The sequence below is a fragment of the Monodon monoceros genome, unplaced genomic scaffold, assembly GCF_005190385.1.
Source record: "Monodon monoceros isolate NGI ecotype Baffin Bay Population unplaced genomic scaffold, NGI_Narwhal_1 Super_Scaffold_22, whole genome shotgun sequence".
In the NCBI taxonomy this organism is placed as follows: domain Eukaryota; kingdom Metazoa; phylum Chordata; class Mammalia; order Artiodactyla; family Monodontidae; genus Monodon; species Monodon monoceros.
The window spans coordinates 64,755,908-64,864,223 of NW_021703779.1; the positions used below are offsets into that span (position 1 = coordinate 64,755,908).

Sequence of the window (108,316 nt, forward strand, 5' to 3'; positions counted from 1 at the left end):
TCTTTTCCTTGCTCAACTCTACTATTAAACCCCTCTAGTGAATTTTTCAATTCAGTTATTAATTTTTATTCTTCTTTTTCTTTCTTTTTTTTTCTTTTTCTTTTTTTGTTTTGCAGTACATGGGCCTCTCACTGTTGTGGCCTGTCCTGTTGTGGAGCACAGGCTCCAGACGTGCAGGCTCAGTGGCCATGGCTCACGGGCCTAGCCACTCTATGGCATGTGGGATCCTCCCAGACTGGGGCATGAACCTACATCCCCTGCATCAGCAGGTGGACTCTCAACCACTGCGCCACCAGGGAAGCCCCAGTTATTACATTTTTAGTTCAGAAATTTCTTTTGTTTCATTTTATGATATCTATCTTTGTTGATATTCTCATTTTGTTTATATATGGTTTTCCAAATTTCCTTTAGTTCTTTGCTTGTGTTTTTCTTTAGCTCTTTGAGCATTTCAAGATAGTTTTTAGTATAAATTAAAGTATAACTTTGTATAATCAGTCATAATCCTGTATTACTTTAGGGGTGGTTGCTTCACTTTAGTTTCTTCCTTCAAATGTGGGTGTTTTACTGCTAGTTTTTTTTTTAAATATTCTTTGTAGGTTTTGTTGTTGTCACTGCTGCTGAAAACTGGGCTTTTAAAAACACAGTCACCTCACCTAGTGTTTGCATACTGGCTGGGTGCTAAGGAAGTTCTTCATTAATTGACTTGTTCTTGGTTCTTAGTTTTGCAATCAGCCTGAGGAAAAAAAACTAAAGTCCTCTAAAGTCATTTTGGAGCATGCATTCTGCTTGAGCTTGTTTGTTTGTGGTGTTTCCCATTTCCCATTATATACAGGCACTTTTATATTCTTAATTTACCAAAGAGATTTACTCCAAGTTTACTTCAGGACCTTTGATGATCTATTTTATATCTACACCCATAATCTCTTGTCCCAGGCATCTGGGGTTTAATCTCTGCAGCTTTCCTCAGCAATAACCACTACTTCTCTCTGCCTGAAATCTCAAGCAAAACAGAAAACAATTCTTCAAGCAACCTGCAGTAGGTTAGAATATTATATGTAAGGTCAACCCAGCTCCCTACACTTTCATGGAGGAATTGGGTGTCTGCCATTGTTTATATAATGTAAAAACACAACCCATCAGCTCTTTTTCCAGGTGTCTAAATGCCTGGGTATCCATGCAGTAAATTCCTCCCTCAGTCTCTGTGAAGATTTGATCTCAGGACCCCCACAGATAGCAAAACGTGTGGATGCTCAAATCCCTTATATAAAATAGAACATTATTTGCATATAACTGACACACATTCTTTCCTATACTTTAAAATATCTCTAGATTACTATAATAGCTAATACAATGTAAATACTTTGTAAATAGTTATAGATACAATGTAAATGCTATGCAAATAGTTGCCTGTTTGTGGCAAATTCAAGTTTTGCTTTTTGGAAATTTCGGGATTTTTTTCTGAATATTTTTCAATCATGCTTGGTTGAATTTGTGGATGTGGAATCTGCGGATATGGAGGGAAGACCTTGTTCCCAAGAAGCCTGTGCTGCTCTGGCTGCCTGAGATTTGAGTAATGTTGCTCTTTCCCTTGCCTGATATTTGAGTTAGGCAAACAAAACTGTCATTTAGGTATCCCTTAGCAAGGGTAGAATATTGCAGGTCAGGTCTGCTATGCTCCCTCTAGTTTGAGGTACAGAATTTGGAACTAGGCCACCACCTCCTCAAGACTAAGACTTTGTTGTGCAGATGAAGGAGTAGGGAAAGGGCAAGCAAAAATGCTACAAAATTTCCTATGATTTTGATTGTGGCTTTTTCTTGATTGGTCATTCACTTGTTTGCTGTAAATTTTTCACTGTTTTCAGAGCTCTTATAAGATGGTGTTAGCCAATTTTTGGTTACTTTTTAGTTGTTTCCATGGGGAAACAAGACTTGAAGCTTCCTAGTCTTCCAGTTTGCTGATATCACTATCATCCACTTTTTTCCAGATTTATTGAGATATAATTGACATATAATATTGTGTAAGGTATACAATGTGATGATTTGATACATGTATATATTGTAAAATGTTTACCACAATAGGGTAGTTAACACATCCATCAACTCATATAGTTACATTTTTCTGTTGTTGTTACCTGAGTACATTTAAGATCTACTCTCATAGTAACTTTCAAGTGTACAATACAGCATTGTCAACTATAGTTAACATGTATGTTAGTTACTTGAAATTAATTCCTCTTATAACTGAAAGTTTGTACTCTATGAATAACATCTCCCTATTTCCTTCAGTCCCCATCTCCGGGTAACCAACAATCTACTCTGTTAAAATGAGTTCAATGTTTTTAGATACCACAGATAAGTGAAAACATATAGTATTTGTTTTTCTCTGATTTATTTCACTTATCATAATACCCTCACATTCCACCTGTATTGTCCCAAATGGCAGGATTTCCTTGTTTTTTAATGACTGAATAATATTCCCGTGTGTGTGTGTGTGTGTGTGTGTGTGTGTGTGTGTGTGTGTGTGTGTAAAGTTTTCTTTACCCATTCATCCACTGATGAACAGTTAGGTTATTTTCATGTCTTGAGTACTGTGAATAATGCTGCAATAAACATGGGAATGCAGCTATTTCTTAGAGACAGTGATTTAATTTCCTTTGGATATATACCCAGAAGTGAGATCGCTGGATCATGTGGTAGTTCTAATTTTAATGTTTTGGGGAACTTCCATTCTGTTTTCCAAAATGTTTGTATCAATTTACATTCCAAAGAAAAGTGCACAAGGGTTGCATTTTCTCCATATCCTTGCCAACATTTTCAATCTCTTATGTTTTTGATAATAGTCATTCTAATATGTATGAGATATATCCCAATGTGGTTTTGATTTTTGCTGATGATTAGTTATGTTGATCATCTATTCATATACTTGTAGGCCACATGTATATCTTCTTTGAGAAACTGTCTGTTCAGGAAGTTTTCCCACTTCTAAATCAGAATATTAGTTTTGTTCCCATTGAGTTGTGTGAGTTTCTTATTATTTTGGATATTAACCCCTTATCAGATAAATGATTTAGAAATATTTTCTTCCATTCTGTAACTTGGCTAGTCACATTGTTGAATTTTTTTTGCTGTCAGAAACTTTTTAGTTTGATGTACTCCCATGTTTCGTGCTGGTCTAAGCCTATCAATAACCAATGTTGTGGTTGGACTGGACCTTGTGGTTCTTAATATAATTGCAAGATGCCCTTTAGCAAAAACCTTCAGGGAACTTTGAAGAAAAGTAGAAGTTTAATACTTATAAGAACTGGAAGTTGCACAGCACATCTGGAGCCACATATCAAGGTCATGGGTAGAAAGAGAGAGAACACATGGGCCTGGTTCCTGCTTTTATTGGGGTTGAGGGTGGGGGCCTAGGTTTTGTGGGATCACTCTATTGGTGAATTTAAAACATGAGTGGGGATTTAAAGTGTGGGAAGAGAAAAAAACAAGTAGTCCAAATGGTCAGTTACTGAAATAAACCAAGATTTCTAAAACAAAGGCATCTCAGTAGGGAGAAGGTGGACTGCCTATCTATCTAGTCATGTAGCTGACAATGTGTTTATTTGAGATAGCTGTCTTTGAAGTGGATGTCTCTTTGAAATGGATGCCTTCGCAATCAAAGCTTATTTCAGGCACTTGTATTAAAAAAAACAAAGAAAAAAATGTCAGGGCTTACACTACATCTTGTTGATTTTTCCTTTGGTTGCTTGTGCATTTGTGTCCTGTTGTGTCAGGGAGGCTTAGGTGATATATTAAATTAAAAATAGGCAGATTATGACCTACTGAATGAGGAAGCACAAGACACCGACACGGGGTTGGCAGGTAGCTTCCTTAGCATCCAAGTTGCCACTTTGGGAATGAACAACTCCAGGGGTCATTTTGATTGGAGGCACTGTTTCAATACACTCACACAAAGGAAGTAAAGTCATAAAATTTATTACAGACAGATCCCAGAAACAGGGGGTGCAATGAGCTGGGGAAAGGGCAATCTTCCATCTGAAGTCAGGAGGGAGCAGGGGATAGAGAGCAGGGTAGCAAGCAGATATTACTTATAAGGCAGGAATTCTAAGATCAGTTTCTTATCTAAATGTCCAGACTCTGGGTGTGAGCAAGATGATCATACTGTTAAATGCCCAGGCAGCAACCCAAAAGAGCTGTTTTCTCATTACACCTATCCAAAAAATCATTGCCAATGCTATTTTCAAGGAGTCTTTCCCTTATGTTTTCTTTTAGGAGTTTTACAGGTTAGGGTCTTACTTTTAAGTCATTAATCCATTTTGAGTTAATTTTTGTGAGTGGTATAAGTTAGGAGCTCAATTTCATTCTTTTGATGTGAAGTTACTGCAACACCATTTATCAAGAGTCTATTCTTTCCCCATGAGTATTCTTTGCTCACATGTGAAGTATTAGTTGACTGTATATGCATGGGTTTATTTCTGGGCTCTTGATACTTTATTTTTAATGATTCAGTGACTCAGTATTTTTGCAGATTATACTCCATAATAAGTCATTAAAGATCAGAGCTATGCAATACAATATATCCTGTGCAATACAATATATCCTAGTTGCTCATTTATTTTTATACATAGTAGTTTTTATCTGTTAATCCCATACCCTAATTTGCCCCTCCATCCTTCCTTCTCCTCTTTGGTAACCACAGTTTTGTTTTCTATATCAGTGAGTCTATTTCTATTTTGCATATATATTCATTTCTATTATTTTTTAGATTCCTCATATTAGTGATATCATACAGTATTTGTCTTTCTGTCTACATTTCACTAAGCATAATATTCCGTAAGTCCATCCATGTTACTGCAAATGACAGAATTTAATTCTTTTTAGGGTTGAGCAATATTCCATTACACACACACACACACACACACACACACACACACACACACACACCCTCTTTATCCATAGTTCTGTTTACTTGGGTTGTTTCCATGTCATTGTTACAGTAAACATGGTTACAGTACTGCTATGAACATTGGGGTGCATGTATCTTTTCAAATTAGTGTTTTTGTTTTCTACAGATATATACCCAGGAATGGAATTGCTGGATCATATGGTAGTTATATTTTTAGTTTTTTGAGGAATCTCCATAAGGTTTTCCATAGTGGCTGCACCAATTTACATCCCCACAAATAGTGTGCAAGAGTTCCCTTTTCTCCACGTCCTTGTCAATATTTCTTATTTGTAGACCTTCTGATGATAAACATTTTGACAAGTGTGAGGTGATACCACACTGTTACAAGTGTATAGATCTTTTGGTTCACTTCCTTGATTAAATTTATTCCTATGCATTTTATTTCTTTTGATAATATTGTGAATGGGATTGCTTTCTCTCTCAGAGAGGTCATGGTACTGTATAGAAATGCAACTGATTTCTGTATGCTGATTTTATATCTTGCAACTTCTGAATTAATTTATTTGTTCTAAGAGTTTGCCAAGACTGAACCAGGAAAAAATAGAAAATATGAACAGACCAGTTTCAAGTACTGAAATTGAATACGTGATTTAAAAATTCCCAACAAACAAAAGCCCAGGACCAGATGGCTTCACAGGCAAATTCTACCAAACATTTAGAGAAGCGTTAACACCTATCCTTCTGAAACTATTTAAAAAATTGCAGAGGAAGGAACATTTCTGAACTCATTCTATGAGGCCACCATCACCCTGATACCAAAACCAGATGAAGATACCACAAAAAAAGAAAATTATAGGCCAATATCACTGATGAACATAGACACAGAGAGCCTGAACAAAATACTAGCAAACCAAATCCAACAATACATTAAAAGGATCATACACCATGATCAAGTGAGATTTATCACAGGGATGCAGGATTTTTCAGTATCCACATACCAATCCACCACATTTACAAACTGAGGAACAAAAACCATATGATAATCTCAATAGATGCAGAAAAAGTTTTGGATAAAATTCAACACACATTTATGATAAAAACTTTCAAGAAAGTGGGCATAGAGGGAGCATACCTCAACATAATAAAGCCCATACATGACAAAACCACAGCTAGCATACAAAATGGTGAAAGCATTTCCTCTAAGATCAAGAAGAAGACAAGGATGTCCACTCTCACCACTTTTAGTCAACACAGTTTTGGAAGTCCAAGCCACAGCACTCAGAGAAGAAAAAGAAATAAAAGGAATCCAAATTGGAAAAGAAGAAGTAAAACTGTCACTGTTTGCAGATGACATGATTCTATACATAGAAAAGCCTAAAGATGCTAACAGAAAACTACTAGAGCTCATCAATAAATCTGGTAAAGTTGCAGGATACAAAAATAATACACAGATATCTGTTGCATTTCTATACACTAACAGCAAAAGATCAGAAAGAGAAACTAAGAAAAAATATCACATTTACTATTGCCTCAAAAATAATAAAATACCTAGGAATAAACATACCTAAGAAGGCAAAAGACCTGTACTCTGAAAACTGTAAGATGCTGATGAAAGAAATTAAAGATGACACGAACAGATGGAAAGATATACCATGTTCGTGGATTGGAAGAATCAATACTGTGAAAATGACTATATCCCCAAGGCCATCTAAAGATTCAGTGAAATCCCTATCATATTACCAATGGCATTTTTCACAGACTTAGAACAAAAAATTTACAGTTTTTAAGGAAACACAAAAGACCCTGAATAGCCAAAACAAACTTGAGAAAGAAAAACAGAGCTGGATGAATCAGGCTCCCTGACTTCAGATTATACTACAAAGCTACAGTCATCAAAACAGTATGGTACTGGCACAAAAACAGAAATATAGATCAGTGGAACAGGAAAGAAAGGCCAGAGATAAACCCATGCACCTATGGTCACCTAATCTATGATAAAGGAAGCAAGAATATATAATGGAAAGAGACAGTGTCTTCAATAAGTGGTGCTGGGAGAACTGGACAGCTACATGTAAAAGAAAGAAATTAGAACATTCTCTAACACCACACACCACAGACAAAAATAAACTCAAAATTGATTAAAGACCTAAATGTAAGAACGGATACTACAAAACTCTTAGAGGAAAACAGATAGAACACTCTTTGACATAAATTGCAGCAATATCTTTTTGGATCTGTCTCCTAGAGTAATGGAAATAAAACCAAAAATAAACAAATGGGACTTAATTAAACTTAAAAGTTTTGCACAGCAATGGAAACCATAAACAAAACGAAAAGACAACCAACAGAATGGGAGAAAATACTTGCAAATGATGTGACCAACAAGGAATTAATCTCCAAGCTCATACAGCTTAATATCAAAAAACCAAACAGCCCAATTGAAAAATGGTCAGAAGATCTAAATAAACTTTTCTCCAAAGAAGACATACAGATGGCCAAAAGGTACATTCAAAGATGCTCCACACCACTAATTATGAGAGAATTGCAAATCAAAAGTACAATGAGGTATCACCCCACTCTGATCAGAATGGATATCACCAAAAGTCTACAGATAATAAATGCTGGATAGCGTGTGGAGAAAAAGGAACCCTGCTACACTGTTGGTGGGAATATAAATTGGTACTGACTCTATGGAGAACTGTGTAAAAGTTCCTTAAAAAACTAAAAATAGAGCTACCATATGATCCAGCAATCCCACTCCTGGACATATATCTGGAGAAAACCATAATTCAAGAAATACATGCACCCCAATGTTCGTAGAAGCAATATTTACAATAGCCAGGACATGGAAGCAACCTAAATATCCATCAACAGATGAATGGATAAAGAAGATGTGGCACATATAAAGTGGAATATTACTCAGCCATAAAAAAGAATGAAATAATGTCATTTTCAACCATATGGATGGACCTAGAGATTATCATACTAAGTGAAGTAAGCCAGGGATAGAAAGACAAATATCATATGATATTGCTTATATGTGGAATCTAAAAAATGATACAAATGAACTTATATACAAAATAGAAACAGACCCAAAGACATAGAAAACTAACTTATGGTTACCACAGGGGAGATGGGCGAGAGATAAATCAAGCATTTGGGATTGACATATACACAGTACTATACATAAAATAGATAACCAACAAGGACCTACTGTATAGCACAGGGAATAATACTCAATATTTTTTAATAACCTATAAGGGAAAAGAATTTGAAAAAATAGATATATATGTATGTATTCATACATATGTATATATATGTATGAATCACTTTGCTCTACACCTGCAACTAACACAACCCTGTAAATCAACCATGCTTCAATAAAAAATAAACAAATTTTAAAAAGTAAAAGCTACAGCAAACAAAAATACTGAATAGGAGATAATACTGCCTAACTCTTTTTACGAAGCTAGTATTACCCTGATACTGAAGCCAGACAAAAACAGTATAAAAAAGGAAAGTGCAGACTAATATTTTTTATAGATATTAAAGTAAAAACCCTTGACAAAATACTGGAAAAATGAATTCTGTGACCTATTAAAAGTATTAAACACCATGACCAAGAGGGATTTATTCCCAAGATGCACAGTTGGTTAACATATGACAATCAATGTATTATTTCACATCAACAGAATAAAGGTAAGAAACCACAAGATCATCTCAATTAATTTATCCAAAACATATGACAAAATCCAATACTCTTTCATGATAAGAACACTCATCAAACTAGGAAGAGAAGCAAATTGCTTCAACACAATTAAGGTCATGTGTGAAAAACATAATAATCAATGGCGCAAGATTGAAACTTCTTTTCCTGATCAGAAAGAAGAGAAGGATGCACACTTTTACCACTTCTATTCAATATGGCACTGGAACTTCTAGCCAGAGCAATTAAGGAACAAAAAAATAAATAATAAAAGGAATCCAATTGGAAAGGAAGAAGTAAAATTATCTCTGTTTGAGGACAATATCTTTTTTTAATTCTTTTTAATTTTTTTACATCTTTATTGGAGGATAATTGCTCTACAATGGTGTGTTAGTTTCTGCTTTATAACAAAATGAATCAGTCATACATATACATATGTTCCTATATCTCTTCCCTCTTGCGTCTCCCTCCCACCCACCCGCCCTATCCCACCCCTCCAGGCAGTCACAAAGCACCGAGCTGACCTCCCTGTGCTATGCGGCTGCTTCCCACTAGCTATCTACCTTAAGTTTGGTAGTGTATATATGTCCATGTCTCTCTCTCGCTTTGTCACAGCTTACTCTTCCCCCTCCCCATATCCTCAAGTCCATTCTCTAGTAGGTCTGTGTCTTTATTCCTATCTTATCCCTAGGTTCTTCATGACATTTTTTTAAAATTCCATATATATGTGTTAGCATACGGTATTTGTTTTCTCTTTCTGACTTACTTCACTCTGTATGACAGACTCTAGGTCCATCCACCTCACCACAAATAGCTCAATTTCGTTTCCTCCCATGGCTGAGCAATATTCATTCCACTGCATATATGTGCCACAGCTTCTCCATCCATTCATCGGATGATGAACACTTAGGTTGTTTCCATATCTGGGCCATTGTAAATAGAGCTGCAAAGAATATTTTGGTACATGACTCTTTTTGAATTATGGTTTTCTCAGGGTATATGCCCAGTAGTAGGATTGCTGGGTCATATGGCAGTTTTATTTGTAGGTTTTTAAGGAAACTACATATTGTTCTCCATAGCGGCTGTACCAATTCACATTGCCACCAGCAGTGCAAGAGTGCTCCCTTTTCTCCACACCCTCTCCAGCATTTATTGTTTCTAGATTTTTTGATGATGGCCATTCTGACTGGTGTGAGATGATATCTCATTGTAGTTTTGATTTGTATTTCTCTAATGATTAATGATGTTGAGCATTCTTTCACGTGTTTGTTAGCAGTCTGTATATCTTCTTTGGAGAAATGTCTATTTAGGCCTTCTGCCCATTTTTGTATTTGGTTGTTTGTTTCTTTGTTATTGAGCTGCATGAGCTGCTTGTAAATTTTGGAGATTAATCCTTTGTCAGTGGCTTCATTTGCAAATATTTTCTCCCATTCTGAGGGTTGTCTTTTCATCTTGTTTATGGTTTCCTTTGCTGTGCAAAAGCTTTGAAGTTTCATTAGGTCCCATTTGTTTATTTTTGTTTTTATTTCCATTTCTCTGGGAGGTGGATCAAAAAGGATCTTTCTGTGATTTATGTCATAGAGTGTTCTGCCTATATTTTCCTCTAAGAGTTTGATAGTTTCTGGCCTTACATTTAGGTCTTTAATCCATTTTGAGCTTATTTTTGTGTATGGTGTTATGGAGTGATCTAATCTCATACTTTTACATGTACCTGTCCAGTTTTCCCAGCACCACTTCTTGAAGAGGCTGTCCTTTCTCCACTGTACATTCCTGCCTCCTTTATCAAAGATAAGGTGACCATATGTGTGTGGGTTTATCTCTGGGCTTTCTACCCTGTTCCATTGATCTATATTTCTGTTTTTGGGCCAGTATCATACTGTCTTTATTACTGTAGCTTTGTAGTATAGTCTGAAGTCAGGGAGCCTGATTCCTCCAGCTCCGTGTTTCGTTCTCAAGATTGCTTTGGCTATTTGGGGACTTTTGTGTTTCCATACACATTGTGAAATTTTTTGTTCTACTTCTGTGAAAAATGCCAGTGGTAGTTTGATAGGGATTGCATTGAATCTGTAGATTGCTTTGGGTAGTAGGGTCATTTTCACAGTGTTGATTCTTCCAATCCAAGAGCATGGTATATCTCTCCATCTATTTGTATCGTCTTTAATTTCTTTCATCAGTGTCTTATAATTTTCTGCATACAGGTCTTTTGTCTCCTTAGGTAGGTTTATTCCTAGATATTTTATTCTTTCTGTTGCAATGGTAAATGGGAGTGTTTTCTTGATTTCACATTCAGATTTTTCATCATTAGTGTATAAGAATGCCAGAGATTTCTGTGCGTTACTTTTGTATCCTGCTACTTTACCAAATTCATTGATTAGCTCTAGTAGTTTTCTGGTAGCATCTTTAGGATTCTCTATGTATAGTATCATGTCATCTGCAAACAGTGACAGCTTTACTTCTTCTTTTCTGATTTGGATTCCTTTTATTTCCTTTTCTTCTCTGATTGCTGTGGCTAAAGCTTCCAAAACTATATTGAATAAGAGTGGTGAGAGTGGGCAACCTTGTCTTTTTCCTGATCTTAGTGGAAATGCTTTCAGTTTTTCACCACTGAGGACGATGTTGGCTGTGGGTTTGTCATATATGGCCTTTATTATGTTGAGGAAAGTTCCCTCTATGCCTACTTTCTGCAGGGTTTTTATCATAAATGGGTGTTGAATTTTGTCAAAAGCTTTCTCTGCATCTATTGAGATGATCATATGGTTTTGCTCCCTCAATTTGTTAATATGGTGTATCACGTTGATTGATTTGCGTATATTGAAGAATCTTTGCATTCCTGGAATAAACCCCAGTTGATCATGGTGTATGATCCTTTTAATGTGCTGTTGGATTCTGTTTGCTAGTATTTTGTTGAGGATTTTTTCATCTATTTTCATCAGTGATATTGGCCTGTAGTTTTCTTTCTTTGTCACATCCTTATCTGGTTTTGGTATCAAGGTGATGGTGGCCTCGTAGAATGAGTTTGGGAGTGTTCCTCCCGAGGACAATGTCTTATATGTAGAAAATCCTAAAGATGCCACACAATGTTGTTAGAACTAATAAAGGAATTTTTAAATGTTTCATATAAAATATCAACACACAAGAATCAGTTGTGTTTGTATACAAAAATGATGAACATTTTGAAAAGGAAATTAAGAAACAATTCCATTTACAATAGCATCAAAAAGAATAAAATACTTAGAAATTAATTTACCCAAGGAAGTGAAAGGCATATACTGAAAACTATGAAACATTTCTAATAGAAACTAAAGAAAACATAAATAAATGGACTGACAGCCTGTGCTCATCGATTGGAAGACAATGTTGTTAAGATATCTATACTATCCAAGTGATATATAGATTTAATAAAATCCCTATCAAAATCTCAAATAGTTCATTTTTTCTTGCAGAAATAGAAAAATCCATTCTAAAATTCACTTGGAATCCCAGTAGACCACAAAATAACTAAAACAATATTGAAAAAGAACAAAGTTGCAGGACTCACAATTTCCTATTTCAAAACTTCCCCAAAAGCTACAGCAATTAAAAATGTGTTGCTGGCATAAAGAAAAACATATAGACCCATGGAATAGAATAGAACGCCCAGAAATAAACCCTTGCATATAGTAAAATGATTATCCACAATGGTGCCAAGACCGTTCAATGGGGAATGAGCAGTCTTTTCAAAAATTGGTGCTGGGTAAGTTTAAGAGTAATGGTTCAAACCTAGTATTTGGTGAGAATTGAGGTAGGAAAATCAAAGAAGTGATCATGGAGAAGTTGACATTTGAGCTGTGCTTTGGGAATGGGTACCATGTTGAAAAATAGGGATGAGGAGACGGAAGGCATGTCGTGTTAAACAACCTAGGAAAAACAGAACACCTACTATGTGTTAGAGACTATGTAGTATAAAAAAAAAGAGTACAGATAGGAGAGCTTATGTATAACTGGGGAACATGTTCTTGGAGTTCTGGGAATCATGAGTGTTCTTAGTGCAGGTAGACTGTTGGCTACTACAGCCATGAGGAATAAAGCCACATGCTACCTAGTGGGTGCTAACGTCATTGCATAGCTACTCTGTTTTCCTTTTTTCTTCCACCGTCCCCCAGTACTCAATGAATCAAATCAATTTTTAAATGGTTGTGTTAATGAATGTATGCCTACTATGTGCCAAGCAGAATGTAAGCACTGGGATACCAGTAATATTGGGATAAAATTTTAAGAAATAACACTGCTTTCAATATTAAAAAAATTGGTGCTGGGAAAATTGGACATTTACATGCAAAAGTTGGACACTTGTCTTACACATACACAAAAATTAACTGAAAAATAGATCAAAGACCTTAACATGAGAGCTAAACCTATACATCTCCTAGAAGAAAACATAAGGTAAAGCTTTGTGATACTGGATTCAACAATGACTTTGTTGGATATGACACTATGAACATAGGCAGCTAAAGAAAAAACCAGATAATTTGAACTACATCAAATTTTAAAACTTTTGTGGACCAAAGGACACTATCAACACAGTAAAGGGACAACCCACTGAACGGGAGAAAATATGCACAAATTACATATCTGGTATGGAAATAATATCCAGAATATATAAAGAACTTCTACATCTCAAGAACAAAACCAAAATATTTCTCCAAAGAAAATGTACAAATGGCCAATAGGCACATGAAAATATTCTGAACATCACTAATCATTACTGAAATGCAAATCAAAACTACAACGTAATACCACTTCACACTTATGAGGATGTATATTATATATATAAAAGAGGAAAAACCAAATCTATATGAGGATGTGAAAAACCTGGAACTGCTATGGTCTGAAAATTTGTGTACGCCCAAATTCATATGTTGAAATTCTAACTCCCAAAGATGATGATATTAGGAGGTGGGCAAGTTAGGAAGTGCTTAAGTCAGGAGGGTGTAGTCTTCATGAATTGGATTAGTGTTCTAATAAAAGAGACCCCACACAGTTCCCTAGCGCCTTATACCATGTGAGGATACAATGAGAAGCCTGACACTCAGAAAAGAGCCCTTACCTGACCATGCTGGTAACCTGATGTTGGACTTTTACCCTCCAGAACTGTGAGATATAAATTTCTTTTGTTTATAAGTTATCCAATCTGTAGTATTTTGTTATAGCAGCCCAACTGGACTAAGACAGAAACCTGTGCATGGTTGTTAGAAATGTAAAATCCTGCAGCCACTGTGGAAAACAATATGGCACTTCTTCAAAAAATTGAAAATGGGTTTACCATACAATCCAGAAATTCCACTCCTTGTTACATACCCAAACAACTAAAGCAGGAAGTTGAACAGATATTTGGACATCCATGCTCATAGCAACATTATTACAATGGCCAAAAGTTAGAAACAACACAAGTGTCCACTTACTGTTGAATGGATAATAAAAATGTGTTATATACATACAATGGAAATTTTTCAGCTTTAAAAATGAATGAGGGGGCTTCCCTGGTGGTGCAGTGGTTGAGAGTCCGCCTGCCGATGCAGGGGACACGGGCTCGTGCCCCGGTCCGGGAAGATCCCACATGCGGCGGAGTGGCTGGGCCCGTGAGCCATGTCTGCTGAGCCTGCGCGTCCGGAGCCTGTGCTCTGCAACGGGAGAGGGCACAACAGTGAGAGGCCCACATACCGCCAAAAAAAACCCCAAATGAATGAGGTTGTATCAATTTACATTCCCACCAACAGTGCAGGAGGGTTCCCTTTTCACCACACCCTTTCTCTTTCCAGCATTTATTGTTTCCAGATTTTTTGATAATGGCCGTTCTGACCTGTGTTAAGTGATACCTCATTGTAGTTTTGATTTGCATTTCTCTAATAATTAGTGATGTTGAGCATATTTTCATGTGCCTCTTGGCCATCTGTATGTCTTCCTTGGTGAAATGTCTATTTAGGTCTTCTACCCATTTTTTAATTGGGTTTTTTGTTTTTCTTGATATTGAGCTCCATGAGCTGTTTGTATATTTTAGATATTAATCCTTTGTCTGTTGTTTCATTTGCAAATATTTTCTAACAGTATGGAGGTTCCTTAAAAAAACTAGAAATAGAACTACCATATGACATAGCAATCCCACTACTGGGCATATACCCTGAGTAAACAATAATTCAGAGACATGTACCACAATGTTCATTGCAGCACTATTTATAATAGCCAGGACATGGAAGCAACATAAATGTCCACCGACAGATGAATGGATAAAGAAGATGTGGCACATATACAATGGAATATTACTCAGCCATAAAAAGAAGTGAAACTGAGTTATTTGTAGTGAGGTGGATGGACCTAGAGTCTGTCATACAGAGTGAAGTAAGTCAGAAAGAGAAAAACAAATACCGTATGCTAACACATATATATGGAATCTAAAAAAAAAGAAATGGTACTGGTGAACCTAGTGACAGGGCAGGAATAAAGACTTAGACATAGAGAACAGACTTGAGGACACGGGGATGGAGGCGGAAGCTGGGGTGAAGTGAGAGTAGCATTGACATATATACACAACCAAATGTAATATAGATAGCAAGTGGGAAGCAGCAGCATAGCACAGGGAGATCAGATCGGTGCTTTGCGATGACCTAGAGATGTGGGATAGGGAGGGTGGGAGGGAGGCACAAGAGGGAGGGGTAATGGGGATATATGTATACATATGGCTGATTCATTTTGCTGTGCAACAGAAACTAACAGAGTATTGTGAAGCAATTATACTCCAATAAAGTTATATTAAAAAAATAACTGGAATAGGGAAATTCATAGACATAGAATGTAGATTAGAGGTTACCAGGGGCTGGGGGAAAGAAAGACTGAGAAGTTTTGCTTAATGGTTACAGAGTTTCTGTCTGTGGTAATGAAAAAATTTTGGAAATAGAAAGTGATGATGGTTGTATAACATTGTGAATGTATTTAGGCCACTGAATTTTACATTTAATGATTAAAATAACAAATTTTATTATTAAAAAAATGAATGAGGTTTTCATGCATGCTACGTTATATATGAACTGTAAAGGCGTTGTGTTAAATGAAATAAACCAATCATATAAGGACAAATATTTTATGATTTTACTATTATATACTGATATACAAGTTCAAAGAGGCAGAAAGTAGTATAGTGGTTACCAAGGCCTGGGGGGAGTGAGGGCCAGGGAGTTATTATTTAATGGGTACAGACCTTCAGTTTGTGACGAAAAATTCTGGAAGTGTATAATGGTGATGGCTGAACAACAATGTAATTGCACTTAATGTTATTGAACGGCACACTTAAAAATCTATAAATCCTTCTGTTATTTAAATCTAGTTCAATTCTATTATGATCTAAGAACATAATTTTATGATTTCTAGTTTTGAATTTGTTAAATGTTCTTAACTTTATCTTTTAGACTATTTTTAGGTTCACAGCAAAATTGAACAGAGGGTACAAAAATTTCTGATATACCCCCTGGTCCCTCATATGAACAGCCTCCCCCATCATCAAAATCCTGCACCAGAGTGATACATTTGTTATAATTGATGAACTTACATTGACATATCTTTATCACCCAAAGTCTATGGTTTACACTAGGATTCACTTTTGGTATTGTATATTCTAAGGGATTTCACAAAGATATAATGATATATATGTGCCACTAGAGTAACATACAGAAAATTTTCACTGCCCTACAAATACTCTGTGCTCCACCTATTTATCCCTTCTCCCCCTTAACCCCTGGCAACCACTGATCCTTTTACTGTCTCCATAGTTGCCTTTTCCGGAATGTTGTATTGTTGGATTCATACAGTATATCACCTTTTTAGATTGACTTTCTACACTTAGTAGTATATATTTAGGGTCCCTCCATGACTTTTTTTAAAAAGTTTTTTGGATGTGGACCATTTTTTAAAGTCTTTATTGAATTTGTTACTATATTGCTTCTGGGCTTTTGTTTTTTGGCCAGGAGGCATGTGGGATCTTAGCTCCCCGACCAGGGATTGAACTTGCACATCCCTGCATTGGAAGGCAAAGTCTTAACCACTGGACTGCCAGGGAAGGCCCTCTCTATGTCTTTTTATGGCTTTATATCTCACGTCTTTTTGCAGTGTATAATATTCCATTGTCTGGATGTACCACAGATTATCTATTCACTTACTGAAGGACATCTTGGTTGCTTCCAAGTTTTGGCAACTATGAATAAAGCTGCTATAAGCACCTGTGTACAGGTTTTGGTGTGGTTATAAGTGTTCACCTCGTTTGGGTAAATACCGAGGAGCGCAGTTGCTAAATCATACAGTAAAAGTATTTTATTTTTGTAAGAAACAGACAAACTGTCTTCCAAAGTGGCTATACTATACTGCATTTGCCCCAGCAGTAAATGAGAGTTCCTGTTTCTCCACATCCTCACCAGCCTTAGGGGTTGTCAGTGTTTTGGATTATGGCCATTCTAATAGGCATGTAGTGGTATCCTATTGTGTTAACTTGCAATTACCTAATGACATATGATGTTGAACATCTTTCCACATGCTTATTTGTCATATGTATATCTTCTCTGATGAGATGTTTGTTTAGGTTTTTTTTATCATTTTATAATTGCATTGTCCATTTTCTTATTTTTGAGCTGTAAGTGTTCTTTGTATATTTTGGATAACAGTCCTTTATTAGTAAGTATTTTAAAAATATTTTCTCAGTCTGTATCTTGACTTATTATTTTGGCACTGTCCTTCACAGAGAAGTTTTAAATTTTGACAAAGTCCAGGTTATCAAACTTTTCTTTCATGGATTGTGACTTTAGTGTTTTGTCTATAAAATCATTGCCATACCCAAGGTGCCCCAGATTATATCCAGTCTCCTCTCCTAGGAATTTTGTAGCTTTACATTTTATATTTAGGTCTACGGTTGATTTTGGGTTAATGTGGCAAAGGACTGTTTAGATTCACTTTTTTCCCATGTGCATGTCTGATTGTTCCAGCACCATTTGTTGAAAAGACTATTATTTTCCACATTGTATTGCCTTTGTTCCATTCTCAAAGATTTGTTAAATATATCTGTGAGTTTCTATTTAGGGGCTTTCTATTCTGTTCCATTAATCTATATGCCTATTCTTTCACCAACACTGCACCATCTTGATTATTGTGGCTTTATAGTAGGTCTTTAAAATGGGGAGTGTCAGTCCTCCAATTTTGTTCTGCTTTAACATTGTGTTGTCTATTCTTGGTCTTTTGCCTCTCGATGTAAACTTTAGAATCAGTTTTTGATATCCACAAAATTACTTGCTGGGATTATTTTTTGAATTTTATTTTATTTACTTTTTTATACAGCAGGTTCTTATTAGTCATCCATTTAATTTTATTTTTTAAAACTATTTTCTTTGCCTTTATTGCCAGTTAAAAGAATAAGTTTGCTTTACAAAAAAAGAAACATTCCTTTCCTCTTGACTCTGAATTTTTCTTTTAAATTTTTAACATTTTTATTGGATTATAATTGCTTTACAATGGTGTGTTAGTTTCTGCATTGTAACAAAGTGAATCAGTTATACATATACATATGTCCCGATATCTCTTCCCTCTTGCGTCTCCCCACCTCCCACCCTCCCTATCCCACCCCTCCAGGCGGTCACAAAGCATCGAGCTGATCTCCCTGTGCTATGCGGCTGATTCCCACTAGCTATCTACCTTACGTTTGGTAGTGTATATATGTCCATGCCACTCTCTCACTTTGTCCCAGCTTACCCTTCCTGCTCTCTGTATCCTCAAGTCCATTCTCTAGTAGGTGTACATCTTTATTCCCATCTTGCCCCTAGGTTCTTCATGATCATTTTTTTTTTAGATTCCATATATACGTGTTAGCATATGGTATTTGTTTTTCTCTTTCTGACTTACTTCATACTGTATTACAGACTCTAGGTCCATCCATATCACTACAAATAACTCAATTCGTTTATTTTATGGCTGAGTAATATTCCATTGTATATATGTGCCACAACTTCTTTATCCATTCATCTGATGATGGACGCTTAGGTTGCTTCCATGTCATGGCTATTGTAAATAGAGCTGCAATGACCATTTTGGTACATGACTCATTTTTTACATCTTTATTGGAGTATAATTACTTTACAATGCTGTGTTAGTTTCTGCATTATAACAAAGTGAATCAGTTATATATATACATATGTTCACATATCTCTTCCCTCTTGCGTCTCCCCACCTCCCACCTTCCCTATCCCACCCCTCCAGGCGGTCACAAAGCATCGAGCTGATCTCCCTGTGCTATGCGGCTGATTCCCACTAGCTATCTACCTTACGTTTGGTAGTGTATATATGTCCATGCCACTCTCTCACTTTGTCACAGCTTACCCTTCCCCCTCCCCATATCCTCAATTCCATTCTCTACTAGGTCTGTGTCTTTATTCCTGTCTTACCCCTAGGTTCTTCATGACATAATTTTTTCTTAAATTCCATATATATGTGTTAGCATACAGTATTTGTCTTTCTCTTTCTGACTTACTTCACTCTGTATGACAGACTCTAGGTCCATCCAACTCATTACAAATTGCTCAATTTCGTACCTTGTTATGGCTGAGTAATATTCCATTGTATATACGTGCCACAACTTCTTTATCCATTCACCCGATGATGGACACTTAGGTTGTTTCCATCTCCTGGCTATTGTAAACAGAGCTGCAATGAACATTTTGGTACATGACTATTTTGAATTATGGTTTTCTCAGGGTATATGCCCAGTAATGGGATTGCTGGGTCATATGGTAGTTCTATTTGTAGTTTTTTAAGGAACCTCCATACTGTTCTCCATAGTGGCTGTACCAATTCACATAATCACCAGCCGTGCAGCAGTGTTCTCCTTTTCTCCACACCCTCTCCAGTATTTATTTTTTCTAGATTTTTTGATGATGGCCATTCTAACTGGCATGAGATGATATCTCTTGGTTTTGATTTGCATTTCTCTAACGATTAATGATGTTGAGCATTCTTTCATGCATTTGTTGGCAATCTGTATATCTTTTTGGAGAAATGTCTGTTTAGGTCTTCTGCCTATTTTTGGATTGGGTGGTTTGTTTTTTGATATTGAGCTGCATGAGCTGCTTGTACATTTTGGAGATTAATCCTTTGTCAGTTGCTTCATTTGCAAATATTTTCTCCCATTCTGAGGGTTGTCTTTTGGTCTTGTTTATGGTTTCCTTTGCTGTGCAAAAGCTTTGAAGTTTCATTAGGTCCCAATTTTTAATTTTTTTAAATTTCCATTTATATAGGAGGTGGTTCAAAAACGGTCTTGCTGTGATTTATGTCATAGAGTGTTCTGCCTATGATTTCCTCTAAGAGTTTGATAGTTTCTGGCCTTACACTTAGGTCTTTAATCCATTTTGAGTTTATTTTTGTGTATGGTGTTAGGGAGTGTTCTAATTTCATTCTTGTACATGTAGCAGTCTAGTTTTCCTAGCACCACTTATTGAAGAGGCTGTCTTTTTTCCCCCTGTGTATTCTTGCCTCCTTTGTCAAAGATAAGGTGACCATAGGTGTGTGGGTTTTTCTCTGGTTTTGTATCCTGTTCCATTGATCTATATTTCTGTTTTTGTGCCAGTACCATACTGTGTTGATTACTGTAGCTTTGTAGTATAGTCTGAAGTCAGGGAGCCTGATTCCTCCAGCTCCGTTTTTCTTTCTCAAGATTGCTTTGGCTATTCGGTGTCTTTTGTGTTTCCATACAAATTGTGCATTTTTTTGTTCTAGTTCTGTGAAAAATACCAGTGGTAGTTTTATAGGGATTGCATTGAATCTGTCGATTGCTTTGGGTAGTATAGTCATTTATACAGTGTTGATTCTTCCAATCCAAAAACATGGTATATCTCCCCATCTGTTTGTATCATCCTTAATTTCTTTCATCCGTGACTTGTAGTTTTCTGCATACAGGTCTTTTGTCTCCTTAGGTTGGTTTATTCCTAGACATTTTATTCTTTTTCTTGCAATGGTAAATGGGAGTTTTTTGTTGATTTCACTTTCAGATTTTTCATCATTAGTGTATAGGAATGCCAGAGATTTCTGTGCATTAATTTTGTATCTTGATACGTTACCAAATTCATTGATTAGCTCTAGTAGTTTTTTGGTAGCATCTTTAGGATTCTCTATGTATAGTATCATGTCATCTGCAAACAGTGACAGCTTTACTTCTTCTTTTCTGATTTGGATTCCTTTTATTTCCTTTTCTTCTCTGATTGCTGTGGCTAAAACTTCCAAAACTATGTTGAATAAGAGTGGCGAGAGTTGGCAACGTTGTCTTGCTCCTGATCTTATTGGAAATGCTTTCAGTTTTTCACCATTGAGGACGATATTGGCTGTGGCTTTGTCATATATCACCTTTATTATGTTGATGAAAGTTCCCTCTATGCCTACTTTCTGCAGGGTTTTTATCATAACTGGGTGTTGAATTTTGTCGAAAGCTTTCTCTGCATCTATTGAGATGATCATATGGTTTTTCTCCTTCAGTTTGTTAATATGGTGTGTTACATTGATTGATTTGCATATATTGAAGAATCCTCACATTCCTGGGATAAACCACACTTGATCATGGTGTATGATCCTTTTAATGTGCTGCTGGATCCTGTTTGCTTGTATTTTCTTGAGGATTTTTGCAACTATGTTCATCAGTGATATTGGCTTGTAATTTTCTTTCTTTGTCACATCCTTGTCTGGTTTTGGTATCAAGGTGATGGTGGCCTCGTAGAATGAGTTTGAGAGTGTTCCTCCATCTGATATATTTTGGAAGAGTTTGAGAAGGATAGGTGTTAGCTCTTCTCTAAATGTTTGATAGAATTCGCCTGTGAAGCCATCTGGTCCTGGGCTTTTGTTTGTTGGGAGATTTTTAATCACAGTTTCAATTTCAGTGCTTGTGATTGGTCTGTTCATATTTTCTATTTCTTCCTGATTCAGTCTTGGCAGGTTGTGCATTTCTAAGAATTTGTCTATTTCTTCTAGGTTGTCCATTTTACTGGCATAGAGTTGCTTGTAGTAATCTCTCATGATCTTTTGTATTTCTGCAGTGTCAGTTGTTACTTCTCCTTTTTCATTTCTAATTCTGTTGATTTGAGTTTTCTCCCTTTTTTTCTTGATGAGTCTGGTTAACGGTTTATCAATTTTGTTTATCTTCTCAAAGAACCAGCTTTTAGTTTTATTGATCTTTGCTATCATTTCCTCCATTTCTTTTTCGTTTATTTCTGATCTGATCTTTATGGTTTCTTTCCTTCTGCTAACTTTGGTTTTTATTTTTGTTCTTCTTTCTCTAATTGCTTTAGGTACAAGGTTAGGTTGCTTATTCGAGATGTTTCCTGTTTCTTAAGGTAGGATTGTATTGCTTTAAACTTCCCTTGTAGAACTGCTTTTGCTGCATCCTATAGGTTTTGGGTCGTCGTGTCTCCATTGTCATTTGTTTCAAGGTATTTTTTGATTTCCTCTCTGATTTCTTCAGTGATAACGTCGTTATTAAGCAGTGTATTGTTTAGCATCCATGTGTTTGTGTTTTTTACAGATCTTTTCCTCTAATTGACATCTAGTGTCATAGGTTTGTGGTTGGAAAAGATACTTGATACAATTTCAATTTCCTTAAATTTACCATGGCTTGATTTGTGACCCAAGATATATCTATCCTGGAGAATGTTCCATGAACACTTGAGAAAAATGTGTATTCTGTTGTTTTTGGATGGACTGTCCTATAAGTATTAGTTAAGTCCATCTTGTTTAATGTATCATTTAAAACTTTTGTTTCCTTATTTATTTTCATTTTGGATGATCTGTCCATTGGTGAAAGTGGGTTGTTAAAGTCCCCTAGTATGAATGTGTTACTGTTGATTTCCCCTTTTATGGCTGTTAGTATTTGCCTTATGTATTGAGGTGCTCCTATGTTGGGTGCATAAATCTTTACAATTGTTATATATTCTTCTTGGATCGATCCCTTGATCATTATGTAGTGTCCTTCTTTGTCTCTTCTAATAGTCTTTATTTTAAAGTCTATTTTATCTGATATGAGAATTGCTACTCCAACTTTCTTTGGTTTTCATTTGCATGGAATATCTTTTGCCATCCCCTTACTTTCAGTCTGTATGAATCTCTAAGTTTGAAGTTGGTCTCTTGTAGACAGCATATATATGGGTCTTGTTTTTGTATCCTTTCAACCAATCTGTGTCTTTTAGTGAGAGCATTTATTCCATTTACATTTAAGGTAATTTTCAATATGTATGTTCCTATTCCCATTTTCTTAATTGTTTTCGGCTCGTTATTGTAGGTCTTTTCCTTCTCTTTTGTTTCTTGCCTAGAGAAGTTCCTTTAGCATTTGTTGTAAAGCTGGTTTGGTGATGAATTCTCTTAGCTTTTGCTTGTCTGTAAATATTTTAATTTCTCCGTCAAATCTGAATGAGATCCTTGCTGTGTAGAGTCATCTTGGCTGTAGGTTTTCTCTTTCATCACTTTAAATATGTTCTGCCTGTCCCTTCTGGCTTACAGAGTTTCTGCTGAAAGATCAGCTGTTAACCTTATGGGGATTTCCTTGTGTGTTATTTGTTGTTTTTCCCTTGTTGCTTTTAATATGTTTTCTTTGTATTTAATTTTTGACAGTTTGATTAATATTTTTCTTGGAGAGTTTCTCCTTTGATTTATCCTGTATGGGACTCTCTGTGCTTCCTGGACTTCATTATCTATTTTCTTTCCCATATTAGGGAAGTTTTCAACTATAATTTCTTCAAATATTTTCTCAGTCCCTTTCTTTTGCTCTTCTTCTTCTTGGATCCCTATAATTCGAATGTTGGTGTGTTTCATGTTGTTCTAGAGGTCTCTGAGACTGTCCTCAAATCTTTTCATTCTTTTTTCTTTATTCTGCTCTCTATGGCAGCTCCAGACTTTTCCCCGGATTCCCTCCCTGCTAGCTGTGGCACACTAACCCCTTTAGGCTGTGATCATGCAGCCAACCCAGTCCTCTCCCTGGGATCTGACCAAATCACAAGCCTCAGCTCCCAGACCCCAAACACCCCAGCTGGTGAGCAGACAAGCCTCTTGGTCTGGTGAGTGCTGTTCGGCACCGATCCTCTGTGCAGCAACCTCACCACTTTGCCCTCCACACCCTGTTGCTGTGCTCTCCTCTGTGGCTCTGAAACTTCCCCTCCACCACCCGCAGTCTCTGCCTGTTAAGGAGCTTCTAGTGTGTGGAAAATTTTCTTCCTTCACAGCTCCCTCCCAATGGTATAGGTCCCATCCGTAGTCTTTCGTCTCAGTTTTTTCTATTTTCTTTTACCCTACCCAAGTACGTGGGGGAGTTTCTTGCCTTTTCGGAGGTCTGAGGTTTTCTGCCAGTGTTCAGTAGGTGTTCCGTAGGAGTTGTTCCACATGTACGTGTATTTCTGATGTACTTGTGGGGAGGAAGGTGATCTCCAGGTCTCACACTTCCGCCATCTTGAAGCCCCTACTCAGTCATCCATTTTATACACATCAGTGTACACATGGCAATCCCAATCTCCCAATTCATCACACCACCACCTTCACTCCCCTCTGCTTTATCCCCTTGTGTCCGTACGTTTGTTCTCTACATCTGTGTCTCATTTTCTGCTCTGCAAACTGGTTCATCTGTACCATTTTCTAGGTTCCACATATATGCGTTAATATACGATATTTGTTTGTTCACTTTGCTTGGAAGGAGAAGTGGTCAGACATGTGACTATGTACTGATTCATGGAATGTAGTCAATGGTTTGGCTAGATGGTCAGGGATTTAGAATAAACATTATTGGGAAATTGGTGACAAAGAAATCTGGGGAAGAGATATGTGGATGGATCTCTCTGAATTCACAAAATATGTGAAGATATTTGTGTCCCATTTGAATGCTCAACAAAAGGTGACCACAGCAGAGGAAGATTTTTAATAATCAAGTGGATAGGATAACTTGTTCTATGCATTCTAGTCAGCCTCGTTCCCCAGCCACCCCTGTCATTGCTCAGTAGGCTCATGAACAAATTGGCCATGGTAGCAGGGATATATATCTATGCATGGGCTAAGCAACATGGACTTCCATTCACCAAGGCTTACTTCACTATGGCCACCAGTGAGTACACATTATGTTAGCATGAGAGACCAATACTGAGCCCCCAGTATGGCTCCATTGCCTGGTGTTATCAGCCAACTACCTGGTGGTAAGTTGATTACATTGGATCACTTCCATCAAGGAAGGGGTAAAAATTTGTCCTAACTGTAACAGACACTTACTTTAGATATGGATTTTCTTTCCATGCACACAATGCGTCTGCCAATACTACCATCTGTGGACATATAAAATGCCTTATCCATCATCATGGGATTCCACATAGCATAGCCTCTGATCAAGGAACTCACTTCACAGCAAAAGAAGTGCAGCAGATATACTCCAGAAGATGGTGGAAGAGTAAGATGCGGAGATCACCTTCCTTCCCACAGACACATCAGAAATACATCCACACGTGGAACATCTCCTACAGAACACCTACTGAACGCTGGCAGAAGACCTCAGACCTTCCAAAAGGCAAGAAACTCCCCACATACCTGGGTAGGGCAAAAGAAAAAAGAATAAACAGAGACAAAAGAATAGGAACGGGACCTGAACCAGTGGGAGGGAGCTGTGAAGGGTAAAACGTTTCCACACATGAGGAAGCCCCTTCGCGGGTGGAGACTGTGGGTGGCGGAGGGGGGAGATTTGGTGCCACAGAGGAGAGTACAGCAACAGGAGTGCAGAGGGAAAAGCAGAGCAATTTCCACAGAAGATCTGTGCCGACCAGCACTCACCAGCCCGAGAGGCTTGGCTGCTCAGCCGCCGGGGTGGGCGGGGCTGGGTGCTGAGGCTCGGGCTTCGGTCAGAGCGTGGGGAGACGGTTGGCAGCATGAACACAGCCTGCAGGGGGTTAGTTCACCACGGCTAGCCACGAGGGAGTACGGGAAAAAGTCTGGACCTGCCAAAGAGTCAAGAGACATTTTCTTCCCTTTGTTTCCTGGTGCGCGAGGAAAGGAGATTAAGAGCGCTGCTTAAAGGAGATCGAGAGATGGGCGTAAGCCGTGGCTAACAGCGTGGAACACAGAGAAGGCCATGAGACGTTAAGGCTGCTGCTGCCACCACCAAGAAGCCTGTGTGCGAGCACAGGTCACTCTCCACACCTCCCTTCTGGGGAGCCTGTGCAGCCTGCCACGGCCAGGGTCCCGGGATCCAGGGACAATTTCCCCGGGAGAATGCACAGCGTGCCTCAGGCTGGTGCAAAGTCACGCCGGCCTCTGCCGCTGCAGGCTCACCCCGCATTCCATACCATTCCCTCCCCTCGGCCTGAGTGAGACAGAGCCTCCAAATCAGCGGCTCCTTTAAGCCCATCCTGTCTGAGCGAAGAGCAGACGCCCTCCGGCGACCTACACGCAGAGATGGGGCGAAATCCAAAGCTGAAACCCGGGAGCTGTGTGAACAAAGAAGGGAAAGGGAAATCTCTCCCAGCAGCCTCAGGAACAGTGGATTAAATCTCCACAATGAACTTGATGTACCCTGCATCTGTGGAATACCTGAATAGATAATGAATCATCCCAAATTGAGGAGGTGGACTTTGACAGCAAGATTTATTATTTTTCCCCATTTCCTCTTTTTGTGAGTGTGTCTGCATATGCTTCTGTGAAAGATTTTGTCTGTATAGCTTTGCTTTCACCATTTGTCCCAGGGTTCTATCAGTGCGTGTTTTTTTTTACTTAAAAATTTTTTTTCTTAATAATTATTTTTTTATTTTAATAATTTATTTTATTTTACCTTACTTTATTTTATTTTCTTTTATCCTCTTTCTTTCTTTCCTTCTACATTTTTTCCCTTTTATTCTGAGCCATGTGAATGAAAGGCTCTTGGTGCTACAGCCAGGAGTCAGTGCTGTGCCTCTGAGGTGGGAGAGCCAAATTCAGGACACTGGTCCACAAGAGACCTCCCAGCTCCACGTAATATCAAATGGCAAAAATCTCCCAGAAATTTCCATCTTAACACCAACACCCAGGTACACTTAACGACCAGCAAGCTACAGTGCTGGACACCCTATGCCAAACAGCTAGCAAGACAGGAAGACAACCACACCCATTAGAAGAGAGGCTGCCTAAAATCATAATAAGTCCACAGACACCCCAAAACACATCACCAGACATGGACCTGCCCACCAGAAATGCAAGATCCAGCCTCATTCACCAGAACACAGGCACTAGTCCCCTCCACCAGGAACCCTACACACCCACTGAAACAACTTCAGCCACTAGGTAGAGACACCAAAAACAAGGGGAACAACGAACGTACAGCCTGCAAAAAGGAGACCCCAAACACAGTAAGATAAGCAAAATGAGGAGACAGAAGAGCACACAGCAGATGAAGGAGCAAGATAAAAACCCACCAGACCTAACAAATGAAGAGGAAATGGGCAGTTTACCTGAGAAAAATTCAGAATAATGATAGTAAAAATGATCCAAAATCTTGGAAATAGAATAGAGAAAATGCAAGAAACATTTAACAAAGACCTAGAAGAACTAAAGATGAAATAAGCAATGGTGAACAACACAATAAATGAAATTAAAAATACTCTAGAAGGGATCAATGCCAGAATAACTGAGGCAGAAGAACGGAAAAGTGACCTTGATGATAAAATAGTGGAACTAACTACTGCAGAGCAGAATAAAGAAAAAAGAATGAAAAGAACTGAGGACAGACTCAGAGACCTCTGTGACAACATTAAATGCACCAACATTCGAATTATAGGGGTTCCAGAAGAAGAAGAGAAAAAGAAAGGGACTGAGAAAATATTCGAAGAGATTGTAGTTGAAAACTCCCATAATATGGGAAAGGAAATAGTTTATCAAGACCAGGAAGCACAGAGAGTCCCATGCAGGATAAATCCAAGGAGAACTACGCCGAGACACATATTAATCAAACTGTCAAAAATTAAATACAAACAAAACATATTAAAAGCAGCAAGGGAAAAACAACAAATAACACACAAGGGAATCCCCATAAGGTGAACAGCTGATCTTTCAGAAGAAACTCTGCAAGCCAGAAGGGACTGGCAGGACATATTTAAAGTGATGAAGGAGAAAAACCTACAACCAAGATTACTCTACCCAGCAAGGATCTCATTCATATTTGATGGAGAAAGTAAAACCTTTACAGACAAGAAAAAGCTTAGAGAGTTCAGCCCCAGCACACTAGCATTACAACAAATGCTAAAGGAACTTCTCTAGGCAAGAAGCACAAGAGAAGGAAAAGACCTACAATAACAAACACAAGAGAATTAAGAAAATGGGAATAGAAACATGCATGTCAATAATTACCTAAAATATTAATGGATTAAATGCTCCCACCAAAAGACACAGACTGGCTGAATGGATACAAAAACAAGACCCATATATATGCTCTAAACAAGAGACCCACTTCAGACCTAGAGACACATACAGACTGAAAGTAAGGGGATGGAAAAAGATATTCCATGCAAATGGAAACCAAAAGAAAGCTGGAGTAGCAATTCTCATATCAGACAATATAGACTTTAAAGACTATTAGAAAAGACAAAGAAGGGCACTACATAATGATCAAGGGATCAATCCAAGAAGAATATATAACAATTGTAAGTATTTATGCACCCAACATAGCAGCACCTCAATATATAAGGCAAATACTAACATCCATAAAAGGGGAAATCGACAGTAACACATTCAGACTAGGGGACTTTAACACCCCACTTTCACCAATGGACAGATCATCCAAAATGAAAATAAATAAGGAAACACAAGCTTTAAGTGATACATTAAACAAGATGGACTTAATTGATGTTTATATGACATTACATACAAAAACCAGAAGACACATTTTTCTCAAGTGCTCATGAAACATTCTCCAGGATAGATCATATCTTGGGTCACAAATCAAGCATAGGTAAATTTAAGAAAACTGAAATTCTATCAAGTATCCTTTCCTACCACAACACTATGAGACTAGATATCAACTATAGGAAAAGATCTGTAAGAAAAACGAACACGTGGAGGCTAAATAATACACTACTTAATAACGAAGTTATCACTGAAAAAATCAAAGAGGAAATCAAAAAATACCTAGAAAGAAATGAAAATGGGGACACGATGACCCAAAACCTATGGGATGCAGCAAAAGCAGTTCTAAAAGGGAAGTTTATAGCAATACAATCCTACCTTAAGAAATAGGAAACATCTCGAATAAACAACCTAACCTTGCACCTAAAGCAATTAGAGAAAGAAGAACAAAAAAACCCCAAAGTTAGCAGAAGGAAAGAAATCATAAAGATCAGATCAGAAATAAATGAAAAAGATATGAAGGAAATGATAGCAAAGATCAATAAAACTAAAAGCTATCTTTGAGAAGATAAACAAAATAGATAAACCATTAGCCAGACTCATCAAGAAAAAAAGGGAGAAGACTCAAATCAATAGAATTAGAAATGAAAAAGGAGAAGTAACAACTGACAATGCAGAAATACAAAAGATAATGAGAGATTACTACAAGCAACTCTATGCCTATAAAATGACCAACCTGGAAGAAATGGACACATTCTTAGAAATGCACAACCTGCCAAGACTGAATCAGGAAGAAATAAAAAATATGAACAGACCAATCACAAGCACTGAAATTGAAACAGTGATTAAAAATTTTCCAACAAACAAAAGCCCAGGACCAGATGGCTTCACAGGCGAATTCTATCAAAAATTTAGAGAAGGGCTAGCACCTATCCTTTTCAAAATCTTCCAAAATATAGCCAAGGGAGGAACACTCCCAAACTCATTTTAAGAGTCCACCATCACCCTGATACCAAAACCAGAGAAGGCTGTCACAAAGAAAGAAATCTACAGGCCAATTTCACTGATAAACATAGATGCAAAGATCCTCAACAAAATACTAGCAAAAGAAGCGACAGCACATTAAAAGGATCATACACCATGACCAAGTGGGGTTTATTCCAGGAATGCAAGGATTCTTCAATATATGCAAATCAATCAATGTGATACACCATATTAGAAAATTGAAGGAGAAAAACTGTATGGTCATCTCAATAGATGCAGAGAAAGCTTTTGACAAAATTCAACACCCATTTATGATAAAAACCCTGCAGAAAGTAGGCATAGAGGGAACTTTCCTCAACATAATAAAGGTCATATATGACAAACCCACAGCCAACATGGTCCTAAATGGTGAAAAACTGAAAGCATTTCCAGTAAGATCAGGAGCAAGACAAGGTTGCCCACTCTCACCACTCTTATTCAACATAGTTTTGGAAATTTTAGCCACAGCAATCAGAGAAGAAAAGGAAATAAAAGGAATCCAAATCAGAAAAGAAGTAAAGCTGTCACTGTTTGCAGATGACATGATACTACACACAGAAAATCCTAAAGATGCTACCAGAAAACTACGCTAGCTAATCAATGAATTTGGTAAAGTAGCAGGATACAAAAATAATGCACAGAAATCTCTGGCATTCCTATACACTAATGATGAAAAATCTGAAAGTGAAATCGAGAAACACTCCCATTTACCATGGCAACAAAAGGAATAAAATATCTAAGAATAAACCAACCTAAGGAGACAAAAGACCTGTATGCAGAAAATTATAAGACGTTGATGAAAGTAATTAAAGATGATACAAATAGATGGGTAGATATACCATGTTCTTGGAATGGAAGAATCAACACTGTGAAAATGACTCTACTACCCAAAGCAATCTACAGATTCAATGCAATCCCTATCAAATTGCCACTGGCATTTTTCACAGAACTAGAACAAAAAATTTCACAATGTGTATGGAAACACAAAAGACCCCGAATAGCCAAAGCAATCTTGAGAATGAAACACAGAGCTGGAGGAATCAGTCTCCCTGACTCCAGACTATACTCCAAAGCTACAGTAATCAAGACAGTATGGTACTGGCCCCAAAACAGAAATATAGATCAATGGAACAGGATAGAAAGCCCAGAGATAAACCCAAGCACATATGGTCACCTTATCTTTGATAAAGGAGGCAGGAATGTACAGTGGAGAAAGGACAGCCTCTTCAATAAGTGGTGCTGGGAAAACTGGACAGGTATATGTAAATGTATGAGATTAGATCACTCCATAACACCATACACATAAATAAGCTCAAAATGGATTAAAGACCTAAATGTAAGGCCAGAAACTATCAAACTCTTAGAGGAAAATATAGGCAGAACACTCTATTACATAAATCACAGCAGGATCCTTTTTGACCCACCTCCTAGTGAAATGGATATAAAAAAAATAAACAAATGTGACCTAATGAAACTTCAAAGCTTTTGCACAGCAAAGGAAACCATAAACAAGACCAAAAGACAACCCTTAGAATGGGAGAAAATATTTGCAAATGAAGCAACTGACAAAGGATTAGTCGCCAAAATTTATAATCAGCTCAATAACAAAAAACAAACAACCCATTCCAAAAATGGGCAGAAGACCTAAATAGACATTTCTCCAAAGAAGATATACACACTGCTAACAAACACGTGAAAGGATGCTCAAGATCATTAATCATTAGAGAAATGCAAATCAAAACTACAATGAGATATCATCTCACGCCAGTCAGAATGGCCATCATCAAAAAATCTAGAAACAATAAATGTTGGAGAGGGTGTGGAGAAAAGGGAACACTCTTGCACTGCCGGTGGGAATGTGCATTGGTACAGCCACTATGGAGAACAGTATGGTGGTTCCTTGAAAAACTGTAAATAGAACTACCATATGACCCAGCAATCCCACTGCTGGGCATATACCCTGAGAAAACCGTAATTCCTAAAGAGTCATGCACCAAAATGTTCATTGCAGTTCTATTTACCATAGCCAGGAGATGGAAACAACTTAAGTGTCTGTCATCTGATGAATGGGTAAAGAAGATGTGGCACATATATACAATGGAATATTACTCAGCCATAAAAAGAAACGAAATTGAGCTCTTTGTAATGAGGTGAATGGAACTAGAGTCTGTCATACAGAGTTAAGTAAGTCAGAAAGAGAAAGACAAATACCGTATGCTAACATATATATATGGAATTTAAGAAAAAAAATGTCATGAAGAACCTAAGCGTAAGACAGGAATGAAGACACAGACCTAGTAGAGAATGAACTTGAGGATATAGGGAGGGGGAAGGGTAAGCTGTGACAAAGTGAGACAGTGGCATGGACATATATATACTACCAAACGTAAAATAGATAACTAGTGGGAAGCAGCCGCATAGCACAGGGATATCAGCTCCGTGCTTTGTGACCACCTAGAGGGGTGGGATATGGAGGGTGGGAGGGAAGGAGATGCAAGAGGAAAGATATAGAGGAACATATGTATAACTGATTCACTTTGTTATAAAGGAGAATCTAACACCACTGTAAAGCAATTATACTCCAATAAAGATGTAAAAAAAAAAAAAGAAGTGCAGCAATGGACACATGCTCATGGAATTAACTGGTCTTATGTTCCCCACCATTCTGAACAGTTGGCCTGATAGATTGGTGAAATGGCCTTTCAAAGACTCAGTGATAGTTAATTTTATATATCAACTTAACTGAGCAAAGGGATGCCCAGATAGCTGGTAAAACATTATTTCTAGGTGTGTTTGTGAGGGGTTTTCTGGAAGAGATTATCATTTGAATCAATAGACTGAGTAAAACAGATCACTGTCACCAGTGTTGTGGGCATCATCCCGTCTATTGAGGGCCTGAATAGAATAAAATATGAAGAGTAAATTTGCTCTCTTTTTGTTGGAACTGGGACATCCATGTTATCCTGCCCTTGGACATCAGCTCCTGTTGGAGCTTAAATTGTATCTCCTATTTCTTGGGCCTTTGGACTTGGACTGGGACTTAACCATTGGCCTCCTGATTCTCAGGCCTTTGGACTCAGACTGAATTACACCACTGGATTTCTTCATTCCTCCACTTGGAGATGGCAGATCATGGGACTTCTTGACCTTCATAATCATATGAACCAATTTCTATAATAAATCACCTCTTATATATATATCATTATGTGAAGCCTGTGTGTGAGCACAGGGCACTATCCAAACCTCCCTTCCGGGGAGACTGTGCAGACCACAACTGCCAGGGTCCCGGGATCCAGGGACAACTTCCCCGGGAGAATGCATGGCACACCTCAGGCTGGTGCAATATCCCACTGGCCTCTGCCACCGGAGGCTCGCCCTGCATCCGCACCCCTTCCTCCCCCTGGATTGAGTGAGCCAGAGTCCCCGAAGCAGCTGCTCCTTTAACCCCGTCCTCTCTGAGCGAAGAACAGATGCCCTCCAGCGACCTACACACAGAGGCGGGGACAAATCCAAAGCTGAGCCCCGGGAGCTGTGCGAACAAAGAAGAGAAAGGGAAATCTCTCCAAGCAGCCTCAGAAGCAGAGGATTAAATCTCCACAATCAACTTGATGTACCCTGCATCTGTGGAATACATGAATAGACAATGAATCATCCCCAATTGTGGAGGTGGACTTTGAGAGCAAGATTTATTATTTTTTCCCCTTTTACTCTTTTGTGAGTGTGTATGTGTAAGCTTCTGTGTGAGATTTTGTATTTATAGCTTTGCTTTCACCATTTGTCTTGAGTTCTATCTGTAAGGTGAACAGCTGATCTTTCAGAAGAAACTCTGCAAGCCAGAAGGGACTGGCAGGTCATATTTAAAGTGATGAAGGAGAGAAACTTACAACCAAGATCACTCTACCCAGCAAGTATCTCATTCATATTTGATGGGGAAATTAAAAACTTTACAGACAAGCAAAAGCTGAGAGAGTTCAGCACCACCAAACCAGCTTTACAACAAATGCTAAAGGAACATCTCTAGGTAAGAAACACAGAGAAGGAAAAGACCTACAATAACAAACCCAAAACAATTAAGAAAATGGGAATAGGAACAAACATACTGATAATTACCTAAAATGTAAATGGATTAAATGCTCCCACCAAAAGATACAGACTGGCTGAAGGGATACAAAAACAAGACCCATATATATGCTCTAAACAAGAGACCCACTTCAGATCTAGCGACACATACAGACTGAAAGTAAGGGGATGGAAAAAGATATTCCATGCAAATGGAAACCAAGAGAAAGCTGGAGTAGCAATTCTCATATCAGACAAAATAGACTTTAAAATAAAGAGTATTAGAAGAGACAAAGAAGGGCACTACATAATGATCAAGGGATCGATCCAAGAAGAAGACATAACAATTGGAAAGATTTATGCACCTCAGTAGGAGCACCTCAATACAGAAGGCAAATACTAACAACCATAAAAGGGGAAATCGACAGTAACACATTCATAGTAGGGGAATTTAACACCCCACTTTCACCAATGGACAGATCACCCAAAATTAAAATAAATAAAGAAACACAAGTTTTAAATGATACATTAAACAAGATGGACTTAATTGATATTTATAGGACATTCCATCCAAAAAAAACAGAATACACATTTTTCTCAAGTGTTCATGGAACATTCTACAGGATAGATCATATCTTGGGTCACAAATCAAGCCTTGGTAAATTTAAGAAAATTGAAATTGGATCAAGTATCTTTTCCAACCACAGTGCTATAAGACTAGGTATCAATTACAGGAAAAGATCTGTAAATAATACAAACACATGGAGGCTAAACAATACACTACTTAATAACGAAGTGATCACTGAAGAAATCAAAGAGGAAATCAAAAAATGCTTAGAAACAAATGACAATGGAGACACGAGGACCCAAAACCTATGAGATGCAGCAAAAGCAGTTCTAAGAGAGAAGTTTAGCAATACAATCCTACCTTAAGAAACAGGAAACATCTCGAAGAAACCTCCTAACCTTGCACCTAAAGCAATGAGAGAAAGAAGAACAAAAAACCCCCAAGTTATCAGAAGGAAAGAAATCATAAAAATCAGACCAGAAATAAATGAAAAAGAAATGAAGGAAATGATAGCAAAGATCAATAAAACTAAAAGCTATCTTTGAGAAGATAAACAAAATTGATAAACCATTAGCCAGACTCATCAAGAAAAATGGGGAGAATACTGAAATCAATAGAATTAGAAATGAAAAAGGAGAAGTAACAACTGACAATGCAGAAATACAAAAGATCATGAGAGATTACTACAAGCAACTCTATGCCTATAAAATGACCAACCTGGAAGAAATGGACACATTCTTAGAAATGCACAACCTGCCAAGACTGAATCAGGAAGAAATAGAAAATATGAACAGACCAATCACAAGCACTGAAATTGAAACTGTGATTAAAAATCTCCCAACAAACAAAAGCCCAGGACCAGATGGTTTCACAGGCGAATTCTATCAAACATTTAGAGAAGAACTAACACCTCTCCTTCTCAAACTCTTCCAAATATAGCAGAGGGAGGAACACACCCAAACTCATTCTACAAGGCCACCATCACCTTGATACCAAAACAAGACAAGGATGTGACAAGGAAAGAAAACTACAGGCCAATATCACTGATGAACACAGATGGAAAAATCCTCAACAAAATACTAGCAAACAGAATCGAACAGCACATTAAAAGGATCATACACCATGATCAACTAGGGTTTATTCCAGGGATGCAAGGAATCTTCAATATTTGCAAATCAATCAATGTGATACACCATATTAACAAATTGAAGGAGAAAAACCATATGATCATCTCAATAGATGCAGAGAAAGCATTCGACAAAATTCAACACCCATTTATGATAAAAAGTCTCCAGAAAGTAGGCATAGAGGGAACTTTCCTCAACATAATAAAGGTGATATATGACAAACCCACAGCCAACATCGTCCTCAATGGTGAAAAACTGAAAGCATTTCCACTAAGATCAGGAACAAGACAAGGTTGTCCAGTCTCACCACTCTTATTCAACATAGTTTTGGAAGTTTTAGCCACATCAATCAGAGAAGATAAGGAAATAAAAGCAATCCAAATCGGAAAAGAAGAAGTAAAGCTGTCACTGTTTGCAGATGACATGATACTATACACAGAGAATCCTAAAGATGCTACCAGGAAACTACTAGAGCTAACCAATGAATTTGGCAAAGTAGCAGGATACAAAAATAATGCACAGAAATCTCTGGCATTCCTATACACTAATGATGAAAAATCTGAAAGTGAAATCAACAAAAAACTCCCATTTACCATTGCAACAAAAAGAATAAAATATCTAGGAATAGACCTACCTAAGGAGACAAAAGACCTGTATGCAGAAAAGTGTAAGACACTGATGAAAGAAATTAAAGATGATACAAATAGGTGGTGGAATATACCATGTTCTTGTATTGGAAGAATCAACATTGTTGAAATGACTCTACTACCCAAAGCAATCTACAGATTCAATGCAATCCCTATCAAACTACCACTGGCATTTTTCACAGAACTAGAACAAAAAAGTTCACAATTTGTATGGAAACGCAAAAGACACCGAATAGCCAAAGCAATCTTGAGAAAGAAAAACGGAGCTGGAGGAATCAGGCTCCCTGACTTCAGACTATACTACAAAGCTACAGTAATCAAGACAGTACGGTACTGGCCCAAAAACAGAAATATAGATCAATGGAACAGGATAGAAAGCCCAGAGATAAACCCATGCACATATGGTCACCTTATCTTTGATAAAGGAGGCAGGAATGTACAGTGGAGAAAGGACAGCCTCTTCAATAAGTGGTGCTGGGAAAACTGGACAGGTACATGTAAAAGTATGGGATTAGATCACTCCATAACACCATACACATAAATAAGCTCAAAATGGATTGGAGACCTAGATGTAAGGCCAGAAACTATCAAACTCTTAGAGGAAAACATAGGCAGAACACTCTATGACATAAATCACAGCAGGATCCTTTTTGACCCACCTCCTAGAGAAATGAAAATAAAGAAGTATAAACAAATGGGACCTAATGAAGCTTCAAAGCTTTTGCACAGCAAAGGAAACCATAAACAATATGAAAAGACAACCCTCAGAATGGGAGAAAATATTTGCAAATGAAGCAATTGACAAAGGATTAATCGTCAAAGTTTACCAGCAACTCGTGCAGCTCAATAACAAAAAAACAAACAACCCAATCCAAACATGGGCAGAAGACCTAAATAGACATTTCTCCAAAGAAGATATACAGACTGCCAACAAACACCTGAAAGAATGCTCAACATCATTAATCATTAGAGAAATGCAAATCAAAGCTACAGTGAGATATCATCTCACACCAGTCTGAATGGCCATCATCAATAAATCTAGAAACAATAAATGCTGGAGAGGGTGTGGAGAAAAGGGAACACTGCTGCACAGCTGGTGGGTATGTGAATTGGTACAGCCAGTATGGAGAACAGTATGGAGGTTCCTTAAAAAACTACAAATTGATCTACCATATGACCCAGCAATCCCACTACTGGGTATATACCCTGAGAAAACCATAATTCAAAAAGAGTCATGTACCAAAATGTTCATTGCAGGTCTATTTACAATAGCCAGGAGATGGAAACAACCTAAGTGTCCATCATTGGATGAATGGATAAAGAAGATGTGGCACATATATATAATGGAGTATTACTCAGCTATAAGAAGAAACGGAATTGAGCTATTTGTGGTGAGGTGGATGGACCTAGAGTCTGTCATACAGAGTGAAGTAAGTCAGAAAGAGAAAACAAATACCGTATGCTAACACATATATATAGAATTTAAGAAAAAAAATGTATTGAAGAACCTAGGGGTAAGATAGGAATAAAGACAGAGACCTACTAGAGAATGGACTTAAGGATATGGGTAGGGGGAAGGGTAAGCTGTGATAATGTGAGACAGTGGTATGGACATATATACACTACCAAACGTAAAACAGATAGCCAGTGGAAAGCAGCCGCATAGCACAAGGAGACCAGCTCAGTGCTTTGTGACCACCTAGAGGGGTGGGATAGGGAGGGTGCGAGGGAGGAAATCGCTAGAGGGAAGAGATATGGGAACATATGTGTATGTACAACTGATTCACTTTGTTATAAAGCAGAAACTAACACACCATGGTAAAGCAATTATACCCCAGTAAAGATGTTAAAAATAAAGTCACAAATGTGTGGGGGTCTTACAATGACTGTCTCCCCCAGGAGTTTTTAACTCTCAAATTTGTCCACAGTGAGCCGCAAGCAATTCATTAAGTATATTTCTGGTTTCTCTACCCCAGCACTGTTTCCCATGGAGGTTTATGATTATGATTTTCTGTACTGGTGAATTGTGATTCTCTGTATCTGCCTGTCTTTCTTTCTAATTTTAGTGTCAGCAGTTTTCCCAGTCCTCACTTCTCTGATGAATCTAAGAAGAGTTTTTAATTTTTCAGTTTTCAGCTTTTTACCTGTTGTTAGGACAGAATAATGACTTCCAAGCTCCTTACCTGCTGGACTAGAAAGGGGAAGTCCTGGATCTCATACGTGGAATCTAAAGAATAAAACAGAGGGATCTGCGAAGATAATGGAGAAGAAAGAACCTGAGCTCACCTCCTCCCATGAGCACACCAAAGTCACAACTATCCTCAGGATGACCATTGATGAGAAAGGCTGGATGCTACTAGAAAATATCTATAACTAAAGACATAAAGAAGGGGGCTTCCCTGGTGGTGCTGTGGTTGAGAATCTGCCTGCTAATGCAGGGGACACGGGTTTGAGCCCTGGTCTGGGAGGATCCCACATGCCACGGAGCAACTAGGCCCATGAGCCACAACTACTGAGCCTGCGTCTGGAGCCCGTGCTCCACAACAAGAGAGGCCGCGATAGTGAGAGGCCTGCACACCGTGATGAAGAGTGGCCCCCACTTGCCACAACTAGAGAAAGCCCATGCACAGAAACGAAGACCCAACAGAGCAAAAAATAAAAAATAAATAAATTTTAAAAAAAAGGAAGAGAGAGAGGTTGAGGTATCTATCAAAAAAAAAAAAAAGAAAAGAAAAGACATAAAGAAGGGACTACAATGACAGGTAGGAGTAGTGGATTCATGATATAATCAAGTCCCATACCCTTGGGAGGGTGACCCACAAACTGGAGAATAATGATATTGCAGAGGTTCTTCAACAGGTGTGAGAGTTCTGAGCCCTACTTAGAGCTCCCCAGCCTTTGGGTCCTGCACCAGGAATATGAGCCCCTAGAGCATTTGGCTTTGAACTCCAGCAGGGTTTAATTTTAGGAATCCCAAAGGACTGGGGGAAATAGACTTTACTCTTAAAGGGCGCACACAAAATCTCATGTTCACCAGGACCAAGGGCAAAAGCAGTGATTTTATAGGAGCCTGGGCCAGACCTACCTGCTGTTCTTGGAGAGTCTTCCAGAGAGGTAGGGGGCAGATGTGTCTCACTCTGGGAACATAGATACTGGCAGCAGCCATATTTGGGAGCTTTCCATCACATGTACAATAGTGCCAGCAGGTGCCATCATGGGATCCTCGCTCTAGCTCATTATCACAAAGACCTGGCCCCACCCAACAGCCTATAAGCACCAGTGCTGGGATGCCTCAGGACAAACAACTAACTGGGCAAGGACAAAAGCCCCACCCATCAGCAGATAGGCTGCTTAAAGAATTCCTGAGGCCGCAGGTGACCCTAGACACATCTCTTCCCACCAGAGGGCCAAGACTGAGCTTCACCCACCAATGGGCAGGCACAGGAATCCTGCACTACCCTCTAGACTAGCCTCACCCACTAGGGAGCAGACACCAGATGCAAGAAAACCACAAATCTGTAGCCTGTGGACCCAGATCACCCACAGCTGTCCAGACTCTACCCTGGGACCATCTAGGCCCTGGCTCTGCAAACTAGCAGACCAACACAAGTTTGAGGACACGCTGGGCCCCATGTCCAACTGTGTCAGGAACTGGCCTCACCCCACCAGTGATCTGACACCAGCTCTGAGATCCCTGAGCCCTGCAGGCACACTCTAGGAAATGGCTCTTCCTGCTGATTGTCACACTTGACAGGATGCTTTGTTATAGCACATGCTATGTATTTCAAATGGACAAAAAAATGGTATTATCTACATTATTTTAAGATAAATTGCCTTTGAATGAGAGCTTCCTTTCCAGTACTTTGAGGTCTACAAAGCATATCTATAAAAAGTCACCATTGTGGAAAATAGAGACTGAGTGGGGGACTACCCTGGCGGTCCAGTGGTTAAGACTTTGCCTTCCAATGCAGGGGGTGAGGGTTCAATCCCTGGTCAGGGAGCTAAGAGCCCACATGCCTCACAGCCAAAAAACCAGAACATAAAACCGAAGCAGTATTGCTACAAATTCAATAAAGACTTTAAAAATGGTCCATATCAAAAAAAAATCTTAAAAAAAGACTGAGGCGGGGCTTCCCTGGTGGCACAGTGGTTGGGAGTCCGCCTGCCGATGCGGGGGACGCGGGTTCGTGCCCCGGTCCGGGAGGATCCCGCATGCCACGGAGCGGCTGGGCCCGTGGGCCGTGGCCGCTGGGCCTGCACGTCCGGAGACTGTGCTCCGCGGCGGGGGAGGCCACAGCAGTGAGGGGCCCGCGTACTGCAAGAAAAAAAAAAAAAAGACTGACGGGGAGAGGCTGTGGTTTTTCTTTTTGATTAGTTGCTATAACACTGTCCTTCAGGTGGCTGAGGAATTATCATATTTTCTTTAGACATCATTAAACTCTTAGACATCAATAAAGCTCTTGCAAGACAACTTTTATGCTATAGGAATTCTGCCATTTTGCTAGCACCAACATGGCTCTTCAGCTCACAACTCCATTACAACTATTAACTACATTCATACTATTTTTGTTATAAATCTTCCAAAGTGGTGTGATTCTGAGTATTTAGGTCCACATTCTGTTTTAAGGCTGTATATCCATTTTTCATAAAGAGTTACTATCCCTTTCTATCTTGTGTCATGTCTTCATCATTTTCTAGACTCCAGCTAACTGTGCAATCTCCTCCTCCTTTCTGGCTTTCTTCATGTTCTAACAGTCAGAAATTTCAGGAGACTTTTACTCCTCTGGAGTGAAATTGCCTGGGTTCAAGCCCTCTTTACCACTCACATTGCTGTGTGACTTCAGGTGAGAGAGTTGAATCTTTCCTGGCCTCAGTTTTTCCATCTGAAAAAGAGGAGGAAAATATCAACTTCATAGGGTTTCTGTGAAGATTAAATTCTTTGCTAAACTTTAGCACAGGGAGGAAGAGAGGACACTAGAAGAGGCAGTATTTACCAGGCCATTATATGCAGCTTTTAATCCTCACAACTTCTCAATGCAGCAACTCCTAGTAATATCCTCTTTATAGAGATAAAAACCCTTGAAACTTTAAGCTAATGGGTGGAGGAGTGCATATTAAAACACAAGCCTCTTATCTGTGATGCTCACAAATGTCTGCTACTCGCAGAGATTCCTCAGTTCTTGGAGGGATTTCTTACAAGAAAAATTGACAAAGTGAATTCCTGTACATTGAGTCCTTTGGCCTGGACTCCCCAGTTTTTTTCTTGCTACTTCATAAGGATACTCGTAAGTATAACAAGCTTTTGGTTTCCTTCAGATGCATAGCAGTGAAGAACACAATGACTAATAGTATAATTTGGGACCATTGCCATAATTCATGCTAAAGTATACATAGTTTTACCCACCATTTGCATCAGTACAAATCCAACCCATTTAAAATGGCAAATGACATCTTAGTATTATTATGAAAATAGCATTGACCCTATGGTCTCCCTGAATATGCCTTAAGTACCCCCAGGGGTTCACAGAACACACTTTGAGAACCACTGACTAAGCAGCCACCTAAAGACATGCATGAATTTCAACTATATTCCACAAGATGGTGCTATAGTAATGCACATCAGTAATTGAATGTTGGGTCAAGACTGATTTTAAAAATTTGGTTGGTTTCAGAAACCAATGTAGCTAAAATGTATATATTAAGAAAGTTGCCTTAAGTGGGCTCTTGGAGTACCAGGTCTATCTTATTATCTGAGCCCTCACCTCCAGCACATAATCTTGTTCCCTGAATACTGCTTTGCACATAGTTACATTCCATATAAACCCTTTCCTCAGGGGCACATGAACACCTCATGTTAATTTGGATGGTCATATGTTGCAATCATGGACTCTCGAAACCTTATCAAATTTAATGCTTTTTCGTTAAGAATATTTTACCTCCTTCCAAATAACCTTCCACCTTTGTTTTTACAAACCATACACCCTGGAATTACATGTAACTTTCCTGGAGCTGAGATCTTTAAGTTCTGTGGCTCTAAAGCTGTATTTTCAGCGGGGGAGGAGCACAAATCCTTTTGTGACTTTGACAAAAGTTGTGGACCTTCTTCCCAGAAAAAAATGTACATATATGTACATGAAACTTTGCATACAATTTCAAAGAGGTTAGATATGCCCTGAAGCTACGACTCATGTTAAGAACTGCTTTAGTGGTAGAAACTCTTGCCAAGCCTCATCTAACTCTTTCAGTTTAGGTAAAAGAGAAGTTTGTATTACACAAAAGAGATCTGGAGTCTATATGTCCTCTTATTGTTTTGCTATTATTAAGAACTTTGTATGCTATAGTGTTTTCATCCTTTAAAAATCCCATGCTTCTAGTTGATAATGAGAAAAATTTAATATGCCCACCAGGATTTTGATATGGCTTTTTGACAAGGGGTCATTACTCTCCATGTTAAGGATTATGTCCTATCTTTTTCATATACACCACTAGCCAAGAACATTTTGCCAGACTTTATTTTTGTATTCTATATTACAAAGCAATAGGATCCATTTTATTTTTTAAATGTAAAATTATAATATTTAATATGACGTTTGTTATCAAATTATCGGCAACCTACACTACCCTCAGGGCCTTTGACACTTTTTGAGAGGCTTACTGTCTGAAATTTCTCCTTTAAACATTTATTAATTCAATTCTTGAAGACTTTTCTTTGGAATTCCCTATTAAATGGTGAATTACCCAAGGAAAAGTACATGTTAAGCTGGTGGTTTAAGGTACATTCTGTGGATTCTTGGGTCTCATAAAAATGATCTAGAAAGCCTAAAAAGGTTTTGCTTTTTTAAAAAAATTCTTTATTGGAGTATAATTGTTTTACAATGGTGTGTTAGTTTCTGCATTATAACAAAGTGAATCAGCTATACATATACATATATCCCCATATCGACTCCCTCTTGTATCTCCCGCCAACCCTCCCTATCCCATCCCTCTAGGTGGTCACAGGGCACCGAGCTGATCTCGCTGTGCTATGTGGCTGCTTCCCACTAGCTATTTTATTGTTTTTTATTGCGGTACGCGGGTCTCTCACCGTTGTGGCCTCTCCCGATGCGGAGCACAGGCTCCGAACGCGCAGGCCCAGCAGCCATGGCTCATGGGCCCAGCCGCTCTGCGGCACGCGGGATCCTCCTGGACCGGGGCATGAACCCGTGTCCCCCGCATCGGCAGGCGGACCCTCAACCACTGCGCCACCAAGGAAGCCCCCCACTAACTCTTTTACATTTGTAGTATATATTAGTCCATGACACTCTCTCACTTTGTCCCAGCTTCCCTTTCCCCCTCCCTGTGTCCTCAAGTCCATTCTCTACACCTGCCTCTTTATTCCAGTCTTGCCCCTAGGTTCTTCATAACCATTTTTTTTTTTTAGATTCCATATATATGTGTTAGCATACGGTATTTGTTTTTCTCTTTCTGACTTACCTCACTCTGTATGACAGACTCTAGGTCCATCCACCTCACTACAAATAACTCAATTTTGTTTCTTTTATGGATGAGTAATATTCCATTGTATATATGTGTCACATCTTCTTTATCCATTCATCTGTCGATGGACACTTAGGTTGCTTCCATGTCCTAGCTATTGTAAATAGAGCTGTAATGACCATTTTGGTGCATGACAATTTTTGAATTATGGTTTTCTCAGGGTATATGCCCAGTAGTGGGATTGCTGGGTGGTATGGTAGTTCTATTTCTAATTTTTTAAGGAACCTCCATACTGTTCTCCATAGTGGCTGTACCAATTTACATTCCAACCAACAGTGCAAGAGGGTTCCCTTTCACCACACCCTCTCCAGCATTTATTGTTTGTAGATTTTTGATGATGGCCATTCTTATTGGTGTGAGGTGACACCTCACTGCAGTTTTAACTTGCATTTGTTTAAGGATTAGTGATGTGGAGCATCCGTTCATGTGTTTGTGAGCAATCTGTATATCTTCTTTGGAGAAATGTCTATTCAGGTCTTCAGCCCATTTTTGGATTGGGTTGTTTGTAGTTTTGATATTGAGCTGCATGAGCTGCTTGTAAATTTTGGAGATTACTCATTTGTCTCTTGCTTCATTTGCAAATATTTTCTCCCATTCTGAGGGCTGTCTTTTTGTCTTGTTTATGGTTTCCTTTGCTGTGCAAAAGATTTTGATTTTCATTAGGTCCTGTTTCTTTATTTTTGTTTTTATTTCCATTTTCTAGGATGTGGATCAAAAAGGATCTTGCTGTGATTTATGTCATAGAGAGTTCTGCCTATGTTTTCCTCTAAGAGTTTTATACTGTCTGGCCTTACATTTAGGTCTTTAATCCATTTTGAGTTTATTTTTGTGTATGGTGTTGGGGAGTGTTCTACTTTCATTCTTTTACATGTAGCTATCCAGTTTTCCCAGCAGCACTTATTGAAGAGGCTGTCTTTTCTCCATTGTATATTCTTGCCTCCTTTATCAAAGATAAGGTGACCATATATGTGTGGGTTTATCTCTTGGTGTTCTGTTCTGTTCCATTGATCTATAGTTCTGTTTTTGTGCCAGTACCATACTGTTTGATGACTGTAGCTTTGTAGTATAATCTGAAGTCAGGGAGCCTGATTCCTCCAGCTCTGTTTTTCTTTCTCAAGATTGTTTTGGTTATTAGGTGTCTTTTGTTTTTCCATGCAAATTGTGATATTTTTTGCCCTAGCTCTGTGAAAAATTCCATTGGTAGTTTGATAGGGATTGAATTGAATCTCTAGATTTCTTTGAGAAGTATAGTCATTTTCTCAATGTTGATTCTTCCAATCCAAGAACATGGTATAGCTCTCCATCACTTTGTATCATCCTAAAATTCCTTCATCACTGTCTTATTGTTTTCTGCATACAGGTCTTTGGTCTCCTTAGATAGATTTATTCCTAGGTATTTTATTCTTTTTGTTGAAATGGTAAATGGGAGTGTTTCATTAATTTCTCTTTCAGATTTTTCCTCTTTAGTGTATAAGAATGCAAGACATTTCTGTGCATTCATTTTGTATCCTGCTACTTTACCAAATTCATTGAATAGCTCTAGTAGTTTTCTGGTAGAATCTTTAGGATGTATATCATCATGTCATCTGCAAACAGTGACATTTTACTTCTTGTTTTCATATTTGGATTGTTTTTATTTCTTTTTCTTCTCTGATTTCTGTGGCTGAACCTTCCACAATTATGTTGATTAATAGTGGTGAGAGTGGGCAACCTTGTCTTGTTTATGGTCTTAGTGGATATGGTTTCAGTTTTTCACCATTCAGAACAATGTTGGCTGTGGGTTTGTCATATATGGCCTTTATTATGTTGATGAAAATTCCCTCTATGCCTACTTTCTGGAGGGCTTTTTGAATAAATGGGTGTTGAATATTGTCAAAAGCTTTTTCTGCATCTATTGAGAAGATCATATGCTTTTCTCCTTCAATTTCTTAATATGGTTTTATCATATTGATTTGTGTATAGTGAAGATTCCTTGCATTCATGGGATAAACTCCATGTGATCATGGTGTGTGATCATTTTAATGTGCTGTTGGATTCGGTTTGCTAGCATTTTGTTGAGGATTTTAACATCTATGTTCATCAGTGATATTGGCCTGTAGTTTTCTTTCTTTGTGACATCTTTGTCTGGTTTTGGTATCAGGGTGATGGTGGCCTCTTAGAATGAGTTTGGGAGTGTTCCTCCCTCTGATTCATGTTGGAAGAGTTTGAGAAAGATAGGTGTTAGCTCTTCTCTAAATGTTTGATAAAATTCGCCTGTGAAGCCATCTGGTCCTGGACTTTTGTTTCTTGGAAGATTTTAATCACAGTTTCAATTTCAGTGCTTGTGATTGGTCTGTTCATATTTTCCATTTCTCCCTGGTTTAGTCTCTGAAGGTTTTGCTTTTCTAATAATTTGCCCATTTCTTCCATGTTGTCCATTTTATTGGCCTGTATGTGCTTGTAGTAATCTCTCATGATCCTTAGTATTTCTGCAGTGTCAGTTGTTACTTCCTTTTCATTTCTAATTCTATTGATTTGAGTCTTCTCCCTTTTGTTTTTTTTTTTTGATGAGTCTGGCTAATGGTTTATCAATTTTGTTTATCTTCTCAAAGAGCCAGCTTTTAGTTTTATTGATCTTTGCTATCCTTTCCTTCATTACTTTTTCATTTAGTTATGATCTGATCTTTATGATTTCTTTCCTTCTGCTAACTTTGGGGTTTCTTTGTTCTTTCTCTAATTGTTTTTGGTGTAAGGTTAGGTTGTTTATTTGAGATGTTTCTTGTTTCTTGAGGTAGGATTGTATTGCTATAAACTTCCCCTTAGAACTGCTTTTGCTGCATCCCATATGTTTTGGCTGATTGCGTTTTCATTGTCATTTGGTCCTAGGTATTTTTTGATTTCCTCTTTGATATTTTCAGTGATTTCTTGGTTATTTAGTAGCATATTGTTTAGGTTCCATGTGTTTGTATTTTTTACATATTTTTCTTGCAATTGATATCTAGTCTCACAGTGCTGTGGTTGGAAAAGGTACTTGATATGATTTCAATTTTCTTATATTGATGAGGCTTTATTTGTGGACCAAGATATTATCTCTCCTGGAGAATGTTCTATGAGCACTTGAGAAAAATATGTATTCTGTTGTTTTTGGATGGAATGTCCTATAAATATCAATTAAGTCCATCTTGTTTAATGTATCATTTAAAGCTTGTGTTTCCGTATTTATTTTCATTTTGGATGATCTTTCCATTTGTGAAAATGGGATGTTGAAGTCCCCTACTATGATTGTGTTACTGTTGATTTCCCCTTTTATCACTGTTAGCATTTTTCTTATGTATTGAGGTGCTTCTGTGTTGTGTGCATAAATATTTATAATTGTTATATCTTCCCCTTGGTTTGATCCCTTGATCATTATGTAGTGTCCTTCTTTGTCTCTTGTAATAGTCTTTATTTTATAGTTTAGTTTATCTGATATGAGTATTGTTACTCCAGCCCTCTTTTAATTTCTTTGGCATTGAATATCTTTTTCCATCCCCTCACTCTCTGTCTGTGTGTGTCCCTAGGTTTGAAGTGAGTCTCATCTAGACAGCATATATGCGCATCTTGTTTTTGTGTCCATTCAGCCAGTCTATGTCATTTGGTGGGAGCATTTAATCGATTTACATTTAAGGTAATTATCAATATGTATGTTCCTATTCCCATTTTCTTAATTGTTTTGGGCTCGTTATTATAGGTGTTTTCCTTCTCTTGTGTTTCTTGCCTATAGAAGTTCCTTTAGCATTTGTTGTAAAGCTGGTTTTGTGGTGCTGAATTCTCTTAGCTTTTGGTTGTCTGTAAAGGTTTTAATTTCTCCGTTGAACGTGAATGAGATCTTTGCTGTGTAGAGTAATCTTGGTTGTAGGTTTTTCCCTTTCATCACTTTAAATATGTCCTGCCACTCCCTTCTGGCTTGCAGAGGTTTTGCTGGAAGGTCAGCTGTTACCGTTATGGGGATTCCCTGTGTGTTATTTTTCCCTTGCTGCTTTTAATATTTTTTCTTTGTATTTAATTTTTGATAGTTTGATTAATATGTGTCTTGGCGTGTTTTTCCTTGGAATTTTCCTGTATAGACTCTCTGCACTTCCTGTGCTTGATTGACTATTTCCTTTTCTATATTAGGGAAGTTTTCAACTATAATCTCTTCAAACATTTTCTCAGTCCTTTTCTTTTTCTCTTCTTCTTCTGGGTCCCCTATAATTCGAATGTTGGTGCGTTTAATGTTGTCCCAGAGGTCTCTGAGACTGTCCTCAATTCTTTTCATTCTTTTCTCTTTATTCTGCACTGTGGTAGTTGTTTCCACTATTTTATCTTCCAGGTCACTTATTCGTTCTTCTGCCTCAGTTATTCTGCTATTGATTCTTTCTAGAGAATTTTTAATTTCATTTACTGTGTTTTTCATCATTGATTGTTTCCTCTTTAGTTCTTCTAGGTCCTTGTTAAATGTTCCTTTTTTTTTCTCCATTCTATTTCCAAGATTTTGTATCAACTTAACTATCATTACTCTGAATTATTTTTCAGGTAGACTGCCTGTTTCCTTCTCATTTGTTTGGTCTGGTGGGTTTTTACCTTGCTCTTTCATCTGCTGAGTAATTCTCTGTCTTCTCATTTTGCTTAACTTACTGTGTTTGGGGTTTACTTTCCGCAGGCTGCATATTCGTTATTCCTGTTGTTTTTAGTGTCTGCCGCCAGTGGGTAATGTTGGTTCAGTGGGTTTTGTAGGCTTCCTGGTTGAAGGGACTGGTGCCTGTGCTCTGGTGGATGAAACTGGATCTTGTCTTTCTGTTGGGCAGGAATGCAGCCAGTGGTGCGTTTTGGGGTGTCTGTGGCCTTATTATGATTTTAGGCAGCCTCTCTGCTAATGGGTGGTGTTTTGTTCCTGTCTTACTAGTTGTTTGGAATGGGCTGTACAGCACTGGAGCTTGCTGTTCATTGAGTGGAGCTGGGTCTTAGCATTGAAATGGAGATTACTGGGAGAGCTCTTGCCGATTGATATTACATGGGACCAGGAGGTCTCTTGTGGTCCAGTGTCTTGAACTCGGCTCTCCCACCTCAGAGGCTTAGTCCTCTCACCCGTCTGAGGCACCAAGACCCTGTCAACCACATGGCTGCAGCATCAGTTAGCATTATTGTTGCTTTCTTTCTCTCTCAACAACTGAGCACGATAACATACAGCCTCTTTCTTCTGAATCAGCAGAAGCTGAAGGAGAGCTGGTGGGAGCAGGAGGAGCCACAGACAAAGTTGATGTTTGATTCCAATGAAGTCAAAACAGTGCAAACCCCCCTTCTCTTGCACCCTGCACGAACTTTCTCAGCACACAATCTGCCACGTCACCACCCAAAAAGGTTTTGTTTGCAGTTTTAAAAATTTGTAAGTTTTGAGTGAACAAAAACCTCAAATACAGGTGTTATGTATCAAATTTAACATATTGGAGTACAGTAATGCCTTAACTTTTGATTAACTTTGTAATATGAATTAATTAAAGATTTGCATCTATAGATTAGATTTATATTAGTAAAATGCCACTCTTTTTGTATTCTTCTTGGAAGAGGCTCAGCATACAATTTGTTTGGTAATACGATTCTTCTGAGAATAATTGCCATAAGCTATTAGTTACACTACTCCTACATATTTCTCTCTACACCTAATTGTGCCCTTCATACTTTTCCATCCAGTCCACTATCCCATCCTTCCTCTCATCAAACCCCTTCATGCTTTCTTAAATATATGTTTTACCAGGCACCCATTTACTCCCTTATATCATGTCTGATAGAGGCTCCAAAAGCCCCCTTTTTACTCACTGCTTTCAGTAATCTGATTTCCCCCAGATCCCAGCCATTTTTGCCTTCTTCTCTCAACAGTGCTCCCTTCTGAGGCTGTTTCTATGTACCACCTTTCTGACAGCTGGGGACTAATTTTAACTAGGGATCGAGTAGTCTTTCTGGAAGGGGATGAGGGCACAGGCAGTTCTGAGTACAACTTGGTAAACAGGGCTGAATCTAACCAGATGCTACCAACCAAACATGCTGCTGCCTAAAGTTTACTCAGAGGTGAGTAACAGCTTGAGGACCTGACAGTGTAATCCAGAGGAAGGAATATTGCAATGATTGTAATTCCTTCAGTCTTTTTTCCCCCAGCATTTTTTTTCAACCCCTAACTCTACATGCAACTTTGGGCAAGTCACTTTCCTATCTGAGTTTCCTCATCATGGTGTACAGAATTTAAAAAGTTGGAGTCAAATAGCCTGGAGTCAAATAGCCTAGAGTCAAATTAGCCTGATTGCATGATCTTGAGGTCTAACACCCTATGATTAGGTGCTAAAAACAGAAAGGAAGGCCCAGGGCTACTGGGAATGAAGAAAGGCCCTGGGGTTGAGAGTAGATCAGTTCCAGGAGAAGGAGAGAAACCTTGGATAGGTTTCACTAGATGCTATGTGATGAGATGACAATAGATATAGAGGAGTAGAGGCCTGGGGAAGGTGATGGACTAGGGCACACTGGAACAAAAACCAAACTTTTCTTGTTTTGCAGTGTTGCTCTGCCCTAAATTACTATCGTCCAAACCCTTGCAGTGTGTCACCAGATGTCTCATTGCTGTCTCCCCTGCATTCTACCACTCAGCTTTGTAATTGCTTTTGCACATGACCTTAAGACTAAATTTCCTAAAGTGCAACTTCATTCATACCACTTCCCTTCTTTAAAAATATCAGCCAGTGATTTCCCATGGCCTACAGAATAAAATAGAAACTATTCTTGCTTTTGAGGTCCTTATTCATCTGTCCTCAACTAGTTTCCAAGTCTTATTCACTTCTCCCCTGCAGGTACTCAATGCACACGTCACTCTGGATTCCTTTTTCTTCCAACATGTAATGTCTATACTCACCTTAGTTGACAATCCTATCCATACTTCATGGTCCATCTCAAATGATCCTGTGTCTCTCAACTCTTCACTTCCTCTTTGGAGTGCTATGCTGGTACCTTTCATAGGCAATTCCCACATTTTGTCTTGTGTGTGATTGCTTTTTGTATTAAATTTCCCTTTCTTAGGTGTAAGCTCCCAGAGGGTAGAGGCTCCACGTCATTTCATCTGTATCGGTTTCTTCTATCTAATCCCTACAATTGTGCCTGGTATATTTCTGTGTGCATTGAGATTCAATAAATATTGAAATAAATGTAATACTTAAAAAATCTGCTTTCTCCAAACTCAGTTCTTTTTGTTCTGTTTTCTAAGTAATTAAAAAGGATTTTGAGCTATAAGACTTTTAGGGAACCATTCTGGTAGGGCATTTTTGTAGTAGTTCTAGTACTAGTTTCCAGCTTTAACCTGATGTTCATCCCTACTGAAGCCAGCAAGTCTCTTAATATACTGGGGGCAGCTAAGAAAAAGTTTGTGACTGACTATTGAGTTACAACAATGTCTATTGAGATCAGAATGAGGACAATACCTATTATGATATACTTTCAAAGGTTTCATATATTGCCCCTTTTTACTTCCTACTCTAGGATTCTAGAACCTCCACAAAGCAAACCTGACTATCTCAAACTGCCAGGGTTCTAGGTTTTCTGTCCATGTTACACTGTTCCTCCCACCAATTTCCCAAGGAAAACCTAGTACACATTATCCCTAAACTTCCACTTCAGAGCAGGTTAAACAACATTTCCTTGGAAACAGCTGATAGTATTTCCAACAAATGGAGAGGTGAAAATTGCATCTGTGGCCACTGTTAGGTACCATTATCTACTTAATGCAGAATTCTGCTATGTATTCTGGGACCCAAGGGACTGTGGAGTAAGAAAAATTAAATGAAAGTACTTAGATTTGAGTATTTGGATTGGAACTTAACAATTTTTAGTCCTGTGAGAGGCAGGGATATTTGTACATGAGACAACTGGAATAAAATTGGAGAGACACTGGGAGCAATTGGTTCAAGATGGTGGAGTAGAAGGACGTGCACTCACTCCCTCTTGCAAGAGGACTGGAATCACAGCTAGCTACTGAAGAATCATCGACAGGAGGACACTGGAACTCACGAAAGAAGATACCCCACAACCAAAGACAAAGGAGAAGCCGCAATGAGATGGTAGGAGGGGTTCAATCACAATAAAATCAAATTCCGTAACCACTGGGCAGATGATGCACAACCTGGAGAACAATTATAGCACAGAAGTCCACCCACTGGAGTGAAGGTCCTTAGCCCCACATCAGGCTTCCCAACCTGGGGGTCTGGCAACGGGAGGAGGAATTCCCAGAGAATCAGACTTTGAAGGCTAGTGGGATTTGATTGCAAGACATCAACAGGACTGGGGGAAAGAGAGACTCCACTCTTGGAGGGCACACACAAAGTAGTGGGTGCATGAGACCCAGAGGGAAGGAGCAGTGACCACATAGGAGATGATCTCCTGCGGAGGCATGGGGTGGATGTGGCTTACTGCAAGGACAAGGACACAGGCAGCAGAAGCTCTGGGAAGTGCTCCTTTGCATAAGTCCTCCTGGAGTCCACCATTAGCCCCACCAAAAAGCCTGTAGCCTCCAGTGCTGGGATGCCTCAGGCCACAAAGCCAACAAGGAGGGAACTCAACCCCACTTATCAGAAGACAATAAGATTAAAGTTTTATTGAGCTCTTCCCACCAGAACAACACCAGCTCTACCCACCACCAGTCCCTTTCATCAGGAAGCTTGCATAAGCCTCTGAGATAACTTCATCCACTAGAGGGCAGACAGAAGAAGCAAGAACTACAATCCTGCAGCCTGTGGAACAAAAACCACATTCACAGAAAGATAGAAAAAGTGAAAAGGCAGAGGACTTTGTACCAGATGAAGGAACAAGATAAAATCCAAGAAAAACAACTAAATAAAGTGTATATAGGCAACCTTCTAGAAAAAGAATTCAGAATAATGATAGTGAAGATGATCCAGGACCTCAGAAAAAGAATGGAGGCAAAGATTGAGAAGATGCAAGAAATGTTTAACAAAGACCTAGAAGAATTAAAGAACAAACACCTAGAAGAATTAAAGAACTGGCAAACAGAGATGAACAATACAATAACTGAAATGAAAAACACACTAGAAAGAATCAGTAGCAGAATAACTGAAGCAAAAGAATGGGTAAGTGACCTGGAAGACAGAAAGGTGGAATTCACTGCCACAGAACAGAATAAAGAAAAAAGAATGAAAAGAAATGAAGACAGCCTAAGAGACATCTGGGACAACATTAAACACACCCACATTCACATTATAGGGGTCCGAGAAGGAGAAGAGAGAGAGAAAGGACCCAAGAAGGTATTTGAAGAGATTATAGTCAAAAATGTCCCTAAGGTCTCCCAAGATAGGGGGTTGGCCAATCTGGGGCGTCCAAACCATCCAGAGAAGCTGGCAGGGAAGAGGCAACTCTTAGCACTTTTCACTTCTGCAATCCTTTCCCAAGGACCACAAATCCCAGAAGTCACTGTGGCCGCCCCCACCACATTATTACCCTCCGAGGCTGGTAGTCTGGGCCGCCTGGGCCAGGAGTGCCCTCTAGCAGCAGACGAGAGCATCGGTACACAGACGCCAACAGCTCGGGAGCATGGGAAACTGTGGCTGCACAGGCTGAGTGGATGGAGAGGACAGACCTGGCGGTACCACAAGGTCCATTCTGTCAGCAGGTGGTTAATTTTTAGATGAAACAAACACTCACTAATTTAGATGAGACAAAAATCACCGCGTTTGGAGGAGCAACAAGATGATGGAAGAATAAGACATGGAGATCACCTTCCTCCTCTCAAATACATCAGAAATACATTTACATGTGGAACAACTCCTACAGAACACCTACTGAACACTGGCAGAAGACCTCAGACCTCCCAAAAGGCAAGAAACTCCCCACGTACCTGGGTAGGGCCAAAAAAAAGAAAAAAACAGAGACAAAAGGATAGGGACGGGACCTGCACCAGTGTGAGGGAACTGTGAAGGAGGAAAGGTTTCCACACAATAGGAAGCCCCTTTGCGGGCTGAGACTGTGGGTGGTGGAGGGGGGAAGCTTTGGAGCCACGGAGGAGAGAACAGCAACAGGGGTGCGGAGGGCAAAGCAGAGACATTCCCACACAGAGGATTGGTGCCGACTAGCACACACCAGCCCCAGAGGCTTCTCTGCTTACCCGCCAGGGCGGGCGAGGGCTGGGAGCTGAGGCTCAGGCTTCGGAGATTAGATCCCAGGGAGAGGACTGGGGTTGGCAGCATGAACACAGCCTGAAGGGAGCTAATGTGCCACAGCTAGCCGGGAGAGAGTCTGGGAAAAAGTCTGGAGCTGCTGAAGAGGCAAGAGACCTTTTCTTGCCTCTTTGTTTCCTGGTTTGCAAAGAGAGGGGATTAAGAGTGCCACTTAAAGGAACTCCAGAGACGTGCGCAAGCCGCGGCTATCAGCATGGACCCCAGAGACGGGCATGAGATGCTAAGGCTGCTGCTGCAGCCACCAAGAAGCCTGTGTGCAAGCACAGGTCACTATCCACACCTCCCCTCCCAGGAGCCTGTGCAACCTGCCACTGCCAGGGTCCCGTGATCCAGGGACAACTTCCCCAGGAGAACACATGGCACACCTCAGGCTGCTGCAACGTCTTGTTGACCTCTGCCGCTGCAGGCTTGCCCTGCATCCCTTACCCCTCCCTCCCCACAGCCTGAGTGAGAGACCCGCCTAATCAGCTGCTCCATTAATCCCGTCCTGTCTGAGCGAAGAACAGACGCCCTCAGGAGACCTACATGCAGAGGCGGGGCCAAATCCAAAGCTGAAGCCCAGGAGCTGTGCGAAGAAAGAAGAGAAAGGGAAATTTCTCCCAGCAGCCTCAGGAGCAGTGGATTAAATCTCCACAATCAACTTGATGTAGCCTGGATCTGTGGAATACCTGAATAGACAATGAATCATCCCAAATTGAGGAGGTGGACTTTGAGAGCAACGATATATATATTTCCTTCCATTTTTTTCATTTTGTGAGTGTGTGTGTGTATGCTTTTGTGTGTGATTTTGTCTGTATAACTTTGCTTTTACCATTTGTCCTAGGGTTCTCTCTGTCCTTTTTTTTTCTTTTTTCAGTATAGTTTTTAGAGCTTGTTATAACTGGTGAATTTGTTTTTTGGTTTGGCTGCTCTCTTCTTTCTTTCTTTCATTCATTTTTTGCATTACATTTAAATTTTTTTAAAATAATAAATTTTTATTTTAATAACTTTGTTTTATTTTATTTTATTTACTTCTCTCTTTGTTCTTTCTTTCTTTCTTTGTTTCTTTCTTTTACTCACTTTTATTCTGAGCTATGTGGATGACAGGCTCTTGGTGCTCCAGCCAGATGTCAGGGCTGTACATCTGAGGAGGGAGAGCCAAGTTCAGGACATTGGTCCACAAGAGACCTCCCAGCTCCATGAAATATCAAATGGAGAAAATCTCCCAGAGATCTCCATCTCAACGCCAAGACCAGCTCCACTTAATGACCAACAAGCTACAGTGCTGGACTCCCTATGCCAAACAACTAGTCAGACAGGAACACAACCCCACCCATTAGAAGAGAGGCTGTCTAAAATCATAATAAGGCCCCAGACACCCCAAAACACAACACCAGATGTGGACTTGCCCAACAGAAAGACAAGATCCAGCCTCATCCACCAGAACACAGGCACTAGTCTCCTCCATCAGGAGGCTTACACAACCCACTGAACCAACCTTAGAACCTCGGGGCAGACACCGAAAACAATGGGAAATATGAACCTGCAGCCTGCGAAAAGGAGACCCCAAACGCAGTAAGTTAAGCAAAATGAGAAGCAGAAAAACATACAGCAGATGAAGGAGCAAGGTAAAAACCCATCAGACCTAACAAATGAAGAGGAAATATGCAGTTTACCTGAAAAAGGATTCAGAATAATGATAGTAAAGATGATCCAAAGTCTTGGAAATAGAATGGAGAAAATACAAGAAAAGTTTAACAAGTACGTAGGAGAACTAAAGAGCAAACAAACAGTGATGAACAACACAATAAATGCAATTAAAGATTCTCTAGAAGGGATCAATAGCAGAATAACTGAGGCAGAAGAACTGATAAGGGATCTGGAAGGTAATATAGTGGAAATAATTACTGCAGAGTAGAATAAAGAAAAAAGAATTAAAAGTATTGAGGACAGTTCAGACAGCTCTGGGACAACATGAAATGTACAAACATTCGAATTATAGGGGTCCCAGAAGAAGAAGAGAAAAGGACAGGGACTGAGAAAATATTTGAAGAAATTATAGTTGAAAATTTCCCTAATATGGGAAAGGAAACAGTCAAGTAGAGGAAGTATAGAGAGTCCCATATAGGATAAAGCAAAGCAGAAACATGCCAAGACACATATTAATCAAACTATCAAAAATTAAATACAAAGATAAAATATTAAAACCATCAAGGGAAAAATAACACACAAGGGAATCCCCATAAGGTTAACATCTGATCTTTCAGCAGAAACTCTGCAAGCCAGAAAGGAGAGGCAGGACATATTTAAAGTGATGAAGGAAAAAACCTACAACCAAAATTTCTCTACCCAGCAAGGATCTCATTCAGATTTGATGGAGAAATTAAAAACTTTACAGACAAGCAAAAGCTAAGAGAATTCAGCACCACCAAACCTGTTTTACAGCAAATGCAAAAGGAACATTTGTAGGCAAGCAACACAATAAAAGGAAAAGACCTACAATAACAAACCCAAAACAATTAAGAAAATGGTAATAGGAACACACATATCAATAATTACCTTAAATGTAAATGGATTAAATGCCCCAACCAAAAGATACAGACTGGTAGAATGGATACAAAAACAAGACCCATATATATGCTGTCTACAAGACGCCCACTGCAGACTTAGGGACACATACAGCCCAAAAATTAGGGGATGGAAAAAGATATTCTATACAAATGGAAATCAAAAGAAAGCTGGAGTAGCAATTCTCATATCAGAAGAAATAGACTTAAAAAAAAGACTATTACAAGAGACAAAGAAGGACACTACATAATGATCAAGGGATCAATCAAAAAAGAAGTTATAACAATTGTAAATATTTATGCCCCCAACATAGGAGCACCTCAATACATAAGGAAAATTGCAGATTCAATGCAATCCCTAAGCAACCTATCAAGCCACCACTGGAATTTTTCACATAACTAGAACAAAAAACATCACAATTTTTATGGAAACACAAAAGACCCCAAATAGCCAAACCAATCTTGAGAAAGAAAAACAGAGCTGGAAGAATCAGGCTCTCTGACTTCAGACTACACTGCAAAGCTACAGTCATCAAGACAGTGTGGTACTGACACAAAAACAGAAATATAGATCAAAGGAACAGGATAGAAAACGTAGAGATAAATACATGCACATACGGTCATCTTATGGTTGGTAAAAGAGGCAAGAATATACAGTGGAGAAAAGACACTCTTTTCAATACGTGGTGCTGGGAAAATTGGACAGCTATATGTAAAAGAGTGAAATTAGAACACTCCATAACACCATACACAAAAATAAGCTCAAAATGGATTAAAGACCTAATGTAAGGCCAGATACTGTCAAACTCTTAGAGGAAAACATAGAAAGAACACTCTATGACATAAATGACAGCAAGATCCTTTTTGACCCACCTCCTAGAGAAATGGAAATAAAAAGAAAAATAAACAAATGGGACCTAATGAAACTTCAAAGCTTTTGCACAGCAAAGGAAACCATAAACAAGACCAAAAGACAACCCTCAGAATGGGAGAAAATATTTGCAAATGAAGAAACTGGCAAAGGATTAATTTCCAAAATTTACAAAGGACACATGCAGCTCAATAACAAAAAAGCAAACAACCCAATCCAAAAATGGGCAGAAGACCTAAATAGACATTTCTCCAAAGAAGATATACAGATTTCCAAGAAACACATGAAAGGATGCTCAACATCGCTAATCATTAGAGAAATGCAAATCAAAACTATAATGAGATATCATCTCACACCAATCAGAATTGCCATCATCAAAAAATATACAAACAATAAATGCTGGAGAGGGTGTGGAGCAAAGGGAACCCTCTTGCCCTGTTTGTGGGAATGTAAATTGATACAGCCACTATGGAGAATAGTATGGAGGTTCCTTAAAAAACTAAAATTAGAACTACCATACGACCCAGCAATCCCACTACTGGGCATATACTCTGAGAAAACCAGAATTCAAAGAGAGTCATGTACCACAATGTTCATTGCAACTCCATTTACAATAGCCAGGATATGGGAGCAACCTACGTGTCCATCAAGAGATGAATGGATAAAGAAGATGTGGCACATATATACAGTGGAATATTACTCAGCATAAAAAGAAACGAAGTTGTTATTTGTCATGAGGTGAGTGGACTTAGGGTCTGTCTTACAGAGTGAAGTAAGTCAGAAAGAGAAAAACAAATACCGTATGCTAACACATATATATGGAATCTAAAAAAAAAAGTTTATGAAGAACGTAGTGGCAGGACAGGAATAAATATTCACACCTACTAGAGAATGGACTTGAGGATAAGGGGAGGGGGATGGGTAAGGTGAGACAAAGTGAGAGAGAGGCATGGACATATATACACTACCAACTGTAAAATGGGTAGCTACTGGGAAGCAGCCACATAGCACAGGGAGATTAGCTCAGTGTTTTGTGACCACCAGAGGGGTGGGTTATGGAATGTGAGAGGGAGGGATATGTAATAGGGAAGAGATATGAGGATATACGTATATTTATAACTGATTTACTTTGTTATAAAGCAGAAACTAACACACCATTGTAAAGCAATTATAGTCCAATAATGATGTTAAAAAAAAAGTCCCATACATTGGAAAGGAAATAACCACCCAAGTCCAGGAAGTGCAGAGAATCCCAGGCAGGATAAACCCAAGGAGAAACATGCCAAGACACATAGTAATCAAGTTGACAAAAAACTATGACAAAGGAAAATAATTAAAAGCAACAAGGGAAAAATGACAAATAACATACAAGGGAGTTCCCATAAGGTTAACAGCTGATTTCTCAGCAGAAACTGTACAAGCCAGAAGGGGGTGGCACGGTATATTTAAACTGATGAAAGGAAAGAACCCACAACCAAGATTACTCTTCCTGGCAATGATCTCATTCAGATTCGACGGAGAAATCAAAAGCTTTACAGATAAGCAAAAGCTAAGAGAATTCAGCACCCCCAAACCAGCTCCACAACAAATGCTAAAGAAACTTCTCTAAGTGGGAAACAAAAGAAAAGAAAAGCACCTAGAAAAACAAACCCCAAACAATTAAGAAAATACCAATAGGAACATACATATTGATAATTACCTTAAATATGAATGGATCAAATATTCCAACCAAAAGACACAGGCTCAGTGAATAATACAAATACAAGACCTGTATATATGCTGTCCACAAGAGACCCACTGCAGACCTAGGGACACATACAGACTTAAAGTGAGGGGATGGAAAAAGAAATTCCATGCAAATAGAAATCAAAAGAAAGCTGGAGTAGCAATACCCATATAAGATAAATTAGACTTAAAATAAAGAATATTACAAGAGACAAGGAAGGACAATACATAATGATCAAGGGATCAATCCAAGAAGAAGGTATAAAAATTACAAATATATATGCACCCAACATAGGAGCACCACTATACATAAGGCAAATGCTAACAGCTATAGATATAGAAGAGGAAATTGACAGTAACACAATAATAGTGGGGGAATTTAACACGTCACTTACACCAATGGACAGATCATCCAGATAGAAAATTAATAAGGAAACACAAGATTTAAATCACACAATAGACCAGATAGATTTAATTGATATTTATAGAACATTCCATCTGAAAACAGCACATTACACTTCTCAAGTGCGCATGGAATATTCTCCAGGATAGATCACATTTGCATCACAAATCAAGCCTCAGTAAACTTAAGAAAACTGAAATCATATCAAGTATATTTTCCGACCACAACACTATGAGACTAGAAATAAATTACAGGGGAAAAAACACAAACACATGGAAGCTAAACAATACGTTACTAAATAAACAAGAGATCACTGAAGAAATCAAAGAGAAAATCAAACAATACCTAGAGAAAAATGACAACAAAACCACAATGATCCAAAACCTATGGGATATAGCAAAAGCACTTCTAAGAGGGAAGTTTATAGCAATACAAGCCTAACCCAAGAAAAAAGAAAAATCTCAAATAAACAATCTAACCCTACACCTAAAAGAACTAGAGAAAGAAGAAAAAACAAAACTCAAAGTTAGCAGAAGGAAAGAAAACACAAAGATCAGAGCAGAAATAAATGGAATACAAACAAAGAAAACAATAACAAAGATCAATAAAACTAAAAGCTGGCTCTTTGAGAAGATAAACAAAACTGATAAACCTTTAGCCAGGCTCATCAAGAAAAAGAGGGAGGGAATTCAAATAAAAAAAATTAGAAATGAAAAAGGGGAAGTTACAATGCACACCATAGAAATAATAAGCAGCATAAGAGACTCCTACAAGAAACTCTATGCCAACAAAATTGACAACCTGGAAGAAATGGACAAATTCTTAGAAAGGTATAACCTTCCAAGACTGAAGCACCAGGAAGAAATAGAAAACAGGAAGAGAGCAAACATAAGTAATGAAATTGAAACTGTGATTAAAAATCTTCCAACAAACAAAAGTCCAGGACCAGAAGGTTTCACAGGTGAATTCTATCAAACTGTTAGAGAAGAGCTAACACCCATCCTTCTCAAAGTCTTCCAAAAAATTAGACAGGAAGGAACATTCCCAAACTCATTCTATGAGGCCACAATCACGCTGATACCAAAACCAGAAAAATATATCACACACAAAAAAATTACAGACCAATATCACTGATGAACAAAGATGCAAAAATCCTCAAAAAAATACTAGCAAAGAGAATCCAACAGCACATTAAAAAAATCATACACCATTTTCAAGTGGGGCTTATCCCAGGAATGCAAAGATCCTTCAAAATACGCAAACCAATCATTGTGCTACACCATATTAACAAATTGAAGAAAAAAAACATATCATCAACTCAATAGATGCAGAAAAAGCTTTTGACAAAATTCCACACCCATGTAGATAAAAACTCTCCAGTAAGTGGGCATAGAGGAACCTACATCAACATAATATGGGCCATATATGATAAACCCATAGCAAACATCATTCTCAATGGTGAAAAACTGAAAGCATTTCTACCAAGATCAGGAACAAGACAAGAATGTCGACTCTCGCCACTATTATTCAACATAGTATTGGAAGTCCTAACCATGGCAATCAGAGAAGAAAAAGAAATAAAATAATCCAATTTGGAAAAGGAGAAGTATAACTGTCACTGTTTTCAGATGATATGACACTATACATAGAGAATCTGAAAGATGTCACTAGAAAAATACTAGATCTAATCAATGAATTTGGTAAAGTTGCAGGATACAAAATTAATGCACAGAGATCTCTGCCATTGCTACACACTAACAATGAAAACTCAGAAAGAGAAATTACTGAAAAAATTGCATTCACCAATGCAAGAAAAATAATAAAATACCTAGGGATAAACCTACCTAAGGATATAAAAGACCTGCACTCAGACAACTATAGAGCACAGTTGAAAGGAATCAAAGATGACACAAATAGATGGAGAGATATGCCATGCTCCTAGATTTGAAGAATCAATTGTGAAAATGACTGTACTACCCAAAGCAATCTACAGATTAAATGCAATCCCTATCAAATTACCAATGGCATTTTTTACAGAACTAGAAAAAAAATCTTAAATTTGTATGGAGACACAAAAGACCCTGAGTAGCCAAAGCAAATGAGGGAAAAAATCTGAGCTGGAGCAATCAGACTCCCTGACTTTAGACTATACTACAAAACTACAGTAATCAAGACAATATGTTACTGGCACAAAAACAGAAATATAGATCAATGCAAAAGGATAGAAAACCCAGAGTTAAACCAACACACCTATGGTGAAGTCATCTATGACAAAGGTGGCAAGGACATACAATGGTGAAAAGACAGTCTCTTCAATAAATGGTGTCAGGAAATCTGGACAGCTACATGTAAAAACATGTAATTAGAACACTCCGTAACACCATACACAAAAATAAACTCAAAATGGATTAAAGACCTAAATGTAAGACAGGACACTATAAAACTCTTAGAGGAAAACATAGGCAGAACACTCTTTGACATAAATCACCACAAGAACTTTTTTGACCCACCTCCTAGAGTAATGGAAAGAAAAACAAAATTAAACAAATGGGAGCTAATGAAACTTAGGAGCTTTTGCACAACAAAGGAGGAAACTATAAACAAGATGAAAAGACAACCCGCAGAATGGGAGAAAATATTTGCAAATGAATCAACGAACAAAGGATTAATCTCCAAAATATATAAACAGCTCATGCTGCTCAATATTAAAAAAAACAAACAACCCAATCAAAACATGGGCAGAAGACCTAAATAGACATTTCTCCAAAGAAGACATACAGATGGCCAAGAGCACATGAAAATTTGCTCAACATCACTAATTATTAGAGAAATGCAAATCAAAACTATAATGAGGTATCACCTCACACTGGTCAGAATGGGCATCATCAGAAAATCTACAAAAAACAAATGTTGGCTAGGTTGTGGAGAAATGGGAACCCTCTTGCTCTGTTGGTGGGAATATAACCTGATACAGTGACTATGGAGAAGAGTATGGAGGTTCCTTAAAAAACTAAAAATAGAACTACCATATGACCCAGCAATCCCACTACTGGGCATACACCCCAAGAAAACCATAATTCAAAAATAGTCATGTACCACAATGTTCATTGCAGCACCATTTACAATATCCAGGACATGGAAGCAACCTAAGTGTCCATTGACAGATGAATGGATAAAGAAGATGTGACACATATATACAATGGAATATTACTCAGCCATAAAAAGAAACGAAATTGAGTTATTTGTAGTGAGTGGGATAGACCTAGGTTCTGTCATACAGAGTGAAGTAAGTCAGAAAGAGAAAAACAACATATGCTAACGTATATATATGGAATAAAAAAACCAAAAAATGGTTCTGACAAACCAAGTGGCAGGACAGGAATAAAGACACATAGGTAGAGAATGGACTTGAGGACATGGTGAGGGGGAAGGGTAAGCTGGGACGAAGTGAGAGGGTACCATTGACATATATGCACTATCAAATGTAAACCAGATAGCTAGTGGGAAGTAGCTGCATAGCACAGGGAAATCAGCTTGGTGCTTTGTGACCACCTAGAGGGGTGGGATAGGGAGTGTGCGAGGGAGATGCAACAGGGAGGGGATATGGGGATATATGTATACATATAGCTGATTCACTTTGTTATACAGCGGAAACTCACACAACTTTTTAAAGCAACGTTACTCCAATAAATATGTTAAAAAAAAAAGACACATACACCCCAATGTTCATTGCAGCACTATTTACAATAGCTAGGTCAATGGAAGTGACCTAAATGCCCATTAAATGATGAATGGGTAAAGAAGAAATGGTACATATATATAATGGAATATTACTCAGCCATAAAAAGGAACGAAATTGGGTCATTTACAGAGATGTGAACTAACTTAGAGACTGTCATACAGAGTGAAATATGTGGGAAAGAAAAAAACAAATATAATATATTAATGCATATATGTGGAATCTAGAAAAATGGTACAGATGAACCGGTTTGCAAGGCAGTAGTAGAGACACAGATTTAGATAACAAACGTATGGACATCAAGGGGGAAAGCGGAGGGGGACATGGTGGTGGTGGGATGAATTGGGATGTTGAGATTGAGATATCTACACTAATATGTTTAAAATAGAGAATTAGAATGAGACTTCTGTATGAAAGATAAATAAATTAAATTAAATTAAAAAAATTGGAGAGGCACTTATCTAACAGTGTGAAATACTGTGGATTAAATTTGTGAAAAATATTTTCTATTTATGGAAAATACATGGAGAAAGAGAACAACACAGGGTCAAATTTTAAAATAGAAAAGATTAAATTTTAATTCCTCTGCCTGAAATTCATCTTAGATGTTGATTTAGATAGTATAAAAAATGCAAAGGTATAAAGATCAAAAATATTCATTCAGGGCTTCCCTGGTGGCGCAGTGGTTGAGGGTCTGCCTGCCGATGCAGGGGATGCGGGTTCATGCCCCAGTCCGGGAGGATCCCACATGCCGCGGAGTGGCTGGGCCTGTGAGCCATGGCCACTGAGCCTGCGTGTCTGGAGCCTGTGCTCCACAACGGGAGAGGCCACAGCAGTGAGAGGCCCACGTACTGCAAAAAAAAAAAAAATTCATTCAATTTTTAATATTTGTTACTTAATTTATATCATTTTATAGTATAATTTTATCAAAATGTGTCTTTCAAATAAGAATTATTGATGCATTTACTGGTTTTATAATTTCAGGAAATCTTTAGCACAATTAACTATGTTTAAAATGTAAGCAAAGTAACACTGGTGAAAATGGGAGAGCAAAGAACCTCTGAAAATTCTCTACTCCATAAAAGTAATGGAGATCACTGATCTTTTAAAAAGTCATAATCAACTTTTATTTTTTCATTTTTTATTTTGTTTACATCTTTATTGGAGTATAATTGCTATACAATAGTGTGTTAGTTTCTCCTTTATAACAAAGTGAATCAGTTATACATATACATATGTTCCCATATCTCTTCCCTCTTGCATCTACCTCCCTCCCATCCTCCCTATCCCACCCCTCCAGGTGGTCACAAAGCACCGAGCTGATCTCCCTGTGCTATGCGGCTGCTTCCCACTAGCTATCAACCTTACGTTTGGTAGTGTATATATGTCCATGACTTTTTCTCGCTTTGTCACAGCTTACCCTTCCCCCTCCCCATATCCTCAGGCCCATTCTATAGTAGGTCTGTGTCTTTATTCCTCTCATACCCCTAGGTACTTCATGACATTTTTTTTCTTAAATTCCATATATATGTGTTAGCATACGGTATTTGTCTTTCTCTTTCTGACTTACTTCACTCTGTATGACAGACTCTAGGTCTATCCACCTCATTACTAATAGCTCAATTTCGTTTCTTTTAATGACTAATATTCCATTGTATATATGTGCCACATCTTCTTTATCCATTCATCCGATGATGGACACTTAGGCTGTTTCCATCTCTGGGCTATTGTAAATAGAGCTGCAATGAACATTTTGGTACATGACTCTTTTTGAATTATGTTTTTCTCAGGGTATATGCCCAGTACTGGGATTGCTGGGTCATATGGTAGTTCTATTTGTAGTTTTTTAAGGAACCTCCATACTGTTCTCCATAGTGGCTGTACCAATTCGCATTCCGACCAGCAGTGCAAGAGTGTTCCCTTTTCTCCACACGCTCTCCATCATTTACTATTTCTAGATTTTTTGATGATGGCCATTCTGACTGGTGTGAGATGATATCTCATTGTAGTTTTGATTTGCAGTTCTCTAATGATTAATGATGTTGAGCATTCTTTCATGTGTTTGTTGGCAGTCTGTATACCTTCTTTGGAGAAATGTCTATTTAGGTCTTCTGCCCAATTTTGGATTAGGTTGTTTGTTTAATTGTTATTGAGCTGCATGAGCGGCTTATAAATTTTGGAGATGAATCCTTTGTCAGTGGCTTCATTTGCAAATATTTTCTCCCATTCTGAGGGTTGTCTTTTGGTCTTGTTTATGGTTTCCTTTGCTGTGCAAAAGCTTTGAAGTTTCATTTGGTCCCATTTGTTTATTTTTGTTTTTATTTCCATTTTTCTAGGAGGTGAGTCAAAAAGGATCTTGCTGTGATTTATGTCATAGAGTGTTCTGCCTATGTTTTCCTCTAAGAGTTTGATAGATTCTGGCCTTACATTTATGTCTTTAATCCATTTTGAGCTTATTTTTGTGTATGGTGTTATGGAGTGATCTAATCTCATACTTTTACATGTACCGGTCCAGTTTTCCCAGCACCACTTATTGAAGAGGCTGTCCTTTCTCCACTGTACATTCCTGCCTCCTTTATCAAAGACAAGGTGACCATATGTGGGTGGGTTTATCTCTGGGCTTTCTATCCTGTTCCATTAATAGATCTTTCTGTTTTTGTGCCAGTACCATACTGTCTTGATTACTGTAGCTTTGTAGTATAGCCTGAAGTCAGGGAGCCTGATTCCTCCAGCTCTGTGTTTCGCTCTCAAGATTGCTTTGGTTATTCGGGGTCTCTTGTGTTTCCATACAAATTGTGAAATTTTTTGTTCTAGTTCTGTGAAAAATGTCAGTGGTAGTTTGATAGGGATTGTATTGAATCTGTAGATTGCTTTGGGTAGTAGAGTCATTTTCACAGTGCTGATTCTTCCAATCCAAGAGCATGGTATATCTCTCCATCTATTTGTATCGTCTTTAATTTCTTTCATCAGTGTCTTATAATTTTCTGCATACAGGTATTTGTCTCCTTAGGTAGGCTTATTCCTAGATGTTTTATTCTTTTTCTTGCAATGGTAAATGGGAGTGTTTTCTTGATTTCTCTTTCAGATTTTTCATCATTAGTATATAGGAATGCCAGAGATTTCTGTGCATTAATTTTGTATCCTGCTACTTTACTGGATTCATTGATTAGCTCTACTAGTTTTCTGGTAGCATCTTTAGGATTCTCTATGTATAGTATCATGTCATCTGCAGTGACAGCTTTACTTCTTCTTTTCCGATTTGGATTCCTTTTATTTCCTTTTCTTCTCTGATTGCTGTGGCTAAAACTTCCAAAACTATGTTGAATAAGAGTGGTGAGAGTGGGCAACCTTGTCTTTTTCCTGATCTTAGTGGGAATGCTTTCAATTTTTCACCATTGAGGACAATGTTGGTTGTGGGTTTGTCATATATGGCCTTTATTATGTTGAGGAAAGTTCCCTCTATGTCTACTTTCTGGAGAGTTTTTATGATAAATGGGTGTTGAATTTTGTTGAAAGCTTTCTCTGCATCTAAAGAGATGACCATATGGGTTATCTCCTTCAATTTGTTAATATGGTTTATCACATTGATTGATTTGCGTATATTGAAAAATCGTTGCATTCATGGGATAAACCCCACTAGTTCATGGTGTGTGATCATTTTAGTGTGCTGCTAGATTCTGTTTGCTGCTATTTTCTTGAGGATTTTTGCATCTATGTTCATCAGTGATATTGGCCCATAGTTTTCTTTCTTTGTGACCTCCTGGTCTCGTTTTGGTATCAAGGTGATGGTGGCCTCATAGAATGAGTTTGTGAGTGTTCCTCCCTCTGCTATATTTTGGAAGAGTTTGAGAAGGATAGGTGTTAGCTCTTCCCTAAATGTTTGATAGTATTCGCCTATGAAGCCATGTGGTCCTGGGCTTTTGTTTGTTGGAAGATTTTTAATCACAGTTTCAATTTCAATGCTTGTGATTGGTCTGTTCATATTTTCTATTTCTTCCTGGTTCCGCCTTGGCAGGTTGTGCATTTCTAACAATCTGTCTGTTTCTTCCAGGTTATCCACTTTATTGGCATAGAGTTGCTTGTAGTAATCTCTCATGATCTTTTGTATTTCTACATTGTCAGTTTTTACTTCTCCTTTTTCATTTCTAATTCATTGATTCGAGTCTTCTCCCTGTTTTTCTTGATGAGTCTAGCTAATGGTTTATCAATTTTGTTTATCTTCTCAAAGAACCAGCTTTTAGTTTTATTGATCTTTGCTATCATTTCCTGCATTTCTTTTTCATTTATTTCTGATCTGTTCTTTGTGATTTATTTCCATCTGCTAACTTTGGGATTTTTTTTGTTCTTCTTTCTCTAATTGCTTTAGGTGCAAGGTTAGGTTGTTTATTCGAGGTGTTTCCAATTGCTTAAGGTAGGATTATATTGCTATAAACTTCCCTTGTAGAACTGCTTCTGCTGCATCCCATAGGTTTTGGGTGGTCGTGTTTCCATTGTCATTTGTTTCTAGGTATTTTTTTTATTTCCTCTTTGATTTCTTCAGTGATCACTTCGTTATTAAGTAGTGTATTGTTTAGCCTCCATGTGTTTGTATTTTTTACAGATCTTTTCCTGTAATTGATATCTAGTCTCATAGAGTTGTGGTCGGAAAAGATACTTGATACAATTTCAATGTTTTTAAATTTACCAAGGCTTGATTTGCGACCCATGGTATGATCTGTCCTGGAGAATGTTCCATGAGCACTTGACAAAAATGTGTTTTTTGTTGTTTTTGGATGGAATGTCCTATAAATATCAATTAAGTCCATTTTGTTCAATATATCTTTTAAACCTTGTGTTTGCTTATTTATTTTCATTTTGCATGATCTGTCCCTTGGTGAATGTGAGGTGTTAAAGTCCCCTACTATGAATGTGTTACTGTTGATTTCCCCTTTTATGGCTGTTAGTATTTGCCTTATGTATTGAGGTGCTCCTATGTTGGGTGCATAAATATTTACAATTGTTATATCTTCTTCTTGGATCGATCCCTTGATCATTATGTAGTGTTCTTCTTTGTCTCTTCTAATAATCTTTATTTTAAAGCCTATTTTTTCTGATATGAGAATTGCTACTCCAGCTTTCTCTTGGTTTCCATTTGCATGGAATATCTTTTTCCATCCCTTACTTTCAGTCTGTATGTGTCTCTATGTTTGAAGTGGGTCTCTTGTAGACAGCATATATATGGGTCTTGTTTTTGCATCCTTTCAGCCAATCTGTATCTTTTAGTGGGAGCATTTAATCCATTTACGTTTAAGGTAATTATCGATATGTATGTTCCTATTCCCATTTTCTAAATTGTTTTGGGTTCATTACTGTAGGTCTTTTCCTTCTCTTGTGTTTCTTGCCTAGAGAAGTTCCTTTAGCCTTTGTTGTAAAGCTGGTTTGGTGCTGTTGAACTCTCTCAGCTTTTGCTTGTCTCTAAAGGTTTTAATTTCTCATTCAAATGTGTATGATATGTTTGTGGGGTAGAGTAATCTTCATTGCAGATTTTTCTCCTTCATCACTTTAAATATGTCCTGCCAGTCCCTTCTGGCTTGCAGAGTTTCTGCTGAAAGATCAGCTGTTCACCTTATGGGGATTCCCTTGTGTGTTATTTGTTGTTTTTCCCTTGCTTCTTTTTTTTTTTTTTTTTTTTTGGTACATGGTCTTCTCAGTGTTGTAGCCTCTCCCATTGCAGAGCACAGGCTCCGGACGCGCAGGCTCAGTGGCCATGGCTCACGGGCCCAGCTGCTCCATGGCATGTGGGATCTTCCCGGACCGGGGCATTAACCCATGTCCCCTGCATCGGCAGGCGGTCACCCAACCACTGCGCCACCAGGGAAGCACCCTTGCTGCTTTTAATATGTTTTCTTTGTATTTAATTTTTGACAGTTTGATTCATATGTGTCTTGGCATATTTCTTCTTGGATATTTCCTGTATGGAACTCTCTGTGCTTCCTGGACTTCATTAAATATTCCCTTTACCATATTAGGGAAGTTTTCAACTGTAATCTCTTCAAATATTTTCTCAGTCCCTTTCTTTTTCTCTTCATCTTCTGGAACCCCTATAATTTGAATATTGGTGTGTTTAATGTTGTCCCAGAGATCTCTGAGACTGTCCTCAGTTCTTTACATTCTTTTTTCTTTATTCTGCTCTGCAGTAGTTATTTCCACTCTTTTATCTTTCAGGTCACTTATCCGTTCTTCTGCATCAGCTATTCTGCTATTGATCCCATCTAGAGTATTTTTAATTTCCTTTATTGTGTTGTTTATCATTTTGTGTTTCATCTTTAGTTCTTCTAGGTCCTTGTTAAATCTTTCTTGCATTTTCTCTATTCTGTTTCCAAGATATTGGATCATCTTTACTATCATTATTCTGAATTCTTTTTCAGGTGGACTGCCTAATTCCTCTTCATTTGTTAGGTTTGGTGGGTTTTTATCTTGCTCCTTCATCTGCTGTGTGTTTTTCTGTCTTGTCATTTTGCTTATCTTACTGTGTTTTGGGGTCTCCATTTTGCAGGCTGCAGGTTCGTAGTTCCCATTGTTTTTGGTGTTTGTCCCCAGTGGCTAAAGTTGGTTCAGTGTGTTGTGTAGGCTTCCTGGTGGAGGGGACTAGTGCCTGTGTTCTGGTGGATGAGGCTGGATGTTGTCTTTCCAGTGGGCAGGTCCACATCTGGTGGTTTGTTTTGGATTGTCGGTGGGCTTATTATGATGTTAGGCAGCCTCTATGCTAATGGGTGGGGTTGTGTTCCTGTCTTACTAGTTGTTTGGCTTAGGGTGTCCATCACCATAGCTTGCTGGTCATTGAGTGAAGCTAGGTGTTGGTGTTGAGGTGGAGATCTCTGGGACGTTTTTGCCATTTGATATTATGTGGAGCTGGGAGGTCTCTTGTGGACCAGTGTCCTGAAGTTGGCTCTCCCACCTCAGAGGCACAGCACTGACTCCTGGCTGCAGCACCAAGAGCCTTTCATCCACAAGGCTCAGAATAAAAGGGAGAAAAAGTAGAAGGAAAGAATTAGTAGAAGTAAAAAGAAAGAAAGAAAGGAGCAAGGGAGGGAGGAAGGAAGGAAGGAAGGCGGGAAGGAAAAAAAAAGAAAGAAAGAAAGATGATAAAGTAAAATAAAGTATGATAAAATATAATAAAGTTATTAAAATAAAAAATAATTATTAAGAAAAAAATTAAAAAAGGAACAAAAATAAAAAAACAAAAAATGGACGGATGGAACCCTAGGACAAATGGTGCAAGCAAAACTATACAGACAAACTTTCACTGAGAAGCATACACATACACACTCACAAAAGAGGAAAAGTGGAAAAAATTATAAATCTTGCTCTCAAAGTCCTCCTCCTCAATTGGGGATGATTCATTGTATGTTCATGTATTCCACAGATGCAGGGTACATCAAGTTGATTGTGGAGCTTTAATCCACTGCTTCTGAGGCTGCTTGGAGAGATCTCCCTTTCTCTTCTTTGTTCTCACAGCTCCCAGGGGTTCAGCTCTGGATTTGATCCCGCCTCTGCGTGTAGGTCGCTGGAGGGCGTCTGGTCTTCACTCAGACAGGACAGGGTTATAGGAGCAGCTGCTTCGGGGACTCTGGCTCACAGGTCAGGGGACAGAGGGCATGGAGCGTGGGGGAGCCTGCGGTGGCAGAGGCTGATGTGACATTGCACCAGTCTGAGGCGCACGCCTGCGTTCTCCCGGGGAAATTGCCCCTGTATCCTGGGACCCTGGCAGTGGCGGGCTCCACAGCCTCCCTGGAAGAGGAGTGTGGATAGTGACCTGTGCTTGCACACAGGCTTCTTGGTGGCAGCAGCAGCAGCCTTAGCATCTCATGCCCATCTCTGTGGTCTGCGCTGTTAGCAGTGGCTCGGGCCCATCTCTGGAGCTCCTTTAAGCAGCGTTCTTAATCCCCTCTCCTGGTGTACCAGGAAACAAAGAGGGAAGAAAAAGTCTCTTGCCTCTTCGGCAGGTCCAGAGTTTTCCCGGGACTCACTCCCGGTTAGCCGTGGTGCACTAACCCCCTGCAGGCTGTGTTCACGCCGCCAATCCCTGTCCTCTCCCTGTGCTCTGACCACGGAAGCCTGAGCCTCGGCTCCCAGCCCCGCCCACCCCGGCGGGTGAGCAGACAAGGCTCTCGGGCTGGTGAGTGCTGGTCGGCACTGATTCTCTGTGTGGGAATCTCTTTGCTTTGCCCTCCGCACCCCTGTTGCTGTGTTCTCCTCCGTGACTCCGAAGCTTTCCCCCTCCACCACCCACGGTCTCCGCCCACGAAGGGTCTTCCTAGTGTGTGGAAACCTTTCCTCCTTCACGGCTCCCTCCCACTGGTGCGGGTCCCGCCCCTATCCTTTTGTTTGTGTTTATTCTATTTTCTTTTGCCTTACCCAGGTATGTGGGGACTTTCTTGCCTTTTGGGAGGTCTGAGGTCTTCTGCCAGCGTTCAGTAGGTGTTCTGTAGGAGTTGTTCCATGTGTAGATGTATTTCTGATGTATATAAAATCGCAGAGTACCGGATCTGGCCAGACAGCCTCCAACTGACGCACTCAGACAACTTCTGCTGCTCGGAATTTTTCCATAATCAACTTATTCTGAACTCTGTAAATTAATCAAAATATTGAAGCAATGAGGAAATACAAGAGACTCAAGGAAAACAGCTGGTTCTCAGTAAGAATATTCAGTTGCTTGGCATTATTACTTGCCCTAGTTCCACCCTCTGCTTCCACCTCTGCAGTGTTCCTGAGCTCCAAGATATCACAATTATGGTGAAAACTATTAGCCTGGAAGCCGTCAGTGGTGGAAGAATGGGAAGCAAACTCTTTCAAAGCTTCATTCCCAGATAATTTTCACTATTTAAACTTTTTGGAGGTTTCCTGGAAAACCCTCCTTGCAAACGTCTTTATTTGACTTGACTCAGAGTTTGTCCAGTGGAAAAGACTTTTTACCCTCTGGGACATTTGTTAAAAACAATCAAAGGGAATCAAAGGCAATAATTTAACTTCACAGAGATGGTACACAACAGATAGGAGAAACATTAGACTAATAAAAAATCTTAAAAACAAAAGCTGTAGAATAAGATGTCCATAGGGGTTTTGAGAAGCTTTGATGTATTCCTGAGAATTTGGAAACGACATGAATGCATTGGGCTTTGTGCATTCCCAGGATGGTGTGCATACTCAGAAAAGACTTGAGAAGTCATCACCTTGATACTTATAATTTATGTAGAGGCTCTGATCAAGCAGAAAGTGAAGTAGGCCATAACACATATACACAAATAGCCCCTTGGCAACCAAAGGGGGACTTATTGGTTCTAGGTGTTTGAAAATCTTTGTCCAATCATTAGCTAACATATAAGTTAACTGAGCAGAGACTTCAGTGACCACATAAGATATAGAATACAGACTTTACAAAATTAGTTTCAAAAATTCAGTAAACAACAACAAACAAAACAACGTAATCCTTAGGGTTATCACTAAGACAACAAATAGAAAAAATATAGTAAAGGAAACAATAAGGGAATTAAAACGGCACAGCAGAAAATATCCATTTATCACAAAAGAAAGAAGTAATGGAGGAGAAGAGAAACAAAAAAGCATATAAAAACCAAATAGCTAAATGGCAGACATAAATCCTAGCTTATTAATAACTAACGTAAAGGTAAATGAATTAAACACTGCAATTAAAAGGCTAAGATAAGCAGAATGGATAAAAAATATGACCTAACTGTATGCTGTCGACAAGAAACAAACTTTAGATTCAAAAACACAAATAGATTGAAAGTAAAAGGATGAAAAATATACTATGAAGATAGTAACCAAATATGAGCTGCAGTAGCTATACTGGTATCCGGCAAAATAGACTTCAAGACAAAAATTGTTACTAGAGACAAAATAGGTGCATTTTACAATGATAAAAATAGGTAATCCATCAATAAGTTATAGCAATTAGAAACACATATGTACCTAACAACAAACCCTTAAAACACATGAAGTGAATACTGAAAAAATTGGAAGGAGAAATAGACAATTCAACAGTAATAGCTGGAGACTTCAATAACCCACTTTTAATAATTGAGAGTATAACTAGGTATAAAATCAACAAGGAAATAGAAGACTTGAACAACATTATAAATCAACTAGCCTTAGCAGACATGTACAGAACACTCCATCCAATGACAGCAGAATATAAATTCTTCTCAGGTGCACATGGAACAATCTCCAGGACAGGTCATATTTTAGGTCATAAAACAAGTCTCAATATGTTTAGGAAGATTTAAATCACATAAAGTATATTTTCCAACCACATAGAATGAAATGAGAAATTAATCACAGGAGGAAATTTGGGAAATTCACAGATAAGTGGAAATTAAACAACACAATCTTAAATAACAAATGGGTCAAATAATAAATCACATGAAATTACAAACTACTTTGAGAAGAATGAAAATGAATAAACAACATGCCAGAAATTATGGGATGCAGCAAAACCAGCCCCTCAGAGGGACATTTATAACTGTAAATGTCTACATTTAAAGAGAAGAAAGATTGCAAATCAATAACCTAAATTTCCTTCCACCTTAAGAAACTAGAAAAATAAGAGCAGACTAAGCCAACAACAAACAGCACCAAAATATTAATGAAGACTACAGTGGAAATGATGAAATGGAGAATAGAAAAACAATAGAGAAAACCAACAAAACCAAATATTGGTTCTCTGGAAAGATGAACAAAATTCACAAACTATTGCTTAGACTGGCATAGCAAAAAGGAAAGTAGACTCAAATTACTAAAACCAAGTGAAAGAGGGGCCATTACTATTGTCCTTATAGAGATAAAAGGAGTATAAGGGAATACGATGAACAATTATACCCCAATAAATTATATAACAGATAAAATGGAAAAATTCCTAGAAATACACAAAAACTACTGAATCTTAATGAAGAAGAAATAGAAAATCTGCATAGACTTATCACAAATAAAGAGATTCAATTAGTAATGAACAATATTCCTACAAAGAAAAGCCCAAGACCAATTGACCTCATGGTGAATTCTACCAAATTTTAAAGAATAATTAACACTACTTCTTCACAAACCCTTCAAAAAATAGAAGAGGAGGGAACACTTTCAAACTCAGTACATAAAGCCAGTGTTATCCTGTTATCTAAATCTTACAATGACATCACAAGAAAACTGCAATCCAATGTCCCTTGTGAATATAGATGTAAAAATCCTCAACACAATACCAGCAAATGGAATTCAACAATATATAAAAAAGATCACACAGTATAACCAAGTGGGATTAATTCTAGGAATGCAAAGTTGGTTCAACATCTGAATATTAATCGATGTAATACACCATATTCATAGAATAAAGGGCAAAAACACCTTGATCATCTCACTAGATGTCAAAACATCACTTGAAAATAATGCAACACCCTTTTATGATAAAAAATTTCAAGAACTTAAGAGAAGGCAACTCCCTCAACCTGATAAGGGGCATGAATGTAAAAACCACAGCTAACATCATATTTAATAGTGAAAGACTGAATGCTTTCTCCCTAATATCAGGAACAAGACAAAAATGTATTTTCTTACCATTTCTATTTAACATTGTACTGGAAGTTCTGGCCAAGGCAATTAGGCCAGAAAAAAATTAATGTCATCCATATTGGAAAGAAAAAATTAAAACTTTCTCTAGTTGTATATGATGTGATCTCTTGTATAGAAAATCCTAAAGAATTGACCAAAAATCTATTAAAGCTAATGAATGAGTTGATCAAGGTTGCAAGATACAAGATTGATATACAAAAATCAATTGTATTTATACAATTGTTCACTTATAGTGATGAACATTCCAAAAATAAAATTAAGGGAACAATTTCATATGTTATAGTATTTAAAAGAATAAAATACTTAGGAATAAATTTAACAAAAATAAGTGTAAGACACGTACACCAAAATGACAAAATTATTAAAAGAAATTAAGGAAGGCCTGAATAAATGCAAAGTTACTCATGTTCATGGATTTGGAAGACAATATTATTAAGATAATAATATTCCCAAAAGTGATGTACAGATCCATTACAGTCCTTATTAAATTCCTAGCTGGCATCTTTGCAGAAATTCACAAGCTGATTCTAAAACTTATATGGAAATGCAAGGGACCAAGAATAGCCAAAACCATCTTAAACAAGGAGAACAAAGATAAAAGATTCACACTTCCATATTTCAAAACTTATAAAGAAAGCTACTTTAATGAAGACTATGTGGTACTAGCATAAGAGTAAATATACAGATTAATGTAAACAAACTGAAGCTCCAGATAAATTTATACATTTATGGTCAATTAATTTTCAATAAGTGAGCCATGACAATTCAATGAATAAAAGAACAGTCTTTTAAATTAATGGTACAGGGTCAAATGGCTATCCAAATGCAAAGGACTCCTATTTCACACTGTATACAAAATTTAACTCAAAATGCATCAAAGATTTATATGTAAGAGCTAATGTATAAAACTCTTAGAAGAAAACCTAGAGGCTCCTCTTTGTGACCTTGTATTTAACAATGAATTCTTTGTGATGACACCAAAAGCACAAACAACAGAAAGAACAATAGATAAATTTGACATCATCAAAATTAAAAACTTTTGTGATTCAAAAGGTCACTATCAAGAAAGTGAGAAAGCAACCCCAAAAATGGGAGAAAATAATTGCAAATAATATGTCTGATAAGGGTCTAGTATCCAGAATGTATGAATAACTCCTACATCTTAACAATAAAAAAGCAAATAACCCAATTTAAAAATGGAAGAAACATTTGACTATGTGTTTCTCCAAAGAAGATATACAAATAGCCAGTAAGAACATGATTAGATACTTGATGTCATTAGTCAATAGAGAACTGCAAATCAAAACCACAATGTCATTTGCAACAACATGGATGAACCTGGAGGATGTTAAGTGAAATAAGCCAGTCACAGAAGGAGTACGTGATTCCACTTATGTGAGGTATATGAAATAGCCAAATTCATAGAAGCAGAGCATAGAATGATGGTTGCCAGAGGCTGTGAAACAGGGAAATGGGGAGTTGTTCAATGGATATAATGTTTAAGTTATGTAAAATGAATAAGTTCTAGAGATCTGCTGTGCACCCAAGTATCTGTAGTTAACAATACTGTATCGTGCACTTAAAATTTTGTTAAGAAGGTAGAGCTCATATTAAGTGTTTTTAACACACACACACACACACACACACACACACAATCCACCCTCTTCTGCAAAAAGCAAAGAGGAACAAGCAAACTTTTGGAGGTAATGGATATATCTACTATATGGAAAAAACCCAAACGAACTTTTTGGCTAGCCCAATACTTGGATTATGTTGACGATTTCACAGGTGTATGCATATGTCCCAAATCATCAAATTGTACAGATTAAATATGTGCCGCTTTTGTTTATCAGTTATACCTCAATAAAGCTGTTTTTATTTTTATTTATTTATTTTTTAATATCTTTATTGGAGTATAATTGCTTTACAATGGCACATTAGTTTCTGCTTTATAACAAAGTGAATCAGTTATACATATATGTATATCCCTATATCTCCTCCTTCTTTGCGTCTCCCTCCCACCTTCCTTATCCCACCCCTTTAGGTGGTCACAAAGCACTGAGCTGATCTCCCTGTGCTATGCAGCTGCTTCCCACTAGCTATCTATTTTATATTTGGTAGTGTATATATGTCCATGCCACTCTCACTTCATCCCAGCTTACCCTTCCCACTCCCCATGTCCTCAAGTCCATTCTCTACGTCTAAAGCTGTGTTTAAAAAGGAAAAACAAAACACACAATGAGATGCTGCTTCACAGCCACTAGGATGGATACAATAAAATGATAGCCAATTACAAATGTTGATGAGGATATGGAGATATTGGAACCCTCATACACTGCTGGTTGAAATGTAAAATGGTGTGGTCACTTAGAAAATAAGTTGGACAGTTCCTCAAAATATGACCACATAACCTAGAAATTTCACTCTTAGGTATATACACAAGATAATTGAAAACGTGTTCACACAAAGAGCTGTATGTGAATATTCATGGCAGTATTATTTATAATAGCAAAAAAACAAAAACAACCCAAATGTCCATCAACCAATGAACGAATAAACAAAACGTGGTCTATCCATACAGTGGAACATAAAGAATGAAAATAAAAATAATAAAATAAAAATAAATAAATATAAGAAGAATGGACTATTGATTCATGCTACAGCATGGATGAACTGTGAAAATATTATGCCAAGTAAAAGAAGCCAGATAATAAAAGCCACCTACTATATAATTTTATTCATATGAAATGCTCAGAATAGATAGAACATTTAGAGACAGAAAGTAGACTAGTGGTTGTCAGTAGCTAGGAGTGCCGAAATTGGGAGTGACTGCTAATAGTTACTGGGTTCTTTTTGGACTGATGTAAATGTTCTGGATTTAGATAGTGGTAATAGTTGCCTAGTAGTGTGAATATACTAAAAATCACTGAATTGTATAATTTAAAATAGTGAATTTTTTGGTATACAAATTATGTATCAATTAAAAATAGAAAAATATGAACATATAATACATTATCTTAAGAAAAATTAAAGCAATTACATATTACATTGAAATTTAACTTTCTAGAAGTTTTAAATGTTTGTTAGTTATTTTGTATTATTTTACACTACAGTTTCATTATGGTGTATTTTTCAAAACAAAATTTCATTATTTTACTGATTTTATATTTTAAAAATTTAATAACTTTCTATGTAATATATAAATAATTTCATAGATAAATTGTGATATAGAGATAGCAATTTGACCCTCTAAATGTACCATCAAAGACAAAAGTTTCCTGTTTGATAATAACTGTACATTTTTATAGTGTAGTTTAAATAGGAAGTACCCTTCACAAACATTTAAATATTTACTGATTTTAGAATTCCTAGCTGTCTTCATGAAGATAACTTAAGATATAAAAAATTATGTTTCAATTTTAATTTTTCTTATTTATTTTATAATTTATAAAGTATAATTTCTTTAGAATATATCTTCCTACAAAAACCACTGATTTCACAGGCTTATGGTGTCTACTCCTTTTTTCATAACTTTCAATGTGCAATTTAAATAGGTATATAAAGTTGATTTTAAAATATTTGTTATTAATTTAATAATTTCTCTAATGTAATTCATTAACGTGTATGTACTTCAAGGAAAACCATTCAAATGTTTACTGGCATTGAAATTCTTAATCATTAAAACATAATTATCTCAGTTTAAGATGTAAGCAATAGTATATTACGTTGTTATACTAGTCCTCCAAAAGTTTTCACCACCAAAGTAAAATTTTAATACTTGTTATTTCTTTTATATCATTTTGTTATGCAGTTTCATTAAGATTTCATTTTCAAGACATGCTAGGCAAATGTTTTCTTGACTTTAGCATTCCTATTCATTTTAGTACATTTCTTAAAAATTAATACTTTCTTCATCCCAGCAATTCTACTGTTAGGAGTTTATCATAAAGATAAGTTTACCCACATCTACAAACATAACAAGGACACACAAAGATCGGTATAGAATGTTCATTGCAATCTTGTTTCTAAGAGCCAGCAAAAATCAAACAGATAACAACAGAAAAATAAAACAAAATTAAACAGAATAACTCCAAGAAATGTAAATTATTTAAAATTATGGAAAATGATAGTTTCTATGTAGCTATATTAAAATGAATTATTTCTATGTATATTGATAATATGGCAAAATGTAAGACAAATTTAAGTGACAAAAGCAACTTATAAACTGGTGTACCTTATTTGTTTTAAATAATATTATGTATATGTCTTTTATATTAAAACTATATGATATAAAATAAATATCCAGAAGTCCATCCTGATTTAAGTAAATAACTGTATAAACACTTACATACATACATAAATACATCATGAGACAGAGGGGACAGATTTTCCTTGTGGAAGAATTCCAATTAACAAGTGTAGAAGGAAAGAGAAAAAAATAATTACCATTAGGCAATCACCGCAATAATTCACAATTATTGCAGACAAGATCCCCCAATCGATGCCAAAATTATTGGGCAAAATTTGAAGATCTCCCCCCAAATGTTTGTGAATTACAAAGGAGAAAATAGTAACTTTACAGTGCAGAAACCCAGAAGACAATACCTTAACCATGTGATCAAGGTTAACACCTGCAGTAATAAGACATGTGACATACTGTACCTCCTGATATGATGCACTAAGGGCACAATATCACTTTTGTGATATTCTTGCCATAAAAATCATAAACTCAATCTACTCAAGAGAAAACATCAGAAAAAAGAAAATTGAAGGCTATTTTATGATTAACAGTAATATTCTTCAAAAGTATCAAAGTCATGAAAGATAAGGAAAGATTGAGGGAATCTTACAGACTGAAGAAGATTATGGAGGCATGAGAAGTAAATGCAGTCTGAGATTTTGAATTGGATCTTGTAGGAGAAAAGGGACGTCAGTGGAAAAACTTGTGAAAATTGAATGAGGTCTTTACTTAATAGTAGCATACCAAAGTTCCTGATTTTGATAATTATAAATGGCTATGTAAGATGTCAACATCTGGGAAGCTGGGAGAAGCGTATATGAAAACTATCTGTATAATTTTTGCAAATTTTGTGTAAATCTAAAATTGTTTCAAAATAAAGTGTTTTAAAACAAAACTATATGGCATAGTATAATGTAATATGAACTATATGTGTTTGTATTTTTTGAGGTGTAATTCATGTAACATAAAATTCACAATTGTAACCACTTTTGCAATGGGTATAGTATGTATAGTTAAGTGACTTTAGTACATTTATAGTGTTCTACAACCATCATAACTAATTCTAGAACATTTTAATCACCCCGAAAAGAAACTCCATACCTATTAAGCAGTAACTTCCCATTCTTCCCCCACCCCCAGCCCTTGGAAACCACTAATCTGCTATATGGATTTACCTATTATCTTTATTTCATATAAATGTAATCATACAGTATGTGGACTTTTGTGTCTGATGTCTTTCACTTAGCTCTTAGGTATATACCTATGAAAATTGAAAACAGGTTTTTAAACAAAAACTTTTACACTAATGTTCATTAGCCACATTATTCATAATAACAAAAGTGGAATCCAAATGCCATCAGCTAATGAATGGATAAATAAAATATGGATAAATGGATAAATAAAATATAAATAAAATATGGTTTATCCATACAACAAAATATTATTCAGCCTAAAGAGAAATGAAATACATGCTGCAGTGTGGATGAATCTTGGAAACATTACATTAAGTTAATTTGTATTTTTTAAAGTACTGATATCATACACACACACATACTGAAAGGCTTAGTGTGGTAAGAAAAATTAATTGAAACTACCAGAATTGTAGATATGGATGGGAACTTAAAAATAATTTAATATAATAGTTGGCTGAATTTTTATAGGTGGGACAATTGAAATAAAACTACGTATAGTATGTGTGTGTGTGTGTGTGTGTGTGTGTGTGTGTGTGTGTGTGTGTGTGTATCTTTGAAGGATACTAATACTAAGCATGAAATATTAGGTATAGATCTGTGTAGAATAGTTCCTTTTTAGTGTGCATAGAAAATAGTTGTATAAGCATAATTAGTAAAAGTTTAAAATATAAGGTATTAAATTTAATTCCACTTCTAGGGATTTATCCTTTATAAGAATTAACGCAAGTACAGAAGTATATAACGCCATGCAAAAATATAACTGCTTACTTAACTTTAAGATCTGTTTTTGTATATGCATTTTATATTTATCCTTTTAAGGTATAAAAGAGATTTTATATACATTTATATATTCATTGAACATGTCCAAAAAGCTATTCCAAGAGCTGCTAATATTGATTAGCAGGAGTTGGAAAAGAGGTAGGTGTAGAGAGAGGAATTTTTATTTTACATCTCTCTGTGCTGTTTTTCTCTTTTTTGTCATAGAATTATTTTTATTGGGGGTGTCATACAACTCTGGCTTATAAGGCAAGGTCAGCCATTTTGGGTTTGTTTAACTCCCTTATTTTACAGATAGGAAACGTCAGATTAGGAAACGTCAGGAAAGTGAAATAACTTATTCAGGCACAGCCTGTAGCAGAAGCCGTTTGGGAAAGTAAATCCTCTAGATTCATACAGTACTTTTCCACTGCCCTACACCTGTTCAGTTACATTGCTCATTCCTATGAAATATAATCACAAAACCATCAGTCATTCCAAATGTTCCAAGGATGTTTCCGGAGTACATGATTCAGAAGAGCAATGGAAAGATTCTCACAGTACAATATTTGTGTGCTGCCATAATCGTAAAAAAAGGCAATCACATTTCCAAGAATGAAAACAGATGCAAATGTATAAGTAGTTGGAACTGAAATATAAGCATGTGTTCAGAGACCATGAATAGCTTCTTTTTTCCTCTCTAGACATAGTTTAACGATGCAATCTTTTCAGCTTTCAGAAGAGCAACGGCTGAGATTCCAGCTTAATCCTTAGGTAGCAACTTCCATTAAGGTCGGTTGGGCCTCTGCCTGGTGTTTTATGCGAGGAATTCTGTTATACGGTGGCTGTAGGGGAGCAAGGGAGATGCAACAAGAGCCTACAGACCTAGTAACTGTTTGAATGGGCTGACTGCTTGGGATTTGTGTTGTGAAACTGTTCAATCCCTATGATACTAATGGTTTTCATTGGATCTTAACATTTCAGAATCATAAGGAACATTAAGGATTACCTAATACAAATACTTTATTTTACATACAGGGAAATTGAGGTTCAGAAAGGGAAAGGATTTTCCTAAAGCCATGGGTTTAGTTGTTTTTGTTTGTTTCCTGTTCTAGAAGGCACATATTGTATTTTCCAGATTTGGGGTAGCAACTGAAAAGGAGGTTCACCTGGGTTTTCATGGATTAATTTACTTGGAGGATCTCAAAGTGTGGTTCTTGGACCATCAGTATCAGTATAATTTAGAAGTTTATTAGAAATGCAAATGCTGAATCATAAATGCTGAGGTTGGGGCCCAGAAACATGTATTTTAACAAGCCTTTCAGGTGATTGTGATACATGCTCAAATTTGAGAATTTTCATTATTTATAAATTATCATTTGTCATAAATCTGATATGGGCCAAACTCTATCCTAGCTTAAGTTTGGCACTTACTTAAGGCCAAACAGATGGTTTCTAAACTATGAAGTAAGTTACCCCAGATGTTTTTCTGCAATCTTCCTCCACCTGGCCCATCCACTCTCTGCCATTGCTGCCCTAACACTACTTCTAGGCTCCTAATATTTGCATGTGACTGAGTCTTAGATACTTGGGTTCTAGTTTCATCTCTTACTGTGTGACTTTGGGTAATTCCCTTCTCCTCTCTGGACTTCAAGTTATTTATATGTGAAATGAGAATACTGGGCTCATCTTTGACACCTCCATTAGCAGATTTTCACTTCCACACTTGGAAAAGCCCTAATAGCTTTCATTTGCCCTTAATTAAATTGAAGTTACTCTTTTCCTTGACTGGGGAATCTGTGTTCTAAGTTTAATCTCCCATGTGTGATTAAGGACTTTGAAGGCTGAGAAAGTCATTGAAGGCCTTCACCTGCAGCTAGGAATGATATTTTTATTGGGTAAAGGTCTATCATGGAGCCCTGAATCCCAGTTGAGACTATGGTAGGAAGCACTGGGATGAGTTTGACAGAAGAAATAATGTGGCTCTTAAACAATTTTACTTCTTGGTCAGAGTTTTAGTGGCAAAGGGGAAAGTGCTGGAAAATTATGACATCCTTTTATTCCCTAACCCACTGCCAGTGTGTCAGGGGCTCTTTGAGGAGGCGAGTTTTCTCAAGGCAAGTGAATTGAGACTTGAATTTGATTTTTAAGTCATTGTGATGTCCTAATGGTCATGACAGTATGTACTGTATGTAGTAGAAAGTATATTTTTCTTGAAGTAGGGCAGTTTTTATTTAAATTCTCAACTCTGTCATTTGCTAGTTGTGTACTTCTGAGAATGGAACTTAACCTCTCTGCGTTTGTGTCCTCATTTGTAAAATAGGGTTAATAACACATGCCTTGGCTATTTCCAGAAAAGGCATGAGACAGTATATGAGAAAGTGTCTGGAACATGATAAGGGCTCAATAAATATTTGTTGTTGAAGTCCACCTGGAGTGTGGCCAGCAGTTACTCAAGTTAACTAGCATTGATTTTAGTGTTGGAAACAGCACTTCAGAGAAAGAGCTGGAAGCTTACTATTCTACCATTAGGGTCATTCCTTTGGATCTCCCAGAATTCCCTGGCAAAATGTAGTTATCTCTGGAAGAGATATGATCAAGCAAAACCTGAGAGAGGAGGTTAGAATACATTCCAACAGAAAGCACAATTTTCTGGGGATGGGACACAAGGAAGCTGCCTGCTTAAAAGGTATAGATAGAGGAGGTTGTGGTAGACCAAAAAAAACATTGTTGCCTTGGTCATAGTGGCAGTCTACCATATAAAGCTTCATTCAAGTCCCTTCAAGTTAGGGATAAGTTAGAGTTAAGGTTGAATGCAAAGAGAAGCATCACTAATGAGGTCAGCAGAGGAGTCCAGCAACCCTGTTGGGATTGACCTAATCTAAGCAAAATTAAAGCACCCCACCTAGGCCTCACTTTCCTACTTAAGGTCTCTTGTCTCCTCTTTATCCTAACTCCTACTTCTAGGACATTGCTGGGTTAGGTGTTAGAAAAGCAGTTTCAGACTATACACTAATATGTGTATTACTAATAGCCCTCTGGATACATGTTTCCCTCTCCTTTCCCAAACTGACTCCTTACCTGAATGCTCAGTCCTAGAACTGTTTTTGATAGGTTGGCCTTTGGAGGGAGCAGGAGGAAGTAGAAACACTAATTCTCTTTCTTCTTCTATTGCCCTTTTTATCTAAAGCCAAAGGACTAAACTGTGTTGGTTTTTCTGGCTTATCTTCAGCTATCAGATTCCATAGCCAAAGGGTGAGGTTAGCATGCCTTATACCGAAATGCCCCTCTGATTCCATTGTGTGCCCTATTCCAGGTGTCAACACTTGTGAACTGAGCTGTAGGTCAGTGGAGACTGGGATTTCAAGAAAACCCTAATTTCAGACATTATCATTTATTATATATTTTCTATGGGCCAAATTCTGTGCTAAGTGCTTCAATACATATTGTCTCATTTAATCCTTCTAGTGAGGTATGCTATTATTATTTCATTTTTTTAGATTGAGATAAATTGCCTTTATGAATTTCACCCTGCTAGTAAGTGGTAGACTTAGAATTGGAACCTAAGTCTGTCAAACTCCATCTTCCTAGCTTGGCCACTTTAGAATCCCTTGAGTTACAAATCTAGGTGGCCAAAGAGCAGCTTCTCCCTTCACCTAAGTGATTATTTGCCTGGGTGACTATAGAATTCATTTTCTCTGCCTTTTTCTGTCTCCCTATACTTTTATTCTCTTGGGGATTGGGTTGTGACTTATTGAGATGGATCTGGTCCCCAGTTCTCTGCTTCTCTGGGCAATCCACAGGAGAAAGTTTGAACCCCAAAAGCTTCTTCTACTTTAGCCCTCAGCTGAGTAATCAAAGTAGTACAGCTGTCAGGATAGCAACCTTGGGAGAAATGTAAAGTTTGTCTTTCAGTCTTTCTAACGCTTTTGCTGTTAATGTCTAATCTCCTCACAGCAAAATAATGCTTGTGCAAACTATTACCCATTCATCAGATTGACTTTCTATTGAGTGTTCTTTAATTACAATTCTGAGCTCTGTCTATCCAAGTTCATTAATAGCTGTTTTGCTCATTTGGTATAGATATCTGTTCACAATTTGGGAAAAAAATGAGAGGAATCATTGACTAAAGTTATTCACAAAATGTTTGAGGTGGTAAGGATCTTACACATCATGTCATGTAATCCCTTCTTGCTGATGACAACAAAATGAAGGGGAAGATAGGACTTGCCCAAAGTGATACACCAAGCACCCAGGTCCCCAACTTTGAATCCAATAGGTTCTTTACTGTTACAACAGTGCTTAATATCCATTTACTGATTATTTTAGAATTGGTTGATGGCCGTGAGGTAGGTAGGTCTTTCTGGTATCCCAGAAGCATAGCATGTAGGAAATAGTATACTACTGGGCAAGATTTAAAAGCACAAAAGTCTTTCAATAGGTCTGATATTTAGCTAGTTACTCCAATATGGTTATACAAGTTATGTTAAGTAATTGACCATTCTCATTTGTTAGTGTCTATGACATACTGGTTGTAAAATATTTTGAATGTCAATCCTGCCTATAGGTGCTAAGCATATAATGTAAATGAGGAAGGTGGGCCATGTGGGTATTTTCAAGTTGAAATACACTTAAGTGTAACATGATCATGGTGAATTTTAGTTAGTGCCAAAGTTTGAGATTGTATTTATTTGCATTTCAATAGCTACCAACTATTTAGAAGATTGAAAGAGAATGTTCTAGAGCAGTGGTATCAAGTAGAAATATAATGTGAGCACATAAGCATTTTTAATTGAAATTTTTATTGACATAATTATGCAGCTGTAAGAACAAATAGAGTTGTCATGTAGTGTTTACTTAGTTACCCTCAAAGGTAACATTTTACAAAACTGTAGTGTAATAGCATGATCAGTATATTAATATAGATTCAATTCACCAGTCGTTTTCAGAGATTTCTGATTTAACTTTGTGTGTGTGTGTGTGAGCATATTTAGTTCTATACAGTTTTATTACATATATAGGTTTGTGTATCTACCACCACAGTCAAGGTACTGAACAGTTCCATCACTGTAAAGATTCCTTCTGTTGCCCTTTTATAGCCACACCGACGTACCTCCCAACCCCCACTCCCAACCCTTGGAAACCACTAATTACTTCTCCATCTCTATAATTTTGTTATTTCAAGAATGTTATATAAATGGAATCACATAATTTGTGACATTTTGGGATAGCCATATTTAAAGACTTAGCATAATTCCCTGTAGATTCATCCAAGATGTTGCCTGTTTCAATAGCTCATTCCTTTTTATTGCTGACTAGTACTCCATAGTATGGGTGTACCACAGTGTGTTTAACCATTCACCCATTGAAGGACATGTAGTCTGTTTCCATCATTTGGTTATTACAAATAAAGCTGTTGTGGACATGTTACCATTCTCTGGAATCATTGCCCAAGAATGTAATTGTTGGGCTGTATGATAAGTGCTTGTTTAGTTTTGTAATTAAGTGAAAAACTGTTTTCCAGGATGGCTGTATAATTTGCATTTCCACCATCAATGTGTGAATGATCCAGTTTCTTTGTATCCTTGCCAGCATTTGATGTTGTCACTGTCTCTTATTTTTGCCATTCTGATGTGTGGTTTTAATTTCATTTCTCTTGTGGCTAATAATATTGAACAAATTTCCGTATGTTTACTTGCCATCTGTATATCCTCTTTGTTAATATGTTTGTTTATGTCTTTTGCCTGTTTTCTAATTGTGTTATTTTTTTTACTGTTGTTTTGAGAGTTCTTTATATATTCTATAAATTAGCTGTTTGTCATATAGGTCTTTTGCAAATACTTTCTTCAAGTCTATACTTGTCTTTCCATCCTTTTACCATGGGTTTTCACAGAGCAAAAGTTTTCAATTTTGATGAGATCCAATTTATCATGTTTTCCTTTTATATATCATTCTTTTGTTTTATTTGCCTGGCCCCACACCCTGGAAATTTTCTCTTATGATTTTTTCTAAAGTTTTATTGTTTTATGTGTTATGTTTAAATCTATGATACATTTTAAATTATATTTTCTAAAAGGTGTGGTTTTTTACCTTCATGTATGTCCAGCTGCTCCAGCACCAATTCAATGGGTTTTCAGTTTGTTGAAAATTAATTGAGCATATTTGTGTAGGTCTCTTTCTGGGTCCTCTATTCCATTCCATTGAGCTTTGTATCTTTCCCTCCATCAATACAACACTATCTTGATTACTGCAGCCATATGGTAAGACAATAACAGATAGAGTGATTTCTCCTGAATTGTTCTTTTTTTTTCACTATTGTTTTAGCTATTCTAGATCCTGTGGATTTTCATATAAATTTTAGAACAGGCTTGCTTATTTCTCCAAAAATCCTTGCTGGAATTTTTACAGGAACTACATTAAACCCGTAGATCAATTTGGAGAGAATTCATGTCTTTACTTTGTTAAGTTTTACAATTCATGAACATGGTATATAGCTCTGTATATTTAGGTCTTCTTTGATTTATTTAATCAGCATTTTGTAATTTTCAGCATACAGATTCCTGTACAGGCTTTGTTAAGGGTATACCTAAATATTTAATTTTCTTTGGTGTGATTATAAATGGTATTGTGTTTTAAATTTCAGTTTCTACCTGTTCATTGTTAAGTATATACGAATATTACTGATATTTTTGTGTTGATCTTATATCCTGTGACCTTGCTGAACTCACTTATTAGTGCTAGAAGTGTTCCATAGACTCCTTGGGACTTTCTATGTACACAATCATGTCTGCAACTAGAGACAGTTTTATTTCTTCTCTTCCAATTTGTATGCCTTTTATTTATTTCCCTTGCCTTATTGCAGTGGCTAGAACTTCCAGTGTTATTTCAGAGAAGAGTGATGAGAGTGGATATCCTTGCCTTCTTCCTGATCTTAGAGGAAAAGAATTCAGCCTTTTACCATTAAGTATGATGTTACCTGTAGGCTTTTTTGTAAAGTGGGTGAGTTAAATATATTCTTTATCAAGTTGAGGAAGTTCCTGTCTATTCCTAATATTCTGAAAATTTTCATCATGAATAGGTGTCACATATGTGAATTAATATTTTCTAAAAGTCCCATAAAAAATTTAAAAATAATATTAATTTTAATACGTATATCCAGTGTTATTGTTTTGGTATATAATCAGTATAAAGTTATTAATGAGATATCCTTTACATTCTTTGTGTACTTAATCCTAGAAATCTGGTGTAAATTTTACACTCACAACATATCTCAATTCAGACTAGCCAATTGTGGTAGTTGCTACTATATTGGATCTAAAGTGGTCTAAAGTGAAATCTCAGGAAGGAAGCAGTTCAACATATTTTAAGCAAGGAATTTGAGTTGATCTATTTTGCTTTTCTCTCTTCAATCTTTATAAAGATCCCATGGTGAACAGGATAGCATAGTCCATCTGAACATTGTGAGTTCTCAATTCAAGCTAGCAGTACAGTGTAACAATTTTTATGCCCTTTTTTTTCTTAAAATGTAGTTGCACATGTAGATTGTTTTAGTCTGATATAAGGAAATCAATAAATACGTGAATTGGGCTTCCCTGGTGGCGCAGTGGTTGAGAGTCCACCTGCCGATGCAGGGGACACGGGTTCGTGACCCGGTCCGGGAAGATCCCACATGCTGTGGAGCGGCTAGGACCGTGAGACATGGCCACTGAGCCTGCGTGTCCGGAGCCTGTGCTCCGCAACAGGAGAGGCCACAACAGTGAGAGGCCCGCATACCACAAGAAAAATAATAAAATAAAAAAATAAATACAGGAATTATTCTTGATGGCCATATTTTATCCAATTTAGTCACTAGTATAGCTAGAGCCCTGGATTAAGTATATGAGCATAACCTAAAATCGTTGGATATCAGTGGAGTGGGTGGGATGACAAAATATAAAATTACAGATCTCTCACCAAACAGCTGTGCAATCTTGGATAAATCCTTTGACCTCTTCAGGCCTCAGTTTACCCAGTTGAAAAATAAGATGTCTAAGATCCCTTCCAATTCTAGGACTATAACAAAGCTCTTTGATTTATGCATTCTATCAATAAATATATGTGAGGGCTCTAATATGTGCCAGGCACTATGGTAGCACCTGCATATAGACAAACTTTATTATTTACTCTTTGCTCTATTGAAGCTCATACTCTATTGAGAGAGATAGAATTAAACAAATAATTACAAAAATAAGTTACAGTGATGAAAATGCTATAGGGGAAAAATCCAAGGTCATTTAACCTACTTGGCAGAGGGAGATCAGGAAAGGATCTCCTGACATTTAAGCAGAGCATGTCACTAGCTTTTTATCCCATTGTTAAACTCACTTATGCTAAAAGCTAAAATGTCAGCATAAATTTAAGCATACTAGTGGTTATATTCTCAATGTCCATAAGGTAAACATGGTACTCAAAGACAGAGGACTTTTCTCTTTGTGGCCAGAACATATATAATGTTATTAAAGATAAAATTATTCTGAGGAGAACAACAAGAATGCTTGTTGTAGGGCTTTGAAATGTGGCGTAGAAAATAACTGTCAAAGGGACTGGTTTATTTTGTTTGTTTGTTTGTTTTTTATCTGGAAGAGGCTTGGGGTTTCAGTGGAATGATGGATAGGTAAGCTTATTCAGATAGCTGAAATGTTGTCACAGGGCAATGGCAACAGTTTTGTTCTCTGCAGTCCCAAGGAGGAAGCTACAGAATGAAAGATAGCAGCTAAATCTAAGAATAGTCAAAGGGGTCCACAGTTAGGGTATGGAGATTGGGGGAACAGAGGGAGATTAAAATTCCAACAAGTGAGTTGGATTTGATGACCTTCATAGTTCCTTTGAACTTTGAAATTCCAGTAAATTCAACTTCATTTAGGGAGATGAAAAACCAAACAAATCCATTAGGTTGTTTTTCTAGTTTTGAAAATGGAACATTGACAAAATGCAGACATTGGGTAGGAAGAAAAACTGGGAGTTAGAATTTAAAAAGTCAATAACTCAGAGAAAGCCTGGAAACTATCTAAAAACTCAGGATATGTGTGGCTAGAGAACAAAAATACCAGGGACTTGGAAAAAACCAAACAACCACAGCATAACTACCTGGCCAAATCAAAGAGGCTATTGCAGGGAGAGACAACATTTTTTAAAGACCGTCCAAATCTGGAGAAAAGGGAAGGACACAACTTGCAGGGTTTGAGGGGGTAGGAATTTCTAGGAATCCAGAATGGGGTAGGAGTGAGAGCAGGGAGACTTCCAGATGAGTCACAGAATTCAGAGGTTTGGAGATCTGTTCCAGGGTGGGAGAGATGTCCTTCATTTTATCATTTCAATTTGTATTGTTTCACCACTCCCCAGTCCTGGCATTTCCCCAACCAAGTATCTCTTTTTCATTTTCAAAGAGTATTATTATTTTTACACTTATTTTAAGAAAACTTTGTTTCATTTTCTGAACTAAAATAGCAGAAGAATTGAACCTCTGTCCACTACTCTTCAAAAAACTTGAATTGTTAAAGATAGTTTTGACTTATGTGTTGACTCTTGATTGAATTTCCCCCTTTTTGAGTAAATAGCACTTGACAGAAAAAAGGTTCTGTTTTTAGTGCTACAGCCAGGCTGTGCTTATGGTTGGTGGGGGTAAGAATGGGAAAGGCAGATAATCAAAGGTCTCTGTTTCTCTGACCTATTTACAGTGGTGGTATCCATTTCCTTCATAGTTCCTAAAATGAGTAGGTTGTCTAGGAAATCAGCATATCTTCTTTGGCATGACAGTAGGGGTAAGAAGGTGTTTGAAGAAGAATACCAAGAAACCCTTTGCTTGGCTGAAATGAAAAGAGTGGATTGTCAAGGGAGTACTTTATGGACCTGCAATAGCCCTATTAAGGATTTATTCCAAACCCAAGAAGAACCATTCTTGAGTCCTTCCCCCCACCCAACTCCCTCCTTAGTGGCACCCTGGATCTGAGTTCCTTCTTTATCTAAGACTTCATATGAACCATCCACTTTTATAATTAAGAATTAATGAAAAAAATGTAAAGAAGTTATTATCAACAAACGTTCTCTATTAATGGGATGTCTTACATTCTCTTCTCATAAAACAGCAAGATGGCTGATGTTGATAACTAAATTATGAGTAGATATTCTCTAAATCATTGATCAAATCTCTTGCTGGTATGCCTGGTATTTCACTGATAAATGGCTCACCCAGATGTTGGCAACTTGTAGTATACTAGAGAATAAGTCTCATCTTTTGAGATTTTCCTACTTGATTTGCTTTTTAGCAATTAATTCTTAGAGGAAAACAATGACCAACTAGTATTGGGCCTGTTACTGCCAGGCTTGGACACTTGTAGCCCCTCCAGGTCAAATGCAGGCCATTGTACACCATCCAGCTGATGGCAAGAAATTATGGGAGCTATTCTGTGCTTTCCAGCTGTTTTAGGAGGTAGAAATTCATGGTTTTATTATTTTTTTGAAGGCTTAGAATATCAGCCCTGGTGAAGTGTGGGAACATGCTTCTCAGTAAGTGTAAAATGACCCAATACAACAAATTTGGCATCATTGTACTTGAATTAAGATGCATCAAAGCAATTTCTTTACTGCCACCTGTCAATTAAGAATGGTATTTTTTCCTGCCTTCTAATTATAAAGAGAATCTCATATCTGGATGGTGATTTATAGGTTCCAAAACATTCTCACTTTTTGTGTCCTTATTTGATATTCTCAACAGCCTCATGAGGGAGGTCTAACTCTTCATTTTGCAAATGGGGAAATAGGTTTGGAGAGATTAAGGTACTTGATTGAGATTTCACAGCTGTAAAAAGGCAAAGCTGAACTTCATTAAAACCCAAGTTTATTGACCCCAAACCTAGTGTTCTTTTGTGGTATTGCACTTCTCAATCAATGGCAAAGAAACTCTGAAACTGAAATAGTCAAGTCACACAATAAGTAAATGGCAAAACTAGAATACTCAAAATTTCAAGTTTAGAATCCGAGATAAAGACTTGAGCATTGACAGTTTATCCGGGAGATGAGAAGCAGGAGTAAGGGAGTATAAGACAGTCTATCTAAAGGATTACCAATTTTGTTGATCTTTTTAAAAAAAATCAACTTGTGGATTTGTTGATTTTTTTCTATTATTTTTCTGTACTCTGTTTCATTAATTTCTGCTCTAAATGTTATTATTTCCCTCCTTTTGCCTTAGTTGTGTTCAGCTTGTGTTTTTTTTTGTTTGTTTGCTTGTTTTTTTAGTTTCTTAAGGTAGAAAGTTGGGTTATTGGTTTGAGGTCTTTCTTCTTTTTCTTCCATTACAGGCTATTACCAGATATTAAATATAGTTCTCTGTACAGTAGGTCCTTATTAGCTTTCTTCTTTATTAATATAGGCCTTCACAACCATAACTTTCCCTCTAAGGACTGGCTTTTCTGCATCGCATAAGTTTTGTTATGTTGTGTTTTCTTTTTCATTCATCTCAAAGCATTCTCTCATTTCCCTTGTGATTTCTTCTAATAACCATTGGTTATTTAGAAACATTTAATTTTCACATATTTGTGAATTTCTCTAATATTCTTCTGTTATTGATTTCTAATTTTATTCCATTATGAGGACATACTTTGTAGGATTTCAATCCTTTTAAATTTATTGATGGATATTTTATGGCCTAGCATATGGTCTGTTCTGAAGAATGTTCCATGTTCGCTTCAAGAATATGTGTTCTGCTGTTGTTGGATGCAGTGTTCTAGAAGTCCGTGATGTCTAGTTGGTTTATAGGGTTGGGTGGTGTGTTTTATAGTTGCAGTTTTTAACAGTGTTTTCTCTCTTACTTGAAAAACCAATAAATAGGAAACAAGTTGATAAAACTTTAAAAAAGGCAGGAAACTGCTAGCTAAATCAACATATAAAATGAAAATGAAAAATTTCCAACTTGTGTTCATATATTAAAATACGTTTTATTTTTAAATTTAGTTCCTGTGGAAAACAGTTTTTAATAAATTATAAACATTAAGAATAATTATGCTTAACTTCTTATTCAATTAATTGATTAATCATAGTTGGTGAATATAGTTAAATGGGCACCATATACATTTAGTAAAATTTAAAGGAAAAATACATTAAACTGGAAAACAGAAGACATGCATTCTAGATCTGGCTCTGTAACTAACTTGCTGTATGGCCTCCATGGAGAATCTGACTTCTCTTGGCAGCAGTGTCTCTATCAGTAAAAATGGACTATTCCAGCTCCAGTATTTTTTCTATGGGTCAGAAAAAGCATGAGATTTGAGAGAGAGACTTAAGTTTGTTTTAGAACTTCACCAGTTTCTCCAAGTGACCTTCGCCTCCCTAGGACTTGGTTACTGGACCTATAAAATGGGGAGAATAATACATACCTTGCTAAACATTTGTTAGGTTTAAATGAGATTTCATAGGTAAAATAGCTAGCACAGAGTGTGGTGAACAATAGGTGCTTGCTTGTTAAACATTTAGTTGTCTTTTCTTTATGAGTAATCAATAAAAAACTGAATAGAAATAATAGTAATAATAATGATAGTTGCTATGCATGTCTGTGCTCTTTTAAATGATAACCAACCTGATAGTTTGCACAGCCATAGGGAGTAAAAATATTAATTCTTATGTAATTCTTCTAATTTTATAGGCTAGACAGTGTGAGGTAATAATGGAAATTTTCTAGAATATAAAATACAAAAGAAGGTATTAAATTGATGTCCCTTTTATTCTTTGTGCAAAACTATATCCCTTGGAGAGTTAGGCAGCTTTTAGAGCAATGATAACACTCTAACTTATAACTGGGCTTGCTGCCTTGATATTTATTATCTCATTTTATCCTAATTCAGTGTCTGAGATATAATAGAATTTAACAATAGACTTTATTGAGTAACTAAATTACTCTTTGCAATATTTTACTAAGTTAGGCAGCATAAATAACACCATCATAATTTTTCCTTTGAAGAAACTGAGCCTCAGAAGAGAGGTCAATTGTCTTACTCAAGGTAACAGGCCAAGTTATAAACTAAATCTAAAATTTAGGTAATCCTGACTACTCCTCTGCTCCTCACTTGACCTCACCATGTGGCAGGATTAAAACTTCTTAACCCTGGCCCTATGCATTCTCCGTATATAAAACAATATATTTATTGTTTTAAAAAGGCTTTAACAAAGTTATTAAATTAGTGTAAAGAGGATTTCTCATCTACTTTTATTCTCCATATGAAAGGCAGTGAAGAACAAAGCTTCTTATTGCAAGTTATTGATGATTAATTATCTGTGAAAGAAAAGGACCCAGAAAGAGAGCAGACCTGGAGAGGAGACAGGGAGTATGAGAAGGCTGTTGGGACCACCAATTTCTGGTATTTCCATGTCAGAAATCTTGTTTTCTATATTTTATTTTAGCATACTTATTTAAAAACTTTTGGAACATATTAACATTTTCCATCAAATATTGTTAATTCTTAAGTGTTATTTGTCTCTGATTGGTCTCTCCCTCACTGCTTCAAATGCACGTCCAATTTTATAACAGAAAGCAATATTATAAAAGTAGAAATTGAAATATGGAAATTCCCTTTGGTATTCACCTTTTTGATGCCTTTAATAATATTGACATTTAACTGTCTTTTCTTCTAATAATCAGAAGAGTTTCACTGGTAGTGCAGCTGGTTCACTTTTTGCCTATTATGTGGTATCTGTGGTATAACTGACAGGAAAAAAAGCAATGTGAAAGGCTAAGAAAAACAGTGAACTCAGCTATAGAGTTTCAGACATTTTGTTCTGTGTAGTTGTAAAATTTCATGCTTTCTTTTTCTCATGCGAATTCTAGGTTGCCAGATGTCCTGTGCACATATGACTATTCTGTATTTCTATGCCATATCCCATTTTCATCGGTGTCGGAAGACATAATGGTCCTCCCATTTAAGCCAAGTAAGACACAGTTAGTTGACTACTGTTGGCATTTGTCACTTCTCCCCTCCCCCACCAACCTGGTTAGAACATGTCCCACATTCTCCAAACTAAAACACTTCACCAAACTTTCTCACATATTAGAATCACTGTGAGGCAGAATAATAACTGAAGTGAGAGCCTTGTTAGTCATATTAAATGATGATGGCAGTTGTTTCCTACAGATATTATGACTTACTCAGAGGCCACTACAGTTTGATCTTTTAACTTTCAATTGTTTTTTACCTAGAAATCATATAAATTGGAAAGGGAATCGATAACAGTCTTATGAGTTTTAGTTTTTAATTTAGTTTTATTTTGGTGGGGACATAAATATTAGTCTTGTTCTAACTTGTTTTCTTTAGGTTGAGTTAAGTAGATGAAGAAACAAGCTCAGACCAATTATATTATCATTTAGTTGATATGCCCTAGGAAGGAATTGTCATTTTAAATAACATAATATTCTGGTAAATAGAGTGCTGGTATATATGACAAAAATTATTTTTCCTGTTTTCAAATAATTTGATTATAATAATATCAAAAAACTACTTAATACAATAATTATATTAAACTTAATTGGATCTTGCTTTGATTGACAATATAGAGTACCTGGCATGTAGAAGATACTAGAAGTCTGTGAAATTGAAATTAATTTAAACAGGCGTTTTAATGTCTTGAAGGTCTTTGGGATCATTATTACAAACATAAGCTATCATAATACCTTTTATTTATGTAGCATTTTCAACTTTCATAATGTTTTTAAAATTTTTTTAATTAACAAATTTTATTGAAATATAGTTGATTTATAATGTGTTAGTTTCTGGTGTACAGCAAAGTGATTCAGATATATATATATATATATATATATATATATATAGGTTTTATATATATATTCCTTTTCATATTCTTTTCCATTATGGTTTATTACAGGATATTGCTACTGTGCTATACAGTAGGACCTTGTTGTTTATTTCATAATGCTTTTTAAACATGAGATTTTTCATTTGATGCTTTCTCTAATTCTGTTGGGTAGGTAAAGCAAGTATTGTATTACTCATTTCATAAACAATATGGGTTGTATAGCTAGTAAGTGACAAACTCAGGAATTTAATCTTAATCTCCTGAACCCTAGTGTCCTGACCCTTATATTGCTCTTGTATTTTAATATTTCATATCTAGTAATATGCTAGATATACATGTTTATTGCATTAAGAATGTTTAAAATCATCTATCCCTAAAAAAACCTTTTAAAAACATAACTTTAGAAATATACAGGTACTTTAAGAACTGGAGCATGTATAAATCCTTCTATGGAATGACCATGACTACTCCAGGCATACTTTAATAGCATGAAATATGAAATATTTGTTAAGAAAACAAACTAGAAAGAGAAGCTACTAAAATGTATAGCTTTTCCTGTTAAAGTTTAAACTTAGAAAAGTTAGCTAAAGAAGGAAGTTAGCTAAAAAAGTTAGCTAAAGTTAGCTGTTTTCTCTTTATCTGTGCCAGATATTGCAGAATATATTTTTTCAGAAAAACCTCTCCAGTTAAAGTCTTTAAAATTTAAAACTGAAAAGCCCCAAATGGAAAGGTAGTTTCTTATAATTCATGAACATTTATCTGTTACTAGACTGTAGAAGTTTTGCTGGAAGGAACATTGTTCATTTATGTTTGTGCATAGTTCATTGTCTTGCTCATAATAAAAACTCAAAATAAATATTTGAAGAAAACTGGGCTTAATTTACTTTTAATATTTTACCTTTGATGGTTTGATCCATCTTCATAAAATCTAAGAAGGTAAAAAAGAATGGGGGTACTTTGTCATGTTCTACCTTATCATTTTCCACATCACACTGTCAAATTCCTAAAATATAAACTAATCACGTTTCTTTTCCACTTAAAAACCTCCTAATTTGTGAGATAACGGGCAAAGAGGAAGGAGAAACTTCTACTTTTATTTTATAAACATGTGATATATATGAATTTTTTACAGTGAGTGTGCATAACTTTGCAGCAAGAGAGAGGAAACACACCCAAATGTAATACGGGGAAAAAAATAGAAAAAGAAAAACAAAGACTCCAGCCCAAATTGCCCACAAGATAAAGTTTGAACATCTTAGGTCGATAGGAACTTCTAACTTCCTTGTTAATCTTCATCTCCCCACCTACACACCCCCACCCTACACAGATGTGCACATACACCCCTACTCGCCAGTGAAATAGAACTATCTTTTCTAAAGACACTGTGATTTGCCCTCCAACTTGCTTTTTTTTGTGTACACTTTACTCAATATAGAAAGCCCTGCCCTCCCACTTGTTTCCAATCAGATTCATTCAAGATCCAACTCAAGGCACACTTTTCCAGCCTATAACAGAGTTAGTGCTCTCTCCTCTGTATGCCACAGAACTGTGTTACACAATAGCTTCCCCCATTAAATTTTGGTCAGAGCAAGAACCATGAGTCATACGGTAGATATCTTTGTACCTCTCTTCCTCTTCCTTTTTCATCCTCTTCTCCCATGCCTGTGTCTGACACACAGAAAACATTCAGTAAGTGCTTGTTGAATTAATAAATAAATGAATGCATTAACAAATTAATATATTTTTCTAACGTAGTAGAACTCATGTCTAGTGAAAAAATGTTGTTAAAATACTTAATAAAGAGTAAAGATCATTCAGCCTGAGAACCAGTGTGGTGTATTGGATAGAACTTCAGCTTTGGAGTGAAACAGATCAGGGTTTGTTTTTAGCACCCACCAATTCCTAGCAGTGTGACCTTTGGCAAGTAACCTCACCTCAGTGAGCTTCACTTCTTTGATTTGTATAATGGGGCTAATAAAATCTACCTTGAAGACAGTTGCAAATACATAAATCACCTAGCTGGCAAAATCCAAGTGCTCATTAAATGGTAGTTATTATTGTTAGTTTTATCAGCTTGTACAATGTTTTAGTTTGGTATATTTGATACCACCACACATTTGATTATCTATGCTAACTGTCTAATGCCTGCTAATTTTTTCTCCTTGATCTCATTGTAAACCTCTCATGTTATACTTGAGACACTGTCCACAGTACCTAGCTCAGTGCTGGCTACATACTCGAGTTTTAACTACTGAGTTAGAATTGTAGCTTATGGTGAAAAGAACACCAGATTTGGAGTCAGGAGATCCGGGTAATGCTGAGCTATGTTAAGTAACTTTCCTTTCTCTGAGCCTTCTCAACTCCTTTATTTGTAAAATTTAGGGAATAGACTTCTTGAGTCTTTTACAACTCATAAATTCTGTGATTCTATGATTAAATAATTGATCCTTTTCCTGAAATAAAAAAATGTACTGTAGTTAAATAAGCCTCTACAGCCAGATAGAAAAATTTAGGTAGGTTGACCAACCATCCCAGTTTTCCCAGAACTGTCCCAGTTTTAACACAGAAAGTCTTGTGTCCCATGAATCCTCTCAGTCCTGGGGAAACCAACACAGTTGGTTTTCCTAGCTTCAGGTAGTTTGACAAATAAAAGGTATTTTTCCTTTATAGAGGCTTACAACTTTTTTGTCTTGAATTCTACATTGACAACTAGTGTTGGGTTTTGGTGGTAGAGATGAGCAATTGAGTAGGAGAAAAAAATAAGAAAATCCCATGATGTATAAATGAGCACCCTTCTCTGGGTAATGATAATTCAGTGTCATTGAATCAGTCACTTTGGAGAACTTTTATGTACCAGGCACTGTATTAGGCTATGTTGTTAAATGTAGGCATGTAGAAGATTCTGTCTCTGCACCCAGACTAAGTATTTGTGTGTGTGGGGGGGGGTTAGGTTGGGGAGATATAGTACATATACCTAAGAAATGTCCCCACATACCACAAGGAGGTATATAATGAAGAAATATGTTAGGCTGTTCAGGGAAGAAAGAGGAAGCCAGTGAGGACAAGAAGATGTAGAATTTAAGGCTGCAGAGGATTTGGATTGGTTATGGAAGTGGCTAGGCAGGCAATCTAAGGGGTGTTACACATGCTGCTAGTTAGTGCACATGTCCTACAGGTAAATGACTGCTCATGGACTTCCAATTTTCATGAAAAAATACCACTAGTTAAAAAAAGGAGGTTCTCCAAGAGGTTCAAAGGGAAGTTTGGGGTGTGAAGGGGTTGGGGTGAGATCAAGGGAACTGGGGAAACAGAATTACTTTTCAAATGGTCCCTGCAATTTTTCTTCTGAGTTTTCCTCTACTTTTTAAGGTTATCTAACTTCGGCCTCTGCTGCCACAACATTGTTTGTTTCTCAACACCGCATTATGGATATTGGCATGCTATAGGGGAAAGGGCAGAGGCTTCAAAAGCCTAAAAGGCCTCCACTACTTACTAGCCTTATGACTTTGTGCAAGTGAACAAGATTTGCTGGAGCTCTGGTTGCTCATTGATAGAATAGGAGCAAGCATACCTACTTCACTGGGTTGTTCTGAGAAATAAGGAAACAATTAATGAGTATAATATGCCGGATGTAGCTGGAAGATATTAGGGGCTCAATGAATGGTAAGTTCCTCACCTATCTCCTTCTAGGGTTATGATCATATATTTGATTATTTGTCTAATAATCAAAGGAAGGAGGCAAAATCTCCTTCAAGTGGCCTCAGAAAAAGACTCCCAAAGGAGAGTTGGAAACACAGAGGAAACATACTCCTCATATCTCTGGAAATTCCTGGAGACCTGGAGATCCAGCCCCCTCCATCCACCCCTACAACCCTGTAGTTTGTCTGTTTCTGTGATTTAAGTCAGGGCAATAGCCCCTCTCAGGTCCATAAGAACATAAGTTCCTTGACTTGACTCTTCCTGTGTGTCATGCAAGCAGCATGGCTAGCAGAGCACATACAGTTGGCTACTAATGATCTGCATGTGTTGAAAGCTGATTCCTTCCACCCTACTCCTGTGCACCGACAAGAACAGATTAAAATGCATAAGCTCTAGGGCAAATTTTCCTGCTGCAGGGAATAAGATCTTGTCACTTTACCAGGAAAGCTGGGTCACTGAGGGGTCTTATTACCTTCTCCAGGGCCTTTCTTTGGTTAACTTATGAAGTCCAAGAAGGTTGCTTTCAAAGCTGCTCAGTGTCTCTGTCAGTGCACCCTTTATTTTTGTAGGAATTTACCCCTCCCCACACCCCTGCCCTCAGCACTCCCTAGCTCTCCCCTGAACCCTTTTCAACCTCCTTTCAATTTCCCCCAAACCTTCTTCTCAACTTTCCCTCTATCCTCTCTCTAATCCCTCCATACCTCATTCAATCTCCCTCCACTCCAACCAGACCCCTACTTTCTCCATCTCCCTATACCCCATCGCTCACTGACCTGTCACTACTCCTGGAATATTCAAGCTTTGAGACTCTTCCAATTCCCTCCCTCCCTCTCAACTTACTTCTGTCTTATTCTCTTCCCTCAGCTAATCCAATAAAGAATTAAAACACTAGTAGAAGTTGCCCATGTTTATTGAATTTTAAAGAATATCACTTGCAAATTTATTTTCTTTATTGAAAAGATGTTGCAATTGTGATAAAGAAAATCTTGATAAGGAAAAAATCAAATCGGTCTAACAACTATACTTTTTCAATGTTAGTTTCTATTATCTACTCTCATGCATATTGTTAGTATAAATTATAATTAAAACATCCCCACATTAATGCAGGGTTCAAAGAGGGGGGCATGCAGGGTTGGCGGAAAAAAAAAAGCAGCTCAAAGTCGTCAGGTTAAGTCCATGATCCGAGAGGCAGGGTTGTTGTACAGGTAGCCTTAGTTCATTGCCAGAGATTCAGTGGAAGATTCTGGGAGCAGCAAACGCTGATGACAGCTGAGGTAACAGAAGACAGGTTGCTAGGAGCAGTCACTAGGACATAGGATCTACCCAGCAATTATTTCATCACGTCGTCTTCTATTCCACCTGTGCCTGAAGCAATTGTAGTGACAATAACGGGATGGAAAGGACACAGTGCGGGTACTCCACTCGATGTTAGGATCATGTGTTTCAAGCCAGTGGATTCCAAGAATCAGAGGGTACCTTGGCGCATGAATAATGTCAAACTGGAGCTCTTCAACGTGGTTTCCAATTTTAACTTCAACAGGTGGTGTTTCCTTGGTTATGGGTCCATTAATCAATGGACGGCCATCTACGGTTTCGAGCAACAGAGGAAAGATGTTATTGCGGATGGGCAGCTTCTCTCGAAGAACCACAGAATGGTCAATGCTGTTTCTGTAGGAGCCTGAATCCACCATAGCTTGCTCGAAAAACTGTCGTCTTCCCAGTCGGATTTCAACAGTAAGCCATAGAGTACGAGACATGGATATTGGAAGTGAGGGGGAGGCATATTTGTAGATTGGCCCGCCCGGGTTCCCCCTTACCGCCGGGCCTCGATGTTTCCCGCCTGCTGGGCACGATGAGGCTTGACAGGGCAATCTCTGGCGAAATGACCAGGATAACCACAGTAGAGGCACAAGTGGCCTTCACGGCGGCGGGCTCGTTCGGCTTCACTGAGGTGTGGGCGATTGTTTGAAGCCTGCACAGGCTGGTTTTCAGCTGGCGGACTATCAAACCCAGCTTTCTCCTGAGATGGACTTGCCTCTTGTGGACTTAGATCAGGCTTACCACTTAACTTCTCTTCTAGTGTGATGCATTGGGTAATCAGGTCAGATAGGTTGGTGGCTGGGTTTGTGTGAGACAGTTCATCTCGTATAGAACTGGCAAGCCCTTCCTGAAATTGGATGCAGAGAGTGCTTTCATCCCAGTTTAGCTCTTGACCAATGATGTGGAAGTGGGTCGCATACTGGTGGACATGGTCCTCCCCTTGGCAGAGCTTACGGATGCAGTGGTTGGCATCTTCCATGTTTTCTGGATTGTCAAAAGTATCCTGGAGCACTTGTATGAAACTTTCAAATTGCTCCAGCAAGGGACTTTGGATATCTACTAAGGGCTGGAACCACTTTCCTGCTTCACCTGAGAAGCGGTTGCCAACAAAGCTTACCAGAGCTGCTTCGGTGGGATACAGGTGCCCTCTGACTCTCATGTAGCTATTCAATTGAACCAGAAACTCAGGAAGCTTCTGGGCATCCCCATTGAAGGCTAAATGGTATTCTAGAGGGAAAGCTTCAGCCTCTAACCCATTGGAAGACTGTGGAAACTCTGAAGCTGCTGATGTTTCAGCAGCTGTTAGGCTGTCCAGGGACTCCTTGGGTGTTAAGAGTCCTAGGAACTCCTGGACATCTGAAGGATCCTGGAGCTCCTGGGGGGCAAGAAACTCAAGGGACTCCAGGTGTGTTGAAGTGTCCTGGCATTTTGGTGCCTCCTGGAGCTCCTGGGCATTTGGGGGATCCTGGAGCTCTGAATTCTGGGTCCCCTGGCCTGCTGGGGCAGCCTGGGTATCTGGAGGCTCCTGAACCTTCTTGAATTCTGTGGGCTTCTGGACCTCCTGGGCCATTGGGAGCTTCTGAGGCTCCTTGGCCTCTGAGGGCTTATGGGATTCCCAGGCTCCTGCGAGCTCGTGGACCATTGGAGGTGCCTGGGGATCCTGGGTTGCTGGGGGCTCCGGGGACTCTGGATCTGCTGGGGACTCCAAGGATTTCTGGGGCTCCTGGGCTGCTGAGGGCTCCCAGAATGGGAGGTCCTGAGACTCTCTGGGCTTCTGGGGCTCCTTGACCTCTGGGGGCTCTTGGGGTTCCAAGGCTGCTGGGAAATCCAGGGTCTCTGGGGGTCTCTGGGTCTCCTGGGCCTCTGAGGGCTTCTGGAGTGGTTCATCCTCTTTGGCTGCTTGGGGCTTCTGGAGCTCTGGGATCTGGGACTGCAAGGCAGCATTTTCCTCCATCAGCCACTGCACTTGAGCCTGCAGAATTTCATTCTCCAATTTCAGAGCAATATAGGAGGCTGCTAAGTCCTCCACCATCTTTTGAGGAAATGGACTTGGTTTGGCAGTTTGCTGCCAAGAGAGAGTGGGTGAGCGCTTGTGAGGTCTTTCTAAAAGCTCCTCACAGGCAGATGTCAGGCTCCTTGAGTTTTCCAGAAAGTGGGGATTTGGGCCCCACCAAGGTTGACTAACAGGAGGTCACTGTGAGCCCCCGGAACTCAGCAAAGAGAGGTGTCAGATACACTGTGAAGAGAGTGGGATCTGAGGATCAGAAACTGTGGAAAGCACTCATTCAAAATAAATCATGACAAAACTTGCCCAGCAGTGCTGGATTTCTTTTACTATAGGCTCATATTCATGAACTGGTTCATATATGCTGGCTCTGACCCCATGACATTTTAAGAACAACATCTGACCAAATCTGTGTATTTATTTTGCATTCTTCTTTTGAAAGTGAACATTATATTAGAAGCAATTTCTCCATATTTTTTCCTGTTTTATATAGTCTTTAATTTATAATGTCTGCCTAATATCTCAATGTAACACTTGGATTTTAACAGCTGCTTTCAATGACTAAATCAAATGTTTGAGCAATGTGGGGATTTTAAGTTCTGTGGTGGGCCAACCCAAGAGATATTTTTGGGTGGCTGGGGTAGGAGGTAGGGGGGAGCTCTTTCTGACACCTCAGAAATCATACCACATAAGTAACCACACAAGACCAGCCTCAGGAGAAAACAAGCAAAAGTTGACAAAATATATATATGTGCTCAGCAGACACATGCACATTATTTATAAAATGCCTCAAAATAGTTAAGAAAATAATCTTTATAAATGTACATTACCATTCAGAGACTTAGTCCAGGAGCTCGGCTGTCTGCGTACCCATCGCTGAGAAGGGAAGTGTGTGAATGGCCGTGGAGGCTTGCCTTTTCTGCATACACTGAACTCAAACAAACACACCCACTCCCAGAACACGTTCCAACTCTCCTCTCTAACATAGCTATTTCGAGTGTGGAAGAGTTTTTTTTGACAGTACCTCTCAGTTTAGAGCAGCAAGGAAAGTAGGATGTTGCGCCCATGTGAGGCTGCCTCATGTACTCAGCCCTTGGTTACTTTAACAAATATTTGGCCAGGAAATTGGGAGTAATGCCACTGCCCTTGTGAAAAGTTGCAAACATTTCTGAATGACCACAGTGGTTTGGGACTTTATTTTTTATGTCTGTCTAATGTAACCTCCCATCACTCTATCCACACTGGGCTGTTTGTTTAATTCTTACTCAGAGAGCAGCCTGCAGCACCTTAGTCCCTTCCCCCACCCACCTACTCAGTCCCTAGGGTCCCTCCCTGCAATGTTTTCTTGGGAATTTTTCCATGGACAGATCTAGACAAAGTATAATAGGATAAGATTTTAGAGGAGTTCAACTTTGTTGAAAGGTACTTGTAACAGTCTTGCAGGGTCCCTGGCTCATTCTGAATGTCTTGGCCCAGGGTTCCCATCCTTCCCTGAGCCACTCAGGTGTTCTAGGCAGCACCCAGGTATCCCACTAAGGGCTGGCCTCTTGAGAAATGACCTTGCTCAAGACCTCACCTTCTCTTCTCATGACAAATCACAGTCACGCCCTGGGCATGGGCCATGTGGCCATTTTAGGTAAGACTCATTTTTGTCCTAGTAAGGAGTGCGGTTGGGAACTGTCTCTGGCCAAATCAAATCACACATCAGGTTATTCATGGTCCAAAGTCTCCTTTAAAAATGGTCAGTTCTACATTAATCAGCATAATGGGATAAACCCTGGTGATGGAATATGCCCAAACCACAGCAAACTGACAGACTGGACAAGCTGAACCTTAATGCAGAGACTTTGAAAAGAAAAGTAAAACCTTTTGCAAATCAAATGATATTACCTCCCTTCCTTTTGATGTTTTATTCTTTAGAAACACAACACACATAAAAATACCACCATCATCAGGAAATAATGTGTTCTGGTTATGTGAATTTTTTAGATAACTGGAGCCTTCCCTTTGAGAATCCAAAACACACAGTTGATATTTACCTTACCAATTAAAAAAAATTCTGAGAAATATTTATAGAATGCATTACACTTATTTCTCCATTCTTAAGTAGATTATTTTGAGTGTAATTTGATTTATTTTTTAATGGTTTGGGCTCATACTTACACAAACCAGCTCCTTTACTGTGTTTAACACCATGTTGCCTTCTGAAAGCTATTGAGAGGTATAAAGTGGCCAGTCTCCAAATTAAATACCTCCAAATTGCTATACTTTCCAACTTCTTGTAATTTTTTTTCACTTTGTATTTTTCTACTCTTTTGCTATCAAACTGTCATATAGCCCTCCACGCTGTTAACTATATACCTTTCTATACTAAGTATAGGCAAATTTGGCAAATTATTTAGTCCTTCTAAAATTTAGTCTAAAATCCAGCTTATATAAAAAAATTAAATTAAAAAAATAAAATTCAGCTTATAAAACTGTAAAATGGAGCTATTAGTGGTACTTAACTTTATAGAGTCTTTGCAAAGATTTAACGAAATAATACATTTAAAAGGCTTAGCACAGTGTCTAGCAGCTAGTAATACCCAGTGAAGGTTGACTATGATGATAAGCAGCTATAGCAGCAGAAACATCATTTTAATTTATTCTTTTTAAGCATCTGTGAATTGGGAAACTAGAGAGTTCAACTTTCTAGAATTGTGTAAGGGCTGAACAGGGGCTCTCATATGAAGAAATTTACAGTGCATGGATTTTACAGCTTGATTTTCACCACTCGGTAGCTATTCTTTTCTTCCTGGCTGGGTTATGGATGATTTAGTTTACCAAATAATGCTCTAGAATTAGAACTGGAGGCACCTGAGCATGAAGATGAGATGATTAACAAAGAGATTGTGGAGCAGCCAAGAGAGATGTTTAAAAAGTCCATGGACTAAAGCACTGAATAGTGCCTTGCTTACGGACATATTTATTCAGTGGGCAAATGCATGGACCTCTCCACCACCCCTGCTAAAGAGCAAATACCACATTCAAAGTCCTTAAGTACAAGTTCCAAACTGTCTAAACATAGAGAATTATTCTATTTTGAGTGGAAAGAAGAGCTACACTTACTTTTGTCAAAATGCCTAGAGTAATTTTAATATCCTGAATTAGTCAAGTAAGAATAGAAAAGTAATTACATCCAAACTCTCATCATGTTTCCACTATACTTTAGTTCTTCTCCTTACATTCACAACATTATGGAAATTATGGAGATTTAGAATGGTTATGAGAATATTTTAAGTAAATGAGGTTTTTTTAAAAAACTGGCAAATGAATTTTTATGGAAAAAAGACAAATGTCCATTTAACAGATATAAAGACTGCACAGTTATGCTCAGTTATGTTAATAAGTTACATATGTTAATTGTTAACTTAGGGAGAAAGGGAAGGGAAAGTTTGAATAAGATGAAATTCTACTTTGTACATTGCGCTAAGAATCATAATTTTATTTTGTTGGCAATGTACAATCTGAAACATTTTAGGTTTCTACTGGGGTCTTCTCAAAGATGGCTAGGCTGCATCTTCAAGCAACTCAAGCTCCTACCCATCCTTCTTCCAGCCTTGAAGAGTGAACAGGACAGGTTACCTCACAGACCTCTGGCACAATGCCCAGCTACCCCTTGAGGGCAGTCCCACGCTGGTGTCTGTTTTGTTCAACATGTTATTCCTATGGTTAGAGGCTTGCAGCATTTTAAGTTTAACCCACTATGTTCTTAGTACAGGTTGAAACTTTTCTTGTATCAAGACTATACAGCATTGGGGCAACAGGAATTCTCAATTCCTTTAGAAGTTGGAAAGCTTTCTAAGAATTCTCCTTACTCATGTGACTGGGATCCAAAGCACCTGGCCATGGAATAGGAATAGAGTCTACCCCAGTACAACTCTGGAGTCAAAATTTGTCACCCCTTCGTCTCTTTTTATGATATTTACCATCTTCTCATTTTATTTCTTTTCCTTTGCATACTTAGGTGGCCTTTTCCCTTGATCAGCTATCATTTTGGGAAAATGAATCCTTACTGAGCTCTAAAAGGAACTTTATTGGGGTGTTTGCATTTTCATAGGGTATTCTGAAAGGCTGCAGTCCCTTCAAGACCCTACTGTTGGGAGAGATATCCTGAGACAGAGATATCATTTTGACATCCTTTAGATCACACCACTCGGGTGGCCCTATATATATATTTTTTCCTTATAATGCTGGCCCAATATGGCTTCTAGCATTAGCAAATTTGCTTAATGATTTCAATGCTCTGGCTTCATTGAATCCTGGCAATGTGCTGACCAGGCTGCCCTAGCTAAGGGCTGAAATAACCACCATAACAGCCTAACAGTGGAATAAGGGGCCTTTGCTATAACCCCACTCTTGGGGATGTCCCTCTTATAGGGATCTTGTCCTCTCCTTTACTTCCTGGAACCTTACTCTCTGGGATTTGCCAATGCTTGTTCACCCAGAAAGCAGACAAATCCAAGCTTATGGCATCAGCATGGCAGAAGAGACAGAGGGAAAGGGAGAGGGAGGGGGAAACAGAGGTGGGAAGGAAAGCAGAGGGAGAGGGGGAGGGGAGGAGAGAAGGAAAGATCACAGAAAATCTAGAAAAATGCTCAAAAAACAGCATATGTACATTTTGGTCAGTTAAAGAGAACATTTAATTTAATTTAATTATTTTTTATTTTTTAATATCTTTATTGGAGTATAATTGCTTTACAATGTTGTGTTAGTTTCTGTTGTACAACAAAGTGAATCAGCTCTGTGTATATGTATATCTCCATACCCCCTCCCTCTTGAGCCTCCTTCCCATTCTCCCTATCCCACCCCTCTAGGTGGTCACAAAGCATCAAGCTGATCTCCCTGTGCTATGTAGCTGCTTCTCACTAGCCATCTATTTTACATTTGGTAGTGTATATATGTCAATGATACTCTCCAACTTCATCCCAGCTTCCCCATCCCCCACACCCCAGTGTCCTCAAGTCCATTCTCTACATCTGCATCTTTATTCCTGCCCTGCCATGAGGGTCATCAGTACCGTTTTTATAGATTCCATATATGTGCATTAGCATACGGTATTTGTTTTTCTCTTTCTGACTTACTTCACTCTGTACGACAGACTCTAGTTCCATCCACCTCACTACAAGTAACTTAATTTCGTTCCTTTTTATGGCTGAGTAATATTCCATTGTATATATGTGCCACGTCTTCTTTTTTTTTTAACATTTTTATTGGGGTATAATTGCTTTACAACGGTGTGTTAGTTTCTGCTTTTTAACAAAGTGAATCAGTTATACATATACATATACATATGTTCCCATTTCTCTTCCCTCTTGTGTCTCCCTCCCTCCCACCCTCCCTATCCCACCCCTCCAGGCAGTCACAAAGCACCGAGCTGATCTCCCTGTGCTATGCGGCTGCTTCTCACTAGCTATCTACCTTATGTTCGGTAGTGTATGTATGTCCATGCCACTCTCTCACTTTGTCACAGCTCACCCTTCCCCCTCCCCATATTCTCAAGCCCATTCTCTAGTAGGTCTGTGTCTTTATTCCTGTCTTACACTTAGGTTCTTCATGACATTTTTTTTCTTAAATTCCATATATATGTGTTAGCATACGGTATTTGTCTCTCTCTTTCTGACTTACTTCACTCTGTATGACAGACTCTAGA

The 108,316-nt window shown here is 37.8% G+C and overlaps 1 protein-coding gene and 1 pseudogene across 2 annotated transcripts; both read right to left on the bottom strand.

Annotated features, from left to right (window-relative positions):
• Positions 1–40,285: 40,285 nt before the first annotated feature.
• Positions 40,286–97,259, bottom strand: LOC114906190 (annotated as a pseudogene).
• Positions 97,260–101,065: 3,806 nt separating this feature from the next.
• On the bottom strand, positions 101,066–102,651 carry RTL3 (retrotransposon Gag like 3). 2 transcript variants are annotated; one of them, XM_029240826.1, is made up of 2 exons: positions 102,247–102,651; positions 101,066–102,168 (listed from the first exon to the last, which is right to left on the bottom strand). In XM_029240826.1, the coding sequence occupies exons 1-2, from the start codon at positions 102,649–102,651 to the stop codon at positions 101,113–101,115; spliced, it is 1,461 nt and encodes a 486-aa protein (XP_029096659.1). In that variant the 3' UTR covers positions 101,066–101,112. The 2 variants fall into 2 exon arrangements, with proteins under 2 accessions (XP_029096659.1, XP_029096658.1); XM_029240825.1 differs by having other exon boundaries at positions 101,066–102,651.
• Positions 102,652–108,316: the final 5,665 nt, after the last annotated feature.

Coding starts and splice junctions, on each gene's coding strand:
- RTL3 (XM_029240825.1), bottom strand. CDS start 102,651: ATGGTGGAGGACTTAGCAGCCTCCTATATTGCTCTGAAATTGGAGAAT.